Source organism: Natrix helvetica (assembly GCF_964273705.1).
Source record: "Natrix helvetica genome assembly, chromosome: 1".
In the NCBI taxonomy this organism is placed as follows: domain Eukaryota; kingdom Metazoa; phylum Chordata; class Lepidosauria; order Squamata; family Natricidae; genus Natrix; species Natrix helvetica.
Window position 1 is genome coordinate 44,712,653 of NC_138548.1, and position 109,531 is coordinate 44,822,183.

The 109,531-nt window shown below is 39.8% G+C and overlaps 1 protein-coding gene across 3 annotated transcripts; it reads left to right on the plus strand.

The window, feature by feature from the left end:
- Positions 1–6,459: 6,459 nt before the first annotated feature.
- On the plus strand, positions 6,460–103,714 carry CLMN (calmin). 3 transcript variants are annotated; one of them, XM_081939833.1, is made up of 14 exons: positions 6,460–6,815; positions 6,967–7,091; positions 58,866–58,927; positions 60,852–60,947; positions 62,426–62,509; positions 73,423–73,515; positions 78,488–78,678; positions 83,033–83,226; positions 83,735–83,817; positions 84,779–86,017; positions 90,229–90,416; positions 93,229–93,289; positions 94,737–94,801; positions 102,788–103,714. In XM_081939833.1, exons 2-14 carry the CDS (start codon positions 7,010–7,012, stop codon positions 102,948–102,950), a joined length of 2,601 nt encoding a protein of 866 aa, XP_081795959.1. In that variant the 5' UTR covers positions 6,460–6,815; positions 6,967–7,009; the 3' UTR covers positions 102,951–103,714. The 3 variants fall into 3 exon arrangements, with proteins under 3 accessions (XP_081795959.1, XP_081795960.1, XP_081795958.1); XM_081939834.1 differs by having other exon boundaries at positions 6,460–6,696; XM_081939832.1 differs by having other exon boundaries at positions 6,460–7,091.
- The last annotated feature ends 5,817 nt before the right edge of the window (positions 103,715–109,531 follow it).

Sequence of the window (109,531 nt, forward strand, 5' to 3'; positions counted from 1 at the left end):
ATAGCGTTCTTAAACACCGGTATTATCTTTGTTTTGCTTTATGCATTGATATCACTTACTCTTGTCTTTAAGCCTTGTTGTACACTGTCCAGATCAGGGGTCTCCAATCTTGGCAACTTTAAGACTTGTGGATTTCCAGCTCCCAGAATTCCTCAGCCAGCAAAGCTGGGTGAGAAACTCTGAGAATTGAAGTCCACAAGTCTTAAAGTTGCCAAGATTGGAGACCTCAAGTCCAGACGACTAGCACAATTCAAGAAGGAACGAGAGGAGAGGAGAGAGGAGAGGAGAAACTTACCATTGTGCAAGCATACACTCCCATCATTAAGGAAATTTTCCTCATTCGGATGCTACCAGCTGCATCATAGCTTCATGACAAGCTTTAATATGGATTAATGTTCCTTTAGAGGTGAATACTGGGTGTAAAATGATTTTTATTTTTGTTTTTATGTAGTTCATTATTTTTATGGATTTTAACTTGCCTTTTGGGATAATTTATCCTTTCACGATAATTCACAAGTCATCAGACTAAACTGCTTTGTGCCCTTGTTACTCAGAGGAAACAATTGAATAAACATCAGCAAATATGAATCAGAAATCCGTAGGCTGGCTCATAACTTATCAAGTTGACTTACATTCACTTTTTACCAGCCATGAAATAAAATTTGGTGCGCTAGGATGACACCAAATCTTTTGTTTGAAAGCTTGAGATATAATATACATGTTATAAGGCTATCAGAGGAATTTCAATGTATATAGGATTTGGTCCCAGTCAAATTAAGGTCCAGGAAGATTTTTGCTGTCTTTGCCAGATACAATACATCTTCTCTTTTGGAATGCAGACCAGATCTTTAACAGACTCTTGCAAAATCCCCATTTAAATAGTTCTTTATTTTTTTCCTAATGCCCAGAATAATTTCCAGGTTAGTCAAGTAGACTATACACAATTAAATACACAAAGAACATGTTATGTAAAGTGAGATGTAAATCCATCATGTTTGTTAGAATGGACAAATTATATCTGTGTTACAGCATGCCATGACTAGCCAGCACCTCCAGCAACTGATCACTTTACAAATATAATGTCAAATTTAACCTCCCTTTACACTCTATCTGGTACATATTACTGACAGTAACTGTTACTTTACTTTTACTTTACTTTATTTAGATTTCTAGACCGCCCCCTCTCCCGAAAGGGACTCGGGGCGGTGTACAGTCAAATTAAAACACAAATACATAGGAATAAATATAAATACACAAATCTTAAATTAAATGAGGAGGTTAGAAGACTGTATCTTAAAGTAAAGCAGTTAAAACCTTAAAAACATCCCCAATTAAAACCCAAACCCAATTAAAATAAATCCCCGGGAGGTAAAACTAAGAGAGTGCCAGGCCAGCTGATTGAAACAGGTGAGTCTTTAACTTTTGACGGAAGGAACGGAGGTCGGTGGTGGTTCGAATGTCGGGGGGGAGGTCATTCCAGAGGGTTGGGCCCATCACAGAGAAGGACCTACTCCTAGGTGTCGCCCGCTGACACTGCCTAGCGGACGGCACCAGGAGGAGTCCCTCCCTGTGTGAGCGGATAGGTCGCAGGGACGTGTGTGGTAGGATGCGGTTACTGTTAGTAAGCAGTAAGAAACACTACTTCAGTCTGAGCACATAGGAAGGAGAGGGAGCATAAAACAAAAATCCATATGGAATCTAAGTAACTAATAGATGTATAATAATCAAGATCATTGGTGGTATCATTGGTAGTAGTTGCATGTCAACACCCCATTTAATCATTCATGTTATGAAAAGTGTTATTTTATTCATTGGTTCATTCTAAGAGTATTTATAAGAATGATTCAATATTCTCACCCCCCCTCTCTACACCCACCCCCACCCCCACACACACCAAAATCATGTTGGCTGGGAACTCTAGAACTCTTAGTTTTGACCTATGGGGTATATCAGTTTGCAAAAAGCTGATGTGCAGGACTTTCTTCGGATCTTGATAGCCATACAATATTTTTTTCAGGAAATAATCACATACTGGCCCTGACTATCCACGGTATGAGCAACAACTGTCTATTTTTTGTCCCATAAACCTATATTATCGTTTAGTATGATACATGGACAGCTCAATATTTCTTTTTTTAAAACGTTTTTAATTAGATAAACATTAATAACATTGGACATAGTGCAACATTTCTGGCATTAACATTTCCATATAGTTTTTGGATTTTACAATTATATTTTATATCCATTACATAGGTGTATGTAGTCAGTCAGATTACCTGTCCTGACAGGTCAATATTTCTTATTCCAAAGACTCTTAGCTGATTACAGAGGGATAGAATCAAGATCATGTGAAGTGTTAATACCACTTTATAATGCCTTGGTAAGGCCACACTTGGAATACGGCATCCAGTTTTGGTCGCCATGATGTAGAAAAGATGTGGAGACTCTAGAAAGAGTGCAGAGAAGAGCAACAAAGATGGTTAGGGGCCTGGAGACTAAAACATATGAAGAACGGTTGCAGGAACTGGGTATGTCTAGTTTAATAGAAAGAAGGACTAGGGGAGACATGATAGCAGTGTTCCAATATCTCAGGGGTTGCCACAAAGAAGAGAGAGTCAAACTATTTTCCAAGGCACCTGAGGGTAGAACAAGAAGCAATGGGTGGAAACTAATCAAGAAGAGAAACAACTTAGAACTGAGGAGAAACTTCCTGACAGTTAGAACAATTAATCAGTGGAACAACTTGTCTCCAGAAGTTATGAATGCTCCAAGATTGGAAGTCTTTAAGAAGATGTTGGATAGCCATTTGTCTGAAACGGTATAGGGTTTCCTGCCTGGGTAGGGGGTTGGACTAGAAGACCTCAAAGGTCCCTTCCAACTCTGCTATTGTATTGTATTGTATTATATTGATTACTCCTTTGAATTTTATTTATATGGTGGTAGTGAATAACTTCTACCTAGAATAACATGGCTGCAGTATTATACAAACTAAACATAGAAGATTTTAGGTCACAGATTTTTACTGCACTGGACCATGCATTGAGCATACTCATAAGATAGAAAAGTTACAAACTGCTCAATTAAATATTTATTTCAATCACTATTGTGCATTATTTATTAAATAGTGCTCCAAATCTTTTGGTTCCTATTCTCCTTCTTAAATATTTTGGCTGAAAACAACTGGGGGGAAATGTTCCCTCCACTACCTTATGAAGAAAAAGACTTTTATAATCTTCCTAGCACTTGACTTTTCCTTCTGTTGGATTGATTGTATTTATGATAAATATATCAGAACAGACTGTTACAAGCATCTTTGCCATCTTCCTCTGCTGCATGAAACTGCAGATAAATGTTAAGACAGCAAATAAACTGGAGCTTTTGTAGAAAGATTAGCAGTTGGCTTGAATGATCAGACACCTGCTAAAAAAGCCAACACAGTTCTAGGCTGCATCAACAGAGGGATAGAATCAAGATCACGTGAAGTGTTAATACCACTTTATAATGCCTTGGTAAGGCCACGCTTGGAATACTGCATTCAGTTCTGGTCGCCACGATGTAGAAAAGATGTGGAGACTCTAGAAAGAGTGCAGAGAAGAGCAACAAAGATGATTAGGGGCCTGGAGACTAAAACATATGAAGAACGGTTGCAGGAACTGGGTATGTCTAGTTTAATAGAAAGAAAGACTAGGGGAGACATGATAGCAGTGTTCCAATATCTCAGGGGTTGCCACAAAGAAGAGGGAATCAAACTATTCTCCAAGGCACCTGAGGGTAGAACAAGAAGCAATGGGTGGAAACTAATCAAGGAGAGAAGCAACTTAGAACTGAGGAGAAACTTCCTGACAGTTAGAACAATTAATCAGTGGAACAGCTTGCCTCCAGAAGTTGTGAATGCCCCAACACTGGACGTTTTTAAGAAGATGTTAGATAGCCATTTGTCTGAAACGGTATAGGGTTTCCTGCCTGGGCAGGGGGTTGGACTAGAAGACCTCAAAGGTCCCTTCCAACTCTGCTATTGTATTGTACTTTGATCTAAAACCTAACATAATAAATAAATGAAACAGTTTATTCAGCCAAAAGATATGTATAAACTATTCCCTGGTCAGTCCTAATTTTACCAGAAAATAATATTCTACATAGATGAGATGAGCAGAAGTGGAACTTGATGGTTGGCTGCAAGGTACCATCATGTTTTCTGTTTTAGTTCCAGTTTGGTTTAATGGTGGAGTGAACCCTAACCCTTTGTCATTTGTAAAACCATGGTTTATTAGTCAAATGAATCATATGCTAAAACTGACCATTGATCTTTCTAGCTCAGTATCATCTGTGCTGAAGATGCTCCAGACTGAATTCTGAAGCTTATTTTCTCCATTCCTGTGTCCATGTATGCATGCTTTAATCAAGTATATGTTTGAAGCTTCTACTTTTCACTAATTTTGCTTCTTTGCAGGAAAGGGGGACCAAATGAAATAATTTCAGGTCAAATTCAGAATTTACTTCTTCTAACCAGCCTAAGAGCCCAATGGGTTACTGTGGTCCAACAATTTACATGTGCTTTTGAAACAGTGCCCATGATGAATTTGTATACTAACAAACTGTTACCTTTTTGATTCTAAGAAATATGTATTGTTTCCCCTTTTGTTATCTGAAGCAAAAGAATGTGAATGTAATCAGAATAACCGACTAACAACACAATAACACAATTGGAAGGAACCTTAGAGGTCATCTAGTCCAATCTCCAGATTCTATCTATATCATTTCAGATAAGTGGTTGTTCATAAGAACTTCCACTGATGGAGCGCCAACATTTTCTGAAAGCAAACTCTTCCATTAATTATTCTAATTGCCAGGAAAGTCCTCCTTATTTCTAGGTTGGTTCTCTCCTTGATTAGTTTCCATCCATTGCTTCTTCTGCCTTCAGTTGCTTTGGAAAATAGGTTGATCCCCTCTTCTTTGTAGCAGCCTCTTAGATATTGGAACACTGCTATCATATCACCTCTGGTCCTTTTTTTCATTAAACTAGAGAGACCCAAATCTTGCAATCGTTCTTCATATGTTTTAGCCTCCAGTCCCCTAATCATCTTTTTTTTTTGCTCTTTTCTGCCCTTTATAGATTCTCAAATCGTTGCACAGTATTATAAAGCAAATGTATAAACTACTGAGTTAAAGCTTTTGTGCCCTGCATAAATGAAAGCATCTCCAGGAGATTTCTATTTCCATCAAAGTTAAGAGAAGAGGTTATGGACTATTTGAAGTAATTTACAATGGTGCATTCCTTTGGTAACAAACAAGGGAAAGATCTCCAAATCAGGACAGGGCTACTAGTCTGGATTTAAAACAAGCTTAATGATTAGACAAATATTTTTTGCTACCATCTCATAGTCATCCAGATTGTTTGCAGTCCTCCATTGGATGTCCTAAATTTTGAGGGGAATTCTTTGTGTCTTAAAGCACCTGGCATTCAAAAAGTATTTGATTTAAATGTCAACAATATTGACTATGTTAGCGGGCAAAGATCCAGGGATACAGAGTCCTTCACTAGCAAACCCATTCATTTGGCAAACTTATACTGTTTCATCTGAAGCCAGAAAATTACATGCTTTTTGCTAACCCATGATGTTAGCCCCAGGTATGTCCTGTGATCATCAATGCCAACTGTCTCCAGAGCCAACCGAGTGGTAAATAAAAGTGCTACAAAATGTGAAAAATGCTTAGGGGGAAAAAAGGCCCAGATGTGTGCATCTATGTTTCTGTGTGTGAGAGAGACAGGCAGGCAGGCAGAGACACAGAGAGAAATATTATTTCCCACTTGTCTGTGTTAAAGCCAAGGGGTAGAATTAGAAGGGAGGAGGGGGAATCCCGTTTATCCGCTTCTGCTCAAATCCCGAAGGCTCGCAGAATCTGCGGTTGAGAGATGTATAAATGTTTTTCCTCCGCCTCCACACTTTTCCCTCCGCCTCTCTCTCTTTCGCAGCTTGGGAGGTTTCGATCTCCTGCCTGCGCTCGCTTTTCTTTTTCTCCGCCGCCACACATGGCTTGAAGTCCCCGAGCCAGAAAGCAAAAATTATTATTATTATTTTCCCCCTTTTTGAACGGACGCCGCCGCCGCAGCTGTTGCCGTCCAACACCTGGAAAAGAGGCTCCTGCCGGACACCGGAATCTCCGTCCATCTTTTTTGCAGAATCTTTGAAGCTCTTCTCCTCCCTCCTCCTCCTCGTCCCAACCCCCCTTACCAATTGGCGATCGAAAAATGATTAATCGGGTTCGGGGTGGGTTTTTTCGTTTTTCTTTTCGGCCTGCAGGAAAGGGGCGGGAACCCGGGCGACGAGGCGCGGCTTGGAGCAGAGCGAGGCGCGTGAATGGGCGCCTGGAGTGAGCGCCGCGCGTCCCGCTTTCCAGTAAACATTAACCTGAAGCTGCGTGCGTGTTCCTCAGCCCCGACTCTCCCTCTCTCTCCCTCTCTCCCTCTCTCTCTCTCTCTCTCTAGCCAAACTTGCGGCCGCGTCAAGTCAGGGAGAAACGTCCCAGGATGCAGCTTAGAAACCTCAGGAGTTACCATCGCCGCCCTTTAAAAACTTGAGCCCACCGGGGGAGAGGGGGGAGGCGAGGCGAGGGGGCTTCTGGATCTGCTTTCAAGCGCCTACCTTTCACCTGCGCCCTCCCTTCTTCCTTCCCCGCCTCCCCTTTCGGGTTCGCGTAAGTTAAGTCTGGAGCCGGGGCGCTCTTGAGCCACCTCGCGGGTGACCGGTGGCTCTGGCTCACACACCCCCTCCTCTCCGTCCAGCTCTTCTCCCTTCCCCTCTTTTCCCTTCTCGGTAAGCAGTTCCTCCCACCCTCCTTCCCCGCGTGCTACCCCCCCTTCCTTTTCTTTCTCATTCTCTCTCCTTTCGAGGGTCAGTTTTGGTTTGGGGGAGGGAGGGAGGGAGGGAAGGCTGAAGTGCGTTGAAAGCTTCCCTGCTTTTGCAGCCGCGGTGTTTTTAACCATCCCCGCACGTCTGCCCGATCCCTCATGGCTGGGAGCGAATGGGACTGGTTTCAGCGGGAGGAGCTGATTGGACAGATTAGCGACATCAGAGTCCAAAATCTCCAAGGTAAAAATAAATATATGTCTCTCTCTCTGTGTGTATATATATATAGTATATTCTCCCTTCCTCCTCGTGTGTGTATGTTTGCATGCATGTGCGCGCGCGCATACCTCTGTGCCCAGGAGTGGGCTGCCAGATGGATTCGATTTAGAGACTTAAAAAAAATAGGATCCCTTCCTTTCCCTGCCCCCACTCCAGCCCCCCGTCTTGTCCTTAATTACGCCTGTGCATTTGAGCGCTGCTTCCTTTTCACGTGCTACTTTGATCTGCTGTGCTTGGAAGTCGAAAAAGAAAAAAAAAAGTCACGGTATTGCATTTAATGGGGTAGAGAGGATTGAGGATCAAATAGTTGCCGCTGGAGCAGCGGCGGGAGGTCGGGGAATACCGCTGGAGGCCCGAAAAGTTTATTGGGAGGGCACTTAATTTGTGTCGTATCGAATCTGTCTTTTTTTAAAAAAAAAAGTTGTAACGTTTAGATTAATCGGTAGCCGGTGAAATTTCTGTGGAATGCATCATGGCAGCTGAAGCTCAAACCACGTATTGAGTTCAGATGAAATTGTTAAGAAATAAATCATAGTTCACTAGTGAAATTAACCACTGGCCAATTTTGGGTGGCCATCTAAGCCCAGCTGATTGGTGGGAGTCCTGCCAAGCAACTTGGATTGGAGAAACTTTGTAAGATGCCATTCTATTATGAAATCAGGTTTTGCAAGTGCACATTCTTTTCTCCAGTTTTCTTTTCTCCCTGCTTCTTTCTAAAATATCATAAATGGATTTTAAAAATGAAAACAAAAGGGACATGCTAGGCTGATACAGCAAGGAAAAATGTAGGCAAAATTATGATATGTTGTTGCAAACATAGGTAACTTTTTCCTCTATATCATGCTTCTGATAAAGCAATTTCATCTTCTCTTGGGACATATGAAAAAGTCCACTCAAGTGTATCTGCTACCATCTAAAGCAAATAAAAGTTTCTGTACTATCTATCTCCAGAAAGCACTCGTGGTTAAAAGCATAGTTTTTCAGGAGATAAAATCGGATGAAATAACAGGTAACGTTACAATGAAGGCTTTTCAGAGAAGCTTTTGGGAGATGACTAATTTGAAGGAATGGCTAAAAACAGAACCTTACAGTTCGCCTTGTAGAAATGCAGTTTCTGGGAGCTAAAATTTCTGGAGCTATTTTATAATATAAAGACAAATATTCATGCCTCTGATGCTTTCAGGAATACCTACATTGTGGGTCACTATTTTTAAACGTAAGGAGAGAGGTTGAACATAGATTGAACACAGTATGATCAGTGATGCCTAACCCTTCTATAGGTAGGCCTTGATTCCCCTAGCCATATTAAGGGGCTTTGTTAAGGATGGAAATGTCCAAAGTCCTGTGTTAATGATTCAACACTTGCAGCGAAACACAGAATAACATTGGCTCACTTAAATCAATTATTTTTATATGAAAAAATGTTGTGCCTTATGTCAGATGAAGAAAGGACTTGTCGGTCTTTTACAATCCACAATATATTGAATATATTGAATTCTTCATTCCCCACAATTTCAGACCACCATTTAGGCCATGGCTGTCAAACTCAATTTCATTGAGGGCCGCATCAGGGTTGTGTTTGACCTCGGGGGGCCAGGTCAACGTCACCTGTGTCAGGGGCACCTGTGGTGGCCTGAGCACTCTGCCAGTGAAAACGGCCTCCTGAGCTCCATTTTTGGCTGCGACAGCCTCCTGCAACCCTCTGCCAGCAAAAACAGAGTTGGGAAGGCTGCCTGAGGCCCTCCCACACTCTGTTTTCCCTTGCAGAGGCACTGTGGACCGGTCCTTCACTGTTTCCAGGGCAGCCTGTGGGCCAGATCTAAGCACCCCCAGGCCTTGAGTTTGACACCCCTGATCTAGGCCTTGTAAGTCATGTAACCCTGCAGTATGATTTGCTTTGTAGAATATCTTTTGTATTTCAGTCCTCAGAACACTTTCACCTGAATGAGTCTGAATGATTGAGATCACAAAGCAACACTTTATATACATTTCTGAATGAAAATGTACAGTAGGAAGAACCATTATTCAAGAGTTTGTATTTTTCAAGTAAAAAGTTGCGTTCAGTCCTTAACGTTCCCAGACAGGGCTAGAAATGTGAACAATGAATAGAAGACTCCTGTCTAAAACCAGGAACTAGTGGAACTGCAGTAAACACAGTGATGCCAAAATGACAACAGATGCATGATACATCTGGGGTCAGGATAATCACTCCTAGCAAGCAAAGCAAGAATATGTTAATAGCACTTGTGGGATATGCCATCACATGTGTCTGCATTTTCCCTCTTCCGTGCTTCCCCCCCACTTACCCATGTCTTTAAAGACTATTTTGGGCGAAGAGACCAGTAGTTGTAAAACAATGGGCCTCTTGTCCTTGTCATATGTTCATAGAAACTAGAAAGACCCGGTTGCTAATAGAAGATACTTACATACCATCTCAAGAGAATTCTAGTGTCTGCTGCTTGACCTAGACATACTGCATTGGCTAATTTGATCTAGGGGTGTCAAACTGAAGGCTTCTGCCAAACGGACTCCCAATCTCCGTTTTCAGCTGGGACAGCCTTCTGCAACCTTCTGCACACATGCAACCCTCCCAAGCTCCATTTTCATTGGCAGATGGTTGCAGGAGGCCGTCCCAGCCGAAAACAGAGATTGGGAGCCTGTTTTTGCTGACAGAGCATTAGGCGCCCCTGACACGAGTGACGTCAAGCTGGCCACACCCAGCCTGGCCCCCCAAGGTCAAACGCAACCCTGATGCAGCCCTCAATGAAATCGAGTTTGACACTCCTGATCTAGATGCTACCATTCTTAAAAACACCCTCTGTTCTAATTGTCGAGAAGGGCTATTCCAGTAAAGGATTTTGAGAATTTTTCTTATAGGTTTTGTAAACATCTGTCTCCTTCATGGTATTTTTTTCATATTGGAGCATATTCTGAAGCACAAGTGAAGCAAGTGGAAAGCTGGTGATCTCTGCAGAATATCTTGACTCCACTTGAAAGAATCAATAAAATAAATGTTTAGTTCATTCATTCATTCATTCATTCATTCATTCATTCATTCATTCATTATGGCAAGACTAAAATGAACCCCAAATACATTTTATACAGTCATAAGAAAACTTAATTGCTTCATCCGATATCTCCATTATTCCATGGAATATTTTAGAAAGAATTAGCATAAATGCTTTTAGATTTACTGTTCCTTGTTAATTTAGCTACAAGAATCAAAGGAAGAACTTTATAAGGCATATTGAACTGTTGAAAAAAGGTATGTGTGTCTGTCTGTCTGTCTATCTATCTATCTATCTATCTATCTATCTATCATCTATCTATCTATCTATATCATATACATACATACATACATACATACACATAATGTTGATGAATTTATGACTTTATGACAGATTTCAGCTAAAAATGTAAGCACTTGAACATACACTCTAATGAATTGTGGTATTTAGTGTTTTTTCCCAAGTGACCAAGTGATTTTGAGATAGGATGTCTTTAATAGACCTCAGTTGACTATTTATTGACTTACTTCATTTATATTTGGATTTGTGTATCAAATGGTCTGCTAGCATTGGCTGAAATACAAGATAAAAGGGAGAACTGGATATTGTATCTGATGGCCCTTCTAGACTCTATCAAATAGATTATTTTTCTTTTATTCCACTTTTTCCCTTTGCAGGAAAGCATCCAAAGCACCTGCAAGATCTAACAGAATTAAAATAATAATCTAGGCAAGACAACAGTAGTAAAAACAGCATAAAAATACAATTCACAAAGCTAACCTATAAATAATTCATAAGAATTTAAAATACATCAAGAGTTTAAAATTTGCTAAAAGAGAAAGGTCCTTCAGTATTGGCAAAATTTGCCAATAAATATTTAGGGTAATTGATTCTTGCATGATGGTTAATGGTTTCGGGTAACTGCAAAAAGAAGAAAAAAAGAAAGAAAACTCTTATGAATCAGACTGCATTTAACAATAAAACATATTTTGCATCCTCTGAAGTTTTCTTCAGTATTAGAAACAAAATTAAGTGGTGCCAAAATCAACGGTGGACCTTTCTGATGTTATACTTAATATACTTACAATAGTTAAAAACTAAAGCTATTTAGCACTTTGGATTTGAATTTGATGTCTGTCTGCTGCTCTTTAAAATAAGCACATTCTTTTGGGGACTGTGGTTATTCTGCAATTAGCCTCAATTTGGGGGAATACACAACTAAGTATTGTGAGCAGGTGTTCCATAGCATTGCACAAACCAAGACTGATTTGAAGACATAGAACAAGAAAGCAGGGAGGGAGTTTTCCCACAAATAAATAAATTGTTTATATTCCTTTGTGCAATGTGGTCCAGCCTAACTCTCCTTATCCCCTTCACGGGGCTTTTGCATTAGATAACCCTCACAAGTAAAATAATTACGGTACCCAAAATATTAAAAATCATAGTAATTCATAGAGTCCATACTTTGCTCAGAACTGCTGCTCCTGGAATTCAATACCAAGGAACTTGAAACTTCCACACTTACCCAGTAAGAGCCAACAAGTGACATAAGAATCACTTGAATTGGTTGTTCAATTACTTGCTTAGAAATATGCCCAATAGAAATTATAGGACTTATAAAAGAAAGAATAGAATTATACTTTAAAAAATTATGTTGTTCAATTTTGGCCATCTGTCTAACAAGACAGTCTTTTTTTTTTTTTTTTTTTGCAAGGCTGCAGTCATAAAAAGGGTTGAAAAAAAATGCCAAAAGTGAAAATCTAGATTTCAACAGTTTATCTAATCAGAATTTGGCTAATGGGCTGATGAAACACATTGTATTTGATGTTCCTCTGAGGGCATTAGCGTTGGCAAAATCAGAACCCTCCAGCTTTGCTGCAATGAAGCAAAGCACAGATATCAGCTGCCCCATAGAGAAATATTTGGCTTATCAGAGTTCTTCTCAAAAAGAAGTGTTTCAGTGAGTACTTAATTGTAAAAGATAATAGACAGCATCTCAATATTCATTGAAATCTAGATCAGCATGTGCTTGAATCTCGCCTTTGAATTTTACGAAGTCATAACCATAGTTATGGCTAAGTACAATATGTGAATCCTTCTGTTGTAATTTATTAAGGATGGTAGTTAAAGCGAACAATGACTTGATGGGGTATGCAAACCCAAAACTGGTGAGGTATTACCACTAGAAGATTAGATCAGAATTATAGAGTGACTTTGGATCGATCATTATCGTTTATTACAATTGCATTAATTCATAAGGTGGCTGTTGGCATGTTAGCTTGTGCTCTGAACCTGTCAGTAAGGGTTTATATAGTAAATGAGCAAATACTAAGCAAGGCATGGCACAGAGCAAGGTGTAATGATAGCTATTATCTCTCGGGTTGTGTTAACAAAATATATTGTGTATCTATTTCACTTTTAGTATTTGCTAAAATCCTTTTAAATGACAGGAAGGCCACCAGGCTAATTTTGAAACAAAGTTTCTATTGTTATGATTATGATTACTAATAGCACTTAGACTTCTTTAAGCAGTTCTCATTACAATTTACTAACATTTCAACTTTCATAAATATCCTAGCATTCTCACTTACCTATTGTAATATTAGCTAGTTTGCATATTATTATTTATATGTTTATCTTCCTTTATATGCATTTTTGTCTTCACTGTTTAGCATCTTATAATTTGCTCCACTAGTATTAATTATCTATTCTTCAGCATCTGTTATTACAGAAATAACCTTTAACCAGCATTGCCAGTATTTTCATGTACTGGATTATATTTTTAATAACATGTATTGAATTTAAATGCTTATAAAGTTCACCTTAATTATCATTATGATGAAATAATTATTTCAGGCATGCTGATAGATTTCTAAGCATACCAGTTGAAAAAGTTTCTTTTTGCTGATCCTATAATATTTGCTACTATGGTTAATACAAAGGTTTTCTTATTACTTTAAAAGACATTTTCAAAACTGTAGAGTGCAGAATATTGCTTATCTCTGTGGGCATGGGAATATTTTAATATGAAGATATTTGAAGAAATTGCCAGACCCTGAAAGGATCCAGTGAATTGATTCCCATTCCCAAAATGACAGATAATACTGTGCCAGCTGCAGAGGTTACATATGTTAAGTAAATTTCAGTATTAGGGCAGTGATAGTGAACCTTTTAGGCTCAAACTGGAAGGCACGCACATGCACATAACAGAGTGCCGGAAACCTGGCAAGGCATGCGCACCTCGGAAATCGGACAACCAGCTGGCCAGTGCACATGCGCGCCTTGGCAACCCATCAACCAGCTGGCTGAGCTGGGGCAACAGCGTGTGTGCCCACAGAGAGGGCTCTGCGTGCCACCTCTGGCACTTGTGCCATAGGTTCGCCATCACAGGTATAGGGAATAAATTTAATGGATAAAATGAATATGCCCAGCTTCTGGGAAAATCTATCCATGTGAGCATGTGTTGCAATTTATAAAGCAAAGATATATATATAATGTAAATAAATCCTTATGCAATATCTGTTCAACATATGAAATATTAATTGCAAAGGTATGATGTAAGACTTGCTATATCTGTTGTCTTTATAAAGTGTTCTCTTTAAACTGGTTTGTCAATTTTTAAAAACATATTTTGAATGCATTTGTACTATATGTAACTCTTTTTTATTTGAACCATAGTTTATGAAACTAACTAAACCATACAACAATCACATTGGTTTGGTTTGGCATTAAAAAAACCCACATTTAGCCACAAAATTAGACAAGCACATTATAACTTAGCATGATGTCCAAATTTGGTCAAGGCATTTGTCATTGGCCTTTCTACCCAAAGAAACAAGTGAAAGGATTTATGCCTGTTTGACAGGACCAAGATGAACTTTGAACCTGTGGTCCTGTCATCATTAGCATTACACTGTACACCACTGTGATAGCCAGCAGTAAAGTTTCTGATAAGGATTGATTGTGAAATTCCAGTGTCCTGATTGATGTCTGACCATCTTAATATACAGTATGGCTTTATTGGTTCTAGTTTAGCAGATTGTAGAAATCCAGTCAATTGTAATTTCTTCAGTAATCTTGGTAAGAAAATCAGGCCATAGAATATTGGGGAAATTAGGAGTTTAACGTGCCAGAATTGTGATGTAACATATGCTACAGCAGTTCCCCAGTTAAGTGTCCACTTTGTTTATTGATCCAATGTAAATTTTCAAAGCACCAGAATATTTTTTTTGAAGTACCGTACTTTAGCATGGAGTGCTTTGGCTTAGAAGTATGGAGAAATGTTTGCTATCTCTCTGTCTAGCTATCTTATCATTTCACAATAAGTAATGCAGGAATTGAAAACCTACCAGTAGTTTATTGTGGTGTCAAAGGCAGCTTCACCTTTTAAAGGCTGTTCCAGAGCACATATGTAAAGGTATAAAATCTAGGGATGGTAATATAGGTGTCTTTAAATTATCTTAAATTTAGGAATGAATTTTCCCTGGGATTAAAAAAAAAAGAAACAGTGATTGTCTAATATTCTTCGTAATATAATGTAAGAAACGTTTCTTTGAATACAGTAGAATTAATGATTGAGACCAAGTATGCTCATCTTTTTGGATCACCAACGATTCCATGTTGAAAGCTATTTCCGTTAGCATACATATTCTGCAGTATATAGAATTTTCCATAGTTTGAGATTAATAGAAGGTGCATCAGAGTGAAACAGCCGGACAAATTTACATGTTTTGCATTGACTCTTTCTGTTAGAAATCTTTAGTCAGAGATGCCAAGATATTGCAGATAGCAACGTAATAGACAGAACTTTAAATTTTACTGACTTGATAGTATGAAGCTAATAACAGAAGAGAATAACAGAGTTGGAAGGGACCTTGGAGGTCTTTTACTCCTGCCTAGGAACTACATCAACTCTTTTTCAGTCTTCTGGTAGTTGCCCAGTGCTCCAGAATCTTTGAAAGAAATGGTTCAATGGTTCTGAGATCATGTCTGCCAGTTCCTTCAGAATCTTGGGGTGTAATCCATCTGGTCCTGGTGATTTGAACTTGTCTACAGCGGATTGGTGTTGTCTTACTATTTTGTTGTCTTTTTTTGTATTGTATTCCTAATCTGTCCATTATGCTACTGCTTTTGATAGGTTGGATGCTGTGACTAGCTCTAAATTCTTTTTTTTTATTTGGCAATTTGCATGCATCTATAAAAATACTGGATGAATCTGTTAGTGTAGAATATGCAATAAATGTGAAATCTACCATAGTGCAATTCATGGCATTCTTCTTATTGGCGGGCTTTACTCTTTCTTGTGTGGTTTGGTACAGTTTTGTACAGCATGTAGTTGCTAAGAGTCAATAGAAATTAATTATATGTTTTAATGTAAGTGTTCTATCACTAATGTCACACCGATTTCTTCTGCATAATAGGGTCTTCAGAGGCATGCAAAATAAAAGGTACATGATATGTAAGAAATATTTGACATGTGATGCGATAGACTATTATAGAGTTTGCAGATTATTATGTTATAGTTTTGTTTTGACTATGTAATGTGTCACTTCAGCTGTTGTGGCCTCTTCAACAGCATTATTCAAAAGGTTTTAAGACAATCTTAGTCCATAGCTGTCTTTGTGTCTTATGCCAGATAATTTCATAAATTACTTCTGAACTACATAAACACATTTTGTTGATTTCTCAAGGTGGGGCTTAAATAGCTAGTTACATATGTCCAGATAGGTGTATATTTTGTTTAAATTGGGTCTATTCCACTTAGCAATATTTTGATTAAATAGCGCCTTTAGATAAATTCATTTGATATGGCTTGCCTAGTGAATGAAATGGTATGTGTGTTTCTGTGTTGTAATGTAATGGTGTATTCATTAGTAAACAATTGAAATGTACCTCCTAGTTAGAACTTGCAATTTTAAAACTGTCTCCATTTTCAATTAAGAATCTTTTTGCAAATCAACAGCCTGTTTGTTGAACAAGCATTCGAGAAAGTATAAATAAGATTTGCAACTCAAAGGGTGAAAAATGCACTTTCCCCAAACCTCCTTAAAACATTTTTTTCACTCTTGGCACCATTACTAGTTGCCATGGTGCTAGGAAAGACACGGTTAAAAATAATCACACCCCAAATAATTAGGCAACAATACCATTCTAATTTTACCACTTACAGATTTTGCATTGAATTCACTATTCCCAATCTGGTACCTTCCAGATACATTATATTACAACATCTATATTTCATAGCTGAAACAGCCAATGATCTGTAGCATAGAGAGGATGAGAACTGCTCTGTATGTATGAAGGCAGAAAAGTGATGTGGGTCAACATGTGAAAAAAATTATCTACTGTTTTCTACTATTGGTTTATGAGATGTGTATAGTCTTTTGGACTGGGAGGCTATAACAACACATTAAAATTGGGATAGTTTAAATATGTTAAGCTTTAGCACATTTTACATCTTTGTATCAATCTTGATTAATCAATTATTTAATCAAATATAGATATAGATGTGTATATGTGATATGTGGGGGTAAAACTCAAGATGGGAAAACATATCTAATACTCTGGTCTTGGAGCCATTAAGATCATGGCTATAATATTTTAAGTTATTAGCTTAATATGTATCATTTTGCAATTTGTAATCTTGGGAATCCTTTTTTAAAAAATGTCCTTAGGGTTTCCCAGTTTTCCAAGTTAATACCACTACTGTGAAAATTGAACTGGTTGCCAGTTGGCTTCCAGGTGCAATTCATTGTATTGATTAGCACATTTTAAAATCAACTTCAAAGACTTTCACAGCTCAGGATCTGAATATCTCTGGTGAACTGTCTTTTCTCTGAAATCAATGCTCATCCACTTAGATCTAGCATGGAATTTGCAGCACAAATCACCAGGCTCAAATTATTTGCATAGGACATCTTATGCAAAGACTTAGCTCTGTAGTCAAGCTTCTGATGCTGGGAAAAATGGAAGGAAACAGAAGAAAAGGACAATTAGAACAAGGTGGATGGATTCAGATATAGTGATAATAGGTGAAATAGATGCAATATTGGAAAACCTGAAGGACCGTGGAGATGATCTATTGTCTCTATTCACTAAGTATTTACAAAAACCTGATGGTACATAATCCATTAATCAGTTAAACCAGTTCATATATACATGAAAAGATATACTTACATATTTACAAAATGTGAGGGTGTACTCACTTTCAAAATCTTTTTCATTTTTTCCCTGGAAGTTTATAGATTGTTTTATTTAAGTGAGTATGCTGTTTGTATATTCAGCTGTTTTGTCCATTTTTTCAAATTTGTATTCTGATTTTTTTTTAAAAAGGTATGCTATGTACCATGTCTGTTTGTGCCAAGACCCCAGTACAATTTCATAGTTCTGTAAAACAAATTTGTCCAATCAGTTTTCTGTTTCAAGATTGCAGACACCATTACTAAGGAGCGGAAGTATTTATTGCAATTTAGGCAAATAACAGTAGACAGGATTTAAATTCAAATAACTACTAGAGAATGCTTGCCAAAACAGTGTCAATTATTGTTCAAGAAGCAAGGCAGTTCTCCAAATATGTTCTAAGTGTCATAGGATACGAAATCAGCCACTCCAAGAGTTAAAAGGTCATAAACAAGAAGCAGGAACTAGAGTCATGAGCTGGAATACTGAAAAGTTATTTCCAACGAAGTCTGAAAGCAAAGCAGCTACCTCAGTGGTGGGATTCAATTTTTTTACTACCAGTTCTATGGGCATGGTGTGCTTGGTGCGTGTGGCTTGGTGGGCATGGCAGGAGAAGGATACTGTAAAATCTCCATTCCCTCCCCACTCCAGGGGAAGGTTAGTGCAAAATTCCCATTTCCTCCCAATCAGCTGAGACTTGGGAGGCAGAGAATAGATGTGGGTGGGGCCAGTCAGAGGTGGTATTTACTGGTTCTCCAAACTACTCAAAATTTCTGCTACTAGTTCTGGTCAGAACCTGCTGAATACCACCTCTGATACAGATACAGAGTTTAATAAATAAATTCAGCTTAATAAATACAGGCTGGAAAAAAGGGACAAGGTTGAAAAAGATAGTAATACCAAAATTGCAAAAGAGTTACTTCCATCTCCTTTCCTGGCTCTATCTTGAGATGAGAAGCTATATAGATTTGATTCATAAATGAATGAATGAATGAATGAATGAATGAAATGAAATCTCTGTGATTATAGTGTGTGGTACATTTCTTCTGAGCCTAGATTGGGGAATCAAGACCAACTTGCTTTTTATTATTTCATGGGCTCCAACTACGGAACATTAACTTTAACTACCAAAGGTTGTGACTGGTTCTCCAGAACTGGTCAGAACCTGCTGAATACCATCTCTGACCTACCTGAATCTGCAAGTAGCTGACTGCAATTACTCAGGCCTCACCCTTTGTCTAAAGAAGAGCCTCATTGAATGGTGTTGCACTGTTGCACAGCTGCATGCATTGAGACCTGGGGCTTTGTTGGGGAGGGAGTTGTGCTTCATCATCTGACTGATCCAGCTGTCCAGGAGATGTCTGTGGTTGATCAGCAACCTCAGATGAATCATGGCTTAAAGATTCCTAAGGCAGATAATTCACAGGTTCATCTGTAGCAACATTGTCAGTCAAGGTCAGATTCTGAATCATTGCTCAGAATAGGCTACATTTGGGAAAGGCTACATGTCATTTGCATGATGTGTTTCAAAAGCTGAGAAGGGTGCTAAGCTATATTGACTGTACAGTGCAATGAACCATGAAGTTGGAAAATCATTCAACTAATATTCTATCCAAAGTAAGAGAACAACTTTTCACCATGGAATCAAATGTCAATTATTTGTTGGGAGCTGAAGAATAGGGAAGTGGCACTTTAAAAAATAAATAAATACAGGCAGTGATACTTCAGCCACAGTAGCAATTCTTAACTTAATTTTTCACTAATAATCAAAATATTTATCCTAGTGAACAAGCAATACCTGTAATTGGGTTAAAGAAAAATATGTTTCTGTTGATGCTACAGAAGACAAAGTTCAATGAATTGTAGTTCAACTGCTTTCTGTGTTGAAATATACGAAGTATATTTATATGAATATATGAAGTAGTTCCTTTACTCTAGGCTAACTATTTTATATTCACTGACATTGCCCTAGAGAATAAAATATTCCCTAAATAGCTTTTACAATTTTATTGCCATTTCATATGGGGTCTATTTTTATATAAATGATATCATATTTCTCTTTTGGGGAATACAAGATAATGTTTTTTTTTATCAACAATCACATTGCGTTATTATGCTAAACAATTATTTGCCTTAATGATAGTTTACTGAACAAGATAGAAACAAATGAGTCTTGCAGGCAAGCCAAATAATCAGAGCACATGTGGTCAGGCTGTATGATGAGTCTCCTTTTAACCTTAAGTTTGAACTACATATGAACCAAAGACAGAATAATAAAGGAAACCACAAAGAAACCATGCATCCTCCCTGCATAAAGCCACAGAAAATAGTTGTTTCTTATTGCCATTTACAGCCATAAAATAAGCCATGATTTTGTTTTACTTGCTCTATCTACATATTATGTTAAGCCCCTAACTACAGTAACTACCTGTGCCTTTCGTTTATTGTAATATGTGAGCCCATCCATTTAAAGAAGAACAGGTGTAGGAACCGCTTATGCTATTGACATTATTAAATCCTGCAGCAGTATAGCCAGAAATAGGAAAGAAAAACCAATATAAAAACTCTGGTTCTTGTTTTGGTAGCATGTGGCTTATTATTCTGATCATTTTATTGTCAACTAAGGAGCTGTATAAATGTTCTCTTCTGATCTCATCTTACCAAAATATTCTGATACGTTGATATGAACTATATTATAAGAATGTAGCTGAAATAAATGGCTGGCTGGAAAGTCTGGGAGTTATAGTTCAAACACCTGGAGTGTAGGGATTTGGAATAGACTCCCTCAGATATAAAAATTAGCTCCTATGGCAGGGGTCCCCAACCCCTGGGCTGCAGCCCATTTGGAACTGGGCTGCACAACTGGCAGGCGAGTGGCAGGCATTTGCACTCACATGGGTGGCGGGCATTTGCACTTGCACTCGAAGCTCCATTTAGAGCTGTGCCCACTTGCATGCCTGCAGAAAGATTGGGGATACTAGATATAACTAATACGTTAAAAAGGAAACATTTTTGTTTGTGAATAGTGTGTAAACGAGCTTTTGTTGTTTCTTTCAAATGGCGTGTAAACATAGTTTATCTCTACTGTATGAGTATGCCCCAATTTAATTGCATCAGCTAAGTCATTTAGCACTACCGCAGCATAGACTTGAGAGGGAAGTCCAGTCACTTGTGGTGCTCCTGATCAGTTTGCACTTCCACAGTTAAGTCAAGGCAGTGAATTGGTACAAGACTTCTCACAAAGCGTGATCTCGGAATATTATGGTCTTTGTTGATTATGCTTGTTATTATTTAGTTTTACAATGGAATGTTTTCTATGTTTTATTGCATTTTTATTTCATTTCATTCTGTTAAATGCTTCCCAACTGCATTTTAATCTAGTCTGGGTGGCTCTCAGGAGTGCTGGGGGCTACATGCAGTCCACAGGCCATGTGTTTGCACTTCTGCTATAAGCAATGGAAAAATTATGAGGGAGTTTCCTTTACTAGTTCTTTTAAGCAATCCAGCTAAATTATGGTCATTAGTCATGACAGTAATTAAGCTACCATGACACCAATTAACATTTTTGGGGACCTAATATTTTTAGATTTCATTTCTGAACTATTTCAAGAATTTGGGGCAATTTTCTTAATTCCAATTAAGTTGTGGGAGTTCCAGAGGGGAGGCATAGCTTGCTAATATCGGTACTGTGAACTCTGACTAAAACTACGGGGAAAGTATGCCAACATCTGGGAAGAAGACAGGGGTATCAAAGTATACTGACAGTGTTAAATTGCCTTCTCCACTGGTACTCTCCAGGTATCTTGTATTGCATTGTGTTTCACTATACTCAACTATGGTCAAGAAGATAATGGGAAGTCATAATCCAACATATCTGAACATTAGAAAAAGCTGGATCACATCTTTAAAGTGTCCACATAATGCTACTTTTATATAATTTCAATCTTTGTTCCACATTGTACTCCTTCTGCTGTTCTTGGGTCTTTATTTCATAGTAAAGAAACAGCTTATGAACAGATGGCTTTTCTTCGCCAGTGGAAGAATGGCAAACATCCAAATGCAAGATTTAGGATTTCTTAGCCACTCAGTTATGCATTTTGTTTATCATCCTGGGTTGCCTTTGCAAAAAGTATAGAGGTCTCTCAGATGCATTTGCACACCTAGGCATAGCTTTTCAAGACAGCAGACGGTGTTGTTTCTGGGGCAATGAGTCTTCAGTCCATCCAGCATTCACCTTTGTAGAATATTGCAGTCTGTAGCAGACATACAGAACCATTGTTGTCTTTTCCCTTTATATATTATTAAAAACCCTCTAGTGTTGTTCTGAGAGTTGTGTGTACTATTAGAATAAAGTGTCATAGCTAATATGAAGTGTGCTTTTAAGTAACGATACGTGCAAGATAGTCACTACAAGGGATGTTATTGTCTTATTTAAGGTTATTGGTTCATGCCATGCTTTATAGGCATTGTCGCAAAACCTGGAACCCTGTATACCTAGATGATATAATAATAATAATAATAATAATAATAATAATAATAATAATAATAATAATAATAATAATAATAATAATAATAATAATAATAATAATAAATTTATTTCTTAGCCGCACCCTCTCCCGAAGGACTCGGGGCGGCGTACAATAAAACACATAAAAAACAATATGGACAATACACACACAGAATAAACGAACACGCGTACATGGAGGAGGTATGAAGATAAGAAAAGACAGTTAAAACATAGTTTAAAATCCCCTAATAAAAGTCTAAAAGTCACAAAAATTAAAAAACCCGTCAGGAGCAGTGTGAACGAACTATGGTTGAGCCAGGCCAGCTACTTGAAATAGGTGTGTCTTGAGCTTTATCCGGAAGGCGCGGAGGTCAGAGGTAGTCCTAATATCCGGGGGAAGGTCATTCCACAGGGCTGGGCCCGCAACGGAGAAGGCTCTACTCCTAGACGCCGCCCCCCGACATTGTCTGGTGGACGGCACCTGGAGGAGTCCCTCTCTGTGCGAGCGAATTGGTCGCAGGGATGTATGGGGCAGGATACGATCCCGCAAGTAGCTAGGTCCTGAGCCATGGAGCGCTTTAAAGATCGTTATCAAGACCTTGAAACGCACCCGGTAGACCACAGGGAGCCAGTGCAGCTCGCGCAGGAAAGGTGTCACATGGGAGTACCTTGTACTCCCCATAATTACCCGCGCGGCCGCGTTCTGGACCAACTGTAGTCTACGAGTGCATTTCAAGGGAAGCCCCATGTAGAGAGCGTTACAGTAGTCCAGGCGAGACGTCACCAGCGCATGAGTGACTGTGCGCAAGGCATCCCGGTCCAATAGGGGGCGCAATTGGCGCACCAGGCAAACCTGGTGGAACGCCCCCCTTGCCACAGCTGTCACATGGTCATCCATGGACAGCCGAGCATCAAGGAGGATGCCCAAATTGCGCGCCCGCTCCACCGGGGCAAGTTGAACGCCCCCGATGGCCAGAGATGGAATTAACTGGTTGAACCGGGGGGCCGGAACCCACAGCCACTCCGTCTTGGAGGGGTTGAGCTTGAGTCGGTTGTCATCCATCCAGACCCGTACGGCTTCCACACACCGGGACATCATTTCGACGGCCTCGTTGGGGTGGTTCGGGGTGGAAATGTACAGCTGAGTATCATCAGCGTACAGATGGTATCCCACCCCGAAACCACGGATGATCTCACCCAGCGGCTTCATATATGTGTTGAACAGGAGCGGCGAGAGGACCGACCCCTGTGGCACCCCACAGGTAAGGGGGCACAGAGTCGACCTCTGCTCCCCTGTCAACACACGTTGCGTCCGGCTGGAAAGGTAGGAGCCGAACCACCGTAAAACGATGCCCCCGACCCCCAACCCCTCCAGTCGGCGCAACAAGATACCATGGTCGATGGTATCAAAAGCCGCCGAGAGGTCTAATAGGACCAGGATAGAGGAACAACCCCTATCTCTGGCCCTCCAGAGATCATCCACCAACGCGACCAAGGCCGTCTCCGTGCTGTGCCCAGGGCGGAAGCCGGACTGGAGCGGGTCTAGATAATCATTTTCCTCCAGATGTCATGGAAACTGATAAACCACCACACTCTCTACAACCTTCGCCAGAAAGGGAAGGTTGGAGACAGGACGATAATTGGCCAGATCCGTAGGGTCCAGGGAAGGCTTCTTGAGCAAGGGTCTCACCACCGCCTCTTTCAAGGCGGCTGGAAGGGACCCCTCACCCAACGAAGCGTTCACTAGGCCCAGGAGCCAGTCGCGTGTAACCTCCCAGGATGCCAGTACAAGCCAGGAGGGACACGGGTCCAATAAACATGTGGTGGGTCGCAGTCGTCCACGCACTCTGTCCAAATCCTCGATGGCAACCGAGTCAAACTCCTCCCAGATAGGTCTCTCAAGACTCGCCATGGACGCCTCTACAGGACCACTGGAAGGGACCCAATCCTTCCGGATTTGAGCGATTTTATCCTGCAGATATTTTCCAAATTCCTCTGCTCTACCCTGTAAAGGGGCCTCCCGCGGCCTCTGAAATAAGAGGGAGCGGGACACCCGAAACAGGGCGGCAGGGCGGTTCTCTGCGGATGCAATGAGAGTGGCACAATATTGACGTTTGGCCACTCTCAATGCCACAAGGTACGTCCTTAAATGGGCTCGTACCTCGAGATTAATAAATCCGTCATCAAGGTGGGCCCTCGAAAGGGCGGAGGGCCACACCTGCGAGAGGGGGGACTCCCGCAGTAGGATGAGATCTGTTCTTGAGTACATATAATGATGCTAAAAGCGATGCAATCAGGGCCAGGGTGCCATAGATGATAAAATGAGGCAGCAGGCCAGGTTCCACATAGATGGTAAATAAAGGAATAATGAGAAGACAGCAGGAAGATGGTAAAAAAGATGGAGGCCGGGAGGCAGTCCATGATGTAAGTAGGCAGACAAATTAAATAGATGTTTGATGGTTGTTGTTTTTTTTTCCTAGTGGGTTGATGAAAAAATGGTGGGGGTAATCACGCAGGCGCACACAGTAGTTGGCTCAGAGTCAGATGTAAATAGTCACAAACAAAATGGCAAGTGGGCAGGTAGTTGTACAAAGATGTTGGTGGTTAACGAGGGGCACCTGGGCACAGTCTTAGTCTTAGTCTTAGGAGGCAGATAGCAGATGGCAGGGGTTGATGGCAGGGGTTGCTAAATCCTCTGCCTCCTAGCTCTATGTCCCCTGCCCCTGGTGCCACAGGTCTCCTCCCTCTGCCAAGCTCCAGGCTCTAGGCTCTAGGCTCCAAACTCTAGGCTCCAAACTCCATAGATCTTGTCGTGGCCTGCCCACCCCCTATTTCAGCAACCTCACCCTTCCATTCGGCCCTGCTGGCATCACCGATACCGCCGTCTAGCCGCCCGGGTTTCTGGGAGCCATCGCTGCCATTCTTTTCTCTTATTTCTCTTTTCTCTTATTCATTCTGCCTCACTCTGCCTCGCTCCTCTCCTCCTCTCCTCCAGCCGGAGCTCCGATCATGGCTCCGCCTCCAACTCTCATCTCTGCTGATCTCGGCTTCAGCTGGGGCAAGGTGGAACAAACTTCTTCTCCTCCTGCCTATATGACCACCCTGGAAAGCCAAATTAGGCTGTATGGAAAGCCAGGGTGGTCGCTGCTCTTAATCCTCGGCCCTCCAGGTGGAAAGAGGGCCGGGGGGGCACCCCCCCTGCATCTGCGAGCTGCAAGCTGCAGAGCTCAGAGACCGGCAGCCATTCCCCTGGAAGCTCCTCCTCCTAGTCCACATCCACTGCTTAAGTGTAATTTAATTAAGTGGTTGATAGATAAATATGTTATCAAGATTAATATTGGGATGATTTGGATTCTAACTACAGGTAGTAAGCTAAACTAAAATATTTGTAATAAGAGGTGAATAGGAAAGCAGCCATCTGGAAGTCTTTCCTTCTATTTTTGGACCAGTTGCTGAAAATCCTGGTCCTCCAGATGTTGCTGAGGTAGAGTTCCTAGGGTCCCTCACAATTGGCAATATTGACTGAGCTGCTGAGAGTTTGGCAGACCCTACATTCCCTATTCCTGCCATTGATCACATACCTGGCTGTAGTTTCTTATTTAAGAGCTCAGTCAGCATTTTTGCACATGTTTTTCAGGCAGGTGGTCTAGTTTTTGTTCTCTCCAAGGTTGGAGATATAATAACCTCCATCCTTGAAGACAGCAAACTCTTCCAAAGTTAGGGAAGACTTCTGCTTGAGATTCTATAGAGCTTCAAATAACAAATACCAGTATGTAGTACATGTAGCATAACCTCAATCAGCAGGCTATTTGATTCAGTGCAAGGCAGCTTCATGTATTCGTTTAAAATCAGAAGGACAATTATTTAATAGAACTGAATGCTTCTGTTAAGCAGAATCTGGAACTTCATCTTACATTCATTCCCCAAGAGAAATTATGATAGAAGTGTAATAATTTATTTAATTAAGTTTCATGGAGTAGCATTCCTTGTTATAACAGTATGGTTTAAATAAAAGTAGGATTAGGAAGACTTGTGTCTACTAGGAGTGGGGCCAAGAACAAGTAGCATGTGAATAGCTCAGAGTGCAGATCTGGGTCTGGTTGCTGCTCTGGACAGAAAAATCTTGTGTGTTGATCCAGTCAGAGCCTAAAGCAATAGGAGAGAAATTGTGTTTTAGCTGTACATTGAAATAGGCCAGATGAGAACTGCAAAAAAAGAATCTAATATTTAGTTATTCTGTTTTCTTCAAGAAATGAATTTTCTCCAACAACATAACCATTCTTCATCACTTGAATTTCACGTGACAAATCTGGAATCTGTTGGTCTGGAATGGAATTTAAAGGTTATCTTGCATAGGGAAACAAAATCAATATTGGCCGATATAAATAGAATATAACAGTGCTTTTAAAAATAAAAGCAAACCATCAGGGAGTATGAATAGAAAGCTGTGAAAATCTGGTGTGTTGTGTTACTGTTTAACAAATTGAACAGCCCAGGAAGAGTGTTAGATTCAGACTGAATACACTTTTGCTGGAAAAATGGGATTAAGTGCACCTAACTCATGCCCAAGAATTTTGGATTAGCTATCTGATTAACTTAGAACAACCCCTTTATTTGTTGTGAGGTCTTTGCACATTTTTAAAAAAATATTTTTACATTCACTTGTATTTCTGTCCCTTGCCTGAAACCCACCTACATACATACACACTTATACAAATATGAATCTATGAATGACTGATTGAATCAAGGTTGATTCTTATACTTGGAAAATCTGCAACGCTTGTGGAAGCAGATTGCTGTATCATTAGTTGTTTTGTTCCCCCTTCCAAAATTTTAAACTCCGTTAATCTGGAACGTTCCATTTTTCAGCAACCTGTTTTATCAATAATACCTAGTTATGGGTATTTCTCCACCTGACATGACCCTGAAATCTTCATAATGAAAAACAAATTATTACATTGAAACCCCATAGTAAAACTAAGCTTTTGGTGGATAATGTGACAATAGGGGTGTCTTTTAAAAAGGACAGGAAGAAGGTTGCAGTTTAAAGTAGTGGGTGCTTGTCTATGTATGGTACTTTCCTCCATGTACAAAGACAGTCACATTTGTTCTGTTCCAGTTGTTTATCAAATTCCTCTACTGTTTTTTCCCCACTGGAATTCTAAATGTAATATTGTTGCAAGCAGAAAAACAAGAAAAAGGAAAGGAAAGCATTTAATATGGAATTGCAATATGATAACATTGGTATGTCATACGCCATTCTTCCTCCAGTTCCCAATTCCATTTTATAAATGGATTCTCATGTCTTCTGTACATGCAAATTATACGATGGTTGGTTGTTGGTTTCTCTAAGTTTCACATTGCAATTAGTGTTCATACACATCACATAAAGAAAAATGGATAATATTTGCAAGGACAAGTCCAGGAATATGATAACTAAATAAATCATGGATTAATATTAATCTACTTCTTCTGAATCATTACATTTTTAGTTCAGTTGAGAGAATTAGTATATGAAGATGGTAGATTTGGATTCTGATGATTTTAGTGAATTTACTGTACGTTTGATTAAGACAGACACAATCTTGCATTCTGCATTTAATTTTATTTTTCTTGCCAAGTGTGCTTCCGTCCAGGAGGTGCTTTTTTTTTCGCAGAAAAAAATATTTTAATGTAAATGATTTTAAAGCAGCCTCATCCTAATATACTGCAAATATCCAACCCAGAATATTCATTGCCTGGCCAGCACTAAAGTATAGAAAAGGTGCTACAAACGGAGATGTTTTGGATTAAATGTCTCATTTTAGGATACTAAAGCCTCACTTAAAATACAATACAATACAATAGCAGAGTTGGAAGGGTCTTCTAGTCCAACCCCCTGCCTAGGCAGGAAACCCTATACCATTTCAGACAAATGTCTGTCCAACATCTTCTTAAAGACTTCCAGTGTTGGGGCATTCACAACTTCTAGAGGCAAGCTGTTCCACTGATTAATTGTTCTAACTGTCAGGAAGTTTCTCCTCAGTTCTAAGTTGCTTCTCTCCTTGATTAGTTTCCACCCATTGCTTCTTGTTCAACCTTCAGGTGCCTTGGAGAATAGTTTGACTCCCTCTTCTTTGTGGCGACCCCTGAGATATTGGAACACTGCTATCATGTCTCCCCTAGTCCTTCTTTCTCTTAAACTAAACATACCCAGTTTCTGCCCAAGTATGGCCATGGTAGAGGCAAATAGGATTTATCAAAAGAACATTGTACATGGCCAAGTAAAGCTACTTGAAAAAAACAGCATTTTAAAAAAAGAAAATAGAAAAATAACACTCAAAATCATGCAGTTACAATCTATTTGACCCTACTCATTCGTGGAAAGATTATTCCATCAAATTACAAAAAATAAGTTTTTTTTTAAAAAAAATCTGATTATTGTGTGAATAATCATTAGTTTACTAATGTAAACTAATAAGAGGCCAATGATCCTGAATCCTTTTATACCTGATTGGTAGCCATTTAGTGATGTAATGTTCACCTTTTACTCTTATTCATTCTTATGTTAGCTTATTTTTTAAATTTTATTCTGCTTTGAATAGGGAAAAGAGAATCCTAGAGGATGGAATTAGGAAAACATTAATTCTTTATTTTGAATTAGAAAAAAAGAGTAATAAAAAGAATCATTTTCCAAGCTTGAATTTACACTAGTTGCCTTTTACTTAATCCATTTAAAGTCAACGTTTAAATCTCAAAAGCAACACTTTGGAGATTTGGAGGAGGCTGTTGAAACTGTAATATATGCTTGGCATGTGATTAGCAGCAAAGAACCCCAAGTTCTTGCATGTGTGATTCCCCCCCCCCCTCTTGTGCTGCTAATACATGAATTATAACCACATGAGATTTGCCATTGGCTGGCTGGAAAATTCTGGGAGTAGAAATTTACACATCCTCAAGTTGCCAAGGCTGAAAAACACTGCTCTAAGTTCTATTTCATGCAAATGAGTTTATAAACCTACATTCTTTTGAGGTACACGAAACAGGCCAAAATTGAATGTTACCTTCTTACAGAAAAAGAATGAGTCATCCAAAATTCTTCATATTAGCTCCCAATAGACAGCACGCACAAACAAATCTAATTCCATGTTAGACTACTACTGAATGTAATCCAGCTCCCCTCGATAACCCAAAGGAAACACAAGCCTTCCAAACCTAAGTTGTTATTCTAGCATGCTCCAAGCACAAAAGATTGCTCATGTAAACTAGCTTGCATTGTAGCAATGGCATATTCAACAACTTATTTTTTTCCCTGTGTTTAATTCATGCCGTCTGATTCAAATGAAAAGTCTCAATAAAGAAGGACTAGCTAAGTTGGGTTATCAGTCTGCTTGCAGTTATTTTGCTCAGCTAAAGGACTGAGTAACAAGTAGGAGCGTTCTGCACATACGAACTTTTCCATGTGGAACTCAGAAAGAACAAAAGCCAGGATCCGATTGATCTGGGCAGATCTACTTTCAAGTTGAGAAAGGTTGTCAGGCTAGATTACGAGGAAGCTCAGGAGGTATTCCAGTACGGTAATCAGAGTTGCATTGTGAGACTGGCTATGTTTAGTTAATCTGTTCAGAACAGTGAAAAAAGCATGGTTTTTAGCAAACTGTTCTTTTCAAATTGTTTGGAACATAAACTTGAATGATGCATTCAGTCTCGCTAAACCATATTGCATGCTGATGCTCAGTTCCAAGAGGTGTTTTTCACAACCATTTAGTTTTGCTTAGAATTTTGGGTGGATTCAATCATTGGGGTATTTACTATGGCTTGGTTTAAATACTGTAATGTGTGAATTCAAATGGTTGTGATGTATTCAGTGATGCATTGTTAAAGAAATCATGGCTTAGGGTGATATGTCAACCATGAGCTATGACTTTGATGCTGGACTGCACATGAATATCTGAAATTAACAGTGGTGATGAACATTTTTTGATTTGTGCAGTGACATCCTAGTATAAACCTCACCTTTGTATAGTGCTGCTCAGTATTAGAAACAACAAGTACATAAATCACTGGTTTGCATTGTTCTGGCCTAATACACATTTTGTCACCTATTCCATCCCCACATCCTGGGGCCCTAAGTGGTCCTGACTTTTTTTCTTTTTTACTTATTGAACATCAAGATTGTGTTTGGTTGTTTTATAGATAATAGCACAACCCTGTTCCAATGAATATCTTGTGACTTTTATAAATTCTTAGAACGATTTCACCTGTTATTCAGACACAAGCTTAGATTCTTCATTAGGTTCACATTCAGTAGAATGGCTAGCTAATTATGGCTTTCAAACCAAGACAAAATGACATTAAACTTTACCCCATTCACACTTTCCATTTCTATTTCTACATTTTTAATATGGACATAAGCTGATTATGGTAGAAAAAATAGTCAATAATTTTTAATCCTCCAATGCTAACAATAATTTAAAATGTATTTGTCTAGGCCTATGCATTATATTTCTACTTCCAATCATTGGATGCCATATGACCAAAGTCGCTGTACATATTCTATGTGTCTCTATAATTATGTTTGTGTGTGGATGGCTTTTTAAAAAAGCACTTACGCATTTCATATTCATCCAAAGTGCTTCCCAAACTTTAAGACTTTTAATTGCCATGGGATCTATTAGGGCTGAATACCCTGTAACTGTGACTCAGAAACTGTATTAAGAATGAACAAAGTACTTCAAAATTGGAATACTTTAATACTAGATATTATTGAGGCATTCCAACTTTTTCAGTCTTCAGAAGCCAGAACAAAAATGTGATTGCTTCAAGAAGTCATTAAAATTAATGTTCAAAACAGGGGTGTCTTCCTTCAGATCTCTATATTGCTATATGTTGAGAATTTAGAGGTATCTCTTCTGTCCTCTGCCTTCTCCATTATATGTAGCCATGTTCCTAATGCCTTGTACATCTCTACCTGAGTCAATACTTCTGTCTTTCTCCCCATCCTGATTTATTCATAGCACTCTTGATAAATTTTGCAAGCTTTTTGCCAAACACTTTTCCCTACCAATGTGAAATGCAGGTCAGGCTTGCATAAACATCCTTTATTTTGGTCTAGGAATTTCTTGACAGCAATACCTTAGCCATTTCTTGACAGCATCCATGACAGCATCCTTGCCACTTTCCATCAATGAGTAGGATAAATGAAGAACCTATTGGTGATGTCATCTGTTTCATCTCCCTACGGGGGCTTTTTGGTTGCTTGTCACCCCCTGAAATATTTATCCTTTTGTGGCAATTTCATTTCTCCCTGTATCTGTGTACATATCAGTGTAGGAATGCAGAGGAATCATTCTGCTGGATCAACCTTGGTCTCTCCACCACATCCTAGATTTATCTTCAAGAGGATGGCATACTTGTTAAGATAGCTTGTTTGGTTATACAACTCTCTCTCACAGTAATGAACCTTTTGTCTCCATCACTGTTTGCTTTTCTACTCAATGGATAACTTTGATTTCCTTGATCTCTATGGAGTAAAGGATCCTTTCCTCCATTCTGAAGTTGTTGGGATGACAAAGCTATCTCAAATGAGTGAGAGTCATTTTCCATGTCCAGAGTGTCAAATCAATTGATGAGCTCCAGTAGCACAGGACTTATTTTCTTTGTACACACTTTGTTGCCATGTAGCTCAAGAAAGAATGATTAAGCTGGTGTTTCCCAAATTTTTGCTTTCATTACCCAAAACCAAAATACCAAAAGGTAACTCACTTTAAATAAATTTAAATATCCCTGTTGTGATCGGGTAAGGGATTTGTGTGCTGTTAATCAAAGAAAAACCACTTTTATCCAATATGGGGTAATTTATCCAGGTTTGGGAATCACAGATTAAATCAAGATGTTGTCCAAGACAATGGAATTGACCAATTATAATCTAAAGCCGCCTGGTGCTCACTATACACACACACAGGGTGCCTCCTTCCTCTTTGGGATCTTTTTCCTCTCTCTTCTACTTCTGGACAATTTTGAATGTCTTGCTTTCCTTGGAGATCTCATTTTGAGGCCTTTCATAGAGAGCTTACCATGCAATGTGTCTTTGATGGGTCTTGAAAAAAAAGGCTATTCTCAATATACAAGGGAGTTGGAAGGGACCTTGGAGGTCTTCTAGTCCACCCCCTGCCTAGGCAGGAAACCCTATACCGTTTCAGACAAATGGCTATCCAACATATTCTTAAAGACTTCCAGTGTTGGGGCATTCACAACTTCTGGAGGCAGTCCTTTCTTCTTACCAAGGAAAGAAACTTGCATATGCAGCAGATATAATTAATAGAGTCTTCTGATTAGAAGACAAACATAGTACACATTGGGCAGCTCATCACTGCTGATGCCTTGATGAGTAAGTTTACAGGAGGATGAGTACACATCATTGTTTCTTCCCTGTTGAATTCTGTTAAAAAAAAACCCTCTTCCCTTCCTGTGTGCTGTCCTGGGTTGTTTATTGTGGTTGTGATCTCCTAAATGCCTTTCCTCCTTTTGAAGTATGCTGACTGAAATTCATTTGTGACATACAGGCAGTGCTCAATTTACAATCACACTGCAACCTGGAATTTCGGTTGTAGGTAATTGCGCTCATAAGTGCTATTCTCCACATAAGTGTTACTCTCCAATTTTACAACTGTTATAACTGTTTTACAACAATCGTAAAGCAACTCACTATGGTCATTAAGGAAATCATGTGGACATTAAGCAAACCATAGGGTTGTTAAGCTTTCTGCCACAAAATGTCAAAAAATGTCACAAATCATGTTCACATGACCATAGGATGCTGCAACTGGTTGTAAATGTGAGTCAGTTGCCAAGTCCCCAAAATACAATCATGTAGTATGTATGAGTGTGGCTGTTGTAAATTGAAGGACAGGTCATAAGTAGTTTTTCTGAACGTCATAACTTTGAATGATAATTAAGTGACCGGTTAGAAATCGAGGTATACCTGTATATAATTGGATACTTACAAACTGCCCCAGTTATATCTGATATATTTTAGATATATTGGGTAATCACCATTATGTGTAATTATGAGCCAATTTGATAACCGGGAAAGTCTTAAAAATCTGAAGAACTGGTCGTGAGTAGCATCTTAATATTTGCTCTCCTAACATTGACACTTGGATACATGAATATTCTTAGAAGGAAGCCTTTCATTTACTCTGTAAAATGTATTGTACCAAACTGGTTTAAATGAATCATGAAACTAAACAATGCAAACTGTTTATGCTGTTGTGCAGGTCCTGTTTCATCAGAATCCCCATGGATACATCAGTTTAATGAGTGTATGTTCAAGGAACCAAATCTCTTTATTAGCGAGTTAGGGCACATGTTGAAAAACTGCTGCTTGGCAACATGATTCCTGAGCACCTCATGGGAATTTTATGTTCCAATTACTGCTGCAGATGGAAGAGTTTGGACATTTCATAATGGCTGTTTTGATGTTTCAAATAGGCGCCAGAAATAGCTAACTAAAATCTCCTTCGTGAAAGTCTTCTCGTTTTCTGAGGAAGACTACATCTTTAAGGCTTTCCATGGCAGAAAAAAGGTGAAAAGAAAGGGGAATGTGGCAAAAATAAAAGTATGAATGAGATAATGGAGATAGCAAAGCTGATAACCAGGTCTTATAAGCAATGAATTTTTTAAAATGTTAAGGGGAGAAACAACAGTGATCACCAAATGCTTCCAAAATAAGGTAAAAAAATATATAACTGAACATTAAAAGGATCAGCCAATTAACCGTGAAAGGTATTTAAACCATGGCTGGATGATCCTTTATCACAGGGGTGTCAAATTCATGTTGTCATGTGATGTATTGAGACTTTTCCCCCCTTCGCTAAACCGGCATGGGTGTGGCCAGAGGGTGACGCATCCGACCCATGGGCCGGGAGTTTGTCAGCCCTGCTTTCTCATCACTACTGCATAGAACGGAAGTTGATCTCCATCCATAGCCTGTCTTCATGATTCTGCACTCATTGTTATATAGTTCTGTTGATATGGAATATTTTGTAGAAGCCATGCAATTCTTCCAGCTTGTGTTTAAGTTCAGCTCATAATTGTTTGTCCTTCCTGTTGAAAGTCTTTATCTGAGTAAATACATAAGAAAGACAGGTAAGGAGCTGAGGTGCAGCCTGTTTTAGATCTCCACTTTTTCTAGAGAATGGAATACGCATCACAAAGATGATTTTGATTCCAGCACTATCGTCAGATAGTGGTAGTCAAAAGTGCCATGTACAGTTTTAGTGGATGTGCTAACTATGTCCTTTCTTAGAAGAAATGAACCTATTTCTGCTCATCCTTATCTGAACCACCTACACAATATAGACAAATACCTTGCATAATTGAGCATTTCTGGAAGGCTGCCTGGAAATTATGGAATACATATGGTGTATTTGTGTGAGAGTGTGTATACATGCACTCATAAGTGCATGCCGGGGTCTATCGCATTAGACAGTACTAGAGGTACAGAATATGCAGAGAGCCCTCTGAGGCAGTCCAGCACATAGTGGCAGGAGGTAAGATGCAGGCAAGAATAGCATATACTGAATGGCATATCCAAACATCTGGCATACGTACAGGAACATCTGTAGGGTAGATCCATATGGGAGATTCCACAGTAAGTTAGAGCGAATAATTGGCCTAAGATTCTGTGGGACTTCCAGATTCAGATGGATAGGCAGGTATTGGCCAATCAACCAGATGCCTCAGGAATAGATAAGAACCAGGAGACAACAGTGGTGATAGATTTAGGGTGCCAAGTGACAGCAACATCAGGAAGAAGGAGTATCAAGAGCTGGAGAAATTTGAGGGCTTGAAGAAAGAACGAGAGAGGATATGGAAAACAAAGTGGACCCCATGGTGGTAGGAGCGTTTGAGACTGTGACTCCTAACCTGGTAGAGGGGCTCTAACAGATACCAGGAACAACATAGGAGTTTCACTCATGTAAAGAGCAATACGCAAAGTTGTCGAAGTCTGAGTGTCACAAGACCTCACTATATTACTTGGGTTATCGCATCTCCAACGAGAGGATAGAAATGGATCCAGGAAAAGTGAAAGCTGTGTTAGACTGGAAACCTCCAAGCATTCGCAGACAACTACAAAGCTTCCTTGGATTTGCCAATTTCTACAGGCAGTTCATTCCGACATTTATGTAAATTGCCCTCCCATTGACTGAGAATGGGGCCTTCCCCAACAAAGCCAAAAGCAAACCAATCCCTGAAATGGACTGTCAAAAAGCCTTTGAGAAATTAAAACGACTCTTTGCCCAACAGCCCATACCGAAACACTCCGACCCCAAGTGACCATTCATAATCCAGACAGATGCCAGTGATGTAGCAATAGCTGCAGTGCTACTACAAAAGAATAGAGAGGGCCACCTCTTACCGTGTGCTTACATTTCCAAGAAACTCACCACTACTGAAAGGAGATGGGCCATTTGGGAGAAAGAGGCATTTGCGATCAGGTGGAGCCTGCTCACATGGAGACATCTCCTGGAAGGGTGGGGGGATATGTCGTTCGAGGTCTGGACTGATCATAAAAACCTCAAAGCTATTCACGCCCATCAAAGACTATCCCCCAAACAGGTTCATTGGGCACAATATTTCCAAAGGTTTAAATTTAGAATTAAACACATCCCTGCAGGGAAGAACTTGTTGGTGGATGCTTTGTCGAGAAAACCGCAGTACAACAGTAAGAAGGAAGAAGTTGTTCAACCCATCATTTCTTCCTCCCACCAACAGGTGGGCCAGATCACCATCCGAAGCCAGGATAAGCTGACGACAGAGTTCAAAGCAGCACTCCCGGCAGACCCGTGGTTCAACAATAACAAGGACATCCTAACAGTGAGCGGTGGCTTAGCCTGAAAGGGGTCCAAAGTGTACGTCCCTGCGGGGTTGAGGCTGGAAGTCCTACAGCGAAGCCATGATGCGAAACTAGGAGGGCACTTTGGATTCCTAAAAACACTCCACCTCGCCAGGCATCAATTTTGGTGGCCAAAGATGAGATCAATCGGAGGTGGAAGATTACGTAAAAAGCTGTGCTACTTGCGCAACGATGAAAACATGGCCGGGGAAGCCCCCTGGACTACTACAACGAGTGGCCAGCCCTAGCCGACCATGGGAGGAGATTGTAATGGACTTTATTGTCGAGCTCCCAGATAGCAGCGGGAATAAAGTAGTTTGGACAGTTATTGATTTGTTTTCCAAGCAGTGCATTTCATCGCTTGCTCAGGGTTGCCGTCCGCAAAGAAATTTGTGAAACACATTTATTGCCTGCATGGGGTGCCCAAAAGGGTCATTTCAGACCACGGAGTTCAGTTCACCGCCAAGTTCTGGAGAGAGTTTCTGAGATCCATTGGGTCCACACAAGGACAGCTCAGCATTTCATCCCAGCATGGATGATGCAGCAGAGAGGGCCAATGCAATGGTGGCACAATACATCTGGTGTTGTGGACTATCAGCAAGACAACTGGTCAGACTTGCTACACTTTGCTGAAGTGGTGTACAACAATATGATCCACAGCAGCACTGGATTAACACTTTTCCAGATTACCAGTGGCATGGAATTTGTTCCCTTGCCTGAGCTGCCTAGAGAATCTCCCTCCTCCATGTCTCTGAATGGATGGATGGACACACTAAAGAAAGGATGGGAAAATACAAAGAAAGCTCTAGCAGATGCAGCAGAAGCCTACAAGAAGCAAGCTGATAAACACCGCTCGCTCCAACCCCCCTTTCGTGTGAGGGACAAAGTTTTTGTATCTACCAAATACATAAGATTAAGAATGCCTAGTAAGAAATTGGGCCAAAATTTGTAGGTCCATTCCCAATAGAGAAAATAATTAACCCAGTTACAGTTCGACTCAGACTACCCAGAATTCTAGGGAAAATTTACCCAGTATTTAATTGTAGCTTGTTAAAACCAGTAATTGGGTCCAGCAATAAGACCGTCCACCCAAGCTCCCCTTCCTCCTGTAGTGGTAGAAGAGGAAACACATTATGAGGTAGAAAAAAATCTTAGATTCCAGGTTGTATAGGGTCGCTTACAATTTCGTGCATTGGAAGGGGTACCCTTTGTCCGAAGCTACATAGGTGAAAAGTTGGGACCTAAAAGCAGATAAGTTAGTAAAACAATTCCATGAGAAGTTTCCCGATAAGCAAAGGGTTCCACGGGCGGGGGGGGGGGGAGGTGGTTAATTGTATTGTGTTAGCTTTTATGATGTTCTCTTTTCAGGAAACATTTTTCTTCTGAGGAGAGGCCACCTGTCAGGCCTGCAATCATATTCCTTTTAGGATCTTTGGCCTGCCACACACTCTCTCTCTTTCTTTACTATACTGTTTCATTAGTAGGGAATTGGGAGGGGGTAGGAGTAGAATTTGTTTGTTTTCAAAATAAAAAAAAATCCTTTCTAGAAATCAAGGTCATTTTTTGTCTCTGCCCCGCTGCATCTGACAGGAACTAGATGGGTGGGAATGCCAACATGGCAGAGGAAGATTGGACCATGTGATAGACTTGTGGGTGTGGGGACAAGTTCATGAACTTTCAACTGGGTGGAAACCCAGGAAGCCTTCAGATTCGGGTTTCCACAGATGTGCCAACATGTCTATCTTATTAAATTGGAACTGTGATTTATTTATTTATTTATTATTTATTTATTAATTTGACTTCTTAGTCGCCCCCTCTCCCCCAAGGGACTCGGGGCGACGTACACCAGCAGCGGTCACAACGATACAATATGGAGGAGGTGGAACAATAAATAAATAAATTACAATAATTTAAAACAATTAAAAACCCCAATGATAGTTAAAAGTTAAAAATTAAGATTAAAAATTAAAAATGCCCAAGAGGTGGAGAAGCTCTAAATTAAGCCAGGCCGGCTAGTCGGAACAGGTGGGTCTTAAGCTTCGTGCGGAAGGAGTGGAGGTCAGTTGTTGTCCTAATGTCTGGGGGGAGGTCATTCCAAAGGGTAGGGCCCATCACAGAGAAGGCCCTACTCCTGGGCGCCGCCCTCTGACATTCTCTGGAGGACAGCACTCGGAGAAGTCCCTCTCTGTGCGAGCGAATAGGTCGCAGGGATGTGTGGGGCAGAACGCGATCCTGCAGGTAACTAGGCCCTGTGCCATGGAGCGCTTTAAAGATGGTAACTAACACCTTGAAGCGCACCCGGTAGGCCACAGGAAGCCAGTGCAGCTCGCGCAGGAGAGGTGTTATATGGGAGAACCTCATTCTCCCCATAATTGCCCGCGCGGCTGCATTCTGGACCAACTGCAATCTCCGAGCGCACCTCAAGGGGAGCCCCATGTAGAGAGCATTGCAGTAGTCCAGGCGGGACGTCACCAGCGCGTGAGTGACTGTGCGCAGGGCATCCCGGTCCAAAAGGGGTCGCAATTGGCGCACCAGGCGAACCTGGTGGAACGCCCCCCTCGCCACGGCTGCCACATGATCATCCATAGCCAGCCGGGCATCTAGGAGGACACCCAAATTGCACGCCTGTTCCACCGGGGCTAATTGCTCGTCCCCTATGGCCAGAGATGGGATGTACTGGTTGAACCGGGAAGCCGGAAGCCACAGCCACTCTGTCTTGGAGGGGTTGAGCTTGAGCCTGTTGTCCCCCATCCAGACCCGCACGTGATGAAAGTTAAGTCTTAAACTCTGATTTAATTCTGGATGATATTTGGAACGCTGACATCCAGAACACTGCAGTGCTAGAAACAGTTAAGATCCTGCACAGAATCCTCAAATTTCCAAGCCTCTGGTGGAGGATTTGAGATTGAAAAAGACACATACTACCCAAACAGTAAGAATGTTTAATGTTATTATAATGAGAAATAATACAAACAGAAAAAGAATGAGGTAAGAGAAAGAAAAAGGAGGAGATTTTTAAAAAGTTAAAAGTACAAAAAGAAAAAAGTAAAGAACCAAAAAGAGAAAGAAGTAGAGAAAACAATATTAAAAATATAAAGTGGCTTCTGATCTTTACAGTAGTTATAAATACAATTATATTTTAATCTCTCTGTCTAAGGTTTCATCATACCTTATATTTATAATCCAATTTAATCATCAAAACTGTAGATCACAAATTCATTTTTCTTTTTTTGTGTGTAAAAAGTCCATTAGGCATTTCCAATCACTGATAGATGTAAATATTGTCTTTCTAGTAATCAAAATAGTTAATTTATCCATTTCAGCAAAACCTGACAGTTTCACCACCATTCTTCCATAGTGGGAAATGTCAAATATTTCCATCTCTCTACAGTAGATGGTAATTCTGTTGCTGTAATCATGTATTGAAATAAACTTCCATGGCTTTTTTGCAACTATGTATCAATTAATTCTAAAAGGAAAAGTTTTGCTTTCAATTGCATATTACGCTTAAAATCCTCTGTATCAAAGTATTATTTGGATCCATTTTTAAAGCTTTGTTACTTTGTTACCAAGCACGATAAAATGTTCCTTCTTGATTTCCACATTTCTAACATATATTTGAAGTGCCTTTATATGATCTTCATAATTTCTCTGGTGTCATGCCAATGGTACATCATTTTATAAAAATCCTCTTTAAGATGTAAATTTCAATCCTTTCAACTACATATTTTCTCATTGTTCCATCTGCATATTACAATCAAAGTTTTAGTATACTGAAATTATCATGAATTCTTTGACCCCGTCTTCTGTTTCAAATTTAGTAAAGGCTTATACATTTTAGCAATTACAGGTTTCAACATTGTATATAGTTCTGTTTCAAATTCTGTCTTAGATTGTTCAATATCATAAAATCTTTTATCTGCTTTGAAACTTTCTGATTACTGTAAGACCATTGACAATTATGTCCCTCTGCCATGCTTCCTATTTGTTTCTGAAAACAATTCATAACAATGTCTGACCAAAAAAAAAAAAAAAATCCCAAATGGCTTCAAAGCATTTGAAAGGTCAATGTATGCCAGAAGTTGTCAGAAGTCTGTGTTTATTGTGTGTGTAGAGTTACCACAGTTCTGTAATTTCCTTTCTTAACATTTTCTGACAGAGTCATAATATAAGTCAGTCAAGAAATTCTATCCAGTTATATAATTCAGAATTTGGCTTTATTCTATAAAAGTGAAGGTTCCATTTTTGGACAAAGGTAGTGAAATTAATGTCTTCTATATATAAACCTCTTTTGTTATATTACCATTAGAATCATACCCACTTGTCAAGATTCTTTTGCCTTCAAAATTTAATTTTCTAGTTTCCTACATTTGCCTGCATTTGGGGCTGTGATTATTAGAATTCTCTGCAAATGCAGACAAAACCATTATCACGTTGACCTTACTAATTTAGCTTTTTAATTAAAAGTATAGCTTATTTTATTATCCCACGATTTTTTGGGGGAGGAACATGTTTTTTGTTTTATTTACTATTTAAAACAGGGGTGTCCAAACTTGGGAACTTTACGACTTGTGGACTTCAACTCCCAGAATTCCCCAGCTGGCTGGGGAATTCTGGAAGTTGAAGTCCACAAGTCTTAAAGTTCCCAAGTTTGGACACCCCTGATTTAAAACATGGATCCCAGTGTCAGTTTTATTGTTGCTACAGTTGCTGTCATTTGCCTTGAACACTTGGAAGTATTTTCAGGTGAAAGATACACATATTTAAAATTTAAGATAGAGAAAGCAAAATAAATTTTGATCCAGAAGCCTTGATACCTGGTTAACTGCAGGAAATAAGTGCTTTCAACAAATAGTTAAGCACCTTTATAAAAGTTGAACCATTGTTCTTTAGTTTCCAGATAAGATGGGGAAATGGGTAGGACTGTGATGTAGCAAAAGGCTTAGGGCCTAATCATTTACTTTGAAAGATGTTTTACTCTCTCCTTCCCAATTCTCTGCACCCTTTGTGGGACAATAGCAAAACTATAACAATTTTCAGTTACTGTTAGTAGTGAAATATATGCTTTGAAAAAGGAGTCTTGTTCTTGAAATTCCTAGCATGCTGTGATAATGATCACAGTATGGTAAATATAAAGTTGTAGCTACTATTGGTCTGCTGATGTCAGATAGCATTGCGCATGTATTATTGCTTATTGTTGACCAGTTGTTTTACTTCTATCAGATTGACTCTACATTCTACTAGATCTTCTTCCACATCCTTCAGACAAGTTGATTGCTATACTTTCTAACATGGAGCATGATTCCTGGAGTAGTTAATAAGGCTGTCAGCTTGGGACCATTTATGGCAGATGTGTTCAAAGCTTTACTCTTTAATTGTTCCAGTTTGCATACTACCATAGATTGAAAGTCCTAGTATTTTGCATAGGCAAATTCTTTATCAAATAACAGCATTAGTAGCATTAATTATTGATAAATATTGTTGCTGATAAACATATTTATACATTTTGTAGCAATGCTTGTGCTGTGTTTCTGTCAAAGTCTCCTTGTCAGGGTTTTGCAGACTGAGGCAGCTGATCAGTTTGATTTTTTTATATTGTCCGTGGCATGTTTAGTTTTTGGCCAACTGATCTGAGATATTTAATTGTTCAACTTGCTCAACCGGAGTTCTCTCAAAGTGGATCGTTGTTCAGGAGCCATCAGTTTTGAAAAGCTTGTTCTTATCAGTATTGATAGTTAAACCATACAGATAAGCAGCAATTATTTAACCTGAGGATGTCAGAGGCTTTTCTTTTCACTGTCTGTAAAAATCGGATGTAGCTCTCACCCCTGAAGGAGCTGATGATGATCGGGTCCTTCTGTCTCTTTTCTCAGGTGAGCAGCCCACCTGGCCCCAAACACAGGGACACACCTTGTGGAATTTGTGAAGCTTTAATTAAGATAATAGTCCTTTGTGGCCGGAGGTGATGAATCAGAAAAACTGCAGCCAGATCAGGAATGCAGCCACTTCTGAGCTCCACTGCTGGATTAGGATTGTTACCTCTCTTATGGCAGCAGGAATGCAACCCACAGAGCATAATGCTACAGCAGTTCTCTCCCTCAGATCAACATTGACTCTCCCTCTGAAAACACTGTCCCTCCATCCCCCTCTCAGTCCTGTTTTTCCAGCCTATTTTTTTTAGTCCTTCCCCAGTAGTGGCCTCTTCCTTTTTCTCCTCTGAGCTGCTGGACAGGTAATTCTGCTCCTCTGAATTTTGATTCCAATTTCCTTCCCTAGAGACCACCCCTCATTCCAAGTCCCCTCAGTCCTCCTCCTGGTCAGAGTTCAAGAGACCAGGTTCCAGCCTCCAGCAATCAGGGAGAGCTAGCTAACTGGGCTATCAAAGACTTTCTGTTTGCAGTCGAAATTCTTTTCTGGATGAAAGGGCTGAGCAGTTCAGAGCGCAGAAAAACACCAGCCGCCGCTGTAAGCCTTTGTGCCGTTTTCAAGATGAAAACGTTGCTGATAAAGCACGACTACACACAGTATTGTTAAGCAAACATTGGATCTGGGATGAATTTATCTTGTCCAAATATGACACTCTGCTCACCAGCAAAGGCTTTCCACACGACTGCATCAACACAATAATAGAGAGCAAGAGAAATGCAGTACAGCCTTAGTTATGTCACATTAGTACATACGCCACACTGAAGGTTTTCCAGGCCATCTCTGGAGGTTTTGAAGAAAAGATTACACAGCTATCCAGGGTGGTTTGTGGATTCCTCCACTAAGCAGGAGGTTGAAGACATCCAAGGTCCCTTCCAATCCTATAGTTCTATGACAGAGGGAAGTTGTTGGATATTTTGCCCTTAATAAAAATGTGATTTTTCATATGCCTCCTGCAGGAGGTTATTACTTTAGATGGCACACATTCTGCAGTGAATGCCTTTCATAGGCTTGGCCAATGGCTATTGACAGATACTGCTCTAAATTAACAGCTATTTCCATAACTGATACATTCCTTGAGGAATTAGTGTAGTTCATATATTTGCTCATAAAATTTCATTCTAGGAAAAAAAATGGGCTGTTTTCTTTTGGGCTAGATATTCCTGTCTAACTCTTCGGAGATATATATATATATAATATACATACAATATATATACCACACATTTGATGTTTCCTTAAACTGCCATTGAAGGAGTGAGTGTAGCCAACAAATTACCACAACACCACCAGCATTTAGTATTTCTGCAGTAATTTTAGCAGCTCCCTGTCTCTCTTTTTTTTAATTGAGTGATTATTTCTGTGATTTTTCACATTTTTCAGAGGTTCCATCTTCCATCAAGAGTGGTGGTTTTTTTCATTCTACTTCCTGTTTCTGTGGACGATGGACATGCTGTCCGCCGCTCGCCATCCCTGTGCCCCCCCCCTGATCCGGGGGGGGCACAGGATGCCTTGTAGGGGTGTCCTGCCGAGGGGGCGGCTTGATGGAGCCCCCTGGAGCAGCGGCGGCTGCAGGGGGGCTGCCAGCTTTGCCCTAGGCACTGGGAGGCTTTTGGGGGGGCGCGCCTGCCATGTGCGCTTTCGTCCGGAGGAGATCGGAAGAAAACGCTCGACTTGAAGGCAATAGCAGAAATGCGGTGGGAACCCCCCCCCCCGGTGTCTTTCTTTTTACTCTCTTTGAACAACTAAGTAAATGAGGATTAGCAGTATCCTTAAGACTCTTTGATCTTTGCGAAGTGTTAAGATTGGAGAGGGGGGTTTGCTTCCCCCCCCCTCTCAGAAAAGCGGCTCTACACGATCTCTCTCTCTCGGAGGAGAGAGGGAGAATTGGGGAAAAAAACCTTTGATATTCACTTCTTTCAAGCAACGGGGTAACGATCCTTTTTAACAATTGCGGAAGAAAGAACTGACCTAAAAAGCTATGAATGGAAACTTTCTAAATGACTGTTCTCCGAGCCCTGGGGAGGGCTGAGCCAAAATGGCGTTTCTTCCCCCGTTTCTGTTGTCGTTACAAATGAACTGTCGTCTCTGAAAAACTTTTTGGGCTGGAATTATAAAACCCGGGTGAACCCTAGAGGAATCTCCTTGTACAGCTCTTCCTTGGATTGGGAAAAATTGACTTTAACCAGAGGGGAGCCGTATTGAAGATCGATATCCCACACTGGACTTTGCCTGTCTCTTCGGGGGCCCCCTGACAGCGTGCTCCTACAGACGCCATCTTTTCTGCTTAGACCTATAACTTTTTTTGAACTTTGAAATGCCTGCAAAAAAGCCTCCACCCAAACCAGCCTCGGCTCCATCTTCTGCTGTCTCAAGCCCGGTTGCCCCGCAAACGCAATTAACTTCTTTTTTGCAACCAAAAGCCCCCGAGGGGGAACAGCAGTCTCAAGAAATGTTCCACCAAATGTTTCAGACACTCTTAAAGGGACAGGACGAAATAAAAAAGCAGCTGGCGGACTTAAAGGAAGAACTCAGACAGAATCAACAACAGACTTTACAAAATAGTCAAAAAATAAATGCTCTGGAGGAGGGTGCTGTGGGGGTGGGAGAAGAGATGAAGGCTTTACAAAAAAAATGTTGGATTTGAGAGTTACATGGAAAAAATGGAATTTGAAAGGATGTCTTTTTTTCTTAGATTTCAAAATATACCTGAAACAGAGGGTGAAGACTTAAGAGAGACTATGATAACAATGCTAGCAGATTATATTAAAAGAGATAAACAGCAGCTAGGGTGGGATATTGACCTGATATATAGAATCAATTCAGCATATGCTAGAATACACAATGTTCCAAGGGAGGTACATGTTAAGTTTTTTAGAAAGACTACAAGAGATGAGATTCTAGGAGTTCAAAGGAGGGAACCTCTAAGATATAAGGACAAAGAAATAACCATTCTGAAACAGATACCAAAAAGAATAAGAGATAAGAGGAAGAAATTCTTCTTTCTAACTAAAAAGCTATATGAAAAAAATATCTGGTTTTGGTGCTTAATTCCAGAAGGCCTGTTGATTTTTTGGGAGGGGGGTAGAGTGAGAATTAACACAGTGGTGGAGGCAGAAGCCTTCATGGGAAAACATAAGGACCTCCTAGGTGAAACAAGAGATGGCACACAGGGAGGAGCCTTGGCTCAGCCAACAGACAGGGGAGAAGAGACAGCAATGAAACCTAGGTCACAGAAATGAATTAAAAACATATCGCAATTGCTAATATAATGAAATGTAGAAATGATATAAAGTATGGTTGAAGATGTCAAAGAATTGAGTAAAATAACTGCTAATATGAATGTAACAATGATATTTTGATATATATAAAATATGAAAGAAATGCAAGATTCCGGGGAAGTACCACCTTCCATATGATGTAGCTGTCAAAAATTTTTTCCCACACTTATGTACCCTTTTCCCCAAAATATTTGAAAAAAAACAATAAAACTTTTGTTATATAAAAAAAAAGAGTGGTGGTTTTACTACCGTGTTCTCTGCAATGGAGTGCTTGTAAAGGAGTTTGAAATACTCAAGCCAATAATTCAGTTGTTTAATGTATCTTATGATTTTTGATGAATGTATCTTGTCTTTTTATGTACACTAAGAGCATATGCACCAAAGACAAATTCCTTGTGTGCCCAATCACACTTGGCCAATAAAGAATTCTATTCTAATTCCAAAGCACACAAAAAAGTATTCTGATTTTATGTCATTCATACTTCTGAGCTAGTGTAGTATGATATAGAGATTACAGCAGGGGTATCAAACTCAAGACCTAGGGGCCGGATGTGGCCCATGGGGTGGTTAGATCTGGCTCACAGGGAAAGAAACAGCAAAGGACCAGCTCACAGTGCCTCTGCCAGTGAAGATGGAGCTTGGGAAGGCCGCCCGTTTTTGCTGGCAGAGGGTTGCAGGAAGCTGTCGCAACCAAAAACAGAGCTCAGGAGCCCGTTTTCACTGGCAGAGCATTCAGGCCACCACAGGTGCCCCCAATACAAGTGACATTGAACTTCCCACACCCATCCTGCCCCCCCAAGGTCAAACACAACCTTGATGCAGCCCTCAATGAAATCGAATTCGACAGCCCTGGGTTAAAGCAATATGCAACTTCGTCATTCTTTTTCTGTGTTATTTCAATAGCCATTTTGTTCTGCTCTGAAATGGATATGGACCTGCTTATTAAGTTGTTTTCATATCTTTGAATATGAATGCTTGGTTTTCATTGAAAAACCATGGTTTTGTTTGCTGTTTTTCTACAGAACCGGATTTTTGCCATATTTATTATTTGAGAGAAATAAATTTTAAAGTGGCTCACTTTACCCCGCCCCCCTTCCCCCCCCCCAATTACTGTATCTCTATTGATCCAAACAAGGTTATAAAATATGTTAAGAGAGCACTGTTGAAAATTGTTAGCATGCTTCACATTACTTATGTACAAGAGTATTGAAAGTTGAGAAAAATATGAGATATGAATGGTTCGTTTGTTCTGTAGGTGGGGATTGATTTTCAGGAAATTGGCCTTCAAATATCACTTTAGACATTGTTGAAGATAAATATTCAAAATATGCATTTATTTTGCAGACTTAAAATATGTTGAGCATGGAGAAGAATTCTTAGTAACTCTGCATGCTCAGCTATTAGCAGAATGGAATAATTGGTACAGTTGTGCCCCTACCATCATGGAAACCACAAATCATCTACTTTTGGGAGACCAGATGGCCCATTTGAAAATTTTAAATTACATTGTGGGCACTCTCAATAAAAATAGATCCAGAGAGGGGAGTGGAGGGATGGAAGATAGCAGTGGTGGGTTTCAATTTATTTTACTACCAGTTCACTCATGTGTGCTTTATCCATGTTCTTCAGACTAATACAATGTAATGTAGTACAGTGGAATGCAATAGCAATATAATATAAATTTTATCTCTGCTATCATATAATCATAATTGTGATATCATTCATGCATGGTTTGGACAAGCTGTACTGAAAAGGAATTTGTCTTTGGTGCATATGCTCTCAGTGTACATAAAAAGACAAGGTACATTCATCAAGAATCATAAGGTAGAACACTTAATGATAGTCATAGGGTACAAATAAGCAATCAGGAAACAATATCAATATAAATCATAAGGATACAAGCAACAAAGTTACAGTCATGCAGTCATAAGTGGGAGGAGATGGGTGATAGGAACGATGAGAAGACTAATAGTAATAGTAATGCAGCCTTAGTGAATAATATGACAGTGGTGAGGGAATTATTTCTTTAGCAGAGTGATGGCATTCAGAAAAAAAACTGTTATTGTGTCTAGTTGTCTTGGTGTGCAGTGCTCTATAGCTTCGTTTTGAGCGTAGGAGTTGAAACAATTTATGTCCAGGATGCGTGGGATCTGTAAATATTTCCACGGTCCTCTTTTTGACTTGTGCAGTATACAGGTCCTCAATGGAAGGCAGGTTGGCAGTAATAGTTTTTTCTGCAGTTCTGATTATCCTCTGAAGTCTGTGTCTGTCTTGTTGGGTTGCAGTACCGTTGATCAGGGCAATGCAATTGCTTCTGAGATCTTACATAGGTTCTTTTTCTAAACAAGTTTAGAACTGAAAGATTGCCACACCTGTTGTTCAAACATGGCTTTGGCAATCTTAAGAAAATGTTATATGTGTGTAAAAAAAAAAATAGGACTAGCTGTCTCTTGAACTGTAATGCTTTGTTTAAGTTTGATTTAAGTCAGGAAAGAAAGCCAGATTCTGCCAGCTCTATGCTGCTGCTTCCACTGCCAGTGAGTTGATTAGAAGTGTCTCTGCCAAGGACACGTTTCTCATGGCTGTATTTTTTTACTTTTTCTATTACAGGTAGTCCTCGGTTAAAGCCCATTTGTTCAATGATGACTATTAAAATTTACGACAGTGCTAACCAAGTAAACTTACAGCAGCCGTTGCAACATCCCCATGATCATCTGGTTGTAATTCGGGCACTTGGCAACTGATTCACAATTCTGACAGTTGCATTGTCCTGCAGACACACGTCCCAAAGGTGCTTTTTCAAGAGGCAACTGGACTTTCTGGTTTTTCTTTGAAGACATTTTGCTTCTCCTCCAAGAAACTTATTCAGATCTGTGAAGAAGCTTCTTAGAGGAGAAGCGAAAAGCCTTCCAAGAAAAACCAGAAAGTCCAGTTGCCTCTTGAAAAAGCCCCTTGAGATAACCATGACCTGGATGACTGAAAATCTCCATAGACTATAGATATGTGATTACCATTTGTGAGCTTCACTGCTGGCTCCTGACAAATAAAATTAGTGAGAAAACCAGAACGAGATCACAGAACTACCCTGTGGAATTTGTTTAAAGGCTTCTGGAAATGTAGAAACTGGTGTCGTAAATCAGTTCAATCATGTTCATTTGCACTTTATGACCACATTACTTAAAAATAACCTTCCAATCCCAAAATTACTGTTGTTAGCAGAGGCCTACCTGTATTTTAATAAGAAAGGAATTCCATCTGTCCCACTCCATAGGACACTTTCAATACTGCCTTTGCAACTGAGAATGAAAATTGGTCATTATTGATTGTTCCTCTTCTGTCACTCTGTCTGCCCAACTCCTATTTGTTCACAGAGAGCAACTGGCTATGTGCCCATTTGACAGACCACAGGCATGAAACAGAGGCATGAGATAAAGAGGGAGTGCCTCGCATGTCCCTCCTGTGACCCATCACTGGGACTGTTGCTCAACATGGAACTTTCAACTCAAAGAGTACAGGTAGTCCTTGACTTACAACACTTCATTTAGTGACCGTTCAAAGTTACAACGGCACTGAAAAAAGGGACAAGACTGATTTTCACAATTACAACCTTTGTGTCGTCCCCACGATCAGGAATTCAAAATTCAGATGCTTGATAACTGAGTCACATTTAGAGTGTTGCAGTGTCCCGGGATCTGACAAGCAAGGTCAATGGGGAAGACAGATTCACTTAAGAACCATGTTCCTAACTTAATAGCAGCAGAGATTCACTTAACAACTACAGCAAGAAAGATCATAAAATGGGGCAAAATTCACTGAACAAATGTTTCACTTAGCAGCAGAAATGTTGGGCTCAATTGCAGTTGTACATCAGGGGCTACTTGTACTAAACCCCATCTAAAATAACTTGGCTATTAGGTCCCATGTGGAAGAGAAGCAAGGAGTGACTGGTGGTTACCTTTTCAAGGAGCGAGTGATGCTTGGTAGGGCTAAATAGGAAACCAAGGGGATTTGCCAGCTTCTCCCCTTTTAAAACTGTAGAAACAACACTATTCCCTCCCTGTTACTAAAGCAGAATAGGTTCAGCCATTAGAACAGCAAATTTTATGTTGACCTACTTTGCTGCTGTTTCAAGAACTAGTGGATTGCATTTTAATGTGGAATCTGGCCAGCTCCATTTTGTGCAAAATGTACAGTCTCCTAAAAAATTTAGAGTGATGTGATAATGGTGCTGTGAAAAAAAACTTCATAAGGCACGATATGGGAAGCTTGACCTTCTCTACAGATCCAGGAGAGATAGCATTTCTGACCAAAAAGTAAGAGCAATTCAATTTAGAGATTTATTTTATGAACTGAGATTGCTTACTTGGCAGGCCTTCAGAGACATGGCCTTTTGCATGACTCTTGGGACAAATGTAAATTTGCCTTACGTTAATTGACAGAACATCTTGCTTCAGTTTGGCATTTCTATAAATATTAGAGCAAATTAAGATATTGAGAATTAAAAAAAAACACCAGACTTCTGAGTTTTCATGTCATTTTTCTAAAGTGCAAAGTCAACCTACTTTCCTAAAGTAGTGACAGATGCTCATAAGCAGATTCAACAGTCTGGCAACTCTCTGACTGCAGGCACCTTTCTCCTTTGCTTCCAACTTGCATTTCACATTATCCATTTTGCTACTGCCTACCCAGCCCTAAATGTCTTCTGAAGAAGGAAGACATGATGTCAGAGGGAATACTGAAAGGTCCCATTCTCTCTCCCACCATCTTGGCATACTTGCTTTGTCATGTTACCATCCCATGATGTGTCACAATGTTTTTTTCCCCTTTGCGGAGCTGGGATGAGCATGGCCTGCGCATGACGCATCCAGCCCATGGGCCGCCAGTTTGACATCCATGGTAAAGCCAGACTTTCTGAAATGGTTGATCGAAAGAGAACCTTCTCACACTCTATTCAAGAGAAGAAAAGCCTTTAGAAGAGCGAATCCTCTACAACAACTACAACAACCATGGGTACATAAAGCAACTACAGTACAAAGGATCAGAGAGGGAGGGATAAGACAATATATACACCATAAATCAGGACCGCAGACTCCCTCCCAAATATTGAAGCAGACACCTGGGACCTCAGCATGGCAACAGTACTGTTAAATAGCATTAGTTGGAATATTGTTATTAGGAATGGGTGTGATGATTTTTTTTCATCTTAATCGGGGCTGGGGGTAAGTGCTTCCTGGAGGAGGGCCTTTAGCCAGCGATATGGGTAGTAGTAGTTTGGTTTTGACCCCTGCATCCAATCAGATTTAACAACTTGCTCTGAACAGCTTCCAGGATTCTGGCAGTGCACCGCATAATGGAAAATCTGGTTCTTCAAATTACTGTCTGGTTCCAACATTTTGTCTTTGAAAACCTGAGCAGGAAGAGTGATCAGTTGTCCCACTTTTGGCTGGGTTAAGTGGCCTACATGAAACAACTGTTTCATTACCCTAATCCAAAATAGGCCAAGAGTTACCGTTGACAGGTCTGGGCATCTTGGGAGTTGGAGAAGTTTTTTTTTTTAAAAAAATCCCAGTTGTGGCTAGAGCAGCACAAACCCCAATCATTTTTGAGGGACATGGGTAATGCACATGAAAATTGGGCAAGGCTTTGATTGCATGGTCATGGCTACCATCTTGAAGTTTTTGACCCCACTCCCCACATAGGCCCTTACCCACTGGACCTAAGTGTTGGGTTTTTTTTATGATGACATACTAATCCTGCCTACACCTCAGTTAAGTACATTTAGAGGGCACAGCCAACCATCTCTGAACTTTAATACATATTAATGCTCAGAGTACAGATGTTGGCTAAGGCATTGGGAGGACAGGAAATAATGTGAGTTCTGCCTTTGACTGCAGTTTCCCCCCTTCTCCACATCTTAGGCAACTTTTTCATATTGAACATGAGCATATCTGGAGCAGTACTTTAAATGTCCCCATAACACACAAGCTTGGTAAAGAACTCCTAATAATGGGAAAGTTCACAAGTTGCTCAGAAAATCGAATCTGCAACAAACATTAGTGGTCGGCCAGTGATATTCTATAGCAGTGATGGCGAACCTATGGCACGCGTGCCACAAGTGGCACGCGGAGCCATTTGTCAGGGCACGCAAGGCGCTGCCCTGTCAGCTGGCCAGTGTGCATGCGCGCCTTGGGGGGGAGGCTCTTTTCGCCCTCCTCAGGCTCCTATAAAGCCTCTGGAGCCTGGGGAGGGCGAAAAAAGCATGTAAAAATGGGCGGGGGCGCATTGTGCGCGGATGTGCACTGGGGGATCGCGCATTGCATTATGGGTGCGGCACGCCCGCACATGACCCCCCCGCGCTCCCCCCACTTGTGGCACGCGAGCCAAAAAAGGTTCGCCATCGCTGTTCTATAGATTCATCCTAAAGGTTTTGTAGATCAGGCTTTGTCTCTTCACTCGTCTAGATAGAAGTGTACTCTTAACTTTGTAATACAAGTTAGGATAATTATCAGTTGTGTGATATAATTCAGGATTCTGGGATGCATTTAACTATAATTAACTATAAAAAGCCAATCCTATTAAGGATTTTTATATAACTCTTACCAGAGAAAATTATAGCAAACTGTGTAGGATTCTTAAGACAGGAATAGATTTTAAATATGTATTGGGCTGACAATGGCCAAAAATAAATCTGGAATGGAATGGCATGTAGATTTTTAGAGAACACAGAAGCAAACCAGATTGTTAGTTACCATTTAGATAACGTTTAGATACTGGCTTGTTTGAGGAAAACCATATACATATAAATTTCAGAGCAAGCATACAAATAAAGCAATATTCTGCAGTCTTACATTTACTTTTAAAATTGTAATTTCTATTAAAAAAACAAAATTGTAAGAAAAGGGAAAATTAAAAATGGAAATGAAGAAGTGGCTTCTGATATTCTTCACTGCCGTTATGAGTATAAATACATTTTGACCCCTCTCTATAACACTGCACCATATTGTTCTGCCTTCTATGATCTATCCTGCATAATCATTATGTCACAAGTTCATTTATCTCATTTTTACACAAACATCTATAACAGGCTTCCAATCAGTAATAAATGTGGATAATGTCTTTTCTCTGAACAAAGAAGTTATTTTATCAATTTCAGCAAAATCTGTCAACTTCACGAACCATTCCATCATAATGCTTAGTGTCAGATCTTCCCACCTCTGTGCATACATAAATCTTACTTCTTGTTCTGCCTTCAGGTGCCTTGGAGAATTGGTTGACCCCTTCTTTGTGGCAGCCTGTAAAATATTGGAATACTGCTATGATGTCACAACTAGTCCTTCTTTTCGTTAAACTAGACCAGCGATGGCGAACCTTTTTTGGCTCGCGTGCCACAAGTGGGGGGAGCGCAGGGGGGTCGTATGTGGGCGTGCCACACCCATAATGCAATGCACAACCCCCCAGTGCGCATGCACGCACAATGCGCGACCCCCCCATTTTTACATGTTTTTTTCGCCCTCCCCAGGCTCCAGAGGCTTTATAGGAGCCTGGGGAGGGAGAAAAGAGCCTCCCCCGCCCCCCCAGGAGGCCCTCCAGAGGCTTCAGGGACCATCCGGAGGCTTCCCTGAAGACTTCGGAATGCTTAAAACCACCCTCCGAGCAAACCGGAAGTGGGTTGCTCGGAGGGTCGTTTTAAGCATTCCGAAGGCTTCAGGGACCGTCCGGAGGCTTCTATAAAGAAGCCTTTATAGCCTATAAACCTATAAACTTATAGCTATAAGCCTTTATAGCCTATAAAGCCTCTGGAGCCTGGGGAGGGTGAAAAATAGCTTTTAAAAAGGTGAATTCAGCTGGCCAGCGCCTCGCGTGCCCTGACAAATGGCTCCGCGTGCCACTTGTGGCACGCGTGCCATAGGTTCGCCATCACTGAACTAAACATACCCAATTCCTGCAATCATTCTTCATATGTTTTAGTCTCCAGTCCCCTAATAATCTTCGTTGCACTTCTCTGAACTTTTTCTGGTCTCAACATTCACCAAAATTGGATGCAGTATTCCAAGTGTGATCTTACCATGGCATGATAAAGTGGTATTAACACTTCACGTGCTCTTGATTCTATCCCTCTGTTAATGCAGCATAGAACTGCATTGGCTTTTGGCTGCTGCCACATACTGCTGGCTCATACTAGATTCTTCTTGCAGTTACTACTATTGAGCCAGGTACCAACTATTCTGTATTTGGTTTTTCTTGTCTAAATGTAGAATCTTATTTTTCTCACCATTGAATTTCATTTTATTAAACAGGGCCCTGAATATAATTTCTGTTTCTATGTTTCTAAATGTAATTTTAAATCTGGTAAATCCAGTCCTCCTCTTTCCTTGCCACCTTGTAACGTTACATTTGTTTCTTTTTTTTTCTCCAATGGCATGTAAATTTAGATGTACCTTTTTGTCTTTTCTGCAATCCTGCATATACTAAACGCAGTGGATCCAAAACTTTAGTTTTCCTTGCTATCATAAACGTATTTATTAGGGTATAACAGGAATCGAAGTAACTATAGCTGAAACATATCCCTTTTGGGGAAGCTGATTTGTGTGAAAAATGATAACCTCCTTGCTGGATCATATCCATAATGCTTTGCATCTCAGTCAGTGCCCTGTGTATTCTGGCCACATCATCTAGTGCCTTGATGGCGAACCTATGGCATGTATGCTGGAAGTGACACACAGACCCATCTCTCTGGGCTCGTGAGCCATTGCCCGTTGCTCTTCCAGGTTCCACCCAGCTGTCCTTCACCTGCACAGAAGTGCCACAGGAGCAGCTACCCGGTGCGCATATGTGCGCTGGGAAGATAATGTGGTTTCCAGCGCGTTCCTGCGCACCGGCCACCTGGTCTTCAGGTGTGAATGCGTGTGTGAAGATCAGCTGACCAGTGCACATACGTGCACCGGAAACCCAGAAGATCATCTTCCTGGCATGTGCACCAGGCGGCTGCTCTTTTGGTTTCTGGCACATGTGCACATGCATGCTCCCATTTTGGCACTCAGTGCCGAAAAGGTTTGCCAACACTGATCTAGTTAGTGGCTGCCATTTATATTTCTCAAAAGTCTTTGTATGAGCAGGGATTCTTTGAAAGTATCAAGAAACCCAGTGAAATCTTACATGCATAAGAACCTAAACTGCTCCTGCATTTTATTGTAGTGGTTGGATATACACCAAACCCAAAAAACAAAACAAAAACCAATCATAAAGTCAGAATTGCTTGCAAAAAAAAACCAGTCTAAAATGGACACACCATGCTGTTTTTCAAATGGTACTACTTTACAATTGCATTGCTAACTTTTTCAAGGAAAAAAAAACAACTAAAATATATATGGAATTAGATCTCTGCAGATTATACGCATGAGCAGATGAGTGCTTTTGTTTGTGGAGGAGGTGTGGATGTGTAGATTTGTCCATTCATAGCCAGAAGATGATTCATACTAATGTCCTGGCAACTCTCCTTTGTTTGTAGTAGAACAAGATTGTATAAAGGTATTTATATGCGTTGGATTTCCACTATTGGCTTAAGCATGACATGGCTTGATTTATTGGGTCTCTTTCTGCTGTCTACTCCAACTCACAATGTAAGAATCCTTTTGGATGAGGTGAATGCTTCTGGACCTAGAGTCTCTAATTAGTGCCCTCCAGGCATCTTGCCTGACTTTACATCTTTTTTAAAAAAACACCTTTTAAGAAAAAAAGTTGGCGTACTGCAAAGTAAAATACCTCTACCGAAAATAACTCTGGGCCTCAAATGTAGCAAGAGTCACTTGTTGAGATGGGAGACTATAGATATCAAACAAACCAATCAATCAATCAATAAAATGACTTCATAAGTTGAAGTCCTTTTTCTAACTGTGTCACTTTCCAGAAAAAAAGGGAAAAGGTAAGAAGGGATAGTTGAGAGAAGACAATGGATCCCATTCTGGTTAATTAGATGCTTTGTAACAATGAGAGATGGGTGATACCTAAATTTGAGAAATAACCCTGCTTACAGACTTTAACTTTACTTACAGGCTACTATGTTATGAATGATAAGCTGCCCAGCAGCCATTTGAAAGCCACTGTACGTTCTCAGTTTTCCCAATGTGTTGACTGAATCAAAAAGATTAAAGACTCTTGCTCCAGGCCAGTGTTACTAGCCTCATCTAGAAAACTATTTTTTCCACTTCTCTTCAAAATGTCCATACATGCTAAAACTGAGGGTTGCTGGGAAGAATATCAGTATATTTGTGAATGCATGCTGTGAAACTAATAGGTAAACAACCCCATATCTTGTGTAGTGCAACCTTAACAGCCATTGAGAACATGAGTGAAGTTATTTTTCAATTAAATTAGACTTTACTATTCTAATCTCATTGGAATGAGAGAGGTTATTTTTAGTAAATAACATCATCTTATTAAGCAGCAACCAAAGGCAGTGCAAATCCTAAAGGGTGGAGAGATTAAGATTGTTTATCAACTCAGCTTGGATGACCATGGCAAGGTATGCTCTAGAATGTCCATGAGGCATTGTTGCTTGGTTGCATACACCGGTCAAGGCATTCTGGAACCAAGGGGATCAAAGGAATTGGCATGACTGGCCTTGATAATCTGCTTTAATTCTTTCTTTCTTTCTTTCTTTCTTTCTTTCTTTCTTTCTTTCTTTCTTCCTTCCTTCCTTCCTTCCTTCCTTCCTTCCTTCCTTCCTTCCTTTTTTATCTATTATCTATCTATCATTTATTTTTTATCAAGCCTTTATTAGTTTATAAATAACCCATAGTCAACCAAAATGCATAATGTTCATTCTTCTTCCCCCCCCCCACCCAACAACTCTTTGAGGTAGCTTGTGCTGAGTGAGAGTGACTAGCCCAAAGTCATCCAGCTGGTTTTCTTGCCTAAGATGAGACTAGAACTCACACTCTTCTGGTTTCTAGACCAACACCTTAAGAATTAGTTTGAAATAAGATTAAAAGGTAGGACGAATCATCCGTAATTAATATACTTGTTGTTAAACTAGTAATCTTCATTGGGTGACAAATCTAGTTACGTCCATTGTCATACACCAGCAGTATCCATTCAGCATATCTAATAATGTTTAGAAACTAGAGTTTACTCAACTCAGATGCAATCAATATCGTGAAGTGGGTGATATGTTGGACTAGGACAGTGGAGATCCAGATTTTGGTCCATTCTTAACTATGGAAGCCGATTCAATAGCTTTGAACCAGTTTTAATAATATAATAATAGATAATTCTATAGGTAGGATTCCTGAGAGTTAATATCCATACATCTTAAAGTTGCTAAGATGGAAAAACACTAAACTACATTGATAAGGCTGCCCAACTCAAACTATTTGACTCTGGGTGGCATACAACAACAACAAATGAACAATAAACCAAACCACCACCCCCATTTCATCTTAAAACATGTACAAAATATTAATGCAAAATCTAAAAATAGTCTCTCAGCTCTGCCTACTTCACAGGCTTTTTATTTAAGGAAACAGTAAGAAAAGGAGTAATAATACGTTGCCCCGATGTTCTTGAATGCCTGAATGAAATTGGGCTTCCTTGACCTCTTAAATTAAATGTGGGATGTAATTATAATACAATATAAATATGAAATAACTCCCCTGCCAATACTAATGTGTGGTTGAGTGAATGCAAATGGTTCAGTGTATTGTATGAACACAGCCACCTAGCATTCTTTGAACTCCAGGAGGGGCTCCCCCCCTCCCAAATCCATCAACTCATACCGATGAAGTTAAAGCCCCCAAACTTACTTCTTGAATTATGGAGTCTGGCTAGTGCAATGCAGGTGCATATGTAGCCGACTCCAGCCACTTTGGAAGAAGGCCAGGGCCTTCTGAAGATTTTGTCCTCTTTCTCCTTCTTCTCATTCAGCCCTAAACTGATCTCTTGCAGCGTGGAAATGTAAGAGAAGTCAAGGGAATTGTGCAAGACTGTTGAGCGCCCATCCCCGCCATAAATCACAGTGAATGCTGTAACTCTTTTTCTTTTGCATGCCTTAATTGAAAAAGAATAAACTCCTTATGTTTTTATGGAGCCCCAAACTCTTTAAAATTTAAATCCAAACCAGGCAATTTTCCTTTTCCTGCTTATGTTATCGGATTCTAACAAGTGTTACTTTTTTCTGGCATAGTGCCTAGAAGAACCAACCTGGCTGTGTTTTGTATGTAATTAAAATATTTATAATCTTGTTCCTGTTCTCTCAATGCCCTCAGATCCCTCAAGAGAGGCTGTAAACTTTATACATGTGAGCTGCAGCCTAGAAACTGAGCTCATCTAATTTAATTTTAATTTTAATTTTGGTTTCCTTGCTGCACCTTTTCACAAAGGGTAGATGCAAAGAAACACATTCCGTAGGATATGTTACGGCCATGCAACTTTTGTGGAGTGTGTATACACTTTGTGTACTCAACCAATTTATAATGAGAGTCCTATAAAACAAGGGTATTGGCCCAGAGAAAACAGTGAGGGATGAGACCATGAACTAGAACGGGGGAGATCCACTTACAAATCATTGCTCAGCTACCAAGATCAATGGGCAATCTTGTAACATCTCTCAACTGAATCTATTTCATAAATTGCTTTCAGGAATAAAAAGGGATGAGAAGTTCTATGTGTCCAGGGTGGGCTGCTACAGGTTCGCCCGGGTTCGGGAGAACCCATAGTTAACCGGCCAATTTTTATGGCCGGTTTGGAGAACCTCCAAATCCCAGTCCTGGCTGGCCTTGATCCTCCCACCCCACCCCTCCCCTCCCAAAAGTATCCACCCAGCCCGTTTTGGATGCAAGGATGCAGGGCTCACGTGGAGGGTCGGGGGAGGGAAAAAGGGGCCTCCCGGAAGTTCCAGAAGGCTAGAAACGGGCTGCTTTTGCCCTCTGGAGGACCTCAGGAGCCCAAGTGATGCAGTTTTTGCCCTCCCAGAGGTTCAAAGAAAGCCTCCAAAGCCTGGGGAAGGTGAAGGGAACCCACCCACCCCGCTGTGGTGCAGGAGGCCAACTATGCCACGCCCACCATGGCCACACCACCCAGCAATCGGGCAGATAACCTGTTGCTGAAATTTTTGAAGCCCACCCCTGTATGTATCAGCATACGCTTATTGGAGGATTTCCTTGAATCAAATCATGTTTTAAGAACCTAGTTGTGACTGTTTTCATGAGTGTATTTTGCCAATTCAGTTTGAAGGCTTGATTCAGCTTCTGGGTTTCAGAATTGTCACCGTATCTTTTAAAAAATAGTTTGAAGTTGCCATTTCTCTTTTAACTGAAAAAGTGGGTAGAAACAGTTTAAAGAATGGAGCATTAAAAAATCTTAACCCCTTCTTTTTCTTTCGGTACCAGTCCTTATCCCTTTCCTACTTCTTACAGGTTTGAAGATCTATCTAAGCAAGAAAATATGTTGATGCATTTCTAGTATAATTGAGTTGATTCAAGGAATCTGAGATCTGGGATGCAATTGGATAATGTGATTCTATTTGAGTTTTATAGTTTGGTAGATTTTATAAATCAGATGGATAAGCTCTGGCTTAAAGGTCTCATTGTACCCTCCAACACTTTTTCTGCAGTTCTTAAAATCTCCAAACTTATAATTATGAAATATAGTGAATAGGGTCTTTTGTTCAGGAAAATAGAAAAACAGGAGTATTAATTTTTCAGTAGGTTTACCATAGCCATGTTATGCTACATTTCTCTCCCCTGGCCCCACTCCAAAATAGGATCAAAAAGTATGCTTCTGTTCCTTTTGTGATATGATTGTCATTCCCCCATGGTTCACAGTCTGATTTTTTTTTAAATGTCCCTTTCTTCCCCCAAAGGTTGTTCTTTTTGTGGTATGAATGCATATTTTAATGAGTATTTTAAATCTGTAGTATTGCGTTCTTAATAGAAACTTCCCATTCGTTAACTTTTTTTTCTCTAGTGGAGAGGGAAAATGTGCAGAAAAGGACTTTTACCCGATGGATGAATTTACATTTGGAAAAGGTAAGAGTGCTATCTATCATCTATCTATCTATCATCTATCTATCTATCTATCTATCTATCTATCTATCTATCTATCTATCTATCTATCTATCATCTACCTACCTACCTACCTACCTACCTACCTACCTACCTACCTTGGTACTCTGTTTTGTTCTCTGAAAAGTGAGGTTTGCAGATAGGAGAGCATGTGAAATCTTAGGCGATTTATTTAGTACTTAGCCACTTTGAGCGAATCTAGGAAGCCAATCAAGGAAATTCCCGGCTACTCCTTGAATAGGGAACTGTTGGCTAGATTGGACAACAACAACTTGTTGTGGCCACCTTGCTATGCCACTCACCACAGCCACCTCACCATGGGATAATTTACCATAGCCAACTCATCATGGAACAACTCACCACGGGACAAGGGTTACACTAATATCAAAGAAATGATGAAATAGAATCATTAAAGAAAAGATGTGAAAGGAAGGACAAAATGAAATGTGAATGACAAAAATTTAAATATTTTTAAATTATTTTAAAATAATTAAATTGAATTGTGTTTTTTTTATTAAAAGTTTTAATAAATTTTACAAATGTTTCCCCTTCCCCTTCCCTCCCTCCCCCCCAACCCTCCCCACCCTCCAACCCTCCCTCCCCCCCAACCTCCCAGAACAAAATACAGGGCATAAACATTTAACAATCATACGCTAACATAAGCTAACTGATTTTAACATCCTACCTCCTCTTGTGCTTTAATTCCCCTTTTGTTAAGCTAACTTTAGGTAAATTGTAACATTCCTTGTGCCTTCACTCATAAGCTAATTGAAATTTTTTAGTCCGATATTTATTTTGAATATAGTCAATCCATCTTCTCCATTCCAACTTATATTTCTCATCTGAATGGTCCTTCAAATATGCTGTGATTTAAATTGAATTGTTGAATTGCCCTGCAGTGAGTTGTCCTGCGGCGAATCAGCCATGGCGAATCAGCCATGGCGAGTTGGCCGTGGCGAGTTGGCCATGGCGAGTTGGCCGTGGTGAGTTGTCCCATTCCAGGCTAGATTTAAAAGTTCAAAAATATCCAGAAGATGAGAATGGTAAATCACTGCCGTAATGTTGCTAAGAAAATTCACAAATACTGTCCCAAAGATTCAAGTTTTAGTTTGCTTCTGTTCTTTAAAAATGCTGAAGACATTTTTAAATACAGTGGAGGCACAATAATGATGTAAATGTTAGCCTTTCCAAAGCTGAAGGCAAATTTGAAATATTTCCTTGAGAGCAGTGTTTTTCAAAGTTGACATCTTTAAGAGGTGTGACCTTCAACTCTTAGAATTCCCAGCTCGGAAATTCTGGGAGTTGACGTCCACACATCTTTAAGTTTCCATGTTTGAAAAACATTGCTTCAGAGCTTATTGATAAAAGCAAAGAGTCTGTCCTAGATGGGCTCCAGAGATCCAAATAATCTTTTCCTTCCATTCAATTATGTCTGATTCTCAGAGACTTCCTACACAAACGACAGTAAAGAAATACAACTATTTGCTGTCCTATATCAATAGTTTTTATTTTTGCAGCCCTAAAAAATAAGCACAGAAATTCTAATAGTAATAGCTAATGATTCAAATGTATTGGAATTGCTGAGTAACTTAATAACTATGGACAATAAGCAAACATTTGTTTCTGATACAGGATATACAGTAATTTCTTGAATGCCTCTGTGTGAAGTTCCTTTTTTTTTCAAAGATGCCCCGCCCTGAACAATTACAAAATGCCCTAATTAAACTAAAATATTTCCTTTGTTTCCTGAACATTGCCAATTTTACTGTCAGAGGTTTCATTTGACAAAGTTTTTTTTCCTTCTGGATAAGGACTGACTGATTTGATTGATATAGATGGATGCACATTCCAAAGCTATTATTAAATAATTCCTCATTTTTCTCCACAGTGTAGTCCCCCTCTTGAAGTTAAAGATTTGCTGGTTGATATTAAAGATGGCAAAATTCTGATGGCACTGCTGGAAGTGCTGTCTGGACAAAATCTGGTATGTATAACATATATTCTAGGATATATTGTCTTAAAGTTGCCAAGGTTGGAGACCCCTGATGTAAAGCATAGTGGAGCGGTATATAAGCCTAAGTGCTATATTATTCAGAGGTAACTGTGAGGGGAGAGATTACAAAAACAGTATTATGCTGATTTTATGCAAGCTTTGCCCCTTTTGGCATGTGTGTCATTACACTTCATGCTCACACAAAAAGAGTATAGTTTGTGGCATTATGGCACAATATTGTTTTTAATCATTCTAATGTAAGTTCTAGATGCTAGAAGCTACAGATACTTTTCTGAGGGAAAGGAGCAGAATTTGTGAAATAGCTTAAGTGTTCAGTCTATTCGAGAACTTTGTGAGGTAGGAGGAGTTGCATACACGTAGAAGTGTTTGATTATTTTATACCTATTGAGTATATAAATTCTGTATAACTATTATGGAACTATGACCACTATTGTATAAATTACTTTTTATTTAAGTAAGATGTAAATTGTATATACTTTTTGAACTCAAGTGTCTTTGTGTTCTTGTATATGTGAACACATTGCTCTGAAACAGTGGTGTGCAATTTCTCTTACCTTAAGAGCCACACTAGACTGCACAGTTCTGAGTTCATAATCCCAAAGTAAGATGAACTAAAATCCTAAATTAGAGGTGCAGTATACACAAAGACATATATAAATACACATTTTATAGAGTGAAGCCAATTGGGGGACCTTGGACAAGTTACTTTCTCTCCAACCCAGAAAGGAGGCAATGGCAAACCATTTCTGACAAACCTAGACAAGAAAATTGCAGGGACTTGTCCAAGCAGCCTTCAAGAATTGGAAACAATTGAATGGAAAAAATAGATATGGATATAAATACTATAAAAGAGGAAGATATAAAAACATACAAGAAAACAAAATGTAAGATGCAGATAGTTTTCCTTACTGAACGGACATATTTTGTAACAGTGTAAAATATTAGCAGAACTATGTATAAACAGTAAATCAATACTGAAAACTATAGATGAAATAAAAATAGGATTCTATGGAAAAATAAACCTAAATCTTAGATATTAGGCTATGACGTTGGATGTTTATTATCCAAGGATAGTTCCCAATTAGAATCAAATTCTACATTAGATTTCTTTTTTTAATTATGATTATTATTTAGGAAGTTATTCTTGATATCAAAGCAACTCCCATAATATTATTAGTTAGTCTTCCAAAGAAAGAATTTCAGACTTTTCCAAAATAAGTTATTTAAAACCTTTGCAGTCATTATCATATACAGTATTAGTAAACTTTGAGTGAAAATATTGTTAGTGATATTTCATACAAATATCTCAGGTTGAGCTATAGAATAACAAACTTCAAAATCTGTTCTTTTGTGCTATAAATAATTTCACAGTATTCAGGGCTTTACAACATTAGTACCACATGAAGAACTGTTAGATTTCTTTTCAATCCATTCTGATTTTCTTTTAGTTACATGAGTACAAGTCTTCAACCCATCGTATTTTTCGACTGAACAATATTGCAAAAGCCCTTAAGTTTTTGGAGGATAGCAATGTAAGTAGTTTGTGTGATTGTGATTCATTCTGTTAACAAAAATTATGCTAATTTGTGCTAAATAATTATGTCTTAATGCCAGGTCTGTATACAATAGGCATTAAAATCTATTTGGTTGCAAAGAATAGATATTAAAATCTACTTTAGACTAATTCTAAAATCTCGTAAAGGCTTCAGTTGGATTAAATGATTAAAAGAATGCAAAAAATGCTTTTAATTGGCATGCTCTGAATAGCTGAAATTGCTTTGATTGAACTCTTTGATTTTTAAAACTATTCTCAATTATGTTAAGGATTATACTTTTTCTATTAAAGAATAGCCAGAGTTCTAAAATTGTCCAGTAGCTGAAAATCTGAAACAGCTTTCTTCCATATATATTGAATTTCCATTCCCATAGTCTCCAGCCAATGGAGATTGCTACTTGAACAGTGCCAAAGCTGAAGTTCAAAAATTATTGGAGGATATTAAATTGGAGAAGGTCTTCAGAATATTATGACCTCTTAATTTCCAAGACTGAAATCTAGAAAATTTGGCTTGGAAACCAGTGATTCACAATTTAGAGAAAAGCTATTCTACAGGAAATAATGTGTACACTCTGTGCATGCAGTGTGTGTGTGTGTGTGTCTGTGTATGTGTTCCAGCATAACTCTGGACCGCCTCGAGAAATTTCAACCAAACTTGGTACACAGATGACTTACTCTCTGGAAAAAAATACTGTGGGGGTAAGACCACCCCAACACCCCTTGGGGTTTGTGTTCTGTTAAGATACAGCCTTTTGTGCCTTAAAATGGCTTCTACTGTACTGCTGTAAAATGGCTTCTACTGTACAGTGCAGTGGAGTTGCCATGGTAATGGCTTCACAGTACTCCACAAGGGGGCTCCCTCTGGTAAGGGGAAAAATCCAACATTAGAAATTATGGTTGGTCTGGACATTTTCCCCCTATAAATAAATACCCGGACAACGCCGGGTTATCAACTAGTATAAAATAACAGTACTCTTCCTAAAACAAAAACTTATCTTCAGAATATAAAAACAATGCTCTTTCTTCAGTTTAATTGTTTTTTAAAGTTCACATCTACAAGTAGTCTTTGACTAACAACCATAATTGAACCTGGAATTACAGCTGCAAGTCATTGCAGTTATAAATTTAGACATCACATGACTGGATTTGAAAATATAGCCATTTTTTATGATGGTTGCTAAGCGAGCATGACAGACATTAAGTGCATAAGTACTTGAGGGAATCCATTTCCCCCAATGACCATTTTTGCCAGAAATCAGAAGTAAATACCAAAAAGTGGCAAAAATCATGTAATCACATGCTGCAGTGAACAGCTATAGAGGTGAGCTGGTTGTCAAGCACCTAAATGCAATCATGTGAGCACCAGGTGGAGTACAGCTATCTTATCTCCAATAACGGGTTGTAACTAGCTTTGGGGAGGTCCATTGTATCGTTGGTTGTTAAGCAACCAGTTTTAAGTCAAGGACTACCTGTACCTATTTTGACACAACAGAACAATAGTTTGGACACACTGCCTTTTGCCGAGAAGCATTAGACAGGTAGTCATTGAAGAAAAAGAAAAAAAGAACAGAGTACATCGTGTGTACTCCAAGTGTTTTGTAAATCATGCTGTGTCAAAAACAAATGTACCACATTGCAACATTTGGCTGTCTCTCCTTTCAAAGGTGCTATTTCTGCTATTCTTCCTCCTTCTTAATTATTGCTTTATTCATTAGCTATTTGCAGAGCCGATAACAACCTTTTTGTACACACAGATGGCAATTTTCTTCCTAACTACTAGGTACCTCTCTACTTCCAAATGTAAAAAAATAAGCTATATGCCCTTTAAAACCACCCAAAAGTTATAACTCGTGTAGAACTGGACACCCCTCATTTTGCCATGTGACATCGTTGCTATGTGAGCTGCATTGGCTCTCAGTTTTTCATGCAATTCAAGGTGTTAGTTATCAATTAAACCCCTATATGGCATAGGGCCAGGTTATTTATGGGTCTACCTCTTCCTGAAGGTATTTGTCCAGATCAGACCCAGGGAACACATTCCAGATCCCTTCCCTTAAATGTAGTCATCTAGTGGGACTTAGCAAACACGCCTTTTCCATAGCAACCTTGCCTTGTGGAATACCCATCCCCTTGAGATCCAGCAGACACACACACACCACTCTTTTATCCATCTGGTTAGCTATAAACAACTGACGTTTCCTCGGGTGTTGTGATTAACAGATTAACAGAGTTGGAAGAGACCTTATAGATCATCTAGACCAGTGTTTCTCAACCTTGGCAACTTGAAGATGTCACTGGCTGGGGAATTCTGAGAGTTGAAGTCCGGACATCTTCAAGTTGTCACGGTTGAGAAACACCGGTCTAGACCAACAACTCCCCCCCCCGCCGCCGCTCAAGCAGGAGACCCTACACCATTTCTGACAAATGGCAGTCCAATCTCTTCTTGAAAGTCTGAAGTGATGGTACCCAGAAAGCCTCAAGTTGGCACCCAGAGATTGCATAGATGAATAGATGCAGATAATGGATTAGTACCCTGTTTTTTCTTGATTTTTCTTCCATTGTTTGTGATTTTATTATTGCTGCTAGCCATCCAGTATTATATTCCACAACCTGGGCGGCCACATATTTTTTAAGAAAAACCAAATAAATCCTTCAAGTGTATAATTACTTATATTATGAATTTTGGAAGGAGGCCTTTGCCAGCCTTGGACAAAATGAACTTCATCTCAGATAGAAAAAAAATGTGATGAAAGTGTGGCACTAACAAGTAAAATTACAAAATGAAGCTTCAGTAATGTGGGGAGTCATTGTCTTCCTGAATTATTTTTCTTATGCCATTGAATTCTGCATGTGCTGTTACATCATACTTCACTTACACATACTTATCTGGTTGCTAAGGGGTTTAAGATGTCATAGTAAGGTGCTTCAACTTCAGTATGTAAGGTGAAGCTGCTCTTAGGCATAGTGAACTTTTTAAAGGACAAATGGAGTGATTTGATCTGTGTGTCCAGCCCTTCCTGAGGGTACCTATAATACTTGTAAGTGACTGATAATGGGAGGATTTTGCAGAGTAAAAATTAGGATAATATTCAGTAGTAAGAGTATGTCCTAATTTAAGGGGAGTTCTTGAATCTGCAAGAGCTGAATACAGTGGTCATACACAGGAAACTTCTCCCAGCAAGAAGTTCTCCATTCCCTAATTGTTTTTTGTTTTAATCTTCAAGTTATCCTCATGACTTCATGGATATAGCTTAGCTCCTTACTGCTTAGCAACTTTTAATTCCATCATAATTTTTGTACTTCCAACATAGGCACAATAATGATTCAGTTCCGATTGCAATGAAAGCCAAAAAAAACCCCAAACCCTAATGATAATGCAACTTGCAAATTTTAAAAGACATTCTTCATTGTGGACCCATGCCTAACCTCAATTTGACACATATTTTTGTGAATGAATTCTAAATACTGTATGTTTCTCAGTCATTCAGCTATGACAGGTGGTAAGGCTTTAGAAATAAAATGTTTTATAGTATAATCAATATTATACTTAGCAAAACTAATGGAAGTATCAGAGTCTGTTTGACTTCTTAAAGTGTCAGTTGTCTGTAGGCTTTTCCTAAAGTAACAGTTTTGCTTGTGAGCATATATATATACAACTCTATCTTAGTGACAGAACTGAGTACTCCTTGTCACTGATTGTGTTTTTCTATTTTTAGAAACCATATTTTGTGGGATTGTTGTTATTCTGCATTTTGTGTGAACTTAGAAATTGATAAATGAGTCCTTGATTTCTCAGTTTGATGCTCATGGATGTCAATGTGCCTGCCAATGTCTTCTTTAGCGTTTGTTAACTTCTCTACTTCAATGCCCCCCTAAACATTTGGCAGCAGGTTTTTGTGGAAGGCAATTCTTCCATGGATTAGGGAAGGGGAGGGGGCTGGTTTCAATATTGTTTGATTGAATGCTGCTCACCTCCAGCTGTGCAGCCTGGTTCTGGTTTGTGACCTGTGGGGGTTGAGGGCCCCCCACCCTACTTCCTACTTTGTTAAGATTCAGGGTTTTTTAAATAAATAAATTCATGGGAAGCTTGTATAGAATAGAATAGAATAACAGAGTTGGAAGGGACCTTGGAGGTCTTCTAGTCTAACCTCCTGCCTAGGCAGGAAATCCTACACCACTTCAGACAAATGGTTATCTAATCTCTTCTTTAAAACTTCCAGTGTTGGAGCATTCATAACTTCTGGAGGCAAGCTGTTCCACTGATTAATTGTTCTAACTGTCAGGAAGTTTCTCCTCAGTTCTAAGTTGCTTCTCTCCTTGATTAGTTTCCACCCATTGCTTCTTGCTCTACCCTCAGGTGCTTTGGAGAATAGTTTGACTCCCTCTTCTTTGTGGCAACCCCTGAGATATTGGAACACTGCTATCATGTCTCCCCTAGTCCTTCTTTCTCTTAAGCTAAACATACCCAGTTCCTGCAACCGTTCTTCATATGTTTTAGTCTCCAGTCCCCTAATCATCTTTGTTGCTCTTCTCTGCACTCTTTCTAGAGTCTTATTTGCTTATGAAGCAAAGCATCAAGATTAAACATCACTTAGAATGTGTTTAGGCCCGCAGAGAGCAAGGAAAAAGTGGAAATGATAGGAAACTAATGACAAGTGCTTTTTTCTTTTGAAATTTGGTCATCGGGTCATGGGGTGGGGGGAGACAATGGTAAGCTGAAGTGGTACAGAAGGTGGTGAGGAACAGCTTAACTTGTTTGCCTTCTGATAAATGGATGGGTGTTGTAAGTGATTATATTTGCTATGACAGCCATTCGGTGACAATGTCCACACCATGCTTTTGAAGTTGCAAATTTGCCCACTAGCCCCAAAGCATGAATTCATTTAATTGTGTTACTTTACTAACAATGGTTATACAACCTACAGCTCAGCGCAATGAGTGAAGTCAGCCAGTGTCAAACAAGATGTATTTCAGACTTTGCTTCATACGGCATCACTCCTAGTGAACATCTGAGTTCATCTGGGCTCATTTTAAACAAATATATCACCAGCTTAAATATTTAACAGGTAATCATGTGCCTGATCCCACCCTAGGGCACCCTTCTGCAGCCTAATGTACTCCAAATAAGTTGGTTTTCAGCAGTGGTGGGTTCCTACCGGTTCGGACAAGTTTGGCCAAACCAGTAGTGGTTTGGCAGCCTGGGTCGCTGAAATCCACAGTGACCCAGGCCTGCCACGTCCCCAAAACTGTTCTCTGGGCAGCGCTGATGGTGCCGTCATCTTGTTTTTCAGTTCTGCGCATGCACAGAGCAATTTTAATTGCACTGCGCATGCATGCACGCAGAGCGCACACACAAGCGAACCAGCAGTAGTGCCTGCCAGAACCCACCCCTGTTTTGCAGTTCCCACAATCATCATGTTGTCTAGAGCTGAGGAGATCCAGGTTGAATGAGAAAGGACAGTAGTGATGTCTTAAGATTGTACTTTCTTCTACTACGCTTCAGGAGGCATTATATTTGAATTCTTTAAGAGAATGGGAGATAGGAAAACATTTTCAAATTCCCTTGGCAGTAAGGAAAGTTAAAATATTAGTTTAAATATTAAGCCACAAGAGATTCAAAGGGATTATCATGGTGTGCAGCTATGCAGAAACTGAAAGGGTCATGGGAGAGTTCCAGTACTCTTCCTATTATTTAAGAAATACTGGAGGCATCATACTGGAATTTAACCTTGTCACTGGGAGTAGCAGAAATTCCCATGTTTCCATTTTTTGCACGCAGGGAGTGTTATTGGGAATAAGTAAAACATGTTGTTTGTCTTTTGAAATATGCTTCAGTATGCGAACCCTGAATCCCAACCCTGAAATCTTACCTTTGAGTAAATTGATCATACCCTAAAAAGCAGTGACTCTTTTAAAAGCCATGAAGTAAAAATGAATGTAGAAAGCTGATGCCTCCAAGATAGCTGAGAGGGTTTTGAAGCCCCCATTTGCGTTAGAAGCATGTTATGTTCACATGCCCTCGTCCTTTCTCGCCTGGACTATTGCAACACTCTCTACATGGGGCTGCCCTTGAAGAGCACCCGGAGGCTTCAGCTGGTCCAGAATGTGGCTGCGCGGGTTATCATGGGGGTACCTAGGTGCTCCCATGTTATACCCCCTTTAGGCGGCCTGCACTGGTTGTCGGTTGTTTTCCGGGTGCGATTCAAGGTATTAATTATGACCTTTAAAATGCTCCATGGCTTAGGCCCAGGGTACCTGCGAGACCACCTACTGCCACCAGTAGCCTCCCACTGTCCAGTACGATCCCACAGAGTTGGCCTCTTCAGGGTGCTGTCGGCCAGACAGTGTCGGCTAGTGACCCCCAGAGGGAGAGCCTTCTCTGTGGGAGCGCCTTCCCTCTGGAATGAGCTGCCCCTGGAGCTTCGCATAATCCCTAACCTCCGGTCCTTCCGACATGCCCTAATAGTTGGCTTTTCCAGCAAGCCTGGCCTGAACAGAATAAAATAAATGATTAATTTAATTGTTAATTTTAATCTAATTTTTAAAATTTTATTGTTAATATAAATTGGGTTTGTTTTTGGATACTTTATTTAATTTCCTTTTTAACTTTTGTAATATGTGTTTTTTTATGTTGTACGCCACCCTAAGTCTTTTGGGAGAAGGGTGGCATATAAATCCAACAAACAAAGAAACATTTCCAAACGCCCACAAGCTCATATGGCTCTCACATTTATAATGATCCTTATTCTATTCATGCAGTTTGCTGGAACAAATTTATCAGAGTAACCTAATAAATGTAACTTGAATAGAATAATGAGTTTTTAAAGCCTTAATGTAATCATAAAATGGTCAGAAATGGAACAACACAACATAAACTTAATTGCTTTGGCTTAAAAAATTCAGATATGTAACTGAAGGCAAAGTAGTAATTGTGGTAATGCAGAACAAAGACATATTTTAATGCATTCTTCGAACCCACTAGTGCCGGAATGGTGAACCAATGGCACATGTGTCATAGGTGGCACGCGGAACCATTTGTCAGGGCACACGAGCCATTTGTCAGGGCACGTGAGTTTTTTAAAGCCATTTTTAAACCTTCCCCAGGCTCCAGAGGCTTTATAGGAGCCTGGGGAGGGCGAAAAAAGCCTCCCCCCTCCAGAGGCCCTCCGGAGGCTTCTGAGCTTCCCAGAAGCCTCCGGAGCGCAAAAAAACGGCCCTATGGGCAAACCGGAAGTTTGGGAACGGACTTCTGGTTTGCTTGGAGGGTCGTTTTAAGTACTCTGGAGGCTTCAGGCAAGCCTCCTGAAGGTCCCTGAAGCCTCCTGAAGGTCACTGAAGCCTCCAGAGGGCCTCCAGGGGGAGCGGGGGAGCTTTTTCGCCCTCCCCAGGCTCCTATGAAGCCTCTGGAGCCTGGGGAGGGCGAAAAAAGGATTCAAAAAATTGGGGGGTCACGCCTGTAATGTGCGCATATGCACTGGGGGGTCGCACATTGCATTATGGGTGCAGCACACCCATGCACGACCCCCCTGCGCTCCCCCCACTTATGGCACACAAGCCAAAAAAGGTTCGCCATTGCGAATCCATGGTGGGATTCAAAATTTTTTACTACTGGTTCTGTGGCATGGCTTTGTGGGTGTGATGTGGCTTTGTGGGCATGGGCAGGGACAGGTTACTGCAAAATCCCCATTCCCTCCCTATCCCAGTAACCTGCTTTCCAGCTCCATTCTCCTGCTCAGGGCAACAAAAGAACAGCTGGGAGGCTAGGAGGCAGCTGGGGCGGGGCCAGCTTATTTGTTGGTTCTCTGAATAACTCAAAATTTCCACTACTCCAGAACCTGTCAGAACTGGCTGAATACCACCTCTGCACTAGTGATGTATCTTGATATCATGTTGTTCTCTAGTGTTTTCTGCCTCATTGGCTGCTGTAGGTAATGGTGAGTTAGGAGGGAGTCACAAGACAAAGTGTATACTTTGGCATCCATTCAGTTTGACCAATATGGAGCAGGCTTCTGTCCACATTCAATATCAGAAGATGTTTATCATGTTTGTGCTTGAAACAATGAATGCTGTTACTGTACATTTTAATCATTGAATATGTGTCAAAAGGGATAGGGAGTGAGGTTTTAAACTCCATGGGTATGTGCTGTTTTCATGAATTAAGATTGAAACTGACCTATATATATATATATATATATGTAAATACAGAATATATTCAGGAGAAAAGTGAGACCATTGAAACATGAGATATTTAATGAAACCAATGAATTTGACATACTTCTAACTAGTGGAAAAGCAAAGTGTCCAATAAATTGGCAAGCAGGTTATTGGCTTTTTAAAATAATTATTTTATTAAAGATTATAATTACAATAGTAAAAACTAATACAAGCTAAAATAAAATGGATGGGTAGAAATAAAGTAGAAAGTGTAGAAAAGAAATAAAAAAGGAAAAAAGAATTAGAAATAGAAAATAAGTAAAGAAAACAAAGAAGTTACTTCCTACCTTCATCAAAAGAATTAACAATTTTAATAACTTAACACCTTTTCTTAAATACCCCATGTCTTATTTATAAACAAATACATAAAGCATCATTTCAATATTAGTGTCATCAAAAGGCCATTAAGTGTTTTCAGATAACAACGTATCTGTTTTAACCTTGATCAAATAAACCAATTTAATTTCCTTCCTTTCCATCAATTTTAATTTTAGTCCATTTAAATAATTTTTGTAAAACTTGATTTCTCTTCATTTTTTCTGCTCCTTCTCACATGATTCTTCAAAACTTTAACAAGCTTCTTTTGTAAATCCAATATAGGAAAATTATCCAAGTCATTCTCTTATTTATTGTTTGTATATCCACTTTAAGTATTAAAACATCAAGTGTTTCTTTTGTATGTCCAGTGTAGCAACTTTTTCCATGTAATTCTTGTAGCCTGCAATTTATAAATCCACTTTCAACTCAGACTCAGTCTTCCCAAGTAGAACTTGTTCCTCATCCATAACATCTTAAGGCACAATTTCTCCATAGAGGCAGATGTCTCTGTTGGCTAAAATTAACTTCTGATCCCATTGTTCAAAACTATCATTCAGTATGTCCGATGTTGGAGTATTTTGTTTCATTCTGTAATTGTAAATTGAGTTTATGTGCTCGTCTCCTTTAATTGTAATCTTTTGTTTCCTCTAGCTTCCTCTAGTGTCCAATTTTTTAAATCTTTTTTTTTTTAAAAACCCAAAGCCCACCAGATGGAGATTTTTTTATAAATTCCAAAATCTTATATGGAATCTTGGCCCATTTATAATTTTATAAAATCAAACTTTTAATCACTATTGTTTTTTGCTGTTTATTAAAAAAAATAAGTTATTAGTTTTAATTTTATGGAGCCTGTTATTTGTATTCCTATAACTGTCTGGTTTGGTACAGCAACCAAAATGGACAGGTACAAACTTCAACAGAAGAATAACTACAACCAGTCTGCCTTCCATAGAAATCCTGCATATTTCACAGATCAGGAGGAGGGCTGAGACCTGTAGAATGCAGACGCCTCACATCCTGGACATAAACGGTTTCAACTCCTTGAAACATGCTCTATGTGAGGCTGCCTTTAAATATCACTTAGAAGCTGCAGTTGGTTCAAAATGCAGCAGCCCATGTGCTGATCAGTGTTCAACAGAAGAGAACATATTACACCAGTGTTGTCGGCCTTGTATTCATTGCCTACAGGTTTCTGAGTGCTATTTAAAGTGATGGTACCAACGTAGAAAGTCCTACATGACTTGAGGTCTAGATACCTGCAGGACTGCATGTTCTGAAACAAATTGATTTGGCTAGTTCAATCAACCCATGAAAATTACCCCACTTTAAGAAGGTAAAGGAGGGCAAAGCTCAATTGTGCTGCTTTTCATTGATTGGGCTGGTTGTTTCGAAGAACTTCCCAATGAACACCTAATTAGGCTCCCACCTTGCATGAATTTGGGAGGCTACTAGAAAATGTACCTCTTCTGGAGGGCATCTGAATCTTGACACCATGTATATATTGTTTCTTATTTATGCACTACTGAGAGCCCTTATTTTGCAATTTATAATAATACATCTATGATTATAACAAGTGTGATAGAGGTAGATTGTGATGGTCAGGAAAAATAAAATGCACCAGGGGCTGGTAGTGATGTTCAGCCTATAAACAGTGACTGACCCACAGAACAGCTGTTAAATGCAGTATAAATAATACTAATCTGGCTAAGACATCTTCATCTTCTTCTGCTTCTGGGGTCCAGGGGTACTTGGGGATCTCAATGTCAGGCTCACATACAGCTTCATTCATTCAATATGGCCAAATTCCTTTAGGTTGAAATAAAAATAGAGGGATTGTTTGTTGTCTTTGCTGCTGACTGGTATAGAGGAATACCAAGATAACGTGAGGAATGAGTGCATGAATCATTAAATAGACATCAACTTAGGCCTGGAAGGAAGAAGAAGTGTGAAAGTAACTCAAGACAACCCTCATTTGATTCTGTTTGGTTTAGGAGGGTCAGAGTGTGACATTGACAAGCTTTTAAATAGTCCGTTCCTTGATTTGGCCTATCTCAAAAGGGCTGACACCTGGCAAAACAAGGTAGCAAGAAGAGAAAGTGCCAGTCCTACAGGCAAAAAAATATGTGGGGCCATATTACTGTATATTGTAAACTAGCACACCTTATATAGAAGTGAAGATAGCAACAATAGTCAGTAGCTATTGCACTGTAAAAAAAAAGCACAATGTAACCAAAAATTGCCTAGTCTTATTGGAAAATGGTACATACATTCTCTACCTTCACAATTGAAAAACAATTATTTGATGAATGTATTTATTTGAAAATATAACTTTGAAAAATGCAAATCATTTTTCTTTAGGTAAAGCTGGTTAGCATTGATGCATCTGAAATAGCAGATGGGAACTCCTCCATGGTACTCGGCCTGATATGGAACATAATCCTGTTTTTTCAGGTAAAAAAAAAATCCAAAACCACATTTTTCGCTTTCAACAGAAAACAGTTGTATGCAAAAAAGGATACAAATTAAATAGATGCTTGCTATCATCTGTATCTTTTTGTCTAACAACATTGCAAAATTTGGACCATTGCAATGATCCCATCACATGAGCCTCTTTCTTCTCTCCCTTTCTCTTCCTCTACCTCCTTCTCAGGACATTTCCTTTATCCTCACAAATGGTTTTCTTCATCTAGTTACTTATGTCCAGCCTGACTTAAATATTTCTGGCTTTCATCCAAATCTTAGATCAGTCTCCAGTCATTGCATTCTTCATTTTAATGCTGTGCATCTTGCCAATTATGCTTTAAACAGAGATGCAAAACTTGAGGCCCCAGCTAAGGTTACAATTGAATCTCTCACTCCTCAGATGTAGATTCCAGAAACCCTTACAACAAGTCATTTTTATTTTGGTTGAGATAAAAAATTAACATGGGGACACTGCATAGTGTTTATGTTATTTAATGTTACTTACATTTACATTTATGTTAAATCAAATTTAAGTGTTATCCCTGGCCCTGTCCACTTTTTATTCTGTCCTGAGGTAATTTTTAGAATATGATTGCCAACATATCACAAAAAGCCAAGTGCAGGACTCCGTCAAAAAAATAAAGGTTTCACACTGCTTTTTTAAACAATTGTAGATGTGCATTGTTTCATGGCACTAACACTGAAATTAAACAGTGAAATGTCACACACTTATTTACCCATGTAATCAATATGCTTCCAACTATTTAAAAACACCAGTCCGCAGCAGATCTAACTTATACCCTATTTTATAGATTGGGAACCATATTTTGGCCAATAATACTTCTTGTTCATTTCTACTCTCTATAAATGTTGCTGTTTTTTTCCACAAATGAACTTTAATGTGATTGAAAGTTTTATTTATGCCACCCTGATGGATTGAAATTACTAGATGTGGAAATCAGGACTTGAAATTTTTTTTAGGCAGGAGAACAGCAGGTCCTTCAAACCTAATCGATATTCCTTGAGTTTTACCCAAGCAGATCATATGGCTCTTGAATGAATTTGGACCTTTTCCAGGAGGAAAGAATTGCCAGTGTTGAAGAAAATACTTAATTATAATAACTTATCCAAACTATTGTCTCAATCAGGGGATTGGCAATCAGCATTAAATACCACAAATATTTGAGAATTTGTTTTAGTTGCAAAGTCGTGTCTGACCCATCACGACTCCATGGACAACGTTCCTCCAGGCCTTCCTGTCCTCTACCATCCCCTGGAAGAAAATACTTAATTATAATAACTTATCCAATCTATTGTCTCAATCAGAGGATTGGCAATCAGCATTAAATACCACAAATATTTGAGAATTTGTTTTAGTTGCAAAGTCGTGTCTGACCCATCACGACCCCATGGACAACGTTCCTCCAGGCCTTCCTGTCCTCTACCATCCCCTGGAAGAAAATACTTAATTATAATAATTTATCCAATCTATTGTCTCAATCAGAAGATTGGCAATCAGCATTAAATACCACAAATATTTGAGAATTTGTTGTTAGTTGTGAAGTTGTGTCCGACCCATCGTGACCCCATGGACAACGTTCCTCCAGGCCTTCCTGTCCTCTACCATCCCCTGGAGTCCATTTAAGCTCACGCCCACTGCTTCAGGGACTCCATCCATTCACCTCATTCTCTGTTGTCCCATTCTTCTTTTGCCCTCAATCATTCCCAACACTAGACTCTTCCCCAGTGAGTCTTTCCTTCTCATTATGTGGCCAAAGTATTTGAGTTTCATGTTTAGTATCTGGCCTTCTGAAGAGCAGTCAGATTGATCTCTAATTTGAAGAACACCAATATGCAACCTTAATTAAAATGTTGAGGTGTGATTTATCTTGGACTCATGCTTCTTTTTAGACATTTTTATAAAAAATATATTTAAATGCTGCATAACTGTCATTCTGAATTCTGCATATATTAAAGTATATCTTTAGGACAGTCTGGTTGGTACAAGTGATTGTATCTACAGATGGCTTTCAAGTAAATAGGGATTATTTCTGCTTACTCTAATTTGGGCAATGGAGTTATTCCAATTTGGACAATTAAATTTTGCTAATTCCCAAACCCACAAATGCCCTTTCACTTTCTGAAAAGACTTGGAGTTATTGTCTAGATGTTCTTTATTTATTTTGATCTATTTAATTTGTATAGCTGCCCATCTCACATAAATGGTTATGGGAGGGTCACACAGTTAAAAAAGAAAATCCAAAACAGATATAAATAATTGAACAATAAAAAGAAAAACCCGTTAAAACACATTACAACAATTAGACAATCATTGTGGGTTTAATGTACGGGAGATTTAGATCTTCAGGTATCAAATTAGCAAGTACTTCTCTGGAAACTCAACCCCCGTTTGCTATATCGTCTTTACTCTAATTTTAAGAAAGGCAGTGAAATTTTTAGTGACATTTCAAGATTACGTCCTACATTAGAACTTGATAGCCAGCAGGAGAGCAAATGAAATTTGTGCCCTCTTGCCACTAATATAATTTAAATAATTTACACCACTCTCTTATGTAAGCATGTTTCTCCTCAATGGCCAATTACTTTACTTTTACATTACTTTAAATTACTTTTACATTACTTTAAAATGGACAGTGTTTTGAATGGGGAAAACCCCTATTGGTGACAAAAAGAGCTTTTTAGAATCACAAGCATTAGTATTCTCATGAATCTGTTTTAAAAAGCATTAAGTGGAATATTCAGCCTTTCTGATTTAAACTGATTAGTTGGCTAAGAAAGATTAGTCAGATGATGATGATGATGAAATTGATTAGATTACAGGGACCCTGTAGGTCATCTAGTCCAACCCCCCCAATTGCTCAGCCAACTGGACGTTTTCCCCAACAATGGATTTTTGATAGCTTTGTCAAAACTTTATAGCTAGAAAATATACACACTCATTCAATTAAAAACATCTATGGTAACTAGAACACTTAAAATCTTTGTTTTTCCCTCAAAACGGCCAAATCAAAATAGACTTTCTTTGCTAAAGGAAGAAAAAAACTGCCAACATAATTTCCAACCAAACACTTTCTGAGTACTGTATGTGTTTAGAATGGGCCAAACTTCATCAGATAAACATACAGTAGCTGTATGAATGTGGTAAGGAGAAAAAAATGTTACCCTTTCCTTTCAATTATTTTGCCATTTACTACTTTCCTCCCGGCTGCCTCCATTTCAGCTGCTATTTCCTAAATATGATTATTCCTTTAAAGGTGAGCCAAATTTTCAAATGGCAAAATGAGAGCTAACAAGCCAGGAAACGTGAGAAGACATTTCCCCGCCCCACCATCTGTTAAAAAGTAAATATGTCAGGCCTTTGAAAAGCAAAAAGTCTTCCATGCCTGGTGCTGAATATCGCTCATTAAAAGATCAGGTTGTTTATCCTGTTCTGCTGCAAAGTGACATTGGCATTGATTTTAGCATTGTCTTACCGCTATTATGGCATTCCAAAAATACCTTCTTCATAAAGTGTAACTAACACTGGACTCCAAACTGAGCCTGCTCTTTGCCACTTGTTATCTCTTCCAAACTTTGGAGTATTTTTTTTTCCTTTCTATCATTTGATACCTTTCCACCAAAAAGGCATTGCTGAATTCTAATAAATCATATTATTGCCATATATAAGATAATCCGTATTTAGCAGAAATACCTTTCTTTAACATTATTTTTCCATGAATGCTTGGGGGGGGGGGGAGATGTGATGCTGTGTTCTGGCAAAGGCAAGAAGGGTTTGGAGCAGAGTTCATGGGAACACAACTACAGGAAGGCAGAGAGTTGGTTTATACCAAGGGTCAGCAACCTTAAACACTCAAAGAGCCACAAAGTTCCTAACTGGAAGCCCCATTCAGTTCTGGAGCTGACCGGAAGTCCAGTTCCCACACCACTCCTAGCGCGGTGTCCTTATCCCTTTACCTGTCCTAACCGAAAGCCCTATCAATTATGGAATCAAAAGGAAAACCTGTCCTTTGCCATAGAGTGTCCTCCTGGTGCACCGTGCTTCCCCCCCACCCAAACCGGAAGCTCCTCTCAAAATTGTGGTGCAGCAGAAAGATGAAAGAGCCACCTGTGGCTCCAGAGTGTAAACCAGGGGCATAAACAATAAACAGTTGCTGATCCCTGGTTTATACTGATTCCCCTGAAAATCCAATATTCAGGGAAGTAGGATTCTCGGATAACAAGGCAGATACATGAAGGCCTGTAGCACTAAGAGGGAAATAGCAGAAGCACTTTTCTCAAGCAGGCTTTTTGGCTGTAATACAATGCCTTCTCTGACGAGAAAGTGGTCAGTTTGTGGAAGGGTGACACTGTCCAATAGATAGATAAGTAGATTTATTACAGAAAAATCATAAGAAAAATTCAAAAGGTCACCTTTTAGGTAGTGAGCAAAAGCAGTTCACGTACTGTATATATTTAAATCTTCGCTGTGCAACTACATTATTAATGGCTAAGGCACTTTACTTAGCAATAGTTGCACATTATATTCATTTGCCCCCATTGTATATGCAAATTATTTATTTTTGTAAAGCTGAGGAAATAATCCACAGAATAAATATGTTACTCTTAAAGTGAGCATGTTTGTGGATTGTTTGCTTACAGCACCCATACCTGTAATTTGGCCCATATCTGGGCCATGTTACTGCAAAATATTGAGAGGTGGTGTGCATTTTATTATATATATTGGAATGCCAGTTTCCAGTGCTCGTGATGTAGGGCATGGACAGCTGTTCAGCTGCATCAAATTGGCCTCAGCTGAACTCTGGGTCTTAGCACTGAAGAGGTGCCTGCAAGCAGTCTCTTGCCTAAAGCAATGAAAAGGGCTGATTGTCTGGGAAGCATGACTAGATGATAGATCTTTGTTTTGTACTTCTGACCTTAATAATTGCCTTTTTCATTACAGATAAAGGAACTTACAGGCAACCTCAATAGGAACTCCTCCTCATCTAGCCTGTCATCGGGGCCAAGTGGCCCTGATTCGGACACATCTCATCCCAGCACACCTAATGTTGAGAGAAACATGTCTGTTTCAGTGAAGGATCAGCGGAAAGCAATCAAGGCTCTTTTAACTTGGGTTCAAAGGAAAACTAGAAAGTACGTTGATTCCTCTCCTCACTTTTTAAAAACGCAAGTCAATTTCATGGCCTGTTAGAGGGATGAAGAATGTCCTTTTTCGATCTGTTTAAAGCAATGTAAAGGGGATCTTGTGCAAGAACAGAATGTAACTGAGCCTGTTAGCAAGCTGATCCGCTTTCCTGATGTCCCTGTTCTGTGATCTTTGTCTTGATAACACTGTTCTGAATTTCTCTGCAATTGATTTCTCTGTGCAAATCTCCATTATCATACAAAGATTACGGAAACCAGAGTAAATGTACCAGTTCTTTCTCTTGGTATGTATTCTCGGAGAAAGTAGGGAGAATCATAATTTGTCAGAAAATTAAACTGGGATCCAGCTTTGTGATCCCACTCCTCCATTTCTATCCATTAATCTCAAAGAAGAAAGGGGGTATAGTAATCTTGTTTGTCTGGAGAGAAGTTCCATTGTCCACAGATTAATTTTCATCTCTATATATGCATCTTAAGAGACCAATCTTTTGTGCCTGGAATGGTCAGAGGTTTCATCGCCAGTTAAATGCTATTCTAAAATGCAAGCAGCTTCCATGCACCTTCCTTTCCATGTCTTCTTTGTTTAATGGCTTCTTATAGAATTGTGAAATGGGTCAGTGGAATGACACTGTTATGCACATCACATTTCTGTAAGAATATATTCTAAGTCAGAACTCTCTACCTAAGGTTGTTGTTGATTTTTCTGGGGGAAAAATAGAAAAAGCTTATGGCAATATTTTCAAATATTCATCTTGTGCAAAGATAGAAATTCACAGCTTAAATAAACTGTGTTTATTTGCCCCTTAGATTTCACGAAGCAGTTTATAATTCCTCTAAATTATTACAAAGAGCAACTTGCCCTGAGTTCTTTTTGTGTTTCTCTCTCTATCTAAATTTTAATCTCTGCTTTAAAAATTACAAGCACCATGAGTTCCGGTTCCGGCGGCGGCGGCGGCGGGCAGCTCTTTGCCCGCTCCGGCTCCCCGGTGGGCTTCCCCACTCCTTGGGGGGCACAGGACACCCCGCAGAGGGGTCCTGCCGGAGGGGCGGCATCGCGGAGGACTCCTGCAGCGGCGGCGGCCGGCGGGAGGTCTCTTGCGCGCCCAAGGCACCGGGGAGCAAGCTCGGAGGGCGCTTCGCGTTCCTACGCCTCGCGCCTCGCTATAAGCCGACTGGAGAATGCAACAATTGAAGGAAGCAGCTGCAGTGCGGTGAGGTTGCTTCTCTCTTCATCCCTTATTCTGCATGAAGATTTACTCAGCCTTTTAAAACTTTAAAATAACTTTCGGAGCATTTTGGAGGTGCGGCTGGAGGGAGGGGTTTTCCCCCCACCCTTGGACAAGCGGCGAGGAACAATTTTGCTCTCAGCCCCCGGGGAAGGAGGAGGGGGGAGAGCCAACGAATGAAGCCTCACTTAGGCTGAGATGATTTTCTTTTCAATTTAATCCTACATATTATAATGATTTGAGGACTTTTGGAACTTTTTAAAACTTTGTTATGCCTCTGTGCCCAAAACTGGCAGGGCAAGATGGCACACTTCCGTTGTCTTTATGAACTCTGAAACCTGACTCCACCTTTAAAATTCAGGCTTCCGGTCTTTGTCTCCGTGTCTCCCAGAGGAATCTCTTGTGGACTGGTATTTTTTAAACCTTCTAGGGGAAATTTTCTATCTATTGCCAGACTTATTGGAGAGACTCTCTTCTGCCTGGTTCTTCTGCTCCCGGATTCACCTGGCTACCCTTCTTTTCTAACTGTTTACTTCATATTTGGACTGAACTTTTAACGTTATAAAGGATGGCATCCAAAAGACCCCCTCCTGGAAAACCTGGCTTTGCCACTTCTGCTCCAACATCCGCAACATCCAGTCCAGCCACACAGTCAAAGATAACAGAACTGATGCAACATAAGACTACAGAGATGGACTTTCAACAAACGCTTCAACAAATTTTACAGGGCAAGGAGGAAATCAAGAAACAGCTAAGGGAAATCAAGAAACAGCTAAGGGAAATGAAAGATGAAATTAAAGAAAATCAAGCCCAAATATATAAGAACTCACAAAGACTGAACCTTGTGGAAGGGGGGGTGGAGGAGGTGAGGGGGGGGTAGAAGCTGTGCAGAAAGGGAACAAAGATCTTGACATCCAACAGATGAAAATAGAATTTGAGAGAATGTCCTATTACCTTAGATTTCAAAATGTTATAGAAGAAGATGGGGAAAACATAAGGGACATCATGATAAACATCCTGGCTGACTACACACATAAAGAAAAACAACAGATGGGGTGGGATATAGACCTGGTTTATAGAGTGAACTCAGCTTATGCTAGAACTCACAATGTACCCAGGGAGGTTCACATTAAATTTCTTAGAAAAAGCACAAGAGATGAAATTCTGGGTGTACAAAGGGGGCAAGCATTGACATACCATGATATGGAGATAACCATTCTGAAGCAGATCCCTAAGAAGATTAGAGAAAAAAGGAAGAATTATTCGCAATTAGCGAATAAATTATACCAGAAAGGGGTGTGGTTTAGATGGTTGATGCCTGAAGGTATGCTGATATTCTGGGAGGAGACAAGAATTAGAATCAATTCACCCATAAAGGCGCAGGCCTTTATGGAAAAAAACAGAACACTCCTAGAAAAAACACGAGACACTACAGCGGACACGCAGGACACGGGAGGGGCCAGAGCTCTGCCAGTGGAGGGAGATGGGGCAATAGCAAGAAGACTCAGATCACAAAAATAAACAGGAAAATTATATTATTATAAACTGACCGAAAGTGATAATGGAATTATATCTGGATTTTATATTGTAATGTCTAATCTGATTGAATTTAGTAACAGAACTAATATGCTGATTATAATCAATTATATACCAATGCATTATATATAAATGTATACTATGAGTATGGAGAGAGGGGCGCCTGTCACACTTTGCAACTGCCATAATTTGTATACCTGTCCATTTACCCTTTTCCCTATAAATGTTGAAAAACCAATAAAAATTTTTTGTCATAAAAGAAACTATGACTTAAAATATGAAAAAAAAAAATTACAAGCACCATTATCCCCCATAGAGGCATATTGTTGGAGAGGGAGAATTGTCCTTAACTCATTTCCCTGGTTATGAAGACCCATTAGTCTATTTTGAAATCTCAGGGACATGATGACATTATTGGACATGTCTCAAGCCAAACAGGAAGCATGCTCGGCTGCCCAGTGATCAAGGATTGGTGTCACTGGGGACTTTCTATAATGTCTAATCTCAGCTCCCCTTTGCTGCTGTGAATAGTGTCTAGCAGTGCTGTCAATTGATCATGTACTCAATTCACCTCCTAGATAGAGTGTAATCTGCATTTTGCGATGCCCATAGAATTAAATATTTCTCAGTTGGAAATGACTTCTATGAGGCAATCATTTAAACCCCTAATTTCATGATAGTATTTAAATACTTCATGTCTCACAGGTAATAAACTGTGCTGTGATATCATCAAATGTGTTTGAGCATGGGCCTATTGCATTCTTTGTTATAAAAAGTTTTATGTTGATGGCATTTCCATGTATGTTAATGAATGAATTCAGTTAAAATAGAACATTTTAGCTTTAAGATGCACCAGAGTTAACCAGCATCAAGTCATTTGCATGAATATATTCTTATATTTTTTTCTGAAACAGAAATACTGGTGTGGAATAAATTTTGTTGAAGGATAACATTAACATTAAAGAACGGTTTCTGGAATTGGGTATAATGAGAAGAACTAGGGACTAGGAGCTGTCACAAAGAAGAGGGAGTCAGGCTATTTTCCAAAGCACCCGAGGGCAGGACAAGAAGCAATGGATGGAAACTAATCAAGGAGAGAAGCAAACTAAAACTAAGGAGAAATTTCCTGACAGAACAGGAAATTGCCTCCAGAAGTTGTAAATGTTCCAATACTGGAAGTTGTAAAGAAGAGATTGGATAACCATTTGTCTAAGATGATATAGGGTTTCCTACCTAAGGAAGGGGTTGGACTAAAAGACCTTCAAGTTCCCTTCCAACTCTGTTATTCTGTTCTGTTGTTCTGTTCTATTCTATTCTATTCTACTCTACTCTACTCTACTCTACTCTACTCTACTCTACTCTACTCTACTCTGCTCTACTCTATTCCACTCCACTACTCCACTCCACTCCACTCCACTCCATATATGAAAAAAACCTGGAAATTTGGTTGCCAGCTTATAATTGTGTGGTTCAATTTATAAAGCTGAATTATTTTATTGCAACTATTTTTCATGTTCCAAAAGTTGTTAAGCTTGTTGTGTTTTGTATCTGAATGTTCATAGTGCCTCTTTCTTTTTTAGATATGGTGTTGCAATTCAGGACTTTACCAGCAGTTGGAGAAGTGGCCTGGCCTTCTTAGCTGTAATCAAAGCAATAGATTCTAGCTTGGTAGATATGAAGCAAGCTTTAGAGAAATCTCCCAGGGAAAACTTAGAGGATGCATTCTGTACTGCACAAGACTATCTGGGTATTCCAAGGCTTCTGGAACCAGAAGGTAACCTATTCATTTTTGAATGTCACCAGCATGTACATGTAGCAGAAACAGATAAACATACAGGGCAGATAAATCGTAACATGTACTCTACTATTAAGAGAGATCGTTCAGAACAAGGTTTAGGACATTCTGGCATTTAATGCAAAATAGAAGTGATAGCACAATTCAGCTTAACAGACTGCATGTTGAGAATCTTCCTAGAACAAAAACCAATCTTATCGATGTGAAGGTTATAGATAAAAGGAAGAAAAATAAATATTTTTAATTTAGCAAACTCATCATCAGGAAGGTTACCAGCACTGGTTACTCTAGAATCATCTTCCAGACCATGCTTGTTCTTTAAAAGAAACTTTTGTACCTGGAGAAGAATATTAAGGTACAAAGATGTTAATTGATAATAAAGTAAAGGTGCAGTTTTGAAAAGACAGTGTTGTGGAATGGTAATTCTGTTTCATTTATGGATGCTTTGCTTAATATTGAAATGATGGTTTATGTAATTTCTTCCCAGACATTATGATTGATTCACCTGATGAGCAGTCCATCATGACGTATGTGGCACAGTTTTTGGAGCATTTCCCAGAACTGGAAGGGGTATGTGTTTTATTTTGCTAAACTTTTAAACTTTTTTCCTTTTTAAGATACTAATATAGTATCATTCCTTGTGATTTTCTGAAACATTACCATGCTTAATAGATTAAGTAAGGAATGCTTACTGATTTTCAGACTTTCACCCTTGTATGATTGTTTCCCACTTCTGTAAGGCTCTGTCAGTTGTTGGTATTAATATTTCAATATATTCAATCTTATGATCATAAGATGATTCAGCTATTAATTTAAATCAAAGTATAATCAAATCACTTATCTTCTACAACGATGCATCGTATTGAATTGAGAAAATATCAAGGACTTTGCTGTTCTGGAAAGAAGAAGGTAGCTTCATCCTAAATTGCCCAAATTGAGTTGATGATTGTTATGGCTATGTGAATCCTTTAGAACCTGATTTAGAGTATAAAGATCATCAAAACAGATGGTACAGGATATCAGACTCCAGAGACTGGCTTGTTGAAGACATTGGACCTTATTTGGATATAGAGCTTCCTACAAGCAAAACAAAGTATTCTGAATCTGGTTTTCAAAATATGACAATCAGCATATTGATTAATTCATGCATATAGTCATATTAGCCTATCCTCAATGTTCAACAAATGAGAATTAGACATATACTGTCCATTTTTATCCAAGTCTCTGTCCAATGCCTTCTCTTCAACTTTTTCTGGTGGAATTGTATTCTATATAGACTTTAAAAACTAACTTTCACATCTATGCTATGGGAATTTAAAAAGTAGAACAAATAGATATGGACTTCCCAAATTGCATTCCATTATTATTAGTTGTAATAGAGTTTGCTTGATAAGAACTGTTCATTTTTATTGAATTAGAACAATTATTTGCCCAGTGTTTTGAAAAATATAACCATTCAACTTTTTTTTTCTGATTCTATGGTTCTATGATTATGTATTCATTGTTATTATTTATATTTTATATCATATAGGAAGACTTTTCAGATCTGGACAAGGAATTTCCAATTGAGTCTGCTTATGTCCATATTAAAGAGATACCAGAGGAAGAAAAACAAGAAAAAGTGTTACTCCTCAATGAAAATGGAGAACATATATATCCTATTCACCTAGTAGAAAACCAATCACCACTACCCCAACTTGATGGTTTTACTTTGCCTCTTGATGAGGAGAATCAAAATTTTCATGCAATAAGTACAGAATCTAATGACAGCCTAGCTGATTATATGGATTATTCTACAAAAGAACCTCAAAGGCCTAGGTCATTGCCAATCAGAAGTGTTCAAATCAGTCCCATTGCTAAATTTGCCAACAATGTAAACCAATTTGAAGTACATCAAGTGAATTTGTCTGCTTCGATAAAGAATGAGGACCTCCCATCAACTGTTTTTATTTACCATGAAGATTCTGTTGAGCCAGTTGACTCTGATGAATTTGACTCTGACATTCAAAAATCATACAGCGAAATAAAAGAATCACCTGAGAGTAAAATTTGCTCCTTGCCTTGGACTTCCCATTTGTCTAAAAATGAATCAGAACATCTGACAAATGAACCTGAGTATGTAATTCCAATCTCTGAAGAACAAGAGGTCGCACAGAAGTACATATTAGAGATGTTGAATCAGGAAATAATATCTAAGCTTACAGAAAATGATGAACCTATGGAAAAATCATCTAATTTAAAGGAAATCCCATCTACTAATCAGGAAATTGATGGACATGACATTAAAGATAATTCAGAGGCAACTTATACATCTGAATATGAACCAATCAGTAATACTTCCAAAAGCCTTAATACTGCTATTGAAGAATCAATGATGACACCAAGTCCTTCCAAAGTTTCCATAATTCCTCATGACCTTTTCTATTATCCACATTATGATGTCTCCATATCAGCACTGCTGGATGCCTTCACTACCTCCACTTCGGATACAGACCTTTCCCTTTTAGAAAACAGCAAAATCTGCTCAGAAATTCTAGTCGATTGTTTGGCTGAAAATGAGCCCCTTAGCCTAAGCACTGAAGGGAATATTCCCAAACAAGATCTACCAAGCAATATGAAGGATGTGTCAAAAAAAAAGGACAACAAAAGCCCAAGAAAACAGAAAAGAGATTCTCAAAGTCATACCAAATTTTCGTTTAGCACGGCTGCAGTGCCTCATAAGAGCAACAATACGGCTACCACCGAAAACGATTCTGCACATCCAGATGTGGTAAAATTTGCTTTTGCCATTACTTGCTCAGTTCAGCAAAATAGTTCATATTTTAACTTGCGCTATATGGTGCACATCAGGATTTAGGGGAGCTGTACACATACTATTTTCGACTAGCTTTTAAAAAATTGTCTGTTTAGGTCTTGATTTTTTTTAAAGTCAGGATTAGATGCTTTACTGATTATTTTTTTACTGACTCATAGGAAGATATCAGAACATTTATCCCTGTTTTAATAGTGAGTTTGGATTTAAATATTGGGACCAGAGAAGGGTTGGTTTCTGAACCATTGACACAAAGCATTCATCCATCATTGGCATATACATCAGGAGTGGGTGACCGATATCATGTGGCTACTACCATTTCATTTATGGTTCCTAGTACACGTCAAGATCATATTGCTAAATTTGGGGGCAACATGACATTTTAAATTTTAAAGTATTTTAAATTATTAAAATGAGGAGGATAGGAACATTTTGATAAGCTTGAACAACTCATCCCCATATTTACAACATAATAGAAAATCACAGAACACCAAACCTTTTTGGTTCTCTTCCCTCTAGTGAGGTTCATACATCACTGGCAACCCTTCTGCAACCTGTCACCTGGTTAGTTTATCTGTCTCCCAGCTCTTTTCCCCTTTGGATTTGGGCTGTCTATTAGCCACGCTCAGAACTGCTTATTTCCATTTGTTGGCTAGCCTTGAAACAGTATCCTTAGCTGTCCTTCTGCAGTAGGCTTTCTAAAGCTGGTATACCTCTCATTTTGTTGGCCAATTAGAATACTGGGTAGGGATGAAAGAAGTTATAAAACCTGAAAAAGACTGCTAGGTCAGTGTTTTCAATTTGCCAAGTGCTGACATTTTATTACAAGGTTTGCGAATATCCAAACCCTTGAAAATAACAATGTATTAAGGACAGTTCACAGGAAAAGTTGGCATTAACTGGCAAGACATCTAGGAGAGAAGCGGGTTGCTCCCGGTTCAGCATAACCGGTAGTGGTGATTTGGCCTGGGTTGCAGAAAGTGTATTGCATATTGTCTTCTATAACTGAAAATGAAAGTTTGCAGTGCCAGTGAGTGTTGGCTGTGTAGGTCAGACTGGAATCTTTGTGAGTCGTGTAGTGATTTGACATGATAAAAGCTAGGCTTCCCCATCTTATTCTCTTCAGAGGTGGTTGAACTATTGCTGTATTCTCTTCAGCCAACATGGCCAGCAAGGTAGATTTCGGGTGGTACATCTGTCTGGACTCACTCACTTGGGTTTAGTTTATCATTCTGATATTAGCTGAGTTTGGGGCACTAATTCCTAGCCAGTAAATGGAGCCCTGCTTGGTTTTCTGGGAAGAGAGCTAAAAAAACACTTCCAAAGGCTGTTCCTCACAATACATCCTAAATTGGTCAGATAATTAAACAAATTTGCCACCTACACATCAGTGGTGGGTTTCAAAATTTTTTAGAACCTATTCTGTAGGTGTGGCCTGTTTTGTGGGAGTGGCTCAGTGGTCATGTGACCGGGTGGGCGTGGCCAACTTGGAAAATGTGGTGAAACTCACTTGATGCTCTTGCTTAGCAACCAAAACTTTGGGCTCAATTGTGGTCATAGGTTTTCTTTCTTTCTTTCATCTCTCTCTTTTTTTCTTCCTTCCTTCCTTTCTCTTTCTCTCTCTCTGTCTCTCTCGGTGTCTGTCTGTCTGTCTGTGTGGCTCTCTCTGTGTGGCTCTTTGTCTCTCCCTCCCTCTCTGTCCCTCTCTGTCTCTCTCTGTCATTCTCTCTGTGTGTCTGTGTGTCTGTCTCTGTCCCTCTCTCCTCCCTCTCCCCATCTGTCATTCTGTGTGTCTGTCTGTCTGTCTCACTCTCTCTCTCTCTGTCTGTCTCTCTCCCCTCCCTTCCTCTCTCTCTGTCACTCACTCAATCACTCACTCACTCTGTGTGTCTCCCTCTGTCTGTCTCTCCTCCCTCCTTCCCTCCCTCCCCATCTCTCTCTCTGTCTGTCTCTTGATTCCCTCCCTCCCTCTCTCTTTGTCTCTGTGCCTCTCTCTGTCTGTCTCTCTCACTCACTCACTCACACACATACATACACACAGAGAGAGACACACACATAGTGTGGTCATCTTGTTGAGTGTTCTAATCACATTTGAAACACTCAACAACAGGCCTGAATTTATGTTTTGTTGCAGTATTCTGCAGTCATAGGACCAAAATATATGGTTAAAAGTACCTGGCAGCGGTGTTTTTCCCTGGGGGACAGGTCCTCTTCAGAAGGACAAGGCCTTGCTGGTCCCCCTCGTGTTCCTCATCTTCCAGCCATGGCCCCACACCGTGGAAAACATAGGCGCCCACACATCCCACACAATTACAGCCCGGAGCAGGACCAAAGCCCCTCTCCCAACTGGCCCTTCCTCCATCGGAGGACTTCAGAAGGAAGCTTCTGCAGAAGCCCAGGTGAGTGAGAACAAGTTCCCGCCATTACAAAGTCTCCGAGGCTGTAATTGTATGGGGTGCGCGCGCGCCTATGTTTTCCATGGTGTGGAGCTGCAGCGAGACTCTGCTGGCCGGTGATGACTCTGGAGCCCATCCGCAGGGGGCGGGGTCCCCTTCACGTTTGTCTTCCCAGATCAGCTCCAGAGTCATCGCCGGCCGTGCAGAGCCTCGCTGTGGCTCCACGCCGTGGAAAACATAGGCGCACGTGCACACCCTGTACAATTACAGCCTCAGCGACTTCGTAACGGTGGGAATTTGTTCTCACTCACTGGGCTTCTGCAGAAGCTTCCCTCCGAGGGAGGAATGGCCAATTGGAAGAGGGGCTTTGGTCTTGCTCCGGGCTGTAATTGTGCGGGGTGTGCACGCACCTATGTTTTCCACAGCATGGGGCCATGGCCGGAAGATGAGGAATGCGAGGGGGACCAGCTGGGCCTTGTCTTTCTGAAGAGGACCTGTCCTTCGAAGAGGGCAGATGTGGTGCCATTGGTCTTGGGATGTTCTGCGGAGCCCCCCAGGGAAAATCACCGTGGGGGATGGCTTTTTAACCAGGTGGCTGTCAGAGAGAAGAGGGCAGCGTGTGCCCATGGGCTTGTGCAACAGCTGAATCCTCGCTTCCAGTTCCTTCTTCGGCTGCTGCACAAGCCCACGTGGCGTGCGCTGCCCTCTTCTCTCTGAAAGCCGCCTCGTTTCCAATGGAGAAGGTGGGGAATGCATGCATTTTCCTCCCTCTGCATGGATTTCCCACCCCCTATTGGTAACAAGGCGGCTGTTGGCGGGGCAAGCCTAGTAAGGACAGGTGGGGCAAGCGAGCAGTGACTGGGCGGGTGGGGGGAGCAAGCAAGGGGGCAGGCAATGGGAGGGAGAGTTCTGGAATGTGGCCTCCGGAAGGATGGGTACCGGAAGACACACTAAATTTGAGGAACGGGTACAGGTGCACCGGGGCATACACCCTGAAACCCACCCCTGCTACACACGTACAAATAGAATTACCAATGCTGACTTTACCAGTGATTATGTTATATTTTTTGCTGCACAGCTCAAAAATGATATAGGGAGGAAATTTGTTTTGTCTTGCTGTTTAAGTTAGCCATCATCTGGCAATGGCAATGTATGCAATTGTTTAGGGGACACCATCCAAAATGGGAAACCCAACTAAGAACAATAGCAAGCTCTATTCCCCCTTTTACAGCTTGTAGTTTAGATACAGATAAAATCAGATTTATGCCTTGTGCACTAGTAATGTGACAATGTGTATTTCTACTTGAATACCTTGAATACCTACCAAATTTGCCACCTAAAACATTTTTTTATCCAGCAAGCTTTTGAATTTCCAGTTGTATACAATTGTTGCACTCAGTTCTGTTTGCTACTGCCATTTGTATTTTAATGTATGTATGTATATATATGTGCGTGCGTGCGCGCACACACACACACACATGCAAACATGTCTATAATTTGTTACTATGTTACATTGCTGGTAGATGATTTGAGCAGCACTCTGCAAGGAAATGATTGACAAAAATGTATGCAATTGCTAAGAATCGACACTAACTTGATAAGAATGACACTAACTTGATGACACATTATCAATTAAACGAACTCTGCAAGTAAGAAAATGGGATATCACTCTCTAATGAATTTACCAATTATATGTATTAAAGAAGATAGGTTCCTGGTGGAAGAATATAATTCATATGTTTTCAATCTGAACATTTTATGCTCTTTTTATAGATTAAGGAAAACCAATCTGATACTGCAGCTGAAGAAAGAAAACTGCCAGAAGAAAGAAGTAAAAAGAAAGAAAAAAGAAAGAACAAGGCAATTTTCCAAGGAGAAAGTCCCCAGAGCTCAAAACCTGGCTTTACTCGGTTAATAGATAAGCTGGAAGAAGAATCCATAGACCATCTGGCTCTGTCAAGGTGCTTTCTGGCCCCACCTACAGAACTTGTCTTGCCACTTTCCTTGCCCAGTTTCTAGATAAAGCATAGTTACCAGCAACATCTCACATTTTACTGGTCTTCTTGGCTTAAAGTCCTAAAAGCTATAGCATGGGAAATGAGTAGGAAAGAGGAAATATTTATACATCCAGATGGATTTTGGAAGGACATGATCTGGCCAATATTTAAGCATACCATTGAGTGCACAGCTTTCCAGGAAAATTAATAGGGCGTAAACTATAATTCTTTCATTAAAAAATTGAAAATTGAATTTGATATTGTATTTTTAAAGTTTTGTTTAGTTATTGTATAGTTGGGTGTAGTGGTTGAAGTATTGGCTAGTAACCTGAGGACTATAACTTCTAGTGCTATCTTAGCTAAAAGCCAGTTGGTTGGCTTTAGCCTTTATCTTAGCCCTAGAAAGGAGGCAATGGCAAATCACTTCTGCAGGATCTATCTAGGCAGTCTCCGAGAATCAGACACAATTAAACAGAGGAAGAAAAGATGAAAAATAAAACAAAATACTTTTTCTTCATCAACATCTGAGAATATATGAGCTGTGGTGGCACAGTGATTAGAACGCAGTGCTGCAGGCTAACTCACTGCTCACTCCAGGAGTTCGATTCTGAATGGCTCAAGGTTGACTCAGCCTTCCATTCTTCCGAGGTGGGTTAAATGAGGACCCAGATCGTTGGGGGCAACATGCTGACTCTGTCAACTGTTTAGAGAGGAGGCTATAAAGCACTGTGAAGCGGTATATAAGTCTAATTGCTATTGCTATCTGAGTATTACTTTCTCCTCCTCCTCTCAATATACCTTGGGAAGATATTTTTTTTGACCGTCCATTGCATCTGTTTTTCACTGAATCATTTAGTTGGGCTTTTGTTTTTGTTGTTACTGTAGAATGTAATATTTTTAATTGCTTATATTTTATGGCAGCTGGTCACCTAGAAGAATAGGTAGGTCACTTTCCTTTAAAAATGGATTCATTCATCCACAGAATCAGCTGTACTCAAAAGAATGCCTGCTGGATGTATTTTCACTGCTGCTTCATTATAGCTGCCTGGGATTGCTCTCTTAACTAGAAGATCAATAATGCAACATATGCAGCAGACCAGGAATCCCTTGTGATGTGTTAAGCTACATCAGTGGTGGGTTCCTGCTGGATCGCACCGGATCGCGCGCGCTCCCTTTCAGCGCTCCACCTGGCTTGCGCGCTCCCTTTCAGCGCTCCACCTGGCTTGCGCGCTCCCTTTCAGCGCTCCACCTGGCTCTCGCGCTCCCTTCCGGCGCTGAAACCGGAAGTACAGTTTTGCCCGGCCCTGGCGAAGCAACGACGCCTGCCTGCGCTCCACCAGCTCGGCTGGGAACGGAGATGTTTCCTCAGCGGAGCGGAGCGCCTGAAAAGACTTTTCAGGCGCTCCGCTCCGCTGAGGAAACATCTCCGTTCCCAGCCGAGCTGGTGGAGCGCAGACAGGCGTCGTTGCTTCGCCAGGGCCGGGCAAAACTGTACTTCCGGTTTCAGCGCCGGAAGGGAGCGCGAGAGCCAGGTGGAGCGCTGAAAGGGAGCACGCAAGCCAGGTGGAGCGCTGAAAGGGAGCGCGCAAGCCAGGTGGAGCGCTGAAAGGGAGCGCGCAAGCCAGGTGGAGCGCTGAAAGGGAGCGCGCGCGATCCGGTGCGATCCGGGAGGAACCCACCACTGAGCTACATGCAGGATTTTGTTATAAGAATTACTCATTTATCAAGGTTTTAGCAAAGTTCTGTTGGAATACCATCCATGACCAGGAGGCAGAGCAGGTTAGATCTTTAAGTGAATTCATCGCAGTTTACAGTTTGGGAAATCAATTTCAATAGCCTTTTTTTTTTTATTTGTGAAGATGAGCTGAGGAAGACAAAAGAAAGAGGAGGAAGGAAGCCATATCCTTCCCAAAGCACTTGATGTGTTTTGATACCATTCTCCCATCAGCCCATCAGTCAGTGCACTGAATCAAACTGGCTAAATTTAATATTCTGCCTAATCCCTTGTCATTGATTAACCCATTTCCCAACTGCATTCTCACTCAACAATGTCCCTGGTTTTCAATAGTTTCTGCTACCTCTTCATCTTCTCTATTTCCTATTTTGTTGTGCAAATCAAAGGGGTTATGTTAAACACACTTCATGTTATGGCTTTTCTTAAGAATATGTTTCTTCTTAAGAACTATATATGCTACCATGTTGAGATAAAAAAGGATAATACAGTGGAAAATATCTATTGCACTTTTGATGCATGTGCAAGTTTGGGAGTTGGCCTACTTTCTTACCAAGAGCAGTAAGAATATTCCAGAACATCATTTATTCAGGTAGACTGAAACTATTAATAAATTGTGGCTAAGTGGAAATGTTGCAGCGAGAGAATATGGATTGCCCTAAACATACATTTATCTGGATAATTTCAGGATCTGAAATGTGAGAAATGTGTATCACTGGATATAATTTTCTTTTATTCCAGCCTTCTCCAGCACACCTTCTAGTTGAGTTAGATTATAATTCATTCACCAATATTTTGGTCAAGGCATTTATCTGGAGATAATTAATTAAATTTACATGTCACCCATCTCACTATCAAGTGAAAATATCATAAAAGCAATTTTTTTTAAAAAAAAACATTAAAATATTAAACATTAAAGTTTCACAATGGAAGTCTTATTTCCTAAAACCTAAATCTTTTCAGGCTTGGGAAGGCTGCAACAATGCTAGGATGTTTTTTTCAAATCACGGTTCACTTACATATGGATTCATTTATGCATTTCAGGATGAGCCACAGTGACCCCAATATTGTCTACCAAATTAATACCACTGATTCAACATTTAAGGTAAGCAAGTGAACTTTTACTTCTGGAACTAGTCTGTACTCCTCCTAATGTTTATCTAAATGAAACTGAAAAAGCATAGTTTTAAATATATCCAATGCAGTGGTGAAATTATTATTTTTTTTACTACCGGTCCTGTGGGCATGGCTTGGTGGGCATGGCAGGGGAAGGATACTGCAAAATCCCCATTCCCTCCCCACTCCAGGGGAAGGATACTGCAAAATCCCCATTCCCCACTCGGGGGCCAGCCAGAGGTGGTATTTTCCAGTTTTCCGAACTACTCAAAATTTCCACTACCAGTTCTCTAGAACCTGTCAGAACCTGCTGAATTTCACCCCTGCTCCAGTGGAGCAATCAGTCCTGTCTTTCAACATCCTCCAAACTAATCTGAAACCCCTGTCTTATTCCAAGCACACCGGATAGGAGACAATTAGATAACAATAATAATATCTATATTTAATTAATTGAATCTCATGTTCACTTAACATTCATAATATCTGGCTGTGAAAAAACTGCACATTGTTTTAAATTATCAGCATCATAAATGAAGCTATTGTATCCTGTAGCTATAAGTATATCTCTTCAATATTATGTCCCTCAAAGAGTTGAACTACAATTTCCACCATATCTACCCACCATTTCAATAGCCAGTGGTCTGAGGTTGATGGGAGATTCTGTTCAACAAATGTGAAGTACAGTATGTTTGGGAAAGCCAATCAATAGATAATAAGAAAAATCACATTTCCAACACTATTGGTATATAAATTTCACTGTTACAAAAAAACAAGGCAGTGCTTGTTTAACAAATGCCTTCTTTAATGATTTACAGCAGTGATGAAAAAATAACTTTGTGACCAATTCTCACATTTACATTTGCAAGTATGCTGAAGCAAGATTATAAGCACAGTTGTGGTTTGACTTAGTAGTCATTTCACTTAAGAATTGGGTTGTCAGTCCCAATTGTAATTACTAAACAAGAACTATCTGTATTAAGAGCTGACTTCCAAGATACAGCAGAACCTCTGGTCATGAACACTTCTGAACACGACCAACTCGGGTTCCGACCAAAACATTCCCAATTTTTTTTTCATGGGCGATTTCTCCTTCCATGCCATTTGTTTTTTGGAAGCACCAAATTTCCATAATTAGGGGTCACGAACAAATCTGTTTGCGACCAAAGTTATGAAGCAAATTACGGTTGTGACCAGAGGTTCTACTCTAGTTGGCTTCTTAAGGCCCAGTCTGAAGTGGTATAAACAGACTGATATTAAAGTTATAAATGTACTTACATTAGCAAATACCCATGTCATTTTCAGATTAATTTAGACAGGATAAATGATATAATTCAATGCAAAAAAGAAACCAAGTTTAGCTGTGCAGTTATCATCTACTTTAAATGTTAGCATACATAGTTATAATATGGCTACACTTCTGGATTATATATTTTTAGGAAAGTGGCAGCCCTGGTGTACAAAAGAGCACAAACCCAAGTGAATATCCAACTCCTGCTATCAGGTAGGTATATTGCTTCATTTTTGTACATCAAGCCTTAAAAACAAAGATAACATTTGGTTCAGTGGTGGGTTTCAATTTATTTTATTACTGGTTTGCTCATGCGCGCATGGTCCGGGTGGGTGGGCGGAGCCTCCCGCTGCCACCACTACTGGTTCGCCTGATCTGGGGTGAACCGGCAGAAACCCGCCTCTGATTTGGTTGACTGAAAAGTACCTTTAATCATATTGGTGTTCCTCTCTATAATATATAACTGTAGGTAGTCCTTGATTTATGACTGTTCATTTAATAATAGTTATATGAATGATGGCCTTGGAAAAAAAGTGTCTAATGATCTGTTCTGAAAGTTTTGACTATCACACCATCCCATAGTCATGTAATCACAATTTGGGCACTTGACAACTGAGTTACATATACAACAATTGCAACAACTTGCAGCACATGATCACAATTGTCAATCTTTCCAGCTGGCTTCTAATAAGCAAAGTCAATTGGGGAAGCTGTATTTGCTTAATGATTCATTTAGCAACCGTGCAATTCACTTACCAACTATTATGATTCACTTAAAGTCTGGGATAAAAATGGTCATGAAATTGGTTCTGGTCATGTGATGGCTCACTTAATAATCACATTAGCAGCCAAAATTCCAGTCCCAGTTGTGGTCATTAGTCAAAGACTACCTGTTTTATATGTATTTTATCATGTAAAATATAATAAAACTGGATACCTAGCAATCCTAACAGTCAAAATATCCTTGTTTTTTGCTAAATATGAGCCTATCATTATAAATACATAATTGTGATGCTCTTCAAATAATAAAATTGAAAGATTTGAAGGATGAGAATGGCGGGAGGTTGATGGATGGCAGAACCAGATTTTTAACACTTTAGCATGTATGTCAGCTAGGTTAAATTCAGATTCACATTGTGGTCTATTGCAATATTGATTAAATATTAACCAATTATTAATCACTAATCTGTTTCCCATTTTGATACACTGAGAAACTTAGTACTGAGAGAAATGAATGGAGGGAAGTGATGCAGCAAAATATAACCTTGTGATTATTTTTGTTTTTCCTGGTTTGCTACTGTTGGCTCAGAGTAGGCTCAGCAGAGCTTTCGATTTTTCCACTCTATTGGCAGTTAGTTGGTTCCAGAAATGTGTGGCAGCATCTTTTCCCAGATTTGGTGCCCACAAATGTATGGACTTCAGCTCCCTGAATTTACAAAACAGCCATGCTGACTGCAGAATTCCTGCAGCTGACAAGCACATCTCTGAAAGGCATCCAAGATTGTAAGGGTGATCTATATTCTCTCTCTCTCTGCACGTGTTCAAAAAGTATGCTAAGCCATGGTTTGCTTAACCATAGTTTGTGGAATAAACTGTAATTCCTAAGTAAGTTTCTTTATTTAAAAAAATGCTTGCCTCCATAACCTTAACATTAGATATAGATTTTAAAATATAAAGTAATTGTGTCAGAGTCATATTTACCATTTCAGACATCATAATGCAGTTAACAGTTTCCAATTAGGCAGTCATTACCTACAGCTGTTTATGAAGTGTATCTGCAGCCCTTCTTTAGTTATTTTGTGATGTGTAGAATTCTCATCATTGTTGAAGACAGAATTTCTTCAGATCCCTTATAAGCCATAGCAATTTTTACCAATTTCCCTCTCCCTCTGTAGTTTCTTTTTTTTAATAAAAGTTTTTTTATTTTTTATTTTCAAAACAAACACAACACATCCTTCTTTACATACTGTAGAAAGTGTATCAGTTGGTTACAAAAAGGCTTACGTGCATCTCTTCCACAGTCAACAAACATAATTCATATTAACTCAAGTATTTTAACTCAGACATTTATACATGTTACCATCATCATACCTCCATTTTCATTTGACTATAATTGTTTAAACATCCTTCATCATAAAATATACCAAGATTTAATACATAACCACATACTGGCATTTCATTTACTATTTGTAAAATCCTCCAATAACACTGAATCCTTATGTCCTATTCTAGCTAAACATCCATAATATTTAATAACAAAGTTTTCTAATCCTTCTTTCCAAATCACTGTTTACAATTTACATCCCATTTCCTTATGTTGTACCCATACATATATATATATGTTGTTATCATTATCCCTCCTTTATTTAATTATATCCTGTATCATGACATTTCCCCCATAATATTCAAGACTTAACTGTATCTAACTTAGTTCTTTTTTTATTAACCTTTATATATAATCCAAAAGGATTTCTAATCTTCCTTTCATGGGTACCATTCAATATTCATATCCCATTATTACTTATCATAACACTACACATTGTATACATTATTATCATTATCAATTATTTATTTAACTATATCTATTGTCACTAAGTTTCACTAGTTTTAAATTATATTCTTCCATCTATCAACCTGTATCTTTCCAGTAGCAAAACGGTCTCATATCTTCTGCCATTTGTGGTGTCAGTCCTCTAATCATCTCCTTAATCAACTTTGTATGGACTCTTCTTAGCAACTCTTTGCTTATAAAATCTCTCATGTAATTTTGATGCCCTTCTTCTGTTTCCTTAATCAGCTTATCTTTGATTGTCGGTAGTGTTATCAATGATATTGCTAATAAAATTTCTCTCTTTAAATCCATAAATTCTTTTGTTTTTTCTTCTTCTGTATCTTGCCATCTAGGGTAGATTTTCCCTCCACTTAATTCCTCTTTCAGTATTCCACTCTTTCCATTTTCAGAGACAAACCAATCACCATAAATATCAGCAATTTTAATTTCTTTATATTCATTTTCCTCTTCAATTTTTAGGATTTTAACCGCCACTTTTTCCATTTGATAAACATTTTCAACTTCTTCATCATATTTTGCTGTTAGATGAACTAAGTCTTCCAACTTCTTCTCTATCCTCTCATGTGTATTTGATAATTTCTGTATTTCTGAGAATATCTTTTGCAGACTTAAATCTTCTTTCTGCTGTTGAAATTGTGCCATTATCTCCAGCTAACAAACACTGCTGCTCTAGCTTAGAAGGCTTTAACAAGATTAAGCATAGATTCACAATAACATTTCATTTTCACCTTTCTCTGGTTAATGATATACTTCAAAGGGACATCTGTATGCTTTTCTTCTTATCACTCTCTATAAACAAGCAGTGAGACCTTGAAGTGCCAACCCAGGATAATCAGTGAAAAAAAATAAGTGTTTCATTTCCAATACACAAACCTCCAGCCTCCGAGCAGTGTTATTGTTGCAATGTTGCAATTTTCTTTGTTTCTTTTTGTATCTTTTTTGTATTTCAAGTTTTAAAAAAGTCCAATTCTTGAATGAGTTAGAAGAACACCCACAGTAATGAAAGAGGAGAATTTTAGTCCATAGGTTACAAAGAATAGTAAAAGAAAAAAAAATAGAATAAGAAAACTTAATCCATTCGTTTTAAAAAGCTTGCATAAATTCCCTCCGTGAAGATAGCATTTAAAAAGTAAGATAACCCACTGTCCAAAATCATTCCAAATTTAATTCCCCTGCTTATTTCTTCTGTTCTCCAATTTAAATTAATTTTAGGTTTTTTATAGGCAGTCTCTTTTAAAACGGTAAAAATTCCTCACCAGCTGGAAACACTTTCTCTTTCTGTATCCTTCCGTTTTGGAGCCACCCCGACTTCATCAGCCTAATGGCTGGATTTTTTGTCACCAGCTTGAAGAACTTCTCTTGGATCGATCAGGGACTTTGCGATGTCCCTGAGATCAGCAAGACATATTCTTCCTGTTCACCGTCTCTGCGGGATGATTTAGGTCCGTTAGGACCATCCAGCGGCAAAAGTATCAACTGCGATCTCAGAGCATTGAGATCGCATGTTGTCTCATCGCGACATCGGCTCCTCCCTCCCTCTGTAGTTTCTTGAAAGTCTCAGTCTGAACTCATCCAAGTGAAAAGATGGTTTGTGGTCTCCCCTTCCTTTCCTCTTTCCCCTGTCCACTCATCAGCCTGCTTCATTAATAGCATACTCTATCCAGAAAGCACAACTGGATCCAATCTGGATCGGTCACCGGGACCAGAGGTTTTGTCTTCCAAGCTTTCGGACTCGTTTTGCAGCAAGAATACAAGCAAGCAGTCAGATGAGGAGAACCAAACTCATTGGTAGCCTCACACTGCAATGAACAAGGACACACATTCAATTTTTCAGCTACTAAGATTGTTGAATGAGCAGGCACAAAAACAGCCAGGGAAGTGATTGAAGCTTGGGAAATAGGACCCTCGTCAGTCAATAGGAGTGCTGATTTACCACCAGTCTATCAAGTACTTAGAAGATGAGGGCTGGGCAGCACAAGCAATTACAGCTAATGACTTAAAAACCAGCTAACAACACACTTCAATATCTAAAAACCACTTACAACAGGCACTATAAATACCAGAGGGTTAACGTCATTGCCCATTGGTTGCCCTCTCCCCTCTTTGAAAGAGCTTTATAGCTCTTGCTACCTTAAGAAAGTTCAAAACATTCTTAAAGACCCATCTCATCCTGGTCACCCTTTTTTTGAACTATTACCATCTGGCAGACAGTACAGGATAATAAAAACAAGGACAAATAGGCTGAAAAACAGCTTTTATCCCAAGGCAGTAACTATATTGAATTCTACTATATAGTGCAATATTAATGCAATATTGGGTTTTCAATTCAATTGTAAAGAATCTGAAGGATATGTGTTTGTGTTTTATTTTTATAGTTACAATGTATACTAAAAATGGCATTTAATGTCATTGTACGAGGTGCAATGACAATAAACTAAACTAAACAGTTCTTAAAAAATCCTACAGGTTCCTAACAAACCTAGCAGACAACTTTGTTTCCCAAAAAGTAGAGAAGGGAACAAGGGGATCAGTCATATTGGACTTAATTCTCACTAACAGAGAGGAAATGATAGAAGGTGTTGAAGCCACAGGAACCCTGGGGGCAAGTGACCATGCAATATTGGAATTCAACATTATGCAAACACAAGTAGTAGAACAAAGTGAAACTAGAGTCTTGGACTTTAAGAGAGCTAATTAGAATAAACTTAGAGAGCTTGGGAAAAATTCCATGGATGAGAGTCCTCAAGGGGAAAACAACTCAAGAAGCTTGGGAAATTTTGAAAAATGAGATTACAAAAGCCCAGTCTAGCACAATACCAATGAAGAAGAAAAATAACAGCTCCCAAAAGAAACCAGCATGGCTGCATAAAGAACTCTCTGACAAATTGAAAGACAAAAAAGATAAGTACAAAAAGTGGAAAGGGGGGGGGGACATAACTAAGGCAGAATATCAGCAAATAGCCCAAGCATGTAAAGATGAAATGAGGAAAGCTAAGGCTCACAATGAAGAAAGGCTTGTCACAAAAGTAAAAAATAACAAAAAAAAAGCTGCTTCCAACATGTTAAAAACAAGAAAAGAGTTAAGGAAACAATTGGTCCATTGCTGGGAGAAAGTGGCAAGAAGGTGACAAGCAACAGGGAGAAAGCAGAACTATTTAACTCATGTTTTGCATCTGTCTTTACACAAAGGGATAAAACAGTCCAAACTATCAAAAACAGCACCACAAAAATCAGATTAGGAACACAAGTTGAAATAGGGAAGGAAATGGTAAGTGAGCCCCTGTCTACCCTAGACGAGTTCAAATCACCAGGACCGGATGGATTACACCCCAGGGTTCTGAAGGAACTGGCAGACGAGATCTCAGAACCACTGAACTATATCTTTCAGAGATCCTGGAGCACCGGGGAACTACCAGAGGACTGGAAAAGAGCTGATGTGGTTCCCATCTTCAAAAAAGGGAAAAAACAGATCCAGGAAACTACAGACCTATCAGCCTGACCTCAATACCAGGAAAGATTCTGGAAAAGATAATCAAGCAACGAATTAGCGAACACCTAGAAGCAAACAAAGTAATAGCCAAAAGCCAACATGGGTTTGTCAAAAACAGATCATGCCAGACTAATCTTATTGCATTCTTTGACAAAGTGACAAAATTAGTGGATCAGAGGAATGCCGTCGATATAGTTTACTTGGACTTCAGTAAGGCATTTGATAAGGTAGACCATAACCTACTACTAGATAAAGTAGAAGAATGTGGGTTAGACAGCATCACCACCAGATGGATACGTAACTGGCTGACCAACCGCACTCAACGTGTAGTCCTCAATGGAACTGCATCTACATGGAGGGAAGTATGCAGTGTAGTACCCCAAGGCTCTGTTTTAGGCCCAGTACTCTTCAACATCTTCATCAATGATTTGGATGAGGGAATAAATGGGGAACTCATCAAATTTGCAGATGATACCAAGCTGGCAGGAATAGCCAACACTCCAGAAGATAGGCTTAAGATACAGAAGGATCTTGCCAAACTTGAACATTGGGCACTATCTAATAAAATGAAATTCAATGGTGAAAAGAGTAATGTTCTACCTTTAGGCAACAAAAACGGAATGCACAGGTACAGTATAGGTGGTACCTTGCTCAACAGTAACTGTGAAAGGGATCTTAGTGGACAACCATTTAAATATGAGCCAGCAGTGTGCAGCAGCTGCCAAAAAAGCCAACAGAGTTCTAGGCTGCATAAATAGAGGGATAGAATCAAGATCATGTGAAGTGTTAATACCACTTTATAATGCTCTGGTAAGGTCATACTTGGAATACTGCATTCAGTTTTGGTCACCACGATGTAGAAAAGATGTGGAGACTCTAGAAAGAGTGCAGAGAAGAGCAACAAAGATGATTAGGGGACTGGAGACTAAAACATATGAAGAACGGTTGCAGGAACTGGGTATGTCTAGTTTAATAGAAAGAAGGACTAGGGGAGACATGATAGCAGTGTTCCAATATCTCAGGGGTTGCCACAAAGAAGAGGGAGTCAAACTATTTTCCAAGGCACCTGAGGGTAGAACAAGAAGCAATGGGTGGAAACTAATCAAGGAGAGAAGCAACTTAGAACTGAAGAGAAACTTCCTGACAATTAGAACAATTAATCAGTGGAACAGCTTGCCTCCAGAAATTGTGAATGCCCCAACACTGGAAGTCTTTAAGAAGATGTTGGTTAGCCATTTGTCTGAAACGGTATAGGGTTTCCTGCCTAGGCAGGGGATTGGACTAGAAGACCTCCAAGGTCCCTTCCAACTCTGCTATTGTATTGTATTAAACCATACATAGAATAGCACTCTGCTAAAGACAAGTTCCCTGAAGATGGGCTCCAGCACGAGTCCGAAAGATCGGAAGACAAAATCTCTGGTCAGTAAATGATTCAGGTTGGATCCTGCAACCTTATCCTGGGACAACATTCATTTGTGACAACTGTTATTTGTTCACATTGATATCTATAGAGCCATCTTGAAGGTCTTGTTTCAAAAGCCTTAACAATTTAAAATGCAACAGTGGTGGTTGTATAGATAAAGAGGATGAAATAGGGCTTAAAAATAAGTTGTGCCTTGGATTTTATATAATTATTCTTGCCTCTCTCAAGTACTTTATAGTGTATTTATATATAGTATTACAGTGGTTCTTAACCTGTGGTCCGGAGATCCCATGGGGGCCATGATGTCATCACGGTGTCCGTGCAAGCTTGAAGAAATGTTACGATTTAAATCTTGTGTTACGTTTTGTGGGTCTGTGACCATGACCTGTGGTCACAAAAGGTATTTAAAGGGCACCATGGTGACGAAAATGTTGAGAACCACTGCAGCATTACAAAAACAAATCAGGTGGTTTACAGGAATAAATTAAATTGGACCACCAGAGTTAACAATCAAAGAACCAATTTGGGATAAAGTTCTTTCCTTAGAATGTAATGGCTAATAGTTGAAGTGCCTGGCAGATACTTCAATGGAAGGTGGGGATTCAAAGGCCTTATCTTTAATAGTTCTCTAATGACTATTTTAATGTCTGGTTATTTGGAAAAGGGCCATGTGATCATGGGCATTTATAATTTAACTTTCTCTACTCTTTCCAGGAAGAGAAAAGACCTTGAAGAGGAAGACATTCTAGAGAAGGAACTTTTATGTACGAGCCCTTCACGGACAGACCAGCCTGAGCTGTTTTACTTCATTATTTTCCTCTGGGCAATAGTTTATTGCTTATTACTCCTTCCACAGCTTATTAGCAGCCCACTTTGATCTCTGTGAATGCATCAGAGTAATAAAAGATAGCAGCTTGAGGTTTATGTTTATGTGCCCATAATCCTTTCTTCAGGATGTAATAATGCCTGCCAAAATAACCAGGTCAGGATTAAGAAGCAAGAGATTAAAGCCTGTTTGGATTCATTTTGTTCCTGCAAAGACCAACCGGAAGCCCATTAGCAAAATAATAAGGCAAAAGCATCTCCTTGCTCATATTATCCTAGCAATGGTCACATACATATTCTCTGTGATAATTTGTAGCCAATTTGATTAGCAATCACTGGTAACCTTAATCTTTGTAAACTGATCTAATTCTCTTTTAAAACTACCCAGGTTGGGTGAATTACTACATACTGTGGCAGCAAATTTCATAGACCTCCTGAAGGAAATATTTTTGTCTATTCTGTCCTGAACATCTATTATTCAGCCGCATTGGAAACTATAGTTTTAGTATAATGAAAGAAAAAAAATATTCTATTTTGTTCATGTTGCACAACTTAACATTGGCATCTCCTTCCTCACCTTTTTCTAAATCAATAAGCTCAGATCTTGTAATTTTTTCTTATTGGGCTCAGAGCAGGTTCCATGGGTATTCTTGTTTTACTGTTGCATTATATGACTTTTTGTGTACATAATATATATTTGTATAGAGAGATCTACACAGAGTGAAGACATTCGGTTAATGAATTCAGGATTTTTGTACATTTATGCCTTGCTTTGTAGAATGCAAAATAAAATGAACAATCTTGTAGGGAAATCTGTATTTAAGAGTGTTTTGGTCTTTCTTGAAAACGTATTTCTTTATTTCTAGCTTTTTTGCACAGCCACGAAATCTAATACATACACCCAGAACCAATACAGGGTAGTGGCTGAGATAATGGACCGGGACTGGAAGGACTCAGATTCTAATCCTCCCTCAGGCACAGAAACCAACTGAGTAGCTTTGATCCAGTCATTCTCTCTCTGTCCTAGATTGAGAACTTGAAAAACAGTTCTCTACCAACCCATACTGGACAAATGTGGTAATTATGTTCCACAACCTTCAGTGTAGAGACCTTGATACTGCAGTGGATTGATTTGGGCTAATATGCATACAGACATACCCAAGCATTTTGAATTGGCTCCAATGTTTGTTTCAAAACCATAGTTTTGGATTAGCCTCTGTGTGTGTGTGTTTCACCAATATTGGAGCAAAGGAATTTGCTGGTGGTGGTTGTCATACCAATCTTTTAATCTTTAGTTTTGAGACTATATCCAATAAGAACAATGCCATTTACCAGCTGCTTTATTTGGTAGAATATGGATGGAAATGCCAGCATACGTTTTACTACATTTAGGAAGCAGACAGCATTTTCTTCAGCCATGGGGAAAAGCCTGTGACTCTCATATTAGAAAAAGTTGGGAAGCACTCTGTGCTATTTTGGAGATAACTCATACATTATCTCTGCTGAAGCTGGTTGGGAAATTCTGAAAGTTGAAGTCCACATCTTAAAATTGCCAAGATTGAGACACACTGGACTGGATAGTGGATTACAGGTTGTTTATCATACTGTATATGTCCGTGATGGTGAACCTATAGCATACGTGTCACAGGTGGCACGCAGAGCCATGTGTTAGGGCACATGAGGCATTGCCCTGTCAGCTCCAGCGTGCTTGCGCATGCTGGGCAACTGACTTTGGCCTTCTTTTAAGGCCGTATTTCGCCGCCCTGAGGCTTCCTTGAATCTTCCGCAACATGAAAAACTGGCCCTATGGGCAAACCGGAAGTTCAGGGACAGACTTCCGGTTTGCTTGTAGGTCCGTTTTTTGCCCTCCAGGCGGCTTCCCTGAAGGCTCCAGAAGGCGAAAAACAGCCTTTCGGCCAAACAGGAGGTCACCTCTGGTTTGCTCGTAGGGCTGTTTTTCGCCCTCCAGAGCCTTCAGGAGGCTTCCCCTCCAGAGGGCAAAATCGGCCCTACGAGCAAACCGGAAGTCACAGTTGCCAAACGTTGCCCGTAGGGACATTCTTCGCCCTCTGGAGCCTTCAGGGAAGCTCCTGAAGCCTGCGGGGAAGTGGGAGATGTTATGTTTTTATATTTTTCTTGTACATCATCCAGAATTCCTGTTAAGGAAAATAGGCAGTTCCTAAATTTGACATACAATTTACATGTCATGAAATGGACCTTCAATTTCAAATTTGAAACAAGTGACATTTCACAATTTCAGGGGCATGCCTGCAATGCTATTTATAGTTACTTGGAAGTCAATTCCACAACACAAGGATCTTCATTTCTGATTGCATATTATTAATAAACCTCAAGCACAAAAGGGTTTTAGCCAACTTAAATGCAGACTTTAGCTTTTATTCAAAAATGCTAATATTTTGCAATCAAATGGCCTTTAAGGCATACGGGCCATCAAAGAGACAAATATCTGACTTCATTCTCTGACATTTATACCAACTATAACAGCTATTCAAATTTATTAATTTTCCACCAATATTAGTTTTATAAATAACGTAAGGTGGTAAACAAACCTAATATTCCTTATTCCTATTGACCAATTGAAAGAGTGATTGACCTTTGTCCAGTCACTCCCTCTCAGCCCACCTCACAGCAGAGGTGGGTTGCTCCCGGTTTGGCCAAACCAGTAGTGGTAATTGGGCATGGGTCGCTGAACCGATAGTGATGGCTGGCCGGCCATGCCCCTGAACTGGCCCGCTCCAACGCTTGCCCTGTCTCACCTTCGCCACATGCATCCACAGAACTGCCTCCTCCTGCCTACACAGGTAAGCATTTACCCTAGCCTAGCCCCCCCTCCCCACCGGCCAGCATCTCCCAAAGCCGCTGCCATTGCAGCCATGGCAAGGATGGGGGCAGCATGCTGGAGAGAGCAGTGGTAGCAGGAGAGGGCGGCATCCCAAGCCCCGGAATGAGAAACCGGAAGAGCCGCCTCCCTTGCATTCTTCTCGCTCCCCACTGGAAATGCCCAGATTTAGTTTGGATCAGGGGCCCACCAAGGAGCCGCTCAGCTTCATCAAATTCTTGCAATAGGTAAATTGAGCAGTGGCGACGAGAGGCGCCCAAGCCAAGCAGTGCCTGGGCGGGCTGCAGAGCGCAGAGCCAGGAAAAGCCATATGTTTCCTAGAAGGAATTGAAGCATTCAACTTTGCAGCCTGTGAGAACAATGGGAAGGAAAGGATGGGAGATAAGAAAAAATATAAGTGAAGGCTCTGGACTGTGCAAGCAGGGCTGGAGGAAAGTTTACCCGATCCTGGCTGGAGACAAGGTGGGGAGAGGAAGAACTGGCTGCAACCACTCAAAACACCCCCAGGCGCAGCAGGAGCTATGGGAAATCACAGAACCTGGATGTCAAAACTTCCCACCCCACCAGTAGAGAAGCGCTTTTTGGTAGAGAAGTGCTGTCGGCATCGGCAGGCTCTCACTTTTCTCGCCGGTATGCCGCTCTGGAGCATGTCGCTGCTATAAAAAGCTGAGGATCGGCTGGTGTGGGCACCGGGGAGCTGTCCACCAGCAAGACGGACCACTCCATGGCTCTCCCTTAACCACTTCCAGTCCCAGGTATGGCGAGACCCACAATGGGACTCAACACCGTATTGCATGTACATGCTTATGCGCTGCAGTTGGACGTGGTGCCCCCCGCACCTGAGGTTCCTCCTTTTGTGTTGTTTTCATGCCTTCAGGTGAAGAGAAGCAGGCCCTGCATGGCATCTCAGCTCTGCGCTCTGCTCCACCCGAAGGCACAAAAACGGAACGCAAGAGGAGGAACCTGGGCACTTGTGCCCTGCAGTCATGCGTGGTGCCCCCAACCCCTTTTGCATACAATCCAGTGCGCACGTGCAATCCAGTGTCAAATCCCATTGTGGGGTTCGTCTTTTCTGGGGGTGGAGGTGGTCAAGGGGCTCGTCTTGCTGGTGGACGGTTCCCAGGTGCCCACACCAGCCGATCCTCAGCTTTTTACAGGCGGTAGCACAGTCCACAGCAGTGGCATGCTCTGGGGTGGTCGCTCATCAGCTGTGGAGTGTGAAACGTGGCCAGGAGGTGGTGGATCATCAGGGCCATGCTGGGGAGCAAAGTGAGAGCCTGCAGATGCTGACAGGGCTTTTTTATTGGTGGGGTGGGGAGTTTTGCCATCTGGGCTCTATGATTTCCCACGACCCCTGCCGCGTCTGGGGGTGTTTTTTTGGGTTGCAGCTGGTTGCTTCTCCCGTCCTTTTCCCGAGCTAGGATCAGGTGAACTTTCCTCCTTCCCTCCCACCCTGCTTGCACAGTCCAATGCCTCCATCTGCATTTTTTCCTATCTCCCACCCTTCCCTTCCTGTTGTTCTCTCCCCCCCACCCCCCACCCTCACCCACCAGATTTATAAACACAGGCAAGACCTCTGGGCTGCAAAATTCAATTCCTTCTAGGAAACGTATGGTTTTTCCACACCCTAAATCCTCTGGGGATCTATTTTTGGGAGCTTTCTCTTCTCCCCCCCCCCCCCCCATTTTCTCTATGTTGGGAGTCCCAAAAATTTTCGCCACTATTTTGGTGGACATGGCTTGGTAGGGATGTGTCATGTGACTGAGTGTGCATTGAGTGACATCAAGTTGGCCATGCCCACTCATTCACATGTTCCAACTAGCCACGCCCATAGGACCCACCCCTGCCTCACAGGGTTGTTGTGGGCAGAAAGTGGCTGGCCCAAGGTCATCCAGCCAGCTTTCATCCCTAAAGTTGGATTAGAACTCAAATCTCCTGATTTCTTGGCCAGCCTCTTAACCATTAAATTATTTCTAAAATACACTAAACTGGCTCTCAAAAATAATTTAGCAAGTAATGAATATTTAATATTTAGTAAATAATTGAGTAGCTATATCTTTTGTCCCATGTTTGCTATGAACTCATTTCAAATGTTGAAGTATTTACAATCAAAGCAACGTGACCTTTTAATTCAAGTTGTCACATATTTCCATCTTTCAATGAGTGGTTATGTAAATTGCTCCTAATTTGTTCCTCCTCATAGCAGAAAAAAAGGAACCCTGTAGAGATTGAGCTCTGACCTTATTTTTCAGTTTAGTTTATTAATTTTTAGCCTGCTATTTAATACAGGTAGTCTTCACTTTATGACTACAATTAAGCCCAAAATTTATGTTGATAAGTGAAACACTTAAGTGAGTTTTGCCTCACTTTATGACCTTTCTTGCCACAATTGTTACATGTATCACTACATGGTTAAGTGAATCAATAATACAATAGCAGAGTTGGAAGGGACCTTGGAGGTCTTCTAGTCCAACACCCTGACTAGGCAGGAAACCCTATACAGTTCCAGACAAATGGCTATCCAACATCTTCTTAAAGACTTCCAGTGTTGGGGCATTCACAACTTCTGGAGGCAACTTGTTCCACTGATTAATTGTTCTAACTGTCAGGAAGTTTCTCCTTAGTTCTAAGTTGCTTCTCTCCTTGATTAGTTTCCACCCATTGCTTCTTGTTCTATGGTCAGGTGCCTGGCTTATCCATTGACTTTGCTTGTCAAGTCGCAAAAGATGATCACATGACCCTCACTAGGGTCATTACTAGTCATTTGCCAAGCATCTGAATTTTGATCACATGACCATGGGAATGCTGCAATAGTTGTAAGAATGAAAAATGGTCATTGTCACTTTTTTCAGTGCCGCTGTAACTTCGAACAGTCCCTAAATGAATTTTTAGCCAGGGACTGCTTATAAAGTTTTATATTTTTTTCAAATATCTGCCACAAAAAAAAAAAAAAAAAAAAATTCAGCCCAGCTACTTCAATTATGTATAATTCAGATGCGTTCGCTACCTACCTCAAATGTCTCCATTCTTTCCAAAAATGTATCTCCTCCTCTCTACTGTCTCATATAGCAATTTTATAGATTTAACATTCTACATTTTTTCCTTTTGACCATTTACTGTTATCTTTCTGATAGGCCAGGTAGGTTACACAGAATAACTTTGATTTTGAACCACCAGTCTCTTACCTAAATGAAAAACAAGTCACACTACACTATACATCTTTTAGTTCTGAGCCTAAGAAAACAAAACATTAACTTCAACTGCTATAAACTCACTGAGCATGTAGACTGACACGGCTTTAAAAGAAGCAAGACAAATTCAGTTGGATTGGGTTATGATCAGCTGCTATTCTTGACGTCTGTATGAACACATAGGATCACAGATTTATATCTCAATTGTAACTACTAAAAATCTATTCAGCTGACCAGAGTGACTCATAACTGGAGAAATGAATTCTCTAGAAATGTTTTTTCTGGCTGTCATGTTGTTGTAAATACAGAGAGCTATGTTGATATAAAGCTACTGGTGGCAGTTTTGAGATTGACATAAGACCTGTACATTGGGGTGTTGGGAATCTGCTAGATCCAAATCTGCTGGATTCAAAAACCCCTAAATCCCTCTGATGGACTCCAAAACTGTACCTTTGAGTCATACTAAACCTACATATGAAGTAACAAAACTGCATTTCCTCCTGTGTTCTGGATTTCCTTTTCTAGTTTTGGACACAGAAAAATATTAGATATTGTTCTTTTCCTTAAGAAAAAAAGGGAACT

Excerpts from the sequence above, each read along its gene's own strand:
- CLMN (XM_081939832.1), top strand. The coding sequence starts at position 7,010 with ATGGCTGGGAGCGAATGGGACTGGTTTCAGCGGGAGGAGCTGATTGGA. Across the intron at positions 83,227-83,734 it reads AAGGCTTCTGGAACCAGAAG|ACATTATGATTGATTCACCT; the intron begins GTAACCTATTCA and ends ATTTCTTCCCAG. Across the intron at positions 86,018-90,228 it reads ATTCTGCACATCCAGATGTG|ATTAAGGAAAACCAATCTGA; the intron begins GTAAAATTTGCT and ends CTCTTTTTATAG.